Source organism: Amblyomma americanum, chromosome 5 (assembly GCF_052857255.1).
Source record: "Amblyomma americanum isolate KBUSLIRL-KWMA chromosome 5, ASM5285725v1, whole genome shotgun sequence".
Classification (NCBI taxonomy): Eukaryota; Metazoa; Arthropoda; class Arachnida; order Ixodida; family Ixodidae; genus Amblyomma; species Amblyomma americanum.
Genome location: NC_135501.1, coordinates 90,193,326 through 90,337,504, shown reverse-complemented (window position 1 = coordinate 90,337,504; position 144,179 = coordinate 90,193,326). Strand labels below are relative to the sequence as shown.

Here is a 144,179-nt window from a genome sequence, read left to right as displayed (position 1 = left end):
GTAATTAACCGCCTGTGTCTTGGCCACTCCCTCGTAGTGGGTATGTGCCAGCAACGTCTGAGGCCTTCCTTCCTTCCTCATGGGCCGAACGCTCGGTCCTTCGTGCGTGCTTATGACCGAACGCTGCCGCTGGTCTGTGCTTGGACTGTACCGCTGGTTGTTCGCGACACTATGCTTTGCAAGGCGTTCCTTATTACACAGTCATTATGAGTTTGAGCCGACCAATGGCACTACACATCTGCTTGGTAGATGAGGCGCCTAGTTACAATGCGAAATCTGTAAAACCTTGCATAATATAGGTAAGGTGAAAATTGTTTAGCAAGCGGTATATTACTTTGTCACGAAATGAGTTTCGATAAGTCAGTGGCAGTCTGCCTCATATGTTTATAAAATAATATTTTTTGTATTTTTCCAGTTTTTGTGTTAGTTGCAGTGCAGTGTACACATGATCTCTTCAACTCTACTTGTTGGTCTTTCCTCAAAGTAACAAATTCAGTTGTCTTTTTACTCACCTCCTGTCTCTGTTTCTTCGTCCCTATCTGAAGTGGTTCATTCATTATATAATGATATTTATGCTATCTGCTGTAATATGCGGAGGTTTGCCAGCCCGAAAATGATGCTTAGGAAACGAACGATATTGTAGTAAGAGGTTCCAGATAAGTTAAGACCAGCTGTGGCCCTATGCCGTGCATCAAAATTGCAGAGCAAATGAATGCTATTGGATTTTGCCTGTATAAAAATGCTGCTACCATATCTGGATTCCATCCCACGATCATAAGCTTTTCTACTACGTGACATACACGGGAAAAATTACACGCTGAGGATAGTAGTTAGGCAAGACAACTGCACATATAAACTAGCCTGCACTCTTTCTAACTTCTTTTGATCCATGTTTTATTTCCTGGAAGTATTTATTCATGAAAGAGATGAATATAATAAATGATTTACAAACTGAGCAAAAAATGTTCATCCCAAATGCACCGTTGAGTTAATTTTTAACTTGTGACCTGGTTTAGCTCCACTGCTCAGCAAATTTAGCGAATTATACACAATTTTAGAGGGACTAAACTTTTTCATGTATTTTTGCCGCGTTAATATGAAATTCGCTGTGTAGACCAAGGCAAAGTGGAAATTCAAAGATCCTAATGGTGTTACTTCATTCTTGCCATATCACTACAGGCAACAATCAAGACAAAACATCATTTTCCCAATACATATGTTTCTTATCCTGTACTTTGAAATTTTAATGAAAATATGTATAAATGCCACGATAATGCCTTCATTTTATTTTTTGTGCTTTCCAATGCGACAGTGCTCCGTCAATGCGCCTTACTATTAATTACATTGTATGAATGACTGCGAAGTAAACATTCTGTTAAGAATCTCTCATATCGAAAACCACTGTCAGCACGTATTGGTCGACCGAGTGCAAATATGTAGTACCAGCTTACAGCACATTAGCATTCATACCTGAAAATACACGTTACGTCTTGAGACGCCATTGTGCACCTTATAACCTTCTCAAAACTTCGGAAAACATCAAATTAAGATAAATAAAGTTACCGTCTGAGCGACGCAGTTGGGCCTTCCAAAATTTTAACAAATTACAACTTCACTGCAAAATACTCTACACAGAAGCGACCTGAACATTTTTTGTGAGCATATTTACTGTTTTTCTTCACAATCAATTATTGCAGACAAATTGCATTAGGAACAGTTTGACTCAGGAGCCTAGTGTACATATTAACAAGCGACATCTCTTTATAAAATTTATTATGCATACAGTAGAAATAGTTCAGTTTCCCTGCGGCATTTATAACTTTCCCTCATTTTTTTCACACCTATGACATTGCTTCCCTATGCCATTGCCTTCCTTTGCCATTGCCAGACTTAATCTAATGTTCTTATTGGTCTTAAGCAGACTGCACATTGCAAATCTAGGAATTCACTGAAACACCCAGGTCCGAAAAGTACATACTTAGGTATAATACATAGTTTGTCTGGCGCCGGCAGCTCTCGAGAAACATGGCTACCTGTCTTGCGATCTGTGAGAGTGTAGCGGCCGTAATGTGCCACCATAAATGGTGCGCCGTCTCGGATTCCAACAAGCACCGGCTCCGGAAGTGCGGAGCCATGCGGTAAGGAAAATAAGAGCAGTTTCACACCTGGTTCTTTGTTTTCATTGTCCGCGTCGTACTCGTCTAATATGTAAGAGACTCTACAATCTCCACCGCTCTAAATTAGATAGGGACGGACTCTCCAGCACACCAATCACATTGGTGCTCTTGGATAAAATTTAACACGTATTATGATTCACATTTTGGTTTTCCATAGTGTGAACATCACTGAGTACATTCTAAATATAAGGTGTGAACTAGCCTTGAAGAACATTAGTTGTCATGCAATTGAGTGCTTCAAACTGAGCTGTTCATTCTGCACTTTTTCAATGCCTAATGTGCTTTTATTTTTTTTTGTGTAAAAATTATACCCAAGCTGATTAGCGTCTGCCGCGCAGTGTTTTCAAGCACCTTATGCTGTAGTGAATGTAGTATTAAAAATCTGCGCCACCCCAAGTGGCATCCTATCTGTTTCTGTTCATGTGATTTACGTTTTTGTCCAGTTGCTGTGCTATCATAGCGGCATCTTTAACTCACAGATTTTTGTCAACTCTGATTGCTCATTAAAATTCTGAGTAGTGGAGTACACTCTTGTTGACAACTACAAGACTAAAAAATCACAGCTGAATTGAGATCATGCTACAGATATCTGAATTATTACTCTGTGCATTGACTTATTGGTTTACCGTGAAAACTGCTGACGAAGAAAATATGGCCGTTATCTGAAATCTTTGCGGAGAGTTTGTGTATGATTCTGCAAACTACCGGAATTCTGCAAATAGCATGCAAAATGAATTCGTGGCCCCATACAAAGCAGTGCACAGTTAGCAAGATTTGCACGTTGGCATTTCGTTTCATGGGCGTGGTGCTAGCTGAAAATATGCTATTGCAGTCAATCTAACTTGCTAAAAGATCGTGGGCGAGTCCCACTTGGGCGGCCTATGTAATAGCCCAGAGGGTGCCACATTGGCTCTGCATGAGCTATACAAGCTGGGCTCTAGCCCTGTAATTCCCGCATGGGGTCTCGGTGAAGTAGGTGGGCTGCCTGCACAAAGAACGCTGGCAGGCCCAACTTGGTTGGCCCACATAATACCCTAGCAGGTCGCACATGGGTTCTGGAGGGGCAAACCGGTGCATGTGCCCATGTAATAGTACGTATAAAAGGCACTTTGATAGGTATTTGCGGAGGCTAACTTGGTGTAGACCAGCGCTATGGGAAGAAATTTCACGAGCAAGCCGAGCTTGGGCAGTTGATTTTGTTTCTACATGAGACACAGAGAGGCTAATTAAACCACCACATGTTCAAGTAGGGGGGATAGGCGGGCTGCCCAAGTTGGGCTAGCCCTTAGTTTTTCTGCACTGAGCCCAACTCATTTTCAAGTTTGCCCTAATGTTGCCGGCAATGAACCTGTGCGGGCTGAACTTGGCAGCTTGGGCTCACCTTGCCCCATGACTACCTATATGGAGCCCTAATTGGCTTGTCATGGGCCAGCCCAAATCGTCTTTGCCCACGTGATGCCCACAAGGGTCCAAGCTGAGTTAAAAAGGGGTTTCCAAAGCCCACAATGCGCACATGGGGCTCAGATGGGCTCTAAACTCTGTGCTACTTGGGTCTATATAAGATAAGGCGGTGGAAGAAAAGCAGCGGGCTGTGGAATGGTACCAGGAGGCTGAGCATAGGTAGGTACTCCAGGTCGCGCAACATCTGCATATGTCAACGGTACCGCGAGAGGTGTGGGCTGAGGGGCTTGCGGGAGAGCCTTAGCGACCACCTGTTCTTGAATGATGACTCTCAGATTCGGAGTTATGTATGGTAATGGCTCTCGATGACGTGAAATAATCGAAAGCAGCCGAGCAACTTTTTCACCGTCTTATAAGCTTTTGAGGTGCGGCAGGAGCGATGGCTGGTCTCTTACATCGTTCAGGCCAGCAAGCGAGTCGACGTTCGTGGTGGGATCGCGTGTCAGAGCCCTCTGCTTGCGTAGTTCCTCGAAGCTACGACATAGGGTGAAGACTTCCGTGACGGTGCGCAGGTCTCGCGCCAACAACGTCTGAAAGGCGTCATCAATGCACTTCAGAATGTCTGATCTTGTCGGTTTCGGACAACTTTAAGTTCACCCTCTTGCACAAATCGACGACATCCTCGATGTAATTAGTGATGTTCTCTCCTGCCTGCTGCGACCGCTAACGCAAGTGCTGTTTGGCATGGAGTTTTCTGACAGCTGGACGGCCGAATACCTCTGAGAAGTTTGCTATGAAAACAGACCATGATTTAAGGTCCACCTCGTGGTTCCCATACCACAGATTCACCACGCCCGTCAGATAGAAAATTACATTGTTCTGTTTGGTTTCCGCGTGCAACTTGTATGCCATCACCCACTCATACGACGTGAACCAATCCTGAACATCATGGCCGTCCGTGCCGCTGACGATAGCCGGGGCTCGATGACGGAGAGAACGAGCACTGTAACATTGTAAGGAAGGCGACGGCAGCCGGGCTGACTTTTACGGCTTGGTGGTTTGCATCGGAAAGTATCGCGGTAGGAGTTACCCTTCGACTGATGAGTTCCAGGGCGAGAGGATATTACCCGGCGCCTGCACCAAATGTAGGGTGGGGTTTCTTAGGAGAAGCTTCTTAACGGGAACAGAGCCAACAGCTGTCCGAGGTCAGCTAGACCGGCCAGGAGCATGCATCAGGCGATGGTCATGCTTCTCGCGCGTATGCCCGTCTGGTTCTTTACAATACGTATATACGTAGGCACTTCTGAAGAAACAGAAACACATTTATTGTCAACGTTTCGACAGCGGTGTGGTCTTCTTCAGGGCTGCAGTAGTATCGCGTCAAATTGACATTTTATATTTCATGAATTGTAGACGAGAACGAAAAGGAATGTAACAACGCAAATAGCAGCAACAATTTGACAAAAAATTAAAAAAAAATGCGGGTGAAGAGAGCAGACAGGGACAAGCTTGGGGGGGAAGAGAATAAAACAGGACAAAAATTAAGGGAACGAAAACTATAAAGGAAGGACGGTGAAAAAAAGATGGCAAACCGAGAGTAAAGGAGAGGAAGGCGGTGCGGGGGACATGGGCCGCGCGGCAAAGACAGGCGTACTAAAACAAAACAAATAAACAAACAAAATACAAAGATAGGCGTCACTGTATATTACCAGATTACCAGAAGCTTATTACAATATTAAATTTTAATTCTGATTTTGTTGACGTATCTAAGAATAAGCGGCGCCGTATCGAGTATTTGTACCATGAATCTGTTTAGTTTATGTATCTTATATAAGCTTCGGGGGTGCAATTTTTTCAGCCTATCCGTTATTCGTATCGAAAATACGTTTGTAACGCATTGCTGCCAGTCCTGTTGAGCAGCTAATTATATAGCAATGTCAGTTTGAAATACTGTTTTCCACTTCTCAGTTGCATGCATTTTCACTCGCTTTGTTGCCGACCTGCGAGTTTCTATTAATTTTCCTAAGCTTTGTATGTGTGCTTTTATGGAGTTGAGTTGAGTTTAGTGGTTGTAAACTACCGGTGGGATTAGCCGTGGAGTTGTTGCCGGCAATTGCTCCACCGTAGCGACTCTTAAATAGAAATCACAGAAACACTGTACACAAAAACCCAAATAGACACTAATGAGATCCCCATGTGGAGGCCAAATCCGTGTCCTGCAGGTAAAGTTGAAGAAGGCGAGAAGCATCCCTTCTACTCGACTGGCTCCCGCGCGGGAAAACAATATCCTGAAGAGAACTGTGAGGAACTCCTGCCTTCTTGGGGGATCCGAATAACACAGCCAGTTCCGCGTTGTACAAAGTACAGCACAAGAGGTAATGCTCTATGTCACCACACACACCACACGTTGAACACAATGGTGTCAACGCTAGGCCAGTCTTATACACCCACGCCGGCGTACGAGCAGAACCCTTGCGAACGCGGTGCAGCAAAGTGGCTTGGCACCTTTTGAGACCCTTGGTCACACATGGCTGATGAGAAGAGCTCCACAAAGAACTGAAGTGGCACAACACCACATCTCTGAACATTTTCTTGACTTCATGAGGGACTTCATATACTGGAATCCCGGGGAGAGCTGTATGGGTGAGGTTGTCTGCTATCTCGTTGCCTAAGACACCTATGTGCGAGGGCACCCATTGAAAACGTATAGAGAAGCCTTTACTATGTAGATTCTGCACCAAACGTAGGGATCTAAGACTCAAGGCATCAGTGGGGAACCCGTACTCTAATCTTTGAAGGGCAGATTTTGAATCCGTAATTATGACAGTAGGTTGAGGCGTACAACACCGTAGCTTCTTTAGAGCTGCCTCAATGGCAATGCTTTCGGCCATTGTGGAGGACAAGACTTTAGTAAAACGAACAGACCAATCATACTTCAAAGACGGAATATGAAAAGCAGCTGCACTAGATCCTCTGACCTTGTCCACAGAGCCGTCTGTAAAAATTTGAAGATGACTGGCATATTCGGTCTCAAGATGTTCCAGTACGAGCGAACGCATTGCCGCTAAAGTAAAATTCCGCTTAGCGCGAACGTGCGGAATTGTTAAGGAACAATCGAGGCTCGGAAAGGACCAAGGTGGCTTCAACGTCTTAGGTCGATCTCGAAGGTCGAGATCCAGAGAACGAAGAGTATTTAAAGCCAAGTACGTCCGGGACTCAGATCTCTTTCGAAGGCGCTGTAGAAGCGCTCTACCGGCAACAGTCTCTATGAGGCGGCCAATTTGCAGCAAAAGTCTTTGTGAAGCGGCTAGCCGAAGAGGTTTCGATTGAGACTCATACAGTACTGCATTGATTGGAGCAGCCTGCGGAACGCCGAGAGCCCTCCTTAGTCCCATTCTGTGCAAAACCTCAAGGCGTTCCAGTTGCGATACCGAGGGGGAAATTAAAGGGTGCTTGTACATTATGCGACTTGTCACCAGGGCATCGTGAAGCCTGATCATTGAAGCAGGATGGTTTCCCCATTGCTCACTAGCAACTCTACGAAGCACATTGAGACGCGAAGATAGTGAAGCCACAATCGAGACAACAGCTCGTCGCCACTGTAGACTTGAGTCAATAGTGACGCCCAAAAAACGTATGTGGTTAACCTGACGAAGGCAAGACTGATCAAGGTCTATGCACAGCCGCGCATACCGTCGTCCCCTACCTGGAAACAGGACGAAGCCAGATTTTTCCACCGAAAGAGTCAATCCAACACCTTGGAGGTAACATTTAACTGAAAGCATGGCCTGTCGTGCTAATAGAGCTAAGCGTTTGTGTTGATATCCGGTTAACCAAAGACAAATGTCGTCTGCAAATATCTACATGTGGACATGCCTACAATGTTTTGCACTTTTGCGGGAAGACCAGCCATGACAACATTAAAGAGCGTTGGGGACAGGACACTACCCCGAGGTACCCCACGCGATACCGCCCTTTCGGAGCTCATTGTACTGCCTAACCGCACTCGAAATTTACGATCACTGAGAAATGAATGAATGAATCGCAGAAGATGGCCCTGTACGCCTATGACCTGCAGACTATTCAGTATTGAGCTCTGGAGGACGCTGTCATAAGCCTTTGATACGTCTAGGAAAATAGCTAGTGTTGAAAGTCCAAAAGCACTCTGATGTTCAATGTGGCTTATCAAGTCCAGGACGCTATCTTGCGCGCTTAAACCTGTGCGTAATCCAGTCATGCATGTCGGTAGTGCCCTTCTATCCTCAAGCCACCAAGACAAATGCTTACTTGCCATTTTCTTCATGAGCTTAGCCACACACGACGTCAGCGATACAGGACGATACGAGGCCGCGCCTGTCATCTTTTTGCTGGCCTTCAGCAGTGGGATTACACAAGCCACCTTCCATGAATGGGGAACGTCACCAGACTCCCACACTCGATTGAGATAGGCTAGGAGCATCTTCCGGTGTGCCAGAGGCAGGTTCTGTAACATCTGATTGGTAATGCCGTCAGGACCTGGTGCACAGCGATGCCGCAGGCTGCGGAGCGCTGTCTGTAGTTCTCGAAGTGTGAACGGGGCGTCCATAACAGACGGAGACGTAGCAGGCAGAGCGCAGGGTTGAATGCCTGGTCTGCAATTTACAAATGCATCCGCAAATTCCTCTGCCAAGCACATGAGATGTTTCTGCGTGCGCAATGGAAGCGCCTCGAAAGGTTTACTCGGACGAGAGCCACCAGCAAGACTGCCAACGACACGCCAAATTCTCGCTATTGGTGTGAAAACACTCAAACTAGCGCAAAAGGATGCCCACTGGGACCTACAGAGCTTGTTCGCATGACGTCTAATGGCAGAGTTGAGCCTGTTGAAAGTTGTCTTCAAGGCTGCGTCGTCCTTCTTCCGCAACAGTTGTCGCTCCGCCCTTCTGCGCGCTGCACAGAGGTTCCTCAGTTTTAAATCCGGAGTCGGAAATTGATCAGGTAGCTTGAGCGCTTTTATGGAGGCATCTTCTAGTGTATTAATGCTCCATTTCAATTATGTATGCCCTTTCTTTCTGTGTTTATGAACTTGTGACAAATGTGAATCATGCCTGCGTTTCTCTTCTTTTTGTTCAACTGCCTTCTACGCTACTTATCCGATTAGTCGATTGAAGCAACGGGGCTTACAATCTTTTGCTTGAAAATATACTCTTTCTGAAATTTTTGGCCACATCATGAACAAACTTTCATTTTTATCAGTTTTGCGCATAACTCCATTTTCAGAGAAATTTTCGAACTTTCCGTTTTCTTATGGTCCTTTTACCCGAGCGGTGATGTATCGTATGGTGTTTAGGATCAGCAAAAAAATTCTCAATTCTGATGTCGTATTATAATATCACGTCGACCCAATCGATCGATTGTTGAGAACAAGTAGAATTCGGGATATCTGCGTCACGGCAGACCTTTTCTATGAAGAGGGGTAGTGAAAGACTAGGGGACATTGTTCCGTGAGTTCTTTGTAGATTGCGAAATATTTTATACACGTATGGCTTCGACAAATATCCGAAATGTGGACATGAATCTGATACGTCAAACGAATATATTATTTCCTCCACACGAAACACTCATTGTGAGATATGTTAGCACTCGAACGGTGTACATAGATTATATATGACCCATTGTCTTTAACTTTTGCCTAGTATTTTCTTGGAATTTGGTTCAAATTTCATCTGAGTATGAAAACGGGAACCAGCAAGACTTCCATCCATCTCAGTCTAGACTGCCACACGTAAATTCCTAACGCTCTTTTAGTAACGAACAGATTTTATTGTTAACTTATTAGTTTTTTTTATACATGCTCAAGAGTTGCTGAAACAACTTCCTTCCGTCTTTTTCCTTCTTTTGTAGCAATCCCAGCAATGCAATGCAGCTAAACTATCAAAATCACCTGGAGTTGATTTCGCTGGTGATCTTCTCATACAATAATTTTTCATGCATTCTGCCTCTAATCGTAAAAACCAAACATAAAGGACCGCCACAGAGCAGAAAAAAATCAAATTCTATTGCCTTCCATCGAACTACGCCTTCCTGGATCCCACAGTTTATCGTTCTGTATACCCGAACATCATTTCTGGCTTTCAAGAAAGGCGTCGGTGACTTTATCGGTAAAGATAGTGTCTGCCGAGGCTTAACAGACTCGAGTTTAAGAGCTGAAGTTTTCAAACCTCTTTCGCGCGTCTGTCGGGACCAACAGTGAAATTCACGCCTGGTGCGGACAATGCCGTTTTGAGTGAGGAAATTCTTATAGCGCACCCACCGGTGCTACATTTATTGTTCTGCACCTGGATTATTAATGTTAAATTTGGAGCTGGGATCTTTCTTTGGTTGAGCTATACAGCATGTTACGTTTACTTTACTCCTTGTTAAGCTTAGTGGTCGGCGTTCACGACTCATGCAACAGACGCGAGCCAATAAGTCAAAATTTTCGTCATATAATGAAGAAAATTGATTTTTGGAACGTTATGTATCAATTTTTTTATAGAAATACAGATAATTTGCAATATTCTGTTCATAGTGCGAGTGACGGGATGCATGGCGTTTGCGGTGAGCACAAATAGTCAATTCTTTGTGATTTCGTAACCATTGTATGCTACATAAAGTACCATATTTGTTTACTGTTGTTGAGTGACAGGCTTCAGGATGTTTGCGTTCTAGCATCACGTCAAAGGTTTGTTTTCTTGACTTTCAAAGTAGTTGAAGTGTAGGAGGCATTGTTCTTCAAGTGCCTTGTGGGCCGAGAAATATGCCGTAGACGCCTACGATCAACAAGCACTATTTTTTTCTTACATATATACCGAATAAATGTTTTATATCATGAACAAAAGAGTGTCAATAATGAATTATGGCAGCGCCGGGAAGATGCACCGTGCCTGTTTCTTTATTATGCATTGTCTTCGACTATAGCCGAGTACTTTGGACTCCTTTCAAACGTATCTTGCGGCGAAGTAGCAAACATGCAGAACCTCCGGCCATAGAAATTCCAATAGAGCATCCACAGGCGCGCCACTTGTGTGCACTGCACAGGTCATTCTAATATAATTTTTTGAGCTGGGATGTTCCTTTGGTGAACGTACGAGGCACTTTATCTTTTCTTCGCTCCATGTTAAGCTATGTGGTCGACGTCCAGTAAACATCGCACACACGGAAGTCAATAAGGAAAATTGAACCATTACAGAAGGATGTTCCCAGATTAAGTCTTCTTATTAGTAACATTACAATGCTCTTTTTTTTATTTTCTGGTTCACACCTCTTCGAAGTTTGATTTAGAGGACTAGATTGTTGCACAGTAGCTTGAATTATCCTAAAAATATGCTTAAAAGGCAATGCCATTTGTTAAAATTGATATATACTTTGAAATAATTAATTTCGTATTTACGAAAGCACACTTTAAATATATTGCCAACCCGCTATTGCGATTTCCGGAAACTTGATTTCGAGAACTAGATTACTGAATGGCAGCACGAAGTATGCCGAAAATATGTTTACGCGAACTTCCCATTTGTTATAATTGCAGCACTGATTAGTTCCGTATTTACAGAAGTAACGTCTAAATACACGGCCAACATGCGCAAGTTCCATTTCCAGAAATGCGATTCAGAGCACTAGATTGTTGTACGGCACCTAGCAGTGTGCTGCAAATATGTTTATTCTAATGCACGTTTGTTACAATTTACGTATAATTCGGACGACTTAATTTTATATTTACGAAAGTACACCTTTAATACATTGGCAAGATAAGAAAACTGCATGCATATTTCTGACGTATTTCAAAGATTCTAGAAGAATGCTTTAAGCAAGGCGTTTTTGGAACATTTGAAGAGCATATTTCTAATACCAAGCATTCACTATCAGTAAACTATTTCCTATATATCTTTAAGGCATTCATAAATACAAAGTATGTTTAAAATCAATATAAATATCTCGCCATATATTCCAAATGTAGAATTTTTCGCTAAGGGCTCCAATGGTCTTTTGAAAGGAGTCCGTACTACCAGTTAGAAAACATTTACAACTGTTTGAGTGGATGCATGTTCCAAGAGTAGAATGTCCTTGACATTTTCACTGAAGCAAACAAAAGAGCCTTACTGACTATGTTTGCGCTCTAACTGCTAACAGAACATTTTGCGTTCCGTTTTTGATAACGTTCTTTTTGGTCTGGATTATTTGGTGATTTCCTAACTCTAGTTAGCACGAAACAAAAGGCAAAGCCGTCAAGTGTCCAAGCACAAGACATTTTTTTTCGTTTAGGACATATTTCATCTTCGCAATCCAGAAATACATTTCACTGTTTTCTAGTACGCTAGTTCATTTTCACGAATTTATATGCGTGTGCTAGATTAACTTCAGTTGCTGCGAGTTATGGCAGCGCCGTGACAATATGCACTGCTTGCTTCTTCATTGTGAATTATCTTCAGTTTGCGCCTATTATTTTATACCATTTGCTGCAGAAAGTAACCTGCTTGCAGTAAACAACCATGCAAGAAGTACAGCCTTCTTATTCTTGGATACTGCACGTTTAATTGAAAGGCGCTCTATGATTGGCAAAACCTTACTATTTTATGACCGTAATTTGCTTTTGTATTCGGGAGCTATTTAAAACCCAAGGCCCATGAGCTTCCTTTAACGTTGCAATGCTGATTTCAAATGATCGTACTGGCTTCTACCATATAGAGTATTTTAATTGATTTTGCTTTATAAAGTTTTCTGGTGCTAAGAACAGACGTGCAAAAACATCCTGAAACCTCTGCCCTGTCTAAGACATAATTAGCTGCTGCGGGCTTTGTCGGATGGAACATTTTGTTAATAATTTCATTATCTATTTTTATTCATGGCCAAGCATTCCTGCACTCTCTGCTTCTTATATTGCTAACTTTGTAGGAGAATACTGAATTTAATGAATTTCACTTTATTGTATTTTACTTTCTGCTTCGGAGCTGAGTGTTCCTAGTTGCTTTTCTTCACTTCTATACGTCTGCATTGCAGGACTCACTTCTCAGTACGACTCGAACTGCACTTAGAAAACACCTTTTTTCTCTCAGTTGAGGAGGTTGTGACACAATCTGAATAATTGCATTGTTTCTACTTTTTGTCTTCAGCTGCCTTCAGTGGCGTTTTCCACATTGGTACAAAAAAATGAGGCTATAAAAATTACATGTTTGAAATTCTTTTATTTTGTTTCTAATTCTCTGCCACAAGATCGCCAAAACTGAGCTTTATAATATTTATTTATTGTAAACACAGTTTTTAGAGAAATATTTACTTTCAACGTTCCCATGACCGTTTTTGCTAGACAGGAGATGCTTGGTGCTCAGGATAAGCAGTGGAGTATTTGATTCTCATGTCATATGCTAACTTTCAAACGCGACACCAGTGACCGCATTGATCAACCTTTGCGCAATAATCTAGTAATAATAATAATCTAATAATAAGTTCGGATTTGGCGCCACTACTTTTCTTTTCTGCCGCGCGAGATGGTGTAAAAATCGGAGACAATGTTCACTGAGTTCTTTATAGTTAGTAAAATATTTCAGAGGCGCTTGGCTTCGGCAATGGTGCAGAATTTTTATTTCGTTCTGAGATGTGAAACGAACATATCTTTTATTTAGTCCACAAGAAGCAGTCATTGTGAGGTATGGTAGCACCGGGAAGGTGTATATAGATTGTTTCTTTATTCTTCATTTTCTTCTTGCATATCCTAGCATATTTATGAATTTTTCTTCAAATATATTGTGCGATGAAGCAGGCCTCTAAGGCCTACAGACATATTGGCGAAACCTACCCAGATTGATTGCTAACGCGCTTTGCGTCATGGCAGAATTTCTCTAGTAATTAGATTTTGATGAGGTTTGATTCGATATTTATATTACTGCTCAGGAGTAAATTAACACAAAAATCTTCTGCTCCTTTCTTATGGCAATGCTATTTTGGATATGGCCCATGGTATTCCATTTCCATCCAGTAACTTTAAAGATTTTTCTTTAAAAAGTATTCGGATGCAAAGAACCGAACGTGCAAAAACGTCATGTAACCTCGACAAAGGCTAAAACATCGTTACCTGATGCGCCCTCATAAGCCCAGGGGTTTTATTAACTAATTAATTATCTGTTCTCAACATAGTTAAGAATTTTCTCTATCTCAACTATCTTAGGCTCCAGGCATGGATAGTAGAAAAGATTTATGTATCCTGGATACTTTCCTTCGACATATTTTATGAATCGGGAATCGCTTGCTAAACATTTAAATACCGAAGTACCGGCATCGGAAATACAGTTTAAGTCTATCGGGTATTTTAACGATGCGCGGTAGTAAAAACTTTTGGGGTTCCTGCAGTAACCCGCTTTGGTGGAATGCGAAAGCACTGATGCCTCCTCGCTTCTCTTTGCTCCTGTTTGCCCCTCTTTGCTTCACTCGTTGCCTCTCTTTGCTTCACTTTTCCTTTGTCTCACATAATCGCTGATGTAAATTGATTTAAATCCCAAGTTACTCAAATTCGGTGATTACTTATTCAAGTTCTATAAATTGCCCATTTTGACTTTTCAAACTTGGCGCCCCGCTTGGTTTTCAAATTTGGCGCCGCGCTTTGGCGCCGCCCACACTTCCCATTTTTCAAATAATGCGCCACACGTCGCCCTGGTTCAACTTTTTGGACATTTTTGGCTATAAATATGTAACTAATGAACTTGACGACATAATTAATTTTAGACATCAACCTCTTTCGATCAAACAATTTGTTGGCACTACCTCTTCTGATTGCCTCACAAGTTCTGCGGACATGTTTTTCGGACACAACCTAGTCGATATAGCGTAGTAATGCTTTCGCAGTAAAAAAAATTTGAATTTGTGGCAGATTTTGAGGCCGCTGCGAGTCATACTTTGGGCCGGCGAAGCTAACTCAGGTGGTAACATACAAAGAAAAGGAATACAGTGCAATTAGGAAGACGCGACGGCAAAGCTGTGTGCCGGGCGAGTTTTTTTTCTTCCTACCTTTGTTGAATGGCAGGTAGATCACTTAGACCTTGTGCACCTGAAAACTTGATGTAAGAAGGAACCAGGACGTAAGCTTTCGTGGTCGCAAAATAAAAACCCTTGATCTTTATTTCACTTTGGGGTTGTTGACAATAAAAAAGAACTTTCGCCGCCATCGTCAAGAGCTTAAAGAACGTTAATATTTTGATCTGTCTTCTCGATAAACGTAAGGCATTGGTCAATGGGGTAATCCACGCCGGAAGTTTGAAATGCATCAGGTGGAGCATTTTTTTTCTTTTAAAGAAGCAAGTGCTCTAGCATACTTTAGTTCAGGAAGAGGTGCTGCTGAATTTTGAGCTTCTTAACTCTACTGCCAAGATCCTACAGTCGACGTTCCTATAACCTTCATTCTTAACCCGGAGATAACACGCAGCTTCACAAAACACAACACGGCACCGCACTCGTCTGTGCCTGTAGAGATGTTTTGGTTGCTTTGATTAAAGCAATGGGGAACCTTAGGCTTCTTTCGGGCAGTCGGTTAAAGCATATGGTGTTTCTTGTTACCGTTAAGTAAAAATACCTGTGAAATAACATGAATGCACAAAATATGTTCTGCGTATTAAAAAAATGCAAGCCTTATATTTTTCCTCTTCAAGGTTTCGACCTACAGTGTTCAAGTTCAAATAACAAGACGCCTGCGCCTTTTAGCATAGAGCAAAGGGAAAGAAGGAACGCAGTAATTACTGCACTAAGAAACGGAAAAAGTGATGGCTGATTTGTGTATTTGAGCAAAATGTTTATTAGGTGCGCCACCATTGTGCGCCAATGTTTTGCTGTTCTATCGTGGTTGGCCTTCTCCTGCATTATGCAGCTATGTGATGAAAGTGGCATCTAAAATGCGTTGTGTGTAGTGTGGGCGCAGAATGAACGGTGCTGATAACATATATAAGAAAATGAATATTACAGGCGTTTCAAGCATGCATGTCGGCCACGGTTTTATGTAAATGTTGTCTTATACTCGGTAGAGTATTTAGAAAGACATCAAAGGTCATTATAAAATTTGTCTGAGACACCCAGTGTATATGACTTTTGGACTGAGGTGTATAATGTACACGTGTTGTGAACCAGGTGCCAATTGCACATGGTCTCCAATATATATATATATATATATATATATATATATATATATATATATATATATATATTCGTGTGTGTGTGCGCGTGTGCGCATGCGTGCGTGTGTGTGTGTGCGTGCGTGTGTGTGTGTGTGTGTGTGTGCGTGTGTGTGTGCGCGCGCGCGTGTGTGTGTGTGTGCGTGTGCGTGTGTGCGTCAATCCTTCTGCTGATCTTTGTGCATATGTATATATATATATATATATATATATATATATATATATATATATATATATATATATATATACCAGGGTCCCTAGCCTGTCTTGATGAAACACAACAAAGGAAAAAGGCTGCACATATCCCCGAAGTTGCCCACAACCCGGTGGACAGGCTCCTACTTGCACGACGTAGACCTTTTTTTTACCTGCCAGAAGGATCGGAATGACAGCGGCGAACCCCGTGAATGGGGTGCTGAACCTAGTGCAATAAAATGTGCGAAAACGTTGCTCTGTATGTACACAGCTGAGAGTAGTTCATGTAAAGAATATCAGCTTCGAAAAGGATCTGCTGGAATGCTTATGCATGTAATCGTTTCAAAGGCAGCATTGCTTCTGTCTATTGCTGAAGATTAGAAAACGAGGTGGTATAACCGCGGATACTGCTTTTGGAAAAACGGTAGCTGCTCTAGAAAACATAGACAACCGAAGCAGCAGCTTCCTGTCCTTCTCTGCTTCTGTCGACAAGGCTTTATTAGGCGGTTGCTTCATTTCCAAGAAGAACATCCAACAGATAGCCCAGCTTGCCGTTCTGAAAGAGCAGCTTAAACAAACTGATAGTTATGGATACCCGCGCTGTCGGATTAGCTACTGATAGTTATGGATACCCGCGCTGTCGGATTAGCTATATTCGCTTCAAAAACAGTGCTCTAAATAAAAAACTAGTTTCCAAAAATCACTTACAAGTGTCCTAAGTTAGCCGAGCACCAGATTGTTTAATTCTGACTATTTTATATGGGTATACAGTTATCAACGGCACAATGACTACTCTATGCATCGGAAAACAATTTCGGTTAGATAATTCCTATCGATTTTAGTAATAACATTTTCTGGGTACCGCTTACCGTTATCGCAAATACCTTTGTAAACTATTGTGCATGCGTGTTGAGCTCCTACTTTTATAGCCGCTCTAGTTTTCTATGCTGAGTTTTCAAGTTTTCAAGTTTTCAATTTCCCTGCATTTTCACGCCCTTCTTTCCTAACCTGTGCGTTCCTAGTCATTTTGCTAGTCTTTTATACGCTTGCTTTCAAGGGTCTAAGTTCTGGAGTGATTAAAAGTGAATTTCAAAAATAATACTCATTTCATCTCTCAGTTAACGAAGTTGGACACACTGTGGATAATTCCTTCGCATCTTTCATTTTTCTACAGCTCTCTTCAGCGCTACTTATCCGATTATTCCTTTTAAAAAATGCAGCTAACAAAATCTTCTGCTTGATGTTGTTTTCTTTTTCTCCAATTTTTTCCCAGAAGTTCATCAAATTCCTTTTTCTTTAAGTTATAAGATTTTTATGCATAATACTATTTTGAAAAAGATTTTGAAACTCTTCACATTATTATGGACGGAGATGCCTGAGAGGAGCTCTATGGTAAGGTATTAATAATCAGACGGGAAGTTGAGAATTCTGATTTCATGTGAAATTCACATGCGGGGCCATAAATGCTTCGATCGACTCTTAAGCAGTGATAAAATTGGGGGTGTTTTCGTCGAACAGACCTTTTCTGCGAGGTACAGTTGCGAAAGAATCGGAGGCATTGTTCAGCTTGTTGTTTAGAGATTTCAAAATATTTTATACGCGTATGCCTTCGACAAACATTCGCCATGTTGATATTGTTATGAGATGTCAAACGAGGCTATCTGTTATTTCCTCCACAAGAAACACTCATTTTTAGATACTTTAGCACCGGAACGATGTACATGAATTGTTTATCTCCCACTGTGATCAAATTTTTTCTTGTATTTTCATCGAACCTGGCTCAAAGTTCATATGGGTGCGAAGACTCGAACCTACAATACCTCCATCTATCTCAGTCTTGCCTTCCACATGCCCATCTGTAGAGCTTTTTAAGGAATGGACAGATTTTATTATTATTTAAAGACATTTGTTTTTCACGTTCAAGAGTTTTATCTCAACATTGTTGAGCTCCAGGCATGGGTAGTATCGAATATGCATTTCCTGGATACTGTTTTTCAACATATTTTTGTGTCGGTATTGGGTAGCGCTTGCTAGAATTGTGAGCATGAGAGTATCGGTATTGAAAACACAGTTTGAGTTTGTAACTTATTTCAACGATATGCGATTTTTTTTTAAATCAACGCGCCGCAGATTTTGAGGCCGCTGTGAGTCGGACTTCCGGCAGGCGAAGCTCGCTCAGGCGGTAAAGTATAGAGAAAATAATAGAGCGCAATTAGTAAAAGACGACGAAAATTCTGTTTGCCGGATCCGTATTCTTTCGTTATGCGTTCGTTTTTGGCAAATAGATGACGTATATCTTACCCTTATGCACACTCGGTGCAACACGGGAAGAGGAGATAAGCTCTCCGTGGTCGCAGAATAAAAAACCCTTCATCCGTATTTCAGATTGCTCTAGTTAAAACAAAAACGAACTACTTTCGCTGCCATCATTCTGAGCCTAATGAGCGCTAATTATTTACTTTTTCGGCACGATAAATATCACGCGTGGGTCAATGGGGTCATCGGTGCCGGAAGCTTGAAATGCGTCAGGTGGAACATTTTTTTTTCCTTTGAAAGAAGTAGGTGCTACAGCGTACAATAGTTCTGGAAGAGGTGCTACTGAACCTTGAGCTTTTTAACTGTACTGCCAAGATCCTGCAGTGGACGTTACTATATCCTTCACTCTGAAGCGATGAGAAACAGGCATTTTCATAAAACCGAACATAGCACCGCACTCGTCGGCTCCTGTAAAGATGTTTTATTTGCTTCGCCTGAATCATAGGTGAATTGTAGGGTTCTATCGGACCGTCTGTTTCATGAAATGGTGCGGCTTAACACTGTCGCGCATTTTGCAGTCTTTGTTCTTCAAAACTGCCGGCGCGCGGCTTTATTGTTTTGTGGTGCGAGACGCGACCAGGTTTACCCACATTGATCGCATTCAGGCAGAGCCGATTCTACATTGCTCGAGACTGTTGTGGTAACTTTGCGAGCCGTATTTGGAAAGTTCGGTAGCTGTGCACGCGTGAGAGCGACGGGCATTGTGATAGACGTCCGCCGAGCACGCTTGTTGCTGCTCCGTCGCCTAGTAATTCTGTTATTTGCTGGTGGATTTTTTGGGCCCAGCAGCACCAGAGCTGTACGACAAGTCGCAGTTTCTTCGCATGTTGGACAACTCGCTTTCCACGCACGACCGCCGTGCTCTGTTGACGATCCTCCGGCGATACTCCGCGGTGTTTGACTTTTCACAGCCCACGGCCTATCTTCCATCCCATCGTCTCACACCCTGCACAAGGTTCACACTGGCGCCTCACATCCGATGTGACAAAAGCCCTACCGAGTTGCACCTTATGAACGCAAGGTTATCATTGAACAATTGGCGAAGATGTTCGCCAAAGATGTTGTACAAGAGTCGTAGAGTCCCTGGTCTGCTCCAGTAATCCTTGTTCGAAAAAACATTGGATCATGTCGTTTGTGCGTGGAATACAAACGCCTCAATCCCGTCACAAAAAAGACGTATACCCTCTGTCGGGCGCGCGGCCTTGTCTCATCCGAACGTAGCCAGGAGAAACGGCCGGCACGTTGTGTTTGTATTTGTGTGCTTGCCGCTCAGCGGCGACGGACGAGAGACACCCCCTCCTCCCGAACAGGAGTTACAGGGGCATCATGGGTGTGTGTGTGTGTGCGCGCGGGCCGGTCTTACGCGCCACGGAACCAGTCGTATGACTGACCGAGGTGGCGAGAAGTTGGCGCCGGAGAGACGGCTGACTGCCGAGGCAAGATGCTGGCCCGGGCTAAGTGCGCCGGAGAATGGTGTCGCCCGACAAGACCAAGGTCTGCGCCTGGGAGAGTCAGCGCCTCCGTAACGACCGTCGGATTCCGGGAACCACTCAAGATGACTTCATAAGGAGCCTACCGAAAGGAACGACGGGGAAGCAAGGCCAGGAGAGAGCAAGCTGGAAAGTAGGACCTGGAAGAGAGGAGAGAGGCACGAGAAGAATGGGAAACGGGTGGTGGATGCCGAGACGAGAGGCCGCATCCCGACGGCAGACTGGCGTCACTGCAATTGTGAATTGATGCGAATAAATTAGGCGCTGTGTAATCGGTATGTTTGGTGTGGTCTGGCTGAATCGGGAGCAGAAGAAAGCAAAAAAGAGGAAGGAGGAAGGAACCTGCCGGAATCCCTCTCCCTCAAATCGACGATGCCATCGACTGTCTTTTTTCAGCCTCCTACTTCACTTCTATTGACCTCCGGACGGGGTATGGCATATCCCTATGCATTCCGTGGACAATGAGAAAAGAACCTTTGTTACAATTGACGGCCTTTATGAATTTAATGTTGTGCTATTCGGCCTTTGTAATGCGCGCGCCACTTTCGAGAGATTTGAAGACACTATTCTCCGCGGTTTGAGATGGGAAATATGTATGTGCTACCTTGGCAATGCTGTTTCTTTCGGAAAGTCGTTCAGTGAGCACAACGACCGTTTAGCTATGGTCCTGGACTGTATGCGCGAAGCTGGGCTTGTGCTTAATTCTAAATATTTCACTTTGGCGCGCGTCAAGCGTTAGTGCTTGGGGACCTGGTTGACAAAGACGGCGTCAGACCTGATCCAGCCTAGACTGCAGCTGTGGAGTCACTTAAGCCGTCACAGTCTGTCAAAGAGCTGCGAAGTTTCTTGGAATTATGCTCATGCATTGCCCGCTTCATCCATTGCTTTGCGGACATCGCATACCCCCTGACGGGCTTGCTTCAGGAAGATGCGGCTTTAAAGTGAACCCCTAAGTGCGATTCCGCTTTCCGCCAACTAAAATTCCTTCTCACGTCCCACCCTGTACCTCGCCACATCGATCCCTCCGTCCACACAGAGATTCATACCGACGCTAGCGGTGTTGATCCAAACGCTGTGCTCGTCAAGCGAAGCGACAACAAAGAGCACGTTGTTGCGTATGCAAGTCGCTCGCTCAATAACCGGGAGCGCAAGTTACGGTCACCGAGCAGGAATGCCTCGCCGTCGTCTTCACCACGCAACGTTTCCATTCGTATCTGTACGGACGCCAGTTCACCTTCGTCATCGACCATCTTACCCTCTGCTGGCTCGTTAACCTTCGTGACCCGTGTGGGCGCCTTGCAAGGTGGCCACTCCGGCTACAAGAGCTTGACTACACAGTCGCCTACAAGAGGGGTCACCGGCCCGCTGAAGCGGACTGTCTTTCGCGGTGGCCGCTTCCTGAGGCGGAGCCTAACATCGATAACTTCGACCACTGCCTCGCGTCGATGTCACAGTTTTTTTTTTCAATTTCACCACATTCAAAACAGAACAGCAGAAAGATACAACACAGCGGTCTCTCCTTGCGGAGGCTGAAGAGCTCTCCAGTGCAACCCATTTCTGTGTGCGATGTGGTCTCCAATTGAAGAAAAGCTATTTTTCTAAAGGCCAGCGCTTCCTCTTTGTAGTTCCTGAAGAGCTTGTACACCTCTGTCATGCAGGAAATGCATGACGATACTACATCTGGAACATCTTGAGTCGACACGCATGCTCCACCATATCCAGGCACGCTTCTATTGGCCGGAAATGCGGGTTACGCCTGAGCGGTACGTCACCAGCTGCACTCAGTGTCAACAGATAAAGCGCCCCAGAAGCATTGCATCTGGTCAGCTTCACCCTGTGACACCACCTGTCACACCGTTCGAGCAAGTGAGCACAGATCTCCTGGGCCCATTTCACAAATGCTGTCTTGGGAACCCCTGGATAGCAGTTTGCGTTGATTACCTTACTCGGTATTGCGAAGCGGCAGAACTATCCTCGTCTACAGCGTATCATGTGTCCTCTTTTATGCTGCGCTCCATAGTGTTCAACATGGACCCCCAAATGTTATTATCAGTCTCCGTGGTTCACAGTTCACCGCTGACGTCGTGGAGCAGCTTCCTTCCTGCGCAACGCATTTTCGCCATTCCTCGCTTTACCATCCAAAGACGAATGGGCTTACTGAGAGCACGAAACGAACGATCACTAGCATGCTGTCAATGTACGTTGATTCTAAGCGCGAAACCTGGGACAGCGTTCTGCCATTCATCACCTAGGCTTTTAATACAGCGCGATATGAGACTGCTGGTTACAGCCCCTTCGTTTTACTATATGCTCGCCCCCCACTCTACACCCTGGACACAACACTACCATTTTCTGCCGAGCCTCATGAAGATCCCTCCAGCGCCGGGACACTTTGTCTCGCTGAAGACGCCCGGCACCTTGCTCGCCTTCGTATTCTCGCCTCCCATGATCGGTCCCAAAGCGCGCTACGATGCCCACCACTGTCACCTCACTTACAGCCCCGGTGACTTGTTCTGGTTGTGGCGGCCTGTCAGAAAGCGGGTGTTGTTACAGAAGCTGCTGTGCGACTACGATGGACCCTATGTTCTCATTGAGCAAATTAGCGAGCTCAATTATCCCATCGCGCTTCTCACAGCAAGTGGCCGTCGTTCTGCACGAACTGAACAGACTCACGTTGTCCTGCTGAAGCCCTACCATTCGTGCGGAGCTTTTTAACTCGCTCTGCGGGCTTCGGCTTCGTAGGGGGAAGAGTGATGCCCATGAAGAGGAGATGCCTATTCTGTATGTTCGGCATCGCTGACTACGCAGAAGATAAGGTGAACGACGTGGATGTGTCTCGAGCTAGGCAAATGAACCCAGATGGTTTTTCAGTCGTCGTCCGTCCTGGTATGAATACACCCCTGGTCGTAACTCTCTCTCTCTCTCTCTCTCTCTCTCTCTCTCTCTCTCTCTCTCTCTCTCTCTCTCTCTCTCTCTCTCTCTCTATATATATATATATATATATATATATATATATATATATATATATATATATATATATATATATATATATATATGCTTCGATGAAAAACTTATTCGACTTCTGATAACATAAGCGACGCGGCGCAGAAACATTTGCGCTTTGCGGCGCGGGGCTGCGGGATCGGGTTTGTGCGGGGCGTTTTGCCGGCCGCACCGCCGCCGTAACTTACATTTTAACTGTTAACAGCTGCACCCGTGGGGAGCGGGTCGCGCTCTGATGCATATCCGCGCAGTGGTGTTTTCCGTTTCTTTGTTCTTTTCTTGCTGTTTTTCTTCTTTTTTATGCTGTTTTCTTTCCTCTTGTTTGAACCTCTCGCCTCCGCCGAAGGCAGCTTCCCCCAGTACTAATCCTTGTCGGCGCCATTCCTTTGTTTCGCTTATTTTTCTACTTTTTTTGTCTGTTTATTTCACCACCCTACTCTTTTCCCTCAGTCGAAGGGAGGAGTCTGGTCGCTCCTTCTTTGTGTCTTTCGTGATCTGTTTGTTTGCTCAAAGAAAAGCATTTTTCTCCTCTCGATGTGCATTCGGTGCTCCAAAAGCGCGGACCTTTGTGTTCACAATTATCTTACCCTGATGAAGGACAGCCCACCGTCTGAAATCCTTGGCAAATAAAGTTTCTTCAAGTGTACTTCAACTCTTTACTATATATATATATATATATATATATATATATATATAGTGAAAAGCTCATAATAGGTTCGATTATCTAGGTTTATTGACCAACGGTTTCAGATGGTGGACTGTCCTTCATCAGTGTTAAGTCGAATGAATGCACAGATGTGCGCATTTACGCTCCTAAATGCCGAAGGAGAGGAGGCACTTTCTCTCTCTCTGCATCGCCGCCAACTAAGGGGAAAGGAGAATGGTTGTGAAACAAGTTAAAAAAGCTAGTTAAAATACAGAGGTGACAGACATGCAGCAGAGCTGAGAGAGTTGGATTTTCGCCGAGGAGACTTTAGCAAGAAAGGTTTCCTTCTGCGGAAGCGAGAAGTTCGAGCACCAGGGGAAAATAAAAAAACACGGAAAACAAGAAAAGAACAAAACGGAAAACACCAATATATATTGAAACAAAACACAAAGGCGCAATAGCATGACCCGCTCTCCAGAGGTGCAGATGTTAAGAACTCTTGTAATGTATTTTCTGTCAGATATATATATATATATATATATATATATATATATATATATATATATATATATTAGCAGACAAGGCAAATGAAATTAGGGGTTCGTTTTGACAAACATATTAAGGAAGCCAACAGTCACCGCAACCAAGGTGCATAGGGGAATGTTTCTGTTTTTTAAATTTGTTGTGTCAATGAATAGGTTTAAAGAAAATTGCTTATAAAGCAGCAGAAAAACAGCCACGCCGCCGGTGGGATCCGAACCCACGAACTCCGAAGGTCGCGTCCGGTGCTCTACCAACTGAGCTACGGCTACGGCTTTCCCACAGTCTTCGCCCACGCCTTAAGATGACGTTCTACGTCCCTCTAGCAATATACAGAACGTGCTACGTCCACCGCTATGGATGATGGTGGCGCTGGTGAACACTCTTCAGGTTCGATTTCGCGCAAAATATGAATACCCACGAAAGCAGCAGATTGGACAGCCGTAGCCGTAGCGTATATATATATATATATATATATATATATATATTGTGAGCACTTTATGCGCTTTCGTCGTCGTCGCCTCTCTGGCTGCAACTTCATCCTCTTTTCATGCACTGTACATTCCCATCGTCATCGCTTGGTACTGTTCGCTGGGAGCACATCTTTGCCGGGCTGGAATAAATGTCTCCCTTGAAGTCTTCCCTTACACGTGGTGGAGGTGCTCCTTGGATCCCCCGTATCCTCTTTTCCCGCTTCACGCTGGAGCTGCGTTCCAGTCGTCGCTTGTGTACTCTCGCCGTCATGCCTCAAGAGGAGAACGCCGTCGGCCCGGGTTCCTCCCACTCGCCCTCTGCTGCCCCCGAAACTTGGACCATGAGCAGCCGTCAACGCGACCTCCGGATGTTTGCCGGCCTCCGCGGCGACGACGTGGATGACTGGCTTGAACACTACGACCGCGTGAGTTCGTTCAACCGCTGGAACGATTCCCTTAAACTCCTGAATGTGTCCTTTTATTTAACTGACGTTGAGCGGACATGGTCCTTAAATCATGAGACGGATATTCCCGACTGGACAAGTTTCAAGCAGCAGTTGCGACAGATTTTTGGCTCTCCGGCTGTTCGATCTGAAGTCGCTAAGAAGAAGCTTGCTGACCGCATCCAGCGCCCTGCCGAGTCGTACACTTCCTATATTGAGGATGTACTTGCTCTCTGCCGCCGCGTCAATGACACCATGACCGAGGCTGACCGTGTTGTTCGCCACGTCCTGAAGGGTATCGGCTCTCTGGTGTTCAATGGTCTTGCCGTCCAAAACCCTACTACCGTCGATGCTATCATCGCGACCTGTCAACGCCTCGATTAGCTGCAATCTATCCGTTTACAACCTGACCCGGCTGTTTCCTTTTTGTCGGCCGACTCCGACCTTCGTGCCCTCATTCGTGCGCTCATTCGCGACGAGCTTCTCGCTCACGGTTCTCCGTGCCTCACCGAACCTGCACCTTCTGCTCCGTCCTCTACTGGCGCTGGCCTTCGCAGCATCATCAAAGAAGAGTTGGCCTCAGTAACCTGCTCTCTGGCACCGGACACCCCTGCTATTCGCCCTCCACCCACTCACGCTCAGGTCGCTGCCATGCCACCTATCTTTGGTCCGCCTCCAACGCCAGCGCCGTCCCGCGACCATGTCACCGCTTTAGCAAATCAAGCCTAAACGCCAGCGTTCTCCTCGCCCTGGCGCCCCAGCCGCCCGATTTGTTATTATTGCGGCTTCCGGGGCCATATTGCCCGCTTCTGCCGCCGGCGCCTTCAAGACGAACGTCGCGGGTATGCGGCCTTCGAAAGCGGCTACTCTACTCGTGCGCCCTCTCCTCAACGCCATGCCTTCCCTGACTCTTTGGGACGTTCTTCACCTCCCCCACCTCTGCTTGCCCTCGTGGTTATCGGCCCACCAGAGCTCGATCCCCTTCGCCGTTCCGCCGCTCTTCTCCGCTTCGGCCGGCTTCTGCGGCGCCTCACCTACGCTCGGAAAACCCGGTGCTGCAGTTTTTGGAGGGAAGGCTGCATGCTTCGGACACCGACAAATACCTCCGGAGCGCCCGTCTAATATGGTTTCAGTGTGGGTTGAAGGTTTACAGATAGAGGCAATGATTGACACGGGTGCTTCAATTTCTGTTATTCACGCAGACTTGTGTTCTCGCTTAAGGAAGGTGAAAACGCCGTACGATGGGCCTTCCCTGCGTGGCGCTAACGACGTCTTAATTCGCCCTTCCGCTAAGTGCACTGTTCGGGTTTATATTGACGGTGTCCGTCACCGCGTACAATTTGCTGTGCTTTCTCCGTGCGCTTACCTTATGATTTTTGGTTAGGATTTGTTGTCTTCTGTCAGTGCTTTTATTTTATGCCGTGACCGCATCGTGCATATGACCGAGAGCGACCCATCATCTGAAGTCCTCGAGCCCTGTCATCGCCTCATTGCCGCTGCTGATACGGTTTTGCCCGCTGGGGTCAAGATCTTGTACGACTTACTTCTGATACCATCGTCCATGGGGATGTTTTCATCGCGCCTTCTGCTCGACATCTGATCAGGGGCCTTGCCTTGCCGCCTAGCCTGATTCCGTTTGAAAATGGGTCAGCCGTCGTCGCTGCCTTGAACACTTCTCGTGAACCTCTAGTATTGCCCAAAGGCACTTCTTTTTCCTGCACATTGGACATGCACCCGGTTTCCCTCGTCGTGCTTACCGCAACCTCCTCCTCGTCGCCTCCCTCCGCGGATGCTTCTCTTTCCGTCCTTTCTGGCACCATCAATCCAGATCTCCCAGCGTCGCAACGGCAAATGTTACTAGACTTGCTTCTCAAGCACCAGGGATCTCTTGATGTGGCTTCCTCTACCCTGGGCAAGACTTCTGTGGCTGAGCACCGAATCGTGACCGAGAGTACCTCGGTTGTTCGCCGCCTACCGTACCGCGTTTCCTTATCTGAACGCAAAGTCATCGAGGACAATGTGAGTGATATGCTCCGCCGAGACAATATTCGCGCTTCCGCCAGTCCCTGGTCTTCCACGATGGTTTTGGTGAAGAAGAAGGATGGGTCAGTGCGCTTTTGTGTTGATTACCGTGCCCTCAACAAAATCACTCGTAAAGACCTTTACCCTATGCCCCGGATTGATGACTCCCTCGACTCTCTTCAAGGAGCTAAATAATTTTCGACCCTAAATCTCCGTTCTGGTTATTGGCAGATCCCCTTGCATGAAGCCGACAAGGAAAAAACCGCGTTCGCTACTCCTGACGGCCTTTACGAATTTAATGTTATGCCTTTTGGACTGTGTAACGCTCCTGCTACTTTTGAACGCATGATTGATATAGTCCTTCGCGGCCTGAAATGGAAAACCTGCTTTTTCTACCTACTTAGGCCGCCTCGATGAAGTGCTCACTTGCCTCGCTTCTGCTGGCCTTCAAATAAATACGAAAAAGTGCCATTTCGCCAGGAAGGAAATCACAATTTTAGGCCACCTCGTCAGTCGGGACGACATTCGCCCCGACCCTGACAAGCTTCCCGCTGTCCTGAACTTTGCCCGTCCCCAGCACACTAAAAAAGTTTCCTCGGTCTGTCCTCTTATTTTTGCGCTTTATACGAAATTGTGCGACCATTGCCGCGCCATTACATCAGCTCCTCACTGCTCACGGTGCTTTCGTTTGGACTGAGCAATGCGAAAGTGCTTTTCAAGCCTTAAAGCAAGCTCTCAACTCCAACCCTGTCCTTGGCCATTTCGACGATGCTGCTACAACCATTCTACACATGGACGCTCACGGGCACGGCCTTGGTGCTGTTCTTCTCAGCGTGATACTACTTCTCGCGAAAGAGTTATTACGTTCGTCAGCCGCACTCTGACACCTGCCGAACGTAACTACACTATCACTGAGCAGGAATGTCTTGCCGTCGTTTGGGCAGTGCATAAATTTCGCCCCTACCTTTACGGTCGCCACTTCACCGTCGTCACAGACCATCACGCTTTATGCTGGTTGTCTAGCCTGAAAAACTTGACTGGCCGCCTTGGCCGCTGGGTTCTTCGTCTCCAGGAATACCGTTTTGACGTCACCTACAAGTCCGGTCGAAAACATCGAGACGCCGATGCTCTTTCTTGTTGCCCTCTTCTGAACTCTTCGTGTCTGTCTTCCACCCCACCTTCCACATCTCACAGCGCCTCCTCATCGTGGCAAGCTCTTCAGCACCTCGCCGCACTCTCCTGCGTCTCATTTGACGATTTAAACGACCTTGCATTGAACCAACGCAACCATGCGTATTGCCGCTCCCTAATTGACCGTCTCACAAGACCTTCCTACCCTCCTGCCGCTCGGTTGCGTCGGCAGCTTGGCCAGTTCAAACTCGAAAATGATGTGGTCTGCCGCTACGTTTACTGCCCTGATGGCACCCGCTGGGTCCCGTGGTGCCACGTGCACTTCGCTCCCGTATATTGGAGGTCCTCCACGATGACGCGACAGCCGGTCACTTCGGTTTTCACAAAACGTATGACCGCGTCAAGAGCCGTTTCTTCTGGCCTGGCCTTTCCTCCAGCGTCGCTAAATACGTCGCAACTTGCCCGCTCTGCCAGCGCCGAAAACGGGCGACTTCACCTGCCGCTGGACATCTGCAGCCTCTCCCATGCCCCGCCACGCCGTTCGCCGTCGTCGGCATCGACTTGTATGGCCCGCTTCCTCGCACTACACGAGGTAATAGATGGATAGTCACTGCCATCGACCATCTCACACGCTACGCCGAGACCGCAGCCTTGCCTGATGGCTCGGCGCCCGAAGTTGCCTCCTTCTTTCTCCAATCCATCGTGCTCCGCCATGGCGCCCCTCAGGTGCTTCTCAGTGACCGCGGCCGGAAATTCCTTTCGACCGTTGTTGCCGAAGTTCTGTAAAGCTTCTTCTACACTTCACAAGATGACGTCCAGCTACCATCCCCAGACCAATTGTCTTACTGAGCGGTTCCATCGCACCCTCTCAAATATGATTGCTATGTACGTCGACCCTGACCACCGGAATTGGGACGCAGTCCTTCCTTTTGTCACTTTTGCCTACAACTCCGCCTTGCAACGAACCACTAATTACTCCCCGTTTTTCCTCGTGTACGGCCGTTCTCCCACTACACTTCTCGACGCCTCTTTCTTCTCGACGCCTGCGATCTCCTCACCGTCTCTCCCCGAGCAATTTCTCTCCCGCGTGGCCCGATGCCGCCACCTTGCTCGCCTGAACACTCACACCTGCCAGGGGGATCGCAAGAGTGACTACGACATAACGCACCGCGTTGTGTCGTTCTACCGTGGAGACGAAGTCTTGCTTTCTACCCCTTTGCGAACGCCTGGTCTTTGTGACAAGTTTAAGCCTCGTTTCATTGGTCCCTACTTGGTGCTCAACCAAACTTCACCAGTGAACTACCGCGTCACTCCTGTTGATCCTCCCCCGGACCGCCGTTACCGCGGGACTGAAATTTTCCACGTTTCCCGCCTGAAGCCTTTCATTCGGCGCTTTGCATCAGACTAATCGCGGCCAGGCTGGCCGCTTCTGACCGCGCGGGTAGTTAGTGTGAGCACTTTATGCGCTTTTATCGTCGTCGCCTCTCTGGCTGCGACTTCATCTTCTTTCCACGCACTGTACATTCCCATCCTCATCGCTTGGTGCTGTTCGCTGGGAGCTCGTCTTTGCCAGCGGGCTCGAATAAACGTCTCTTGAAGTCCTCCCTTACAATATATATATATATATATATATATATATATATATATATATATATATATATATATATATATATATATATATATATATATATATATATATATATATATATATATTGTAAGACATACAAATGGGGTTTGCTGCCCCCCAGCGGCGCCAGTGACGCCGACGGAGAGAAAGCTGAAGAAGACGAAGCTGACGAAGTTCAGTTGGCGAAGAAGACGAAGCTGACGCTCTCGAACTCTTGGCTAGGCGCTACGCTGTGTCGACAAAGATTTTCGCTGTCCACATTTCTTGTGCGTCTGACTTGCGTCTTTACATTTGGTGGAGGTGCTGCATGCTCCCACCCTGGAGCTACAGACCTTGCGGATCTACGGACCTGGAGATCTACACCCTTTAGCAGCCTCTACCACGATGACTGAGACCCAGCCCCAGCCTGGCTCCACTGTTTCCGCCGCCGTCGTCTGTTCCGGTCCCGTGCGTCAGCGCGACCCTGCGATCTTCAGCGGCATGGACGACACCAACGTCGAAGACTGGCTCGCCTCCTATGAACGCGTCAGCGCCTATAATAAGTGGGACGACAGCCTCAAGCTGACAAACGTCAACTATTATTTGACCGACGTGGCCAACTTGTGGTTTCGCAACCACGAAGTCGATTTTTCTACCTGGGCGGTCATCAAAACAAGCCTTACCGGTGTTCTCGGCCGCCCCGCTGCCCGAAAACTTCGTGCCGAACAACGGTTGCGTAGTCGGGCCCAGCAGAGCGGCGAGAATTTCACAAGCTGTATCGAGGATGTCGTTGATTTACGCAAGCGTCTCAATCCATCCATGAGCGACGCGGACAAAATCAAACACTCTCAAAGAGATTGAGGACGATGCATTTCAAATGATAGTGTCCAAAAATCCTTAAACCATCTCCGACGTCTTTTCTTTTTGTCAGAGCTATGACGAGCACCGGAAACAGCGTCTTGTCACCCGCCGCACCATTTGCCCATACGACACCCTTTCGAGCTTGGCTGTCAAGCCGGTCCTGCTCACGATCAGTCGACCCTTCTTCAGCAGATCCAGCAGTTTGTGCGGGAGGAGGTAGCCCGCCAGCTATCGCTGGTTACCTGCCCACCCGCTCCAACGCCAAGGCTGTCGCCTTCTGTTCAGCGTGTCATCCAGGAGCAGGTTGCAGAGATACTGCCGTCCGCTAATCCACCTCCTGTTGTCACTGCACCGCTGACTTATGCTGAAGCTGTCGTCCGGCCACGACCTCAGCCGGTTGTTCCTGCCTATGCGCCACCTTGCACCGTCTTTCCTGAGCCGCCGCTCGCTCCTTCAGTGCCTCACCCTCACCGGCCTTAGCCTCGCACCGCTCCAGGCCCTCTGAATCCGTGGCGCACGCAAGATGTATAACGTAAGATATATATATATATATATATATATATATATATATATATATATATATATATATATATATATATATATATATATAGGCAAATGAAGTGAGGGGCTTGTTTGACAAACATATTAAGGAAGCCAACAGTCACCGAAATTAAGGTGCATAGGGGAATGATTCTTTTTTTTAATATCTAGTGCGAATCAATTAGTTTTTTTTCTACAGAACATTACTTATAATGCAGCACAAAAAACAACCATGCCGCCGGTGGGATCCGAACCCACGACCTCCGAATATCGCGTCCAGTGCTCTTCGGAGGTGCCGCAGCATATATGTGTGTGTGTTTGTGCATGCGCGTGTGTGTGCGTGTGTGTGTGCGCGTGTGTGTGTTAAGAGAAGTAGGCACTTCTGCAGAAGCACATTTGTTGTCAACGTTCCGGCCGCGGTGCGGTCTGGTTCAGGAATCGCGTCAGATAGGCGTTTCGTTTTCTTAACTGCAGATTAGGGCAAAAAGGAATGTAGTACGCAAATAGCAGCAACAGTTGGAAAAAATTAAAGAAAAATGGGGGTGATGGCAGCAGACACGGACAAGATAGGGGCAGGAAGAGAAGACTCGCTCGCAGCAACAGTGGACGACACAAGACAACTCGATTAAACGGCGTCTACTGTCCTTCGCAGGCTCCACCTGGAAGCTCCGAAGTATTTCCAAGCCGAATGACAAGTGCGCCGGCCTGCTCATTTCCCAGGGATTCCGCGTATCAAGTGGTCTGCGCTGGCCAAGTCCCCAAGCCCAGCATTTGAAAGGAGCTCGTGAGCGATCCGCTCGCACTCGCACGCCGCGGCAGGGGACGACGCTGGACAACACGCTTAAACTGCGTCTGCTATCCTTCGCAGGTTGCTGGCGTTTCACTTCTTTTGTTTGCTAGTAACGTCTCTACTCCCAATGCTGCTGCTGCTGCGGTTCTATTTTGCTCTGTGATGGATTGTATGGCATGTCACAACTGTCACAACCTGGTACCTGATGACAGTGTTTTTCTAACTTGCGTCTCATGTGATTATCTGTACCACCTTGGCAAATGTTCTGGTATAACGCCGAGGAATCTCAACAGCAAAGGAGAAACATTTATGTCTACCTGGAATTGCCCAAACTGTGAGTCAGCTCGAAAGCGGCAAGGAAATGTGTCCGAAAAAACGCAAGGTTCTAATGTCGTGCTCAGGCTTACTAAGTTAAATGAAAAATTCGCTTTATTGCTACCTCTTGTGGCTAAGGTCAACGACCTTGCACAGCCAGTTCATTAAGTCAGTGGCATTGACGGAGCAATACAAATGATGTCCGACAAGTGTGATACTATACTAGATATGCTTCACAAGCAGGCCTCCGACGTTGCGTTTCGCAGAAGAAAGTTGAGGCTATTGAGCAGGGAAATGCACCAGACACAACAGATCTTTAACAACAGCTCAATGAAATAAAGCAGTATAGTCGAAGGCAGAATATGGCGGCTCATGGCTTCAAGGTAGAGGCAAATTAAAGCCTGCTTGACAAGATGAACGGCCTGGCCGGCAAGCTCGTGCTTCCGCAGGTGGCGAACAGTGATCTTAACGCTCTGCATCGTCTTCCACAACAAAAAGGTAAAGAATATAGCATACTTGTCCGATTTGTTTCAACACATCTGAATGAGATGTGGATGGAGTATCGCTCACGCCTGCAAACTGACTCCCCAGAGGTAAACTTTCTTGATAATCTCACACCCATGAATAAGAGGCTACTGCGGCTGGCACGTGAAAAGGGTAAAAAAATGGCTACGATTTCGTGTGACAGAAGAACGGGAATATCCTTGCTCGAAAGGCTGCACGCCAGAACGTCATTCGCATCAAAGATGAAAATGACCTGAGTGAAACGGAGTGACAGAATTGCTGTATGACTCTTGGTGCGAGCTCTTTACGGAATGCCATTCGTGACACGAGGCTGTGTTTATCACGCTTCTACTCCTTTCGATGTTCTAAAATCGGCCGCAAAACTCTGGTCTACATTTTCCTTTTATCACGCAAATGTGCGTATGTTAAAAAATAAAGATGAGGTGGTCAACATTCTTTTATCTTCTCTAAACCATGGTGTTGACGTATTGGCATTCAGGGACGCATAGTATGCAGATACTGCAGACATCATTCACTTTGAAGGATACAGGTGCGAAACAATGTCAAAGAAAAATAAGAAAGGCGGTGGAGTTGCACTGTACAATTAAAATACTCTTTGATATCAGGCTATGCCTGAGTACAGTTTCTCAAGTCTGCACTATGAAACATTTTTTATCAAAACAAGTCGTTTTGTGTTCGGTGTTGTTTATCTGCTCCCTTCATCTCTCCAAAAATTTTGTTCTTTTGTTGATAATATACTTGGTATGCTGTCCTCTGATAAAAAACCATTTGTACTTATGGGCGATTTTATCATAAATGTGTTGGCACAATAAACGGCAACAAGTTATTTTCGCGACATATCTTTATATGGTTTCTCTAACATTATTAATGCACCTACACGTGTTACTAGCTCGAGTGGGACCCTAACTTATTTATGCTTGACTAATTGCGACGTACAGGGCCTGTCGTCAGGTGTCTTGTTAAGCAATTTTAGTCACCGCCTCTCAACTTTTTGCTTTATTCCAAGATCGCGTGCACAAATCACTACAACTAAATCCTCGGATGTTACGGTTCAACATATACCGTAGGAAAGAATTGAACACGTACGAAACTTGGTTTCCAACGTAAATTGCAACGACTGTCTTTGCGAAATTGACCTTAATCTAGTATACAATATGCTTATAGAAAAAATATTCGAGTTGTGCGATTGCGGTTTTCCTATAAAAGTCTTAACCAAGTGCAAAAAAGCGGGAAAACCTTGGTTTACTTCTGATTCATTAAATCGCATTAGAGACCGAAACCATCTGTTTGGAAGCTGTATAAAAACGAAATATCTGAGAATTCTAGAACAGTATAAAAAGGTAGGAATAAATTAGACACGAACATACACAAATCTCGAATCCATTACTACAGTGGGAGGTTTACGCAAATTTACTCTGATCCGCAGAAAACCTGGTCTATAAAGAAACTTCTGCAAAAACCGCGAACACAAATCCCGTTTGAAATGGAAAAAAGGAGAGGTCCTAAGAGGTGAAGCTCTTGCCATTGTAATGAACAAGCCCTTTTTAACTTCTGGAAATTTCGATGGGGCTGACTCCGGACATTTTGAGAAATACTTACAGCATAGGCTCACACATACCATGTTTTTGTCTCCAACTAGCCCTGCAGAAATCGGCAGCCTAAAATATAGTTTAAAAAACATCTCCTCTGGGTATGATGGTATCAGAGCAGCACCAATAAAAGAAATTTGTGACTTATAATGTCATGTGCTGTGTCATAGAGCAAATCTTACTTTAAGGCATTTTTCCAGAGAAGATGAAAATAGCGAGGACGGTTGCTCTTTACAAATGCGGCACGGTGAACGGTCTTGGAAATTACCGGCCAATTTCAGTACTTCCGCTGTTCTCAAACATTTTTGAAAACGTTATTAATTCTCGCATTACTAGTCATCTACAGAAGCATAACTTGATATGTAGCAGTCAATATGGGTTCCAGAAGCATAAGTCAACTGAATCTGCTTTACTAAGTATAAAAAACACCTATTCAGAACAAAGAAACTCATATTTATACACTGGACATATTCTTAGACTTCAGCAAAGTGTTCGACACCATTAACCATGACGTACCTATTAAAAAACTCCCGTTCTGTGGAGTAAGAGGTACTTCCCTTACTCTCCTAGAAACTTATCTCTCAAATCGTTCCCAACATGTGCTTGCCAACAACGTTAAATCTGAATTAAGAAGTATAAAATATGGTGTACCGCAAGGCTCTATATAGGGCCCTATGTTATTCCTTCTCATAAATATTAATGACACTGTATGCATACCAGGCAAGCGATAAATCATTCTGCATTCGGACGACACCAGTTTTTCTTTTCTACACCTAATTTATTAACGGCAGTTACTACTATAAACTTATGGCGGAGAAATTTGTCACACTCGCTTGCAGCCAACGAAATAGCACTCAATGTTAATATAACCAAATATATTGTATTCTCTTCTAGCAACAGAACAATGCACCTCGATAATCCGATAATTTTTTAGTCCCGACCTTTCGAGTGTATTACGGAAGAAAAATTCTTAAGCCTACAAGTCCACGAAAATCTCCGCTGGACACCAGATATTCTGCGAATTAAGCGTGCCATAGCACAATGCACTGGAATGCTGAACAGGCTTCGCCCATTTCCACCACTCCAACAAAGGCGCCAGCTTTATTTCACAGCATTTCAGTCCAGGTTGCTCTATTGTGTGCTTATCTGGGGAGTCACTGGAAAAACTAATCGTGAAAGCCTTTTTTATTGCAAAAGAAATATATTCCCTTTATTTCACATTTATCCAGATATGACTTCCTAATTAGACAAGAACCAAATACCACCTATTCAAACATTACCTCATTTATTTATTTATTTATTTGGTAATACTGTTAACCCTTCATGAGGGTCGTTACAGGGAGGGGACAAAAACAAATACATTTCATAAGCACTTCAATAAGCAATCACGAATCAGAATTCAAACCTTGTACTACATTTCTCAAAAACATATCGACACCTAGCTCAAATTGTTGCACGTTCGCACTCTCCACAACATCACTTGGCAGTTTGTTCCATAATTCGATAACATTAGGAAAAAAGGAATACCGGTATACATCCGTACGTGCGTTAATAGGTTGTAGTACCCTGCTGTGGTTTTTTCGGGAACCACGTTTTAGAGGCGCTTTCACATAATGTTCTTTATTTATTTTTAATGCTCCTTGCATTATCTGGAAAAAAAGTTTGAGTCGATGTCGATGTTTGAGCGACTGTCTCACTTGGCATTCTTGGAACTCAACCAATCGGCAAGAATTTTTTTCTAAATACACGACAGATCAAACACGATATGAGTTTAGAAGCACAAATATACAGAATCCAAGAACTAGAACTATAGTATGCAGTCTTTGAAATCTTCCTTTCTTTTGCTTTTCGTAAACGAGCGGAAAGTTACTTTGTGGAAAATGCACGATTATTTTTTCCTGTTTAAATAATTCTACTGTTCGCACATTTGTTTTATTTCCTAGGTACACAGTTAGTTTCTATACATATGTTGGATCTGTGTCTGCTCTTGCACTGCTCTGTTTAGTGATTTTTTCTTTTGTTTTTTTAGGTAAAAAATTAGTTTCTATAGATATGTTTGATCTGTCTTCTCTTTCACGGTCTTTTTCTGTGATTAATTAGACGTGTTTTTTATTAATAAGAATAGAATGAATATTTATATTAGAAAGTAGTGTTGTACAAACATTTACATTCTGATCATAATAGTGTTTACGTATGTGTATATAAGTGCTCCTTGCTGTTTTGTTCAAGCGTTTCTTAGGGCCCAGTCAGGCTGATTTATTTTCGCCTTTTGCCCTCTGCACCAAGGCACTGGTTGTCTGAATTTCTTGAAAAAAAAAGTGAATACAAAAAAGAAAGAAAAAAAACTAGCAAGGAAGGACGGTAAAAAAAGAAGCCGGAACGCGAGAACGGGAGATGAAGACGGTCGGGGGACATGGGCAGCGCGGCAACGACAGGCATGCGAAAGTAAAACAAACAAACAAAATGCAAAGATAGGCGTCGCTGTAGATGCGCGGCCAAAGAGGCGCGGCTGCGCAAATGACACTGGCGGTGAGGAACAGGCCAAACCAGGCGCCTTTCTTCATTCTTGAGGGGGGGGGGGGGGGGGGGGCACTAATTTGCCGTGTGCGCCGAGCTGAAATGTTAGAGAAGGAATGGACTGCGTTGCCACAAGCACTTGGGTAAGAATGCATATAAGGGGTCTCGGTTTCAAGCACACGCAGACTACGTGTTCCGCAGCGAGTACGATGTCGCGTTTCCGGCATTTAATTAACGGCAACTTTGACTGCGATTCATCACACAATATTTATCTCCTTGAATGCACCGTGTGTAACCAGCAATACATAGGACAGATAGACACTGCATTCCGCATTCGGTTTAACATTCACTGCGCACACTCCAAGTCGCTCCCAAATCGTTTCTTATCCTAGCATGCAAGCTCAGAAGGACACTCATTTGACCGACTAAAGGTAACAATTATTCAAGGGGGCTTCAAAAACAAGCGAGAACGCGAACAACGTGAATCCAATTTTATCCACAAGGTTAATCCTATTCAAGAAGGTCTTTACGAAAAGTCTGGTACTTTTTCTATTATCCACGCCCTTCAAACAAAATAATACAACACTTCTCGGTAAGTGGCTAACCATGACATTCCCTTTATAACTCCTAGTGTGTATTCCAGGCAATCATACCCCTCCTTACTCAATCTATACTGCCTCGTGCAGTATTGATAAACTTTGACCTTCCTTCTTTGCTTTCTTTGTCCTTTTATTTTGTTAAAGCTGGAAAGCTTTGTCACAGCCTGGCCCTCTGCCACTACAAACAGGTATTCGCGACAAATTTAGTTCGACGAGCCGCTAAGGGAGATTCACCGTGAGCCGCGCGTAGGAAGCATGGCACACTGAAACCCAGACCAATTGTGTGCGTTCTTGCCGAAGTGCTCGAGACAAAGTTGCCGATTCCTTCCCTGACATTCCATCTCTCAGCTCACGGCAAATTAGTGTCATTTGGCCACGCATCCACAGCAGCACCCATCTTTGTATTTTGTTTGTTTGTGTTGTTTTCGTACGCCTCTCGTTGCCGCGCAGCCCATGTTCCCCGCACTGTCTTCTTCTCCCTCTCTCTCCTTTCGCCATCTCTTTTTTGGCTCTCCTGCCTTGCTAGGTTTTATTCTTTCTTTTTTCTGAATACTTCTTCCTCCCCCAATCATCTCTCTGTCTGCTCCCCTCACCCCCAGTTTTTATTTGCTTTTCAAATTTTGCTGATATTTGCTTGTTCGTTTCCTTTTCGCTCTAATCTGCAGCTCACAAACTTAAAACCTCAATTAGACGCGATATCACTGCAGTGCTGAAGAAGACCGCACCGCGGTCGAAACGTTAGAAATAAATCTGTGTCTCGAACAATGCCTACTTCTCTTACCATTTTCCCGTATATATATATATATATATATATATATATATATATATATATATATATATATATATATATATATATATATATATATATATATATATATATATATATATATCATCAGCTGCCCCGGTGACCTAGTGGTTATAGCGCTCGGCTGCTGACCCGAGAGACGCGGGTGCGATCCCGACCGCGTTGGTCGAATTTTGCTGGTGGCGAAATTCTGGAGGCTCGTGTACGGTGCGATATCAGTGCACATGAAAGAATCTAAAGTGGTCGAATCTTCCGGAGCCCTTCACTACGGCGTCCCTCATAGCTGGAGTGTCTTTGGGACGTTAGACACCCGTAAAATACTGACTATCCAATACACACACACCGCTTGTTTCAGCGAAAGAGAAGGAGAAATTTTAAATGTAGGTTTTTTGAGGTATGGAGCTACCTTCTGCACCAAAATAATACCTGTTCCGACGGTCATCAGACAACAGGTTATTAAAGTTAATTATTTAGCCAGTTAATTAATTTCTGACAGTGAACTTTTTAACTTCTACCGTTAAGCACATGGTTGTCCCCACTCAATTGTAATCCGCATAAAAGATTTTCGAACTTTGAAAACGCGATTACTTTCGGCACTCAAGGCCCAAGAAATTTTGCGTACAGACAACCAAGAAAATGCGACATCTGCTAACTGCAGGTTCCAGCCTATTATCGAGGTAGCTCCTGAAGGGGTCACATGGAACAGCAAGGCAATAATGATATTTTTCTGGTGGCTGTCACTCTGGCGTTGTGGGTTCTTGGATTGGCTGCAGGGGCGGACGACCAGCCGCATCAGTGCTCCGTACTGTACCCGCGTGTGTGATTCGACAGTTTTCGTATTTCGCAGTGAATAAATGCTTCACTTCCGGTGGTGTGCGCGAATAGAGACAGAGATAAACTTTCCGCCATCCCATGTACTATGTTACGTGTATATACGTCGTTTTATTTGTGCATGACAATGCACACACCCGGGTTTGCCACGCCTCCGCTTCTACCCAAGAATCGCGATGACTGGACTAAGCAGACGTAAACACATGCTGAGTGCTGGCGACGCTCCCGTGCAACCAGGCGAGAGTGCGGCCGCTTAAAGCAATGTCACGCACCTGCTGAGAAAAACAAAGCATGGACGGGTTGCACACTTGAAGAATGCAGGTTCGGCAGCGAGTGTATTTGAGTTCGTAAAGAGCAGCGACTGCGCGCGGTCGCATGTTCAGAGCTGCCGCTGTGACCCGAGGGCTCCGCGTATTTCCGGTCAGTCGTGCGCCGCTGGCCAATTCATAACGGCTTGCAGGCCATTAGTGTCCCGCGTGTGGCCACAACGGCATGCTGCGGCGAACCGCGTCTCTTGTATTTTATGCTTAATTCCAAATGTAACAAAAATATCTCTCTCTATTGAACAACACCGGCATCGTCCTGTGAAACTCCAATTGGAAGCTGTTCTCACCCGCGTTCGCACCAATAACGGAGAAAATTGAACGTCAACAGAACATTACACCACCGTAGCAGTTGGCTCACGTAACAGAAGGGCCGGAATGACAGAGGCTTGTGCCGTGAGTGAGGCTCTGAGTGCTAGAAGACTAAAATATCAGTAAATGTTAAAAGTTTATTGACATATGCTCAATGCTCACACAGCGGTTCACATAAAGGATATTAGCTAAGAGAAATATTTTGCTGCGCTGCTAATAGAATTGATCGTTTTTGCGTCACCGTCGCTTCAGCACAACGCTAAACATCGAACAAAATTAGCTAGTCTCACAGTGGAGCTTAAGTAAACATAAGTTTACTGATATCCATGCAGTTGGATTCTATAAAACTATTTTAAAAGAGCACTCTATATAGTAAAAACTACATTGCAGAACTCAGAGACAAATTTTGTAAGTTAGCTAAGCTCATTACTAGATGAATTATTATTTGCGCTCTCAGTGACGTATTTAAGTATCGGCGTTGCAGTATGGAATACTTGTACCGTAAATCTGTTAGTTTATGTTTCATATCTCAGCTTCGGAGATGCAATTTTTTCAGTAGATCTGTTATTCGTAATTCGAATATTTTAGTAAAGCATTGCGGCCAGTCCTGTGGAGCTCCTAATTTTATAGCAATGTCAGTTTAAAATACTGTTTTCCACTTTTCAGTTCCATGCATTTTCACTCACTCCGTTGCCGACCTGTAAGTTTCAGTTAATTATTCTAAGCTTTATATGTGTGGTTTATTGGCGGTATCTTCCAGTGTATGAACATTCCATTTAAAGTATGTATGCACTTTTTCAGAGTTTATGAACTTGTGACAAACGCGAATCATTCCGGCGATTTTCCTCTTTTTGTTCACCTGCCGTCAACTCTACTTATACGATTAGTCTAATGAAGCAACGGGCCTAAAAATCTTTTGCTCAAAATTCATTTTTTCTTAAATTTTCTACCACATCATGAACAAACGTTCGTTTTTTAAGAAATTTTTGTGCATAAATCAATTTTCAGGGAAGTTTAAGAACTTATTAGCACTTTTTATACATGCTCAAGAGTTGCTGCAACAACTTCCTTCCTTCTTTGTCCGGCTTTTGTAGCAATCCCAGCAATGCGATCCAGCTAAACTATCGAAATCACCTGCAGTTCATTCTGCAGGTGATTTTCTCATACAAAAATTTCTCATGCATTTTGTCTAGAATCGTAAAGGCCAAAGATAAAGGACCACCACAGATCAGAAAAAAATCGAAGTTATTTTTGCCTTCCATCGATCTAGGTCTTCCTGGATCCCTCATTTTATCGCTCTGCATACCCGAATATCATTTATGGCTTTCAAGAAAGGAATCGGTGACTCTTTCGGTTAAGATGGTGCCTGCCGAACCTTAACAGAACAGAGTGTAAGCGCTGAAGTTTTTCGTCGTCTTTCGTGCATCTGTCGGGACCAAGTCTGAAATTCATGCCTGGTGAGGATAATGCCGTATTCAGTGAGGAAATTCTTATAGGGCCGCCACCGGTGCTACATTTATTGCTCCGCACCTGCACTCCTAATGTGGACTTTGGAGCTAGGATGTTTGGTTGTGGTATACAGCATGTTATGCTTCCTTTCCTTCTTGTTAAGCTTTGTGGCCGTCTTCCACGACGAATGGAACACACGCTACTCAATAAGTCACAATTTTGGTCGCATAATTACCAAAATTGTGGTTTTAGAAGGCTATGTAAATAAATCAATTTTCGTGAAAGTATTCACTATTTGCACAATTCCGTTCATCTTGCGAGTGAAGGGATGTATAGTATTTACGAAGAGCACGGCCGGGATACTCTATTTTTTTGTGATTTCATAATCGTTGTAAGCTACATCAAGAAACATATTAGTTTACTGTTCGGTGACGTGACTCGGGGTGTTTGCGTTTCAGCGTCACGCTATCGCTTTCTTTTTCTGACTGTCACAACAGTTGAAGTGTAGGAGGCATTGTTCCTCAAGTGTGTTGTGGTTTGAAAAAATACATCCTAGACGCCTAGCTTCGACAAACATGCTCTATTTTATTTATTTCTTACATATTTACCGAATAGATGTATTCTATCATGAACAAGAGAGTGTCATTAAAGAATTATGGCAGCGCCGGGAAGATGCCCATTGCTTGTTTCATTATTATCCATTGTCTTCGACTATCGCCGAGTACTTTGCCCAGTACCACCTTGATTATTACTGATAATTTCAAAGATGTATCGAATTATCAACAGTACCATCCCCCGTTTCTGCATCGAAAATTAATTTCGATTGTATATCTTGTATCGTTATCAGTATCAAAATTTTCTGGTGAATTCTTGTGAACTCTGATTTTATGTGAATTCTGATTGTGAATTCTGATTTCATGTGAAAGTCACATGCGAGGCCAAGAAAGCTTGGATCGACTGTTAAGCAGTGATGGAATTCAGGATGTTTTCGTCGGAGTAGACCTTTTCTGTGAGGAACAGTTGTGAAAGAATCGGAGGCATTGTTCAGCTTGTTGTTTATATATTGCAAAATATTTTATGCGCGCGTGCCTTCGACAAAAATTCGCTATGTTGATATCCTTCTGAGATGTCAAACGAAGCCATCTGTTATTTACCCTCCAAGAAACACTCATTGTGAGATATTATAGCACCGGAACAATGTACATGAATTGTTTATCCCCCACTGTGATAAAAATTTTCCTCGTATTTTCATCGAACCTGGTTCAAATTTCATATGGGTGCGAAGGCCCGAACCTACAATACGTCCATCTATCTCAGTCTAGCCTTCCAAACGCCCATTTGTAGCTCTCTTTAAGGAATGGACAGATTTTTTTTTATTTTACGCTAAAGAGTTCTATCCCAACATTGTTCAGCACCAGGCATTGGTCGTAGCGAAGATACATTTATCCTGGATACTGTTTTTCAACATATTTTTGTGTCGGTATTGGGTATCACTTGCTGGAAATGTGAGCATTAAAGTATCGACATCGAAAACGCAGTTTTAGTGTATAACTTATTTTAAGCACACTGCGAGAGTTATAAAAAATTGCCGCTCTAAGTCGGATCTTCGTCAGGCGAAGCTCGCTGAGGCGGTAACGTATAGGGAAAACGAATAGAGTGCAATTAGTAAGAGACGACGAATATTTCGCTTGCCGTGTCAGTTTTCTTTCATCACACCTTCGTTTTTTGCATGCAGATGACGTATACCTTGCGCTTACGCTCACTCGGTGCAACAAGGGCCCAGAAGATAAGCGCTCTTTTGCTGCAGAATCAGCGGCCCTTCATCCCTATTTCTGATTGCTGTGGTTTACAACGCAAAAGAATGCCTTTCGCCGTCAATCTCAGGAGATTAACGAACGTTAGTTATTTACTTTGTCTCCAATATAAATTTCACACATGGGTGATTGGGGTCACCGGCGCCGGAAGCTTGAAATGCATCTGGTGGAGCATTTTTTTTCCAAAAAAGCAGGTGTTACAATATGCAACGTTTCTGGGAGAGGCGCTACTGAATCTTGAGATTCTTAACTATACTGCCGCAATCCTACAGCCGACGCTGCAATATCCTTCACTCTTACCCTGTGATAACAGTGTTTTTCATAAAACACAACACCACACCACGCATGTCTGCTTCTTTAGAGAGATTTCATTTGCTTTGCTGAAATCATAGGTGAATTGTGGCGTTCTATCGGACCGTCTGTTTCAGCAGTTGGTGCGACTTCACACGGCCGCGCATCGTGTACTGTTCGTTTCTAAAATATATAAAGCTGCCAGGGCGCGACTTCATCGCTTTGTTTGTGATGCAAGACGCGACCATGCTTATCTCGATTGACCGCACCCAGGCGGTGCCGATCATACGCTGTTCCTAACCTCTGTGGTACTTTTGCACACTGAATCTTGAAAGGTCGCTATCAGCGTTAATTGGGCATGGCCGAGAGCTGCGGGAATTCTGCACGACGACCGCCGAGCACGCTTGTTTCTGCTCCGTTGGCGAGTATTTCAGTTATTTGCAGACGCGAGACTGGTAAAATAAATAGTTTCGTTTGAAAGCCCTTTTCTCTGTCGTCCTGCTCGCTGGACGCCCGTCGCCACTACCTGACATCTGGTGGAGGTGCTGGGTTGCCGTCCAACAACCGGACACCCCCTGCAAGTGGTGATGCCAGCCCTGTGCGCTTCGCACTGGTGGACGATTAATCGGTTCATCGAGCCAGGTGACGCCTCTAAGGAGCGGGACCTGAGTTCGGGATCCTGCTTGATCAAAACTTACAACGAAAAGACGCCGAAACGTATACCATCACCTTGCCACAGACGTCGACCTTGAACGTGTTGCAGTAGCAGAGGATGCCGCCAATATTCAATAGAACTTCCCCAGGCAAACGCCAAGAAAATGATTGGAGATATGTGAGCACGTGGCATCGTTAAAATTTGGGATGATGCGAAAAATCGGCCCCGTCTTTTTCTTGCTGGAGGGCTCAGCACGTACCACGTGGTATGAAAACCGCGAAGCTTCACTGACATGAGTCCTTTTCATGAAGGAACAATTGAAGGCATTCACGTGTGCTCTGAGGAAAGGGAGCCGAAGAACACCTCGAGACCAGGTCCCAGCGCCCGCATGATTCCGTCCTTGGTTACTTCGAAGAAACGAGGCGCCTCTTCAGTCGTGCCGACCACGAGATGACAAAGAAGGAGGTTGAGCTTCTAATGCACGCCCTCATTTACCAACTCTTTGCGGCCTCATCAGCCAGCCGCCAAAAACCGCCGAGGACCCATCACAAGCACGATGACAAGCACCAGCGCCCGGGCACGACGAGAAGCGCCAGCGACAACATGCCGACGAGTTGTCGAGGCGCACGATTCGCCAGCTCGTTCCAAATGTCGGGCCAATGGCATGTGCTGTCTGGGTAGTCGAGAAAAGTCACGTGACCTCTTGATGTTATTGGAACCTGCCCACCGTGGCAGCTGTGAACATGCCCTTTGAAATTAAGCCAGCGGTCCAGTGCAGCAAATTCAATGCAGTAATTTCCTTACGCACCTTACTCTTTCGCATATCGCACTAGAACTACTGGAATATCGTGAAGAGCAACTTCGATCTCACTAGCCCCAGTGGTGGTTGCGTTTGAAAAAACCGTCTGGCGGGGCTTTGACGCATCGCTTAAGCACTGCATAATGCGTCACTAGTGTTATGGGAACTCCTCGCGATCTATAAATGCGATTGAGAGTGTCATCACGTCCTTAACACATCGTGGCCACCAGTGGCCCAATCATTACAATCAGCCTGACTACCTCATTCGTCAGCCTTCTACCCAACGTTCTGCAGGCCTCAGCTACTACTGCCTTCTCATAAAAAGCACTCTCTTACCCTTAAGGACCATCGGTTCTCCCGCCTTCGCAATCATAGAGCACCGCCAAATTTCAAAATGAGAACGGCCCAAAAATTTTGAAGTAGGCCGGCTCTCCCCGCCGCGGTGGCTCAGTGGTTAGGGCGCTCGATTACTGATCCGGAGTTCCCGGGTTCGAACCCGACCGCGGCGGCTGCGTTTTTATGGAGGAAAAACGCTAAGGCGATCGTGTGCTGTGCGATGTCAGTGCACGTTAAAGATCCCCAGGTGGTCGAAATTATTCCGGAGCCCTCCACTACGGCACCTCTTCTTCCCTTCTTCTTTCACTCCCTCCTTTATCCCTTCCCTTACGGCGCGGTTCAGGTGTCCAACGATATATGAGACAGATACTGCGTCATTTCCTTTCCACCAAAAACCAAATATTATTATTATTAGGCCGGCTCTCATATATTCTAAAGGAGCTAAAATATTTGGTATTAGCCCAGCCCCAGAAAATTCATTACGGTGGAGTAGTGGGAATTAAGCGGTGGATTAGTGGACCGGCTTTGTATAACCCATATGATAGTCTAATGGAAGGTGCTCGAGCACTCCTGAAGCTGATGATAACTCATGCTTACCAAATAGGCACAGTAGAAAAGATTCCAGAGTTTTAGCTCAAAAAACAAGAACTTTCACCCTCAATTTACCACGTTTTTGGCTTGAGCACTCTGGGATGTTTTAGGCGACCCTCTTATGGTGGTTCCAATCTCGCACCTTTCCGTACCGCTCCATGACGTGAGGTGACTATTTTCTCTGCTTTGCACATTGCGTTTTGAACTGGATTAAAGTTGATGAAGGCGGCAATATTGCCACGAGAGCGCTATGGGCACGCAGCGATATCTATCAGCCGATTTACCTTTTTTTCAAATTGTGTTTGTGAGCCAATGAAACTTGATTTATTCATTTATACAAAATACCTACGTCGCCCCACTTGGGCATTGTTGCAGGGGGGAAACATCATAAACGCAAAACACTGAGAAACCCATAGGCTATGGGGGGGAAAGATAAAAATGAAACCGTTGCAGAAAGGCAAACACGCCTGCGACACACGCGGAGAAAATAACATTGAAAATACAGCAGTGTTTTGGCAACAAAAGACTAGGACACAATGCACTAGGATAAGAAATATTGATGCGCTGATATTACCGGTGATACTAATGGACATCTCCACTTAATACGATTATATTAACAGGTGGTTTTCCAAAGAGTCGTAAGAAGATGTTGTAGGAGAAGCAGCAATTTTTGCAGGCAGACTTTTCCAATCATGTATTGGTCGTAGGAAAAAAAACATATTTGAATGTGTAAATTCGGGAATTGTACTCGCGCACTTTTAATGCTTGGTCGGTGCGGGCAGAAACGTAACCTGGGCCAAGTATGTATTTCTCTTAGAATATCAGCTTTGCTATTAAGCACATTATATAAGGAATAGAGTCACAAAAATTTTCTACTTTTCACAAGCAACGGCCACCACAACTTGTCGCACAAACCGGCAGAGCTTTTCTGGAAATTAAAATCGCCAGAGACAAACCAAGCAGCCCGTTTTTGGACATGCTCAAGTTCCTCGATATTCTGTTCTGTATGAGGGCACCAAGCGGTGTAAGGGTATTCAATTGCACGGCGTACGCTGTACATGAATAATGTCTCCTTAAAGTGGAATTGTCGCATCCCTAATGCTCCGTCGGAGGAAGCTTATGCGGGGCTGGTTTTAGTTGATATATAAATGACGTGTGCATTCCATGAGAGGTCAGCCGAGAAAAAGACTTCCTAGTACTTTAGGTTCAAACAGCAGATATGTTACAGCGTCAAAGAAAATAGTCTATAAGAAATTTTTTTTCTTCTTCGTGGTTCGGATGAGATTACGTTTCGAGAGATTTAGCGCAATATGCCATTTTTCGCACCAAGAGAACACGTAGTTTCGGTCATGATGTAAAATAGCTGCATCTGCTTCCGAAGAAATGTTGCGGTAGATAGAGCAGTCGTCTGCATATAGCCTGTTTTACTTGAAATGTTGTTAGTATGGACCATTCATAAATATTAAACAAAGAAGAGGACTTAAAACCGATTCCTAAGGAACACCTTGAATGCAGAGGCCAGCGAAGCTAATCAATTCGCACCACCGCGGGTTCAAATCGCGCCCCCGACGAAATAAATACCTGTATGTCGCATTCCGATCCGGTGGTACATAACCGGCGCACGGATGGTTCTCACTAAAATGAGGCTTCTAAGTTACAGCACGAAAATTAAACCGATATGAGATAGAAGAGAACAAGTGAGAAATTTTTTAGGGTAACAACCCACACAGGCATTTGTGCTGTAGTGAAGGCAGTTAAGGATTTGAACAGACAACGTGGAGGACGTTTAAGCCTCGCCTTTAATCGTAGAACGTAGTAGCGTATACGTCCGCCTCCTATGGTCAGCCGCTATCGGCAGCCCTGCGCGGAGAGAGAGGGGGGAGGGGGGAGCGCATTCACGCGTTGACTGAGTAGCGGCGCAAGGCGTGCGCCGCGGCAGCTCCTGAGGTTTTCCGTCGTGAACGCCGCGACGGAGAACTCAACAGCAAACACAGCCAGCCATACAATGGAAAGCAATTGATCTAAAGTGGTAGAGCCATCTACTAGAAGGAATGCTGCTTGACGCATCTCACACAAAGATGTTTTTCGAACCTCTTATGGGCGGGACATTAGATAAAAAATCTCAGCCATAAATCAAGAGCGTTCAAAAATTTTTTGTTCTTCTCTACGTTTAGAAATGCAAATACACAGAAGCGTCAGATTCTGAGAAACACTTGGCCGTGCTTGCAATTTTGAAAAATGCAAAACATTGACGAGCCGCCGAGGTGGCTGAGTGGTTATGGCGCTCGGCTGCTGGCCCGAAAGACGCGGGTTCGATCCCGGCCGCGGCGGTCGAATTTCGATGGAGGCAGAATTCTAGAGGCCCGTGTACTGTGCAATGTCAGTGCACGTTAAAGATCTCCACGTGGTGTAAATTCACGGAGCCCTTCACTACGGCGTCTCTCATAGCCTTAGTCGCTTTGGGACGTTAATCCCCTATACACCACCACACCACCAAAACACTTTACGTGGAAAAAACTTTTGCAACCGTGTGGTTGATTGTTCAAGCCCCACATATGTAGCGGTGTTCACTTTGGTTTGAATTCTGAAAATGCATTTGAGCGGTTCCGCAACACTGACTTAAGAAAACAAGACGATGACAAGCACGTGAAAAACTCCTTCAAAAAATATACCTAGGCAATATCAAACTATTTCCAGTATAGTTGGGCTTCCTAAACAAATTTTCTCTTCTCTTCAATGAAAGCAATCAAACATTAGCGATGAAAAACCACAAATAAATGACACGTCTATTTCCTAACACAGTCGATAGAGTTTAATACGACCGAAAATTAACGATATTTAACTGACTAACTTTGACTGAAACCCAACTGATAACCGTATGAACCTACAAGTCTTCTCAAAATATGTTCCCGGCTACAACATTGTTCCACGGCTTACACGGTTTGTTTTCACTAAAACGAGGCTTCTAAGCTATAGCAAGAAAATTAAACCGATATGTAATAGAAGACAAGTGAGATATTATTAAGGGCAACCACCCACATAGGCAAATGTGATGTATTGCGGACAGTTCGCATTTAAAGAGAAAACTTGGAGGACGCTTAAGCCTCGCCTTTAGTAGTAGAACGTGGTAGCGTATACGTCCACCGCCTATGGTCAACCGCTATGGGCACCCCTGATCGACGAAGAGAATGGGGAAAAAAGACGAACTGCGCAACAAGAACACGGACGAAAGGGAGGCAGACACACACTAACGCAGACTTACAACTTTACTAAAGGAAGGAATACAGGGCAAATATATATAGCAATCCCCAACGCACTTCAAATCTGATCAATATGGCACGTGACAATCTGCCCAGGCGATAAACAGACCACACAAGAACCAACCGCTTACAAGATAATCTTATACTGGGCCGGCCCTTTCTATGAAAACAAAAAGCAAAGGAACGCTTAGCGACAGTGCACGCTTGAGAATTACGCGTTCTGCAAAGTAAGGAAATTCATAACAAAAACCACACATGAATTTCCTTACTTTGCAGAACGCGTAATTCTCAAGCGTGCACTGTCGCTAAGCGTTCCTTTGCTTTTTGTTTTCATAGAAAGGGCCGGCCCAGTATAAGATTATCTTGTAAGCGGTTGGTTCTTGTGTGGTCTGTTTATCGCCTGGGCAGATTGTCACGTGCCATATTGATCAGATTTGAAGTGCGTTGGGGATTGCTATATATATTTGCCCTGTATTCCTTCCTTTAGTAAAGTTGTAAGTCTGCGTTAGTGTGTGTCTGCCTCCCTTTCGTCCGTGTTCTTGTTGCGCAGTTCGTCTTTTTTGCATTATGATCAACCAACTAGCCCGACAAGTCCTGTTGAGAATGGGGAGGGGCGCATTCACGCCTTGGTGGAGTATTGGCGCAAAGCGTGCGCCGCGAGTGCTCCTGGGATTTTTCGTCGTGAATGGCGCGACTGAGCCGCGGCTACCTTATACTGAGGCGACGCCGGGTTTTCCTCTTGTGAGCTCCTAAACGCCCTCGCGTTGAAAGTAAGTCGTGTGCCTCACCAAAATATCTTTTGGTGCCAGTGCTGTTTTTCTCAATAAGGTATTGTTGCGACGCACACATCTAAGCTCGTATTATTCGCTTTTCTTTCTTCTTTTATCTTTTCGTGCGGAGCTGTGCGATACAAAGTTCAAAGCAGTTTTTCGTACAGAACCACTTGAAAAACATTTTTACGAAATCTTCAAAATATAACCAATTGCTGGTGGAGTTCAGTTCATTCATGGTACTACTGAGTCGCAGCGACCAAAAATTAAGATGGAATGACGTTTCGGCTCCCACACGGGAGCCTTGTTCACAATGAGGCAAAACGTTGCAGTGATGCCTTTTTTATGCGGCGTATATGCGATCCCAGGCATCTCGCGTAGATAGGTGGAAAATTCCCGTCATTTCGATTGATAGTATGCGCTGTTGTTTCGATGATCAGCGACTCAAGATAGAGCCGTGATTTCCTGTCTTTTTCTTTGGCGACCACACGTGCCTCTGCCAAGTTGATGTTGTGGCTGGCAAATACTGAATGCTCGGCAAGCGCATTTTGTTCTGCGCGGCGGTTCTTCACGTCATTCTTATGTTCACGTAATCTGCGTGCAAAATCTCCTGTTTCGCCTATGTATACTGATGGGCAGTCGGCACATAGAACCTGATAAACAACGCCAGGGAATCTTTCTTTCTTAAGCCCGTCCTTGACATTGACATGTTGGCTTCTCAGGTTTTGAGATGGCACTTGAGCAGTGTGCACACCATATGAACGTAAGATACGCGCAAGTGTATCACTGATGCCTGGGACGTATGGGAGAGCCGTCCGCTTTTCTGTGCTTTCGGCTGGCTGCATCCTAGGGCGGTCAAGTTTTCGCTGCATGGAGTCGATGATGTGCACCGGGTAACCACAGGTCGTCAAATCACGTCGTATGTGTTTGGATTCAGCCGCTTGGTCTTCCCGCCTGGAACATACTTTCATGCGTCGGAGGAGCGATGAAACAACCGAACGTTTTTAGCAATCTGGGGGAATTGACCTGTAACTGAGGTAACGGCCGGTATGTGTAGGTTTCCGGTAAACGCTGAAATGTAATCTAGAGGAATCTCTTGTGGCAAGGAGATCCAAAAATGGGAGACGGCCATCGATTTCTTCTTTCACGGAGAACTGTTTTCTCGAAAGTGCCGGAACTCTCTCAAAAATATAAGTCCGCGCGCGCCCCACCTCGGCAAGGTCGCCATTGGAGGATTTCCTGCGCCCGGTGCTGGGATGCGCTTGCAGCCGCACGTGCCTTCGGGAATGCTCAGAAGATATCTTTTTCTTTTCTTTTTGTGGTGCGCGCCCTTGCATCGACTCCTGCTCGCTGTAGCGGCATTACACGAAATCTGGTATTTACCGGTCCCTGCTCCCTTTGAGCCTCTCCTCAGTAAAAGGCACAAAAATCTTTCCAGGTCTCGCTGAGTGTACCTCTGGACGCGTGCGCCGCATACTGTTAGCGGTAGGTATATTGTCAATGTTTCATACCGTCTCATAATTTATAGAACTTATCATTTGAAGCAAAAATCCCTGATTTTGATTAGTTGTTTGTGCGGATAATTTCGAGAGAATTTGAAAATTCACACTCTCTGGTGTAGGGGAAAAGATTCCTTAAGCAATGTAGGGTTGATATGATTTCCGCGCGTAACGTGCCTAACGTGCCTAACGTGTTCGTCCCAACACGCTCTTCTATCATCTTTGTAGTGCACAAAGCACAGCGCTATTTATTATTATCAATAAAACTCAGAGGATGATTTTAGGCATCCTGAATATAGCTTTGATGAGGTTGAACCATAATTTCTATTATTCACGTTCGATGTGCTGAAGACAAAAAAAAAATAGACGTAGTCATTCCTAATGCACAATCGAACAAATTTCGATTTGCACGAATAAGTTTACTAAAATAAAACTATATATCAAGCATATTTTGATGCAGACGGGATCCTGTGACAATGGGCTATTGCACTGTACGGATACCCTGTGCGGATCAAGAAAGGGCATATTACGCATTCTTCCAGCTTCTCCGACGGTGCTAGAAACGACGCCCGAACTTCTCCGACGCACTTCCTTCATCTTTTTTACCATGCCGCAGGTTTGTCCTGTCAACGCTATGTTTATCACACGCAGATATTCTGCCTTCTGCTAAGCCACCATTGTTTTCGCTATAAGCGATATTCTGCGACGTCTCTCTACGTCTTTGCATTCGTAGAGAAACACTGTTTTGCAATCGTTGCCGCTTGCTATTTCTGCTTTTCGTTTTTTGCCACCACACCTTCAGTCATGAACGTCAGCGCACTAAGCTGCCATGCCTGAACAAAAGCTTCAGCAAGTTCACGCCCGCCATCACACCATCTTTACATTCCTCTCCACTGCGTGCTCTCGCCCCTTTGCATGGCATTGTTTTCTCCTCGCAGTGAAGAATGTATTTCTTCCTGCCAATTGTGACTACACTTGCACAGACGAAAACAGTTCTTGTTGAAACGTTTGCTACTGAGCCGAGACATTCCGACTTTTCGCTTCTCGTTCAGCTCGTGTTTTTAGGAAAGTCACAATCCTTGGAAAATCTCCACACATTGCCGCCTTTTTACTACCAAGGAAATCGAACGCAGAAAATAAACATGCGCTCTCATGTGTTGTGTCGAGATTCATGACGCTTAAGGAAATAAAGCGGGAATTTCGAAGTAATAATGCCACGCTGGACACATTGAGTAATTTTCTCTTCTCGCAGGACAAAGCCCGTAAAATAACAAAAACAGCGCAGGTAACGTCAATCGCAGTGGCGTTTTTTTGTGGTGGGGGGTTGATCAACGCCAATCTTGCATTGTGTTAAGCGCAAGAGACCACGAACGTAATTGGCTTTATTAAGAGGAGGATTTAGTATTTATTTATTTAATTGCAGGAATTACCCTTTATTTCTAAGCATGCTGCTAGCTTGGAGTTTGTCAAGCTTAGCAGTCACAACACAATACCAGGCGTTAGGTTCTGTGATGCGGTGATGTGGTCGTCAGCGATCCTCGAAAGTAGTGCACATTCGTTTACTTTGAACAAAAATAAGAGCTGCTAGCGCAACTACCCGCTTCCTAGCATGGCAATGATCTTTCTCGCTTGCTACCGCAGAGTTGAAAAAAATTAATTTATATATAAAAGCGTATAACGTCGGGACATCTACGTCCTTATTCTGTTGTGATGCGCTGCTGGATTGCAGTTCAATACGCATTTACACCTCGGGCGCAACATTGCAGCATCGCATAACGAAGGGCGCAGAGAAAATTTCGAACTGTAATTTGTAGTTTACTTCGTTGTTCCAAGCTAACTTCCATTTTTTCTTCTCTCACCGTTTACCAATTTTGTGCAATCCTTAAAGATCTACTTTGCTTATTTGCTTGCCACAAGCTTGAGCAGCACACAAATCTGCTCTATCGTTGCGTTTAACTTTGGTATGACTGGATAGCAGCGGAGTAATTGCAGGCTTAGAGTGAGGAGCTTTAAGTACGCCTAGGGAGTCTATGTATATACAACTGTTTGTGAGGTTCACATATTCAATTTGTTGTATTGCCACACACAATGCGTGGCATTCGACACTGTAGACGGATGCGCACTTCGGGAGTCTGCCGCTCTAAACATTTGTGTTTGACACACGGCTCTATTAGTCTGTGAAGCCACCTATTTCTCCTCGAGTGCAAGGAATTTGTTTTATGCGGAACTGTGTAAGAGTGAAAGCACACATTGTAGGAAAATAGCACCATGAAGGCAGTGGATCTCGTCTTGGCGCGACACCAGGTAATGAGACCAGTAGGCCGAGATTCTGGCACATCTCTTTAATTCGCAAGAGGGGATTGGCTTGAAGTTTTTTTATTAAAGTGTTCAAATGATCGTTTTTTTATTTATTGGGTAACAGATATATTTTGGTTGTTAACAGAGTATTAGAATGCATGAGCATGTGAGCATGGTTCTTCTGTCAGTACGTGGTGGTTCGTTGGTATCTGCGTGAAGAATGTTGATAAGCGGCGTCCTGTATCACCAACGGAAAGACGCAAGCTTAAACTAATTACTGAATCCGCTCTTTTAATTTACTATAGTATCGCTGACCCATAAAGCTATGATTCCATAGCCTACAGAGCGAATAATGTATAAAGACAAATCCTGTCGCAGTCCGAGTGTTTTGGTCAGAGTATTTTTACGTATGTTCAGAATCGGGAGGATTTATTTTTCAGTGCTATAAAGAGGCTCTGAAAGGGGCTGTGAATAATCTCGCAGTGTGACTAGGATGTTAAAGGACGCCGCTTCAGAACAATCCTCCAGCAAGAATCTTAATATTCTGTTTTATGAAAGCGGAGCTATCTGTATCAAAATTTGAATTTCTGCGTTTTCGCACCGTTCTCTCTTTTCTCGTCACTTTTGTACACTGAAATGTTGGCGCTCACCCACCAGGCCCATCCACTCCACCCCTCCGCCAGCTGCGGACCCGCGCTGGAGTTCCCCGGGGGGGTGGAGCTTCCGGCCGCGGCCATGGTAGCTGCGTGATGTCAGAAAGAGCTGGCACGGCGAACGAATGATCGCCCTCCCCTGCTGACGTAGCGAGTGCAGCATGAAACATTGCGGGTGGATTCAAGCGAAAGCCAAGCACTGCTGGTCACCTCGAGGCGTGGGAGCGCGAACTTTGAAAGATATATTGTAAATGGTAGACTCGGTTTTGAGGTTTCCCAAGTTGCATGAACGCTCGAAGGCCTAGACTCTATATAATGCAAGTGTATTACTAGCAACCTCAAACACCATTTACCGGTATTTATTTCATTTTTATAAGTTAGTCAGTTTTGTTTAGGTGTATTGTGGGGTCGCACTGTAGGACTGGTTTGAGTAAGAACAGAAAACACTATTTCCTGCCTTCAGATTTGGGAATCAATTTTTGTCTTCCCATGTCGCTAGTTGGTTTATAGTTCACTATATTTGCCTCCTGCATACCGCTAAGTTGGAGCACGGGCAGGTTATTTCAAAGTCTTCGACGTAGACTGTACTGGACTTCAGGGTTATTTTTTCAATATAATCATCGACGTTAATATTTTTAAAACTATTTTTTCTAAAGTGGCTTTTGCTCTAAAAATTTTCCAGTCCGTTAAATAAAGCTGTCAATGGCACAGTTTTGTTGTGGTAACTTCTGGTGCAGATCTTTAGTTGATCGCTGCCATACGGGTGGTCGATTACATCCCATTTAAAATAGATAGAACAGACAGTGAAGAAAAAGCCAAATCTGTGCAGCCCATTTTAACCATGCTCAGAGAGCAGTGTGTGTTTCTGCCTGTATTTAGGAGGCAGACATGATTGCTAAGAATAAAATCTTCAAGTATATGACCTGCAGCATACGTATGTTCACTTCTACAAAAAACCGGAGTGGGTTTAAAATCTGGAACTATCACGTATCGCTCCGCTAGCTGTTGTAGAACTGTTTCCAAATCATAAAGTGTGACTGTTATGTTCGGCATAAGATATGTAGCGCATATTGTGATCGTTTTAACATGAAGTCCGGTGCCTGCAACAGCTTCGTATTTACCTGGGTTGCAACACCATTCAGGACCTTGTTATATTGTCGTAGAACACTCGATGACGGCAGAATAGTGAGACAAGCAGCCCTGATGACCCAGGTTGCAAATAATTCGTTTGGTTAGTCGACACTAAGGTCATCGGTTTCCAACGGTGCAGCATGAAAGGGAGGACTAAGGTTCAGGATGATAAGGCGATTGCCGCTGCATGATTATCCTTTGTTGCTCCTTAAAATTAGCAGTGAAAAAAGGTGAACTAAAGGAAAGATCTAAATAGCTTATCTTACCCCAGTTCACGGCGCAGAAATTATGGTTGCCTGTGTTGAGCAGGCAGATATTATCGGAAATGTAGTACCTTCTATAATGAATCCTGCAGTATTTGTCAGTACTTCCCTAAAATGGAAGTGCGCCTTAAAGTCAATTACTGCCATACATATCCCTGGTTACTCAATAAAATTCCTTCTCGATCATAGAGTGCTATAGATAGATGAGGTCGAGAATATATTGAGCATATTGTAATAATTTTCAGACATTGCGGGACGCTTAAGCTCCGCCTTAAGTGCATGCCGCGATAGTGCAATATGTTAATTCCCATTTATGAAGAAGGTAATTCTATAATTTATATTCATATATGAATGGGAGTCCTCATACTCCTCCTTAAGCAGTGGTGCAGACATTAAGCGATACATCACTGCCCTGCGATGGCAGGTACTCCCAGTGGTGGGCCTTATGCGACCCAATTTGCTCTTCCCGAGCAACCATTGATTGCTTTTAAATTCCACCTGTCAAGGTAAGCAGTTTGTGCAGTACCCACAGACAGATTATTATGACGCCGCAAAGTCACGATACCTATGTGGCTCACCTGCCTAATAGGTTGTTCTTTGGAGAGATCCTGCCACTGCTATGCTCGTGATTTTTCGCTCACAACGCCGACACCGGATTTTCTGGAGACATCTCAGGGACGTGGCGTGGATCGGACGCTCGCGCGAACGCTCCTCGCTTCACCCATGCCCACCGCTGAATTCAGCAACGGTCAACACCGCTTTTGCCTGGATTTCGTCTTCGAAGCTCGGATAACGCCGTCGGACGCATCGGCAAGTCCCTTTTTGCCTGTTTCTGCGGACTATTCTGCGTTTCGGCTCTCGCCGGTACGCACGGCCCGCTAGGCCCACGCCAGGCCTAGCGACCCCGCTCTGACGGGGCTGTGCCGCATTATCTGAGTGGGATCTTCCTCCAAGATTGGACATGGAAGTCACTGTGGAGGGGACTGACATTAGCCCCGAAGAAGTTTCGCACCAATATGGTTGGTTCACCTTCGGTGAATCGAAACGCTCCGGTCACGAACGCCAAAGGAATAACCCCGCGGCACACAATGGAACCGATCGCGCCCAGGGACAGGGCAGCATGCGGCACTCTGCCGACTCCTCTGCGAAAAAGCTTGGCCGACGACTTGCTCGACAATCGGTGGCGTCGAACCTTCCTCTCCTACCCAAGGGCCTAACCAAGGTGATATTCCGGCCATCGGGCGGCCTCCGTATACTCGAGAGCTGTGGCCAACTCGGCATCTTTCAACTCATCCGGAACGCCGCGGGCCTCACCTTGGCAGAATCATCTGAAGACTGCATGCTACTCAACTTTAAGCAACACACCATACTGGTGGCAACCCATTCCGCGGTACGAGTGGAACGCTACTTAAACATCAAGGAGCTCATCTACGGCGAGAACAAGATCGCCATCACCTCGTATGTCGCCACGCCGGATGGCAGTGGTAAAGGAGTGATCCAAGGCGTTCCGAAACATCTACCGGACGCTGACATTTTTGCGAACCTTAAGCATCCAAGGAATCCTCCAATATGTGGAGTCCGGCGCATGGGTGCGCAGTCGCAGACGGTCCTCATTCTCTTCAACGGTGAGCGAGTTCCCCGTTGGATCAGCTTCGGTGGTGGCATGATTCGCTGCTGCCTCTACAAAAAAATACGAAGTGTGTTCTTTGTGCGGACAACTCGGACATCGCAGAGACGTTTGCACGGACCCGAAAAACGCTCGCTGCCGCGGATGCGGCGTGGCCAATCCTCCTGAGACACATAGCTGTGAGCCTGAGTGTGCCTTGTGCGGTAAGGGCCATGAACTGGGCAGCAACAAATGCCGCGAAATCTACCGCACTCCATACAATGTCAGCAAACGCCGCTGGGAACAGGAACGCCAACATCTGACCCAGCATAGCCAAGAGTCGCCGCAGTCTAAAGAGCGACGCAGCCGCTCCAAAAGCAGGGGACGAACAAATTATAGACATCGATCCAGCTCCTTTCCACGACTGGAATCGAGAGGCCGGTCCGCCTCCAAATCCAGGACTCCTTCACACCAGCCACGGAACCCCGGTTTGACCCAGGACGCCGTCGGCACGCAAAAGTTAGGCTGGGCAGATAAAGCCTCCCAGAAATCTAACTCCAACCCCTCTGAACTAGCAGACCTGAAAGTGCTGGTAGGGAAATTTCTTCGTGAGGCCGAGGACCTAAAGAAAGAAAATGCCGCTCTAAAACAGCAACAAATGCAGGCTGGGTCACCGCCTACGACAGATGGCGAATAACCCTACCCCCTCTACCTCCACCGGAGCGGACATGCATGCTGAATCAACGCGGGCACCCCCGCCTAAGAGAAAAGCAGGCGATTCCTTGTCCGAAGGCCAAACACTAGCCGACACCATTCACAAAATTGAAGAAGGGCAAACGCAGACTAACAGCACCCTCATTCAAGTGCAGCTTACAATGACTTCCATCATGGAAGAATTATGCAGACACCGGCAGGAATTAATTAACTTAGGCAGCAGGAAGCAGAGAGCAGGCTCCTTCCTCACAAAATTCGCAAACCCGCTTCTTCTGAAGCGGTATCCGACTAGCTACAACATGGCGCCAAAACCCAATTACACCATCTGGCAGTGGAACTGCCGAGGATTTAGCCGCAAATGAGCAGTACTCCAACAATTCGTCAACAATAGGGACGGACCGGACTTAAGCGCACTACAAGAGACACAAACTAATACCAAGCTAGCTGGGTATCAATCCTTTTCTTCGGGGGGTGGAACGCTTGGAGTCACGACTCTTGTCAAATGAAATATTACGGTAGTAAAGCACGATACCCCAGTCACAAATGTCACACACGTGCTAGTCGAATTAATTCCGCCTAGGAAACCCGACCACAGTCTGTTTGTGCTGAATGTCTATAGCAGCCCAAAGTTACGGAAAGCAAGCTTCGGCCCGCTTTTTCAGGCGACCCTGAAGCTCGCCGGCAATCACCCCGTCATTTTCACGGGAGACTTTAATGCCTAACACCCGGCTTGGGGTTACGCACAGGAGGACATTACAGGTAGAAAACTGTGGCTCACCGCACAACAGTGTGGGTTGACTGTTCTTACAGATCCACTAGTCCCCACCCGCTGCGGTAACAGTGTTTCCAGGGATACGTCTCCCGATCTGACGTTTGCTAAAAATTCGGGCACTCCAACATGGATAAACACTCAACAATATTTCGGCAGCGATGACTACATATTGGAAATAGTGACCTCAACTGGCCCCAAACGTCGTAGCGCTCAAGCCCCACCCTTGTCGATTGGAACACGTTCCGCGCTAAAAGAGCCGCCCGAGAAGCTGATACCCCCGAACTACTAGACATAGATATCTGGGCACAGGATCTTTGTCAAGATGCCAAAGCAGTCACCCATACGTTAGACCAGGCTGACCACCTGGAGATTGCGGACAGCCGGCTTCTTCACCTATGGGAGGCAAAGAGAGGACTCGAGAACCGACTCAAACGACAGCGGTGGAACCGCAATCTGCGCAGAAGAATAGCTAGGCTAAACAAGGAGATCGAGGATCATGCAGCTAAACTTACTCAACAAAACTGGGATGACTTATGCAACCAAATGGATCGCAATATGGGAGTCTCTAAGACTTGGCACTTGCTCCGTCATCTACTTGACCCTACAGGTAGCAGAACCACCCAGAGGCAGAACCTGCAGAAGCTTGTGCATGAGTATGCAGGCCCACCAGAGGGATTTTTCCTTGAACTTAAAGATAGATATATTGGCAATGCTCCTATCCAAGCCTTCCCAGATTATGCTGGCCCGGAAAACACGCAGCTCGACTCCCCCATTACTGTGGATGAGGTTAGGGCAGAGATTGCCAGGCTAAACTGCAAATCCGCCACTGGTCCAGATGCAGTTTCCAACAAGATCCTCCGCAACCTGGATGAAGTGTCGCTACAATCACTAACTGAGTATATGCAGAAATGCTGGTCGGAGGGCTCCATCCCACAAATATGGAAAACGGCAGAGATCATTCTCATCCCAAAGCCAGGGAAGGCACTCAGCCTTGAGAACCTCAGGCCGATTTCGCTCACGTCTTGTGTAGGTAAGCTCATGGAGCACGTAGTTCATACCCGCCTCAACCGGTTTATGGAGGAGAACGAGCTGTACCCTCCAACCATGATTGGATTTCGACCAAAACTTTCTACGCAGGATGTAATGCTTCAGCTCAAACATCAGATTATTGAGGCAAATACGCGGGACACCAGAATAATTCTCAGACTTGACCTGGAAAAGGCCTTTGACAATGTCAGACATGATGCGATCTCGGAGAACCTTCATGAACTCGGGGTGGGAGCCCGCACCTTCAACTATATCCGCGACTTTCTCTCAGGTAGAAAGGCGCATTTTCAAGTAGAAGGTCTCCACTCGCATGACTTCCCCCTCGGCAACAAGGGCACCCCGCAGGGATCGGTCCTATCACGATTTCTCTTCAACGTTGCAATGTTGAAACTTTCACACCAATTAGCGCAGGTTCCGCAACTCCACCACAGCCTCTATGCTGACGATATCACCTTGTGGACCGCCGAAGGCTATGATGCCGAAATCGAGGAGAGACTACAGCATGCAATAGATATCGTGGGGAACTATGTAGACCCTATGGGGCTGCGGTGCTCTCCAGCCAAATCTGAATTTCTCATATTCCGCAACATCAGATCCCTTGCGCAAACCCCACCGGCCATCGAACTCAGTATGCGCGGAGTCCCCATTCCTCGAGTGCCCAAAATTAAAATCTTGGGCCTAATTCTACAAGAACACGGCTTCAATGGTGACGTAATTCGGAAGCTTCAGGGAACCTCGCAGCAAATTATGCGACTCATTCGCCGCATTAGTAAACGCCAATCGGGCTTGAAGGAAAGCAATACTCTCCCTTTAGTACAAGCCTTTGTGATAAGCCGCATAGCTTACGTATGCGCTTACCTACATCTCAAGTCAGCTGAAAAAGAAAACGTGGAGGCCATGATCAGAAAATGCGTAAAACAGGCAGTTGGGCTACCCATGCACACAGCGACTGAGAAAGTGTTAGGTCTCGGTCTTCATAACACCCTGAGCGAGATTATTGAAGCAGTAACCGTCTCGCAGTACGAACGACTATCGGCCACACCAACTGGCAGACACATTCTGTCCACACTAGGCATAACATACGAACGACAAGGCGGACCTACAACTGACCTTCCCAAACATACACGCCACCTTCTGGTCATTCCTCCACTACATCGGAACATGCCCCCAGATTTCCACTGCTGAACGTCGTACAGAGAGAGCCAAATCATTAGGCAAACGCTTTCTTAATGATACCTCTGTGGTATATGTAGATGCGGCAGATTCTTCGGCTTACAAGATGCTAGCTGTGGTCACCACGGAACGTGGTACACTCATAACTGGGGGCACTATACGCACTCAGCACACACATGTTGGAGAAGAAACAGCCATTGCTCTAGCCATTGTGGGATCCTCGGCAGAAACCATTGTCAGCGACTCAAAATTGGCTATACGTAACTACGCGTTTGGAAGAATCTCCCCACAAGCAGCACGGATTCTGCTAAATTATCAGCCCACGCGGCGCATTCGCCTAATCTGGACGTCTGCTCATGCTTCCCTTGCTGGTAATGATGCGGCTCATAACCTAGCTCGAGAACTGTCCCGCCGAGCTGGGTCGTGCAGCCCACCCGCCCTATACTCTTGCAAGGAGAGGTTGTTTTCTTACAGAGAAATCCTGCAGCACTACAGGCTTGCAAGACTCAGATTCCCGCAGCAGATAAAACGCTCTCCAAGCAACAGGCCAAAGCCTTGCGTAAACTTCAAACTAACACCTATCCAAATCCCCAATTGTGTAGCTTCTATTCGGAAGGACTCTACTCAAACAAATGCAAACATTGTGATGCGAAAGCCGATCTAAATCATATGATCAGGACCTGCCCGCAGTCCCTACCCGCGAGTCACTTCATTACCGACTCTGCTCATTGGGAGGCTCTATTGCTCAGCCCCGACCCGGGGATACAGATCAAGCTCCTCCAGCTGGCTGAAGACGCCGCCGCTGCCCAAGGGATAGGGGCCGCCGTTTAAGCGGGGGGCGACTTCGTGTCGCTCCTCTATATCCGCTGGAAATAAAGTTTCACAACCAACCAACCGGATTTTCTACTCAACTGGTCTTTTAACGCTGTCGCGTCAGAACCGCGCGTATCTGGAAGTCTCACTCAAATCAAGGAAAACTAAGACTAAGGAGAAACTCAGCTACAAAATTAATGCGGTCGATTTTAAGGATCTGGGATGTTGGCTTAGGCCATGCGTAGCTATTCCAAGTCTCCTTTCTTGTTTTTTTCGAAACACACTTTTTTTTGCAATACCTCCTTAGGTGAGCAATCGTAGCTTTATCCCTGTGTGAAAATTTTCTTTCAAACTTGGTACAGTTACTTTTTGTCCATCTAGATATAAAATAAACCACAAAAATGAAATCGTACTTTTTATTTTGTTAGTGCCGCATTTTTCTGAAAATATGCACGTTCAAAAACTCTGTTTTCGGTAATTCAACTCTAACGCAATGAAAACTGATTGTGTCAAATTTATCATAGCTCAATGCATAGATTTATTTTTTATGCATTGAACAGGAAAAGAAATTCGGCTTGCGTCGAGCTGATTGCGACTGCCGGCATCAGATTTCTACTTCGTATATTTTGAAAGAAAAGAAAGTACGTTTATTTTTCATATCGTATGACATTTTCATTATGAAGAAAAAATTTATTTGTTGAGACAAACAACTTACGAACGTTTTCTAACTGCCATTAAAAATTTCTTTTTCGGAAGAGCGCCCGCTTACCTAAATGGTCCACGTCAGCTACAGTGGATTAGAAACGCCATGATAATTTTGGGGGATGCATTTAAAGCCGTATGTTCCAGCTTGTTTGGGGACGGTGACGAGTTTTCTCTTTCAATGCGAAAGCATTATTAGGGTAAGTCGGCACCAGAAGTGTCCGCAAAACGTGAATGCAAAATGCGTCTGCAGAATGTGTTGCCTGATGGAACATCATCAGCTGGTGGCGTCAGCAGTCATGACCGAATGTGTGTGACACTTGGTGTAGAATGGTGATGAGTACACTGTAATTGTCATGTGAGTCATGATCAAAGAAAAGGTGCTGGTCATGGTCACGAAAAGTACAGAATCATAGGTCACCAAAGTAATGTCATGATTCAAGAGCCATGGGTCACAAAATTGATCACAGACTGGGATAAATTATGGGTCAGAAAGTGAGTCACTGGAATTGCTAAGTCATGGGAACAAACTGGGTCACAGAAAAGTGTTGAGTCATGGGTAAAAAATGTTTAAGACGCGGTTGAGGTGTCCACTTTGTTTCAGAGATCTGAGAGCTGCAACGCCGTTTCCTTTCCCCAAAACACGCTTTCACATTCTTCCACGTAAGCAGACTTAAGTGTCCTCAGAATTTCTGACCACTTAAGAAAGCTTTAGTGCTGCTGCAGCGGAGGCGATGTTCAATTTGCGTCCGTCGCCTATGTGGATTGTCTTGGTTCTGCATAAGACCCACAGGGTGACGCATTGCGGGTCTTCTCCGGAAGGGGGAAGCCTTGCGGACTGATGGCTACGTGGCTGGCATGCCCGTTTAGCGGGGGTTGGCATAGGAGCTTTCGCTGCGTCTACCATAGTTGTGGGTGGCTCTGCTTCCTCCTCACTGTGTGTGAGCTGGGAAGGTGGGATAGGTAGGTGTGGTGTGCGGCGCCCACACACCACATTGGCGAAGTTCATTTTTGCGCTGAATGAGAATGTGTTCTATGCCTCTGTAAGTCGGCTTCGTGCTTGTCCGCAACTTAAGTTTTGTTTTTTCATGTTATAATTTCTTTCTTCTTCTTGCATGTTGAGCACAAGTTTCAGTAGACAGCGTGCTCTCCTTCACAGTTTCCACACTGTAGCGCACCTTCATGGCCGTTCTGCGGAGAGTTATCCATCGCAACGCATTTCGAGGTGTGGCCGCGGCAACGCTTTGAGCCATTGCCAAACCTCTACTGATTGAAACAACTCTGGGAGATAGAAATTTAGTGTCTGATAATTTACTTCCAAGTATCCCACTTTCATGGTTTAAAGTCTGTTTTTGAATGTGAGTACCGTGTATTTTCTTATCTCTTCCTTTGTTATCCTTCGGAATTTTTATTAGGTGAAGATGTGTGACATTTTTTTGGGTGAGCCCTCCAAGCATTTCTCTTTCAGTGGGATGTATGAAATCATTCTCTGCTTCATTTATATGCTGAGACAGCTCGATTATTAATATCCACATTTTTGTAGATAGTTTATAAAATTGGTCTTATTTTTCATTTAATCATGTTTGCATTGTTTATATACACTTTATTTGAGGTTAATAGTTTGTTGAATGTTGTGTTGTTTCTACCCATAGCACAGTGTTTTGATGTTTGCAATGTGCTACCTGTTTTGTTACCTTTGTTTCGCCCCCTGAATAATGGCCATTCTGGGACTGTAGGTATATAAATAAATAAAAATTTAAATAAAGCCATGCAGTGCTGATGGATCGTTGTGCTGTGACGGAGGCAGGAATTTTTCCAACAGACACAATGTTTGCAAGTTTGGAGTTTTGGCATTCTCACGGAGTTCCAGCAATAAACCGTCGCTAGCCATTTTGAATACCTTATAGCCAGGGCCCAAGGCATCTGCTAAGCACTTCGACACAAGGGCCAGGAATGGGATCCTAGCTTGGTGGAACTTGGAATGTGGAACTTGTAGAATATTACCTTCTCTTTAATGAAGATATCTGCCGTTTCTTTCCACTCTCTTTTGAGAGAGCAATAATTCGAGTAAGTTTCGGACGCCATATAGTGCATCGGTTATTCGGGCACAGTGCCGGCCGCCCACCAAGAAGCTCAACAAAAAAAAACGGGATAGGAACTTCAATGCAAGGCTTGCTCAGGCCATTTCTACACCACAACAATATCGTAATATGGTGGAAGCCAGGGTAGTCAGCCACAGATGGTTAACCCCGGTATCGAGGAAAAATAAATCGAATAAATAAGAAGGAGGAGGAGACAGGAAAGCTGTAAGAAGATAGGTGGACAGGAAAAGGCTACTGGTTATTTGCCCCGGTTGGGTCCGCCCGCAGGTACTGTCAGCGGGAAGCTTGGGTCAAAGTTGTGTGTTGCCTCCGCCGAGGGGCCTTATATGTATAAACACTCGGCATCGAGTAAATTACCAAGAACCCCTTTTTCCCGGACCTTTGACTGCCTGACACGGCTAAGCTTCGGTACACGGGTTCGGTTGCCACATGGTTCCCAAACATCTCTCAGCGGGATGTCCCACAGATGCGTGGGAAATTGTGGTGTCACAACTCAATATCGTCTGCTTGTTGCGGATTCCCCAGTGGGGACTCCTATTTATGCATAATAGGCACTCAGAACATGTTTATAAAAATGTATTCATATTTTTCAGTACCGGTGAGGGCATCCTTGAAAATAACGGCAAAAATGTGGCGCACTATCTGCCATGCGTGACTATAAGCCACCATAAATTAACTTTCTAAGACGGGCCTCATACGTAGTTTTGTCGCTGTGCGCCATCATTTTTCTTCCTCTTGGGGTATCAAAGCTTTGAAAGCACGTCATTTTTCGCAGTGTTGTTTTCTCGCTGTTAGCTCGGTGACAGCAACAAATAAATGGATTTCTACCTTAACCCATGATAAGAAATCATCCGTAACAAATTATTGCCCTCATTATCGCCTTACTCAAATGTTCTTTACAGACTCACTTGCTCAACGAGTATCCATCATTATTTTTGTAATGTACTGTGGCAACAGAATGCTAAAGCGAGGGTGCTCGCCTCGTGAGCATAGTGCACACTCAAAGGGAGGTGCTTCTGTGTATCGGATTAATCAAATTTTCTTTTGAAACCCAATTGCAAGAGAGTATCCATCATTCTTTTCCTAATGTAATGTCTCAACAGAATGCTTAAACAAGCGAGAGTACTCGCCTCGTGAGCATAGTGCCCACTCAAAGGAAGGTGCTTGCAGTATCGCATTAATCAAATTTTCTGTCCAAACCGCCCTGCTCTAAGAATATCCCTCATTCGTTTCCTAATGTAATGTCTCCTGAGAATGCTTAAGCGAGAGTGCTCGCCTCGTGAGCATAGTGCCCACTGAAAGGGACAGTGCAATGTCTCAACAGAATGCCCAAGCGAGAGTGCTCGCCTCGTGAGCATAGTGCCGACTCAAAGGAAGGTGATTCTTAGTGTGGAATTAATCAAATTTTCTTTAGAAATCCACTTGCTCTAAGAGTATTCATCATTCTTTTCCTAATGTAATGTCTCCACAAAATGCTGAAGCGAGAGCGCTCGCCTCGTGAGCACAGTGCCTACTCAAAGGAAGGTGTTTCTGTCAATTACGTCGGCGAGACGTCCTTAAGGTATGTAGCTTGAGCGGTGCCCATTTAGGCACGCATATCGCGTTTATTCGGATAGATTAAGCCTTTCACCTGCTGTGGGCCAAGTCAGGCTGAGGGTGATCATGAGAAGCCAATAAAGGTTTATGAAAGGCTCAATTTTATTTTAAAATTTCAAGGATATCTAATTACCAATCGCTGTAACAATGCACCAGCATAAGAACCTTGCTTTGGGCTGCAATGCACAAGTCAACGTATTATGCAAACATATAGGTGGGTGTCCCACTCTCCAGTTCGGAACCTGCCAGGCAGGTCTCAGCTGCTTCTACTGTGTACCTACCTTGGCAGGTGACAGGGTACTTCACATCGTAGCAGCTTGGTGGTCTCTCCCTTATAAGAAGGCCATAGAAAAAGTAGCTACTAAAACACACGCGAGAAAGTCAAATGAGTATCAAGATATTTCTAGGCATAACTTTTAAACACGCCTTCGTAACCCTAAGCACTGTATGAATAGGAAATGACATACAAGTAATCATAACATGATATCTCCAGGAGTCTTCAAAAGAGAAAAACAAAAACAGCACAAATTTCAAAGCAATTAACTGAAGGCGTTGCTCAGACGCCTTTGATCATATGTTTTTATCCATTTTTTTCTTTTGCTGCACCTGTTACGTTCAATTTGAATGCTATTTTTGCACTTATCTTTTCCTCTTGCGTATTTCGTGCTTTATTTTTAATCTGCTTGTGCAGTTTTTCGCAACATACACTGAACTGTGTTGTATCAACGTATGTATGATTCCGCACTCACAGTGACAGAACGTACGTGAATCTTATTTTTTTTCTGCTTTAACCACAGTTGGTATATATTTTTCTTATTTTCCCTTCATTTGGTCTACTACTGCGTTTGTTTTTCATGTGTTCAAATAATTTTACTGTGCATTGAACTTTTTGCATATTGTTCTGCTTATTGTGCTATAATGTACTGCACGAATTTGGCGCTCCCCTTACACATGCCTGTTGGACCTGTAAGGTATTTCATACCAATTTATATCATATACGGTGATAAACATTAGCCTTTCCGCAATTAAAATTACCCGCATCGATGTACGCGAAATCATCTCTGCATGCAAGTTTTGTGGCCAAGGGCACGCAAAGCTGGATATTGTTACCGTCATGCACATACATGAGCAGTATCCATTAATAGATTTTCTACTGCTTACAGTAAGTGGACATGCTGGCAATGAAAAATATATGCAGTACTATTGTAAACAGTTGCGTTAGGTGAAATTCGGCTAGCGCGTCTTTATTTCTGTATATTTGGATGCAAACATTGTGCTCAAGGTCGTTACTTCCGCATGCAAGTGTGTGACGATCGGCGTTTCGTCTGCAAACGCCTGAGAGCAACCGCAGGAGCTGGCAACTGTTCCTAGTTCAGTTCCGCCTATCGAAATGAAAGAAACGTCCGGCGCAAGACCTGCGTCACACTGGTGAAGAGCTATTCGCGTTCGTCCAGTTTCTAGACTTCGTAATTGAGCGAAATCAGTGGACTCTAGGGGCGGATTTCTCGGAACACGCAAGTTCTAGTAGAAATACACCAAACGGAGAAGTCACAAAATGCGACCGCTATTAACTTTCAGAACAACCTTTCACAGTAGCAGCAGAGGCTGAGAAGTTAATCGGTGAGTTTTGGTCAAATTTGTGATTGACAATGACAATTATGTCACTTTGGGTCTCTCTGGCTAGGTAGCATATACACAGCTGCATTCAACGTACCACTTGGCGCTTATTTCTAAAAATATGTAAGCCTAAATTCTCATCGTCATTACTTTTACGCATCCGAAATGTCATCAACAGGCGTATGTCCTTTTTTCATATCGGCTACTGGAAACAACTTTGATTTCCCAAGAATGTGGTGATAGTAACGGTCATACCTTGTCCTGAATGGGGCACATCTGCGCCTTTCGCGTCCAGTACCAGTTGCCTGGACACACCGCAAAAGGCATCCGTAATATAGTCGCTATTGTACTGTTGGACGCTGATAATTTTTGTCCTGAGCCCGCCGGATGCGCTCAACATTTATTCCTTCTGAAACATTGCTGGGACAGTGACGGAGCCGATTGTTTTCTAGCATGCAACACAATCTGGATGCAAGTATTTAGCACCGATAACCCGGATACAACTACTCGCTCGTTGTGCTGACGGGCGTTATTATTGGCTCCTAATGCTACAGTATATACTGAGCTAAAATGTTGAAAATATGTGTGAAATTATACTTTTTGCACTGTCAACGTGGCATTAGGAAGCGCACGGATTATTTTAAAACTGTCAGAAGGCGCGGCATACAAAAATAAGATGATATTGCTCTGTTAATATCTCAGGTCCTTTAGAAGTTACGTACGAAGCTCCGCGGTTGCTCAGTGGTTATGGTGCTCGGCTGCTGGCCCGAAAGACACGCATTCGATCACAGTCGCCGTAGTCGCATTTCGTTGGTGGTTAAATGCTAGCGGCCCGTCTGCTGTGCGATGTAAGTGCACGTCAGTGGTCGAGATTATCCGGAGCCGCCGAATGCGGCGCTCCTTGTAGACGTAGACGTTTTGGGACGCTAAACCACATAAACCATGAACGGTATTGTAGTCGACGGACGCTCAGGATTTGAATAATTGCATTTGTGATGTTCATGACCAGCTAGAACTTCAAGATTCCTTTGTGAAAAGAAAAAAAAAACGTTACATGTGCGCCTAGGCAAGGATCAACGCCTCTTACTAGAGTTAAAATTCGACTTAAAACATCTATATCCATTCGTCGCTCTTCTACGCTTGTAGACGTGCGATAAAAAATTATTATGAAAAGCAATTGAAAGTTAGCGCCATGAGCCCCCACTCTGAGTCTTCGACCATCTGTTGAGCGCTCTGACAGATATTTTTTCGCATTGTTAATTGTTCCGCTGAACCTTCTGCTTTTGAGTTCAGAACATTCCTTACAAGAAAATGAGCAGACAGAAAAAGAAATATTATGAAGCCGCCAATCTAGCACGACGACAGTTCCTTGGTATGACGCCTGCCATCGCGAGAGCTCATCTGTTTGAACAATGGTTTAGTCCTTTAACTTACCAAAACGTCACGTGATGCGGCAAACTTTTCTGCTCACCTCAGGTTACCGGGGTCAACGTTGAGATAAAAGAAACATGAAGCTGCATGGCAAAGGAGTTTGATATTCTGAGAGCAAAATCCCTTCAGAATGATCTTCTGTATTCTTTCATTGGCAGCTCTTTTTAACCTGTTCCTAAGCTTTACTGACAACCCTGTATGCGCAGAGCCTCCAAATGACAACTGCCAGAGAAATGTTTCCGCTGCTCAAGACATCTTTAAGGTAAAAGCATCTGAATTGCTTCTTAAAAAAAGTCTTTCTGCTCAGGTGAACTGAAGTAATAATTTCAGAATGCGATGCATCTGATGACCAGCGTGGAAAGTCATGCTCACCTTAACCTTTCTGCGAAATATCCTCGTGTATCTTTGATAAATTCATTCAGAAAGATTGTGATTTTAACGTTTAAAAGAAATGTGCTCTTGGATACATTTGAACCGGTGTCATCATTTCAGTAATTGCTGTAAAGCTACTTCATTTTGTTCCTGAAGAATTAGAATGTCCTGAAAGTCGAAAAAGAAAGGAACACCAAAGAAAATGTTTATTTTCTCATTTTGAATTTTTCCAAAAAACCATAGTTCCGCTGTCTCTCTGGTGCATTATTTGGGGAGCGTGGGTATATGTGCTGTCGTATAAGCTGTGTCTTTCCACATTTCTCTCATCCTATCTTTTGCTGTGTCATATTTGCCTTGTCTCTCATAACTTTCTGCCTATATCATGTTGTAACTTGTCACGCGATCATGGAATGAATGTAATGGCGTCGGTTGTGTTTTATTTTGCGGCTGCAGAGCAATTTGGCTCAATGCCTTCTCTGAATCTGAATTATTGCACAGAAACTACTCGATATTGTTTTGCAACATTCACTTGAACTTCATGTCGAACCCCTTGCAAGGCTCCTTAAATGAAAACTAAGCAATGCGAATTTCCTAAAGCATGTGAAATTATTCAGATGGGCTCTTTGCTGTATTCACACTGCGATCCGAAGAATTCGGATTAGAAACCCTTGGGTTTAGAATCAGAGTAAAAACTAAGAATGCTTGGCACCGTCGCTGGAGGGCATTTACTGTGCAAAGGATATATCAATGAAATGCGTACTTCAGCTATGATATGATTTTAGCTTATCTCCTCACCAAATTCACTCGAAAACTTAAACCAAGGTGAAACTGACGCTAGATCGTAATCTAAAGCCGGCATAGACACCCATAAAATTTAGGAGTCATGAACCTATTTGTCCGAAAAAAAATCCCCCCAGAGGCGAGAAGCTATTCGTTTAATGAGCAGAAGCCCAACACCAGAGCTCTCAAAATTACACTGCGTAGGCCGCAGCCGGCCCACGGGTGCCTCCCGATCGGCGTACGGGTGGCAGCGATCGTTCTGATAAAAGTCGGCCTCCCAGCAGGCCGTTTTTATCTCAACCACACCCCTTCGGACCACCATGCTCTGTGTGTCCGTGTCCCTACCGATAAGCCTTGATATTTCTTGTCCGTTTCCCGCCTTCGTCGCCATAGGAAAACATCTCTGACATATGCGTCTGGGCGGTGTCTTCATAGGCTATACCCACCTCTGCTACAGCACGTGTGTCGATGAAACCGCCGGCAGTGAAAGCAGGTTATTTTGTTCGTACTCAAGTAGCACACAGTAAGGGGCCCTACATACCTATGTAGCACCGACGCCGGGTCCCTCTGGGAACTAAGTGGGACAGCCCAAACAGGCCTTCACCTTTGATTCTGAATGGTGCCCATAACGCTGTTGCTAGGCCTACCTCAGACCGCATTCGTACATCTACACCCCATGGATCTCTTGTTTAGTACATTTGGACAGATGTAACGTCCATGTGGGCTCTGTGTAGAAAAAAAAAAAACAACAGCTAGCATAATGGGGCCGCACAAACAAAAGCGCCGTAGATTTCACGCAAACCTTGGCAGGGCTGGAAAGCGGGCGTGCCCAAATACTGCCCACGTTGGTCCCGCTTTGGGGCATGAATGCAGTAGCGGCGTCCATATTGACGCATGCTGAGACAATATCTCCTACCCCAAATGAACCTGAGCACATGAAATTCTGTAGGTCCCAAATAGGCCCTGGTAAGGCTGAAAACAAAGACGTGCCCATATGCACATTGCCCTATTCTAGCGTAATTAACGATTAAAATTATATAACGATTAAAAATTATGTACCGTGTCAAGGCGTTTATTTGAAGCACAGGTCTGTTGATCTTGGTTGACCGGCGACACGACGGGCACACTCACAGGCGTCGTTCGAAAAACCCAGCTGCACTTCGTCTCCTTCTTCGTTGACCCGCTTGAACTCGTCCGCTTCATCGCTGCGCTGCGCCTGTCGGTCCCATTACAATTACTCTCCCTCCGAAAAAGGAGCCATCCTGGCGACTTACGGAGAGGAGAGGATGGGCGGGTCATAGTAAGGCTTGAGGCGCTCAACGTGCACAGTTTCGCGGCCCCGGCGACGGTGGTCCGAAGAGGGAACGAGCGGCTCAACGATATAAGTCACCGGAGAAGTTTGGCGGACAACCCGGTAAGGTCCGTGAAAGCGAGACAGTAGTTTCGTGGCGAGGCCGGGAGTGGAGGAAGGCACCCAGAGCCAAACGAGGGCGCCAGATGGGTATGACGCTGGAGGGTCCGGGGAATCCCGATGGTGCTTCTGATCCCATTGTTGCTGTGTGGTGAAAGAGCGGGCAAGTTGCCGGCATTCTTCGGCATACAGGTGAGCTTCGGAGAGTAAGGTGGTCTCGGAAGGGTCAGGGTGATAAGGAAGGATGGTGTCCATGGTGGATGTAGGCTCCCGGCCGTATAAGAGGAAGAAAGGAGAAAACCCCGTTGTTGTCTGAGTAGCTGTGTTATACGCGTACGTGACGAACGGGAGCACTTGATCCCAGTTGGAGTGGGCGGTGTCAACGTACATGGCGAGCATGTCACTCAGAGTGCGGTTGAACCGCTCAGTCATGCCGAAGACGTTTTTTTGAAGCACAGGTCTGTTGATCTTGGTTGACCGGCGACACGACGGGCACACTCTTCTTCTTCTTCTTCTTCTTCTTCTTCTTCTTCTTCTTCTTCTTCTCCTCAAGTAATATGGCACACTCACAGGCGTCGTTCGAAAAACCCAGCTGCACTTCGTCTGCTTCTTCGTTGACCCGCTTGAACTCGTCCGCTTCATCGCTGCGCTGCGCCTGTCGGTCCCATTACAACCGATTCAAATTAATTTTTTGATTTCTCAGGGCATCGAAGCCAATGGAAGAAGACTGGAATAATTGAGTTAGTTTGAACAGCCCAGTACGGTGTTTTATGCCTGCAGGTGACAAATTTTACAATCCTTTCTGATGTACTGGTGTTCAAACGCATGCCGCAATTGGAATGCTTCTTTTCCTTCGCAACTTCGCTCTCACGTGAGGAGGAAATTGTAGTTTTAATAGTGGCTTCTGCGAGACCATCATTTCATGTATGACGGGTTTTGGCGTGTATTGGCGTTATATTGCGTCTTTTCTTTGTTAAGATTGCGTGTTAGGAGCATTTATATGCCGGAGAACGTAAGTCAGAGCACTGATTTTTTTCGGGACTTGGTTGTATAGCACCTATACGGCTGCTATGTCATAACAGTGGACGATTTTGACTCCGTCTTTTCTGGAACGCTCACGAGCAGGGCTTCGGTTCGGGTCGCTCTAGCTGGAACGCACGTGGCGTGCAGCGCCTTGTTGAGCAGTTTGCGCTTCATGACGCGCACGAGCTAGTGCATGGCTCATGGTTCTGCCGGACATTGAGTCGGTGTTTATTGGCGAGCTGCCTTGACCGCGAGTATATGCAGCAGGTGCTCTCTGCACACCTGACGGCTATGAATGTTGTTGCCTCGCCCATTAACGCCTGGTTATATTTGACTCCCGGCCGGCCATTCTCACCCTCTCTACCCCTGACACTGCCCCATTTCGCCTATAGCGCTTCGATGTGCGTCTACTGCACGATTCGCGTACACGCTAGAGCTTGTCGCGTACACTGGATGATTCGATAGATGGCGGCGGCGACAGCTCATGGGATATGCTCAATTTACTTTGGCGTATACATTGTTCAGTAAAGTACAGTGCGCTGTGTCGCCGCGTGTCTCGGGAACTCGAAAACATGGCTGCGAAGCTGTGCATTGCGCTAAGGGCAGACTGGAATTCCGCTCTGATGCCTGCATGGTGTGACGAGCTGTACAGCCGGTACCTCTGTCGCCCCGCTGCGAAACCGGAACTGCTGCACTTTGCGCGGCATTATTACACTCATAGCTAGAAGTTAAGCGGAATGCCCTCCTCTGCTCCTCATCAAACCCATGACTGCATGCGTTTTTTGGTGAATTTCAGAGCTAGAGCGTGTTCGGACATCTCGGTTGATGTATGGGCTGTGGGCTACACGGACGCATGCAATGTTGGCCGGGTTGCCGGTGGTCAGGCGGCTGGTGTGCGAGGCAGTTTTCGCTCTTCTTACTTTAGAGGAGGTACGGGCAACTCTGCAGTCAATGAAGCGTGCGTCAGAGCTTGGGCCAGATGGGTCCCCTGTAGAACTATTTTAGGTTTCTGGGGCATCATCGGTCCGGAACTCCCCAGTGTTCTTCGACAGTGTTTTTAGCAGTCAGACTTCCCTGCCAGTTTTGGGAGAAAGCGGATAGGTTTGTTGTCAAGGAGTTATCCCGGGTCGTCTCATCGGGAGGAAGGGCAGCCGATCACACTTCTGAATGTCGACTACAATGCTATTGCTGCCATTCTGGTCCGACGTGTGAGGGGTGTGATGGCCTCCCTCATTGCTTGCCATCTGGTGTGGTCTACACCGCGAAGGGAAATCCAGAGCTTGTTGTATATCACGCGTCACACTAGAGACTCCTTACAGAGACATTTTGATACTGGCATACCTGTGTATTAAGATCAACATAAGGCTTTCGATCGGCTGGAGCATGGCTACATATTCGGTACTCTGAAGCTTTTAAGTTTTCGCGGAATTTTCTGTCTCAATAAAAGCAGGTATGAGACACACTGGCAGTGGACGGGTGAGAAAGTTCCACTTTTTCTGTAACCCGTCGTTTGCCCTCTCATCTCGTCTGTTTGCTCTTAGCTTGGAGCCTTTTCATAGAGACGTCATTAATTACCAGGCATCATCGGCTTCCCTCTCCCTAGTTGTCAGGCACTACGAGAATCCGCTTAAGCCGACGACACTACGTTGTATTTACGTGATGAAGCGAGCCACCAACCTTGCCTTCATCTTTTTTACAGTAGGGCAGGATGTCTGGGGCCGACCTCAATTGGTAAAAAAAGTAAACATCCTTTAATTGGCCGGCGAGAAGCACGCCTCAGCGATGCTCTGCAACTTGCGAACAGTGAGAGCATCCGTATCCTGGGCGTTGAGCTCTTGAGGCTATTCCCCTCAACGCATTTACCTTGGCGGTCACTGACATAAAGGCTTTTATCACTTTTATTTTCATTAATGACCATCACCATTATTTATTAACGTACTTTACCATTCCAGTATCGCTAAAAGTATCACTTAGATATCGCTATCCCTAACGACTATATTATCGTCAAATGTCTTTGCTTCATTGCTTATGATCAACAATTACCCTCTTATGATCTGTTGATGACTACATGCGAGACCATGGTGATGTCAAGAAGCTTAGTTATAACTTTTGTTAGTCAGCGCCGCCAGGTTGCCTTGCTGATGAGCCATGCAATGATTTCGCATGAAAACAAATTCCAGCTGAACGGGACGACAAACAAGTGCTGAAGGCACCGGCGAACTGCCGACCGGAAAACAGCCTGCGCTCGAGCTCTGTGCAGCCAAAGTTCTCTGCGTCCCCATGGCTAACAGATAATTATTACAAAAAACCAGAGTAATAAAGAGCATGACAGACGCGTTGACGTGCCATCGCCAGTAGGTACATAAAAAGAAGAATGTACAACCGCGACGACATGCACTGACCACCAATACGACTGCCATGGGCTGGAGTATTTTCGTTTTTCTGCCACGTTTCTTTTTCATTTGTTTCTACTGACGCTATTTAGTTCAAGCACAAGCCCCCTCTGTTAACACAAATAGACGGACACCCTTCGTTATTGCGGTGTTACATAACGCTACAGGGCCTCCTCTGCACCTCCGCCTTGAGACAGGGTGTCTGCCAAAGCGTTGAGCAATTGCGCTTCTGCCTGAGAGCCAGCTTTATTTTAGTCTCAATATCACGCCACCATGTCGAACGCAGCGCCAACGAAATGACAGCCTCATGACACAGCCTTGTGGGGAGCGCGCGACGCACCAAATGGCATCTCCGGCCAACATATCAGAGCTAGCGCCGAATCTTTCTCGAGTTCGCTTATATAGGCCCAGGCGCGCTGGGGCCGAGTCTTTTTGCTTTCTTTTCACTCGCGAAACTACACGACCTAATCAATGGTGTAAAATACTCACTCTTAGTTGCCTGTCGCCTAATTTCTTGAAGCTAGCATCGATAATAACACTTATTCAATCCCCATCACGCTAGTCCGAGCACAGCTAGACCTCCTTGTAAGAGCAGAAACGGCGCTGTCGGGACGCACCTTCGAAGCCTCAGCATGCGACATCAGGGAGGTGCATGAGCCAGAGGAAAGCCTCATGATTGGCTTATTTACCTTTAGTTGCGAACAAATGTACCGGTGTTGGAAGCGCCCACAAAATTTGTAGAAATAAACGATGAGGTGACAGATACAGATATTCACAGTGCTCCTTCACTTTTTCTTTTAGAGGCAAACTGGCACAGAAGAAAAATAGACAGAGCTTGCCAAATTTTCAAAAATGAACATGGAGTTAGTTGCTTATTCATTCTATGCGGAAAAAAAGAAATCATGTCTTCTATTTAAGGAAACCGTTGCGGTCCTATAGGAGTACAGCCTTTGTCGATACTACGGGGGAAAGCTTTTAAAATAATTGAAACTGGTTGGACCAAAGCGTGTCCACAAGTACGCAGCACTGATATGAGCTGTGCAATCACAACGAGATCCGGTATCGAGAGGACTGAAATAATAAAGGTATAATGGCTGGCAAAGTATGACATTGCGCATGGGTGCCCAAAAAGGAGATGTGCTTTACTGACGGTAGAATTGCAAAGGAATTTGTGGTCAGAGTGGCTTCGTGGCTGCTTCGCAGAAAAGTATTACTAAGAAACGTTAGCGTACATTTACTGCTGTTCCACTCAAAAACTACGTCACAGGGCGAGCTAATGTCTAACAAATTGCAAAGAGATCTAAGACGTTCACGAACTATCTTCTGGATTTAGATGTGTCCGCGAATTTGACACAGCACAAATTGTTGTGTTCATTCCCGGTTTGTATTCAGAGTTCAACGTCTCGCAGAAACTCGCTGCCCTCGAAAACATGCACGGCAAGGTAACGGCAGAGGACATGGATTCGTATACACCCTATGCGCGTGCAGCTTAGAGTGATAGCAGGAGCTTTAAGTCTTCATTTGACTATAATTTACAGGCCGAGCATGTGGACCACTTGAGCGACTAGACGTCGCTGTTCTTCTTTCTCATCAGTGCCAAGCTAGCCCAGCAAGGTGGCGATGGATTGAGAAGGAACGAGACTGCCGAGCGGCTGGGCAATACAAGAGGCAATGGGCCAGGTCTGCATGGATAGAGGGGTAGTGGCGATATGAAGGGCCCGTTCAACAGCGGTATAAGAATTGGTGGGAAGGGGTGATTACTGCATTCATTTGAACGTGCTGAGGAAGTCGAGCCTCCGGCACATTGATGAGGGGGGGGGGGGGGTAAAGACGTTTGTCAAGGCGGAGCTCGTGATTGACCTTCATGGCGGGGCGCATGGTGAGTCTTCCACCGTCTTCCGAGGGCTTGGGCCAAGGGATCAACGGCGAGCTGATGGGCGAGCTGATAGGCTAGCTCATTTCCGTCAATCCCTGAGTGCCAGACACCCAAGGGAGCAAAACTGTGGAAGGCTGTAGTGCGTAGACCGCTCTTTCGGCCTCCTGTTGGAGTGAAGTGGACAGGGAGTGGTTCTGTATGTGGCAGATAGCGGCATAAGTGTCTGAATAGACTGTGTACTTTGGAGAGACGGAAGCAGGGCAAATGACTGGAGGGCATGCGCAATGGCGAGGACCTCGAGGGACAATGCGTCCGGAAGGCGCTGGTGCCGCCCGCTGGTGTGGGTTTCGGGCGCAGGGAGGTGGGGATGGTACTGGGCGTAGCCACGGGAAACTCGAGGACGCAGGAAAGAGGCGTCTGTTTAGGCCACACCCATGTATCAGAGAGGGAAATTGTGATGCGCGGCCGCATGACGGTTGCCAGTGTGCAGAACGGGGGGACATGTTGGTCGGGAAGGTGAGGATACGAAAAATGTGAGCCGGCGTGGGAACAGAATAGGTAAAGGTTGTGACGGGACAAGAAATGGAGAGGTACCCACCTGATAGATTAACCACTGACCCTGACGGGTAAAAGAAAGCGTGGAAGCGGTGAGTCATGGTGCAGAGTTAGAGGAGAACGGAGATTATAAAAGAGGCCTTCGGTAAAGACCTTATTGATAGAGGTAGTTTTAGAAAGCTTGAGAGCTGCCTTGTGAGGCCCACATAGGCATATTTCAAGCGTCCAGCACCGAGACAAAGAATGATAAGAACAACACACGTAAGGCGCATTAGCAACTGACAATTTATTTCTTGTTGCACAGATAAACTACAGCAGCCAAGCAAGAAACATGAAAAATGCCAACATGCACAAAACATGAGCACACCCGCAATACCACCACCGTTCATGAGCTCATCCCTAGATATGCCAACTCCTTTCACGATAGCGATGTCGAAGGATTACTGATGCATGATTCACCGCGCTTTCTGATTTCCATAGCTTCTAATATTTCCCTTGGTAATTTCGTTTTCCGCTCTAGTCAGTACGGAAGTCTTGCTCAAGTCAGGCTAGCATCCATGCTTTTTGGAGTGAATACTTATATGCACAGAATGCTCATAGTCCATCTTATATTGGTGCTCATACAGCCTATCATTTACAAATCTTCCCAATTGTACAACGTATGTGGACCCACAGTTGCGTGGAATGAAATATACTACTCTCTTATCTCAAATGACGTGCTTCTGGTCATGATTTTTACCACAGATCGGCTCTCTACGGGCCGAGATTAAATTGGCCCACATCAATCTGAAAAACGCCCTTTTACACCAGCCCTTGCTCCCACCTTCTTTAGATTCTTTAGGTTAGATTTAGAATCACAGCATATTTAGTTCTAGGAAGTCTTGTTTGAAGTTTGTGTGCATCTTCTTGTTTCTTAAGCTTCTTGAGCATTTTTTGTGACTGATGAAATGACATCGTGAGGATAACCCAACTCTCTGAGGCGGCGGACCTGATATTGGAAACTGCTTTCATTTCATTTCATTTATTTTAGCCTCAGGGCTTTCGCATTATAGAGAGGGTGGGGCAGTGAAAAAACAATACATAGATAAAAAAGAGCGCTATATATACGAACAATATCGAAAGATGCTAAAGACAAAGGACCTAAATATTGAAAAGAAAAGCAGATGTTCGCATGACTTGTAAAGGGCATAAATTTTCAAGTTTCCACAATGGATTATTTTCACACTTTGGCATGGGATGATTAAATAGTAAGATATGTGGGCTCGCCATTTGTTTGTAAGCCCAGAAAACCAAACACAGAGAAAGGTGAATTTCCAAATCTAAAAATTTTAAAACATTCTAAACCAGAAGCTCCTGAGTCAAGAATAAAGGGGACAAAGCTTTATTAAATGCAGAAAGAACAGAAGACACTTTGTTACACTATTCCTCTTCGTCACAATTTAAAAGCAAAACAAAAATCAACAAATCTGAAGACTTGTAACACATTCGTTTCTTGCAAGCTCTGTTTTAACAGCTTGTCTTTCAAGGAAATGATCACTTAAAACGGAGGCCACAGCTGAGCCCATACATATAGTTTTTTCTGTAGAATAAGTTCCCCATTCCGTTCCATATAAGTTGACTTTAAGTAGGCAGACAACATCTCAAGGAACGATTCAGCTTCTAGAGCGCTAGCATTCTGGAAGGCAACAGCTCTATATTTATCAATACTGTTGCTGGCATAATTTTTCAGGTATTTTTGCGGTATTGAACAGTAAAGGTCTTTGCTCTCGGCTGAATGGGCGTACATCCTTTTGGTTCAATTCTGCGTCAAAAATTTCACCACTACTTCTGAATTTTTTTACGCGAAAAGCGTATTCAACCGGCAATATACTTGAATGTTGCTGGAGGAATACGCAAACTTGTTTTTGCATTGAACCATTTTCTGATATCAGGGCCCGTAATGAGCTTTCCGGTTTGAGAGTTTTAGCCGTGAAAAGCACCCCTAAGGTAAGCTTTTTGTCAGAGTCGCTTGCATTAATTAGTTTCTTCAAGTTCGCCCTTTTGCACAACTTCTTGGCTGTGCTTCTGACTTTAGTTAGAGACACCTTTCTGCAATTTCGATAAACTGCGGTGAGGGCGTTTGATGCCACTGACTGTAACATCCCCTTCGGTACGACAACAAATCCGCCGTACTTATCGAATCATAAGAGGGATAGGCAATCTTCTTTAAGGTATACATTGTTTTCATAGCTATAAACTTGTGAAGTGATGTCTTACACCTTGTTAGTAGGTGCTCACCTTCAGAAATGCGCCATTGTTGCTCCTCCATCAGGGCTCGCATTGAAACTTGCCTGAGCATTCCGAGAGTCACTATGTCAAAGCAACTTCCCCAACACCACATTCTTCGCTACAAGGGCAATCTCGAGAACGTAGAGACTGAGTGAAGGAAACATTAGGTACAAAGTAGGAGCCCTTGTTGAAGGCGAGCGCGTGGGCAACTCGGCACAGATGACTCTTGAGCAGACCCCAGCGCCGAGGGACCACGCGCCGCAGGTGAGTTAGAGTGACAGGTGGTGACAGCACGGTGAAGGGCTTGCACGTTCTTGGCCACATGCACGTTCTTGGCCATTGCGAGCCGGAGATCGCAGGAGCGGCTCTCGTCAGTCAGAGGCGGAGAGAGGTTGTAGTGCAAGAAACAGGCACGGGAATCGAAGACCCTTAAACTGTGGTGGCGTAGGAGCCCATTTGTGACGGGAATGAAGTAGAGTGAGTTTCACGATTAGAGAAGGAGGAGGGGGTAGGCTGCGTGGCCCGGCGATAACCTGTGCGAAGGAGGTACACAGCTTTGCCACACTCGCGTTGTTTAGCGAGGAGGAAGGGGGGTTATGTGGGGTCGAGGTAGGGTCGGGTATTTCCCTCGAAATGAACGCCTCAGAGTTGGGCACGTACTTGAGTGGTAGGGTTGGCGGGGAGGAGCCGCACAGCGGCGGCACATGCCCGAAACGCTGCGCTGGGTGCATTGGTGAGCACGATGTCCCGGAGCGAGACGGGAGAATGCATGTGGGTAGCTTGAGTTTACGAGGGCGACATCGGAAGGCAACGTGTTTAAAATATACAAAATATGGGATGACGGTGTCAGCGGAAGCTATGAGCACGGATTGAGTGGCGTTCACCATGCGAGCAACAACAATATCTGTAGAGAAAGATTCATTACCATGCATAATGTGCGCAGAGCTAAGTGGCTACCAACGTTCTGGATTGCGCCGAGACATGAAATGGGAAGTTGGGGGCATATCTTTTGATACTGATGGGCTTACGGTGAAGCTGGAGATGCGTGAGAGAAAGCAGGAGGTGTGCGGTGGGAGGAGAAAGAGTTTTTAACAATGCAATGCTTTGAGCTGGCTTGGTATGAACGGTGATCTCTGCACTGGTCTTGGAGTAGAGATGTGGGGCGGAGAGGATTGCGGCGAGCATGTCGTAGTGAGGCAGCTCGGATGTGAGGGTAACAGGGGGAAGTTGGATGCCAACAGTGATGAGCTCGGCACGGCGTCGGGGGTCGGGCGGAGTAGGCAGGCTTTCGGCTGGCACCATTGGTGCTCCAGCCAATTTCTGTTCTGGGGTTGGAGTGATATATCGTTTACCGGAGGCGGCGGCCGATCCATGTCTGCAGACGGGTCGTCAGCTTTAAACGCAGTGGGCAAACAGGTAGAGACGGGCGGAGCATAGCTCGGCTCGGAAGACTGGGAAAATCCTCGGCGGACTTTGAATTTGCACTGGCGCACATGGGCGAGGCCCTAAACCCGGTAAGAGCGGCAGCATCAAAGGCGGCCATTGCGATGCGGGTGCTTGGCTGCAGGTCTTCTCGTCAATAATAACTGTGGTTGGAGTTGGCGCGGGCACCCGCGGCGGCAACGAACGCAGCCAGCTGTGACGTGTCTATGACCCCTAAGGTCTCGCACTCGCTTACAACGTGGAGTTTTCTAGGAGTGGACGCTGCGGCGGCGATGAACGCAGCCGTCTGTGGCGCACCGGTCGACCCGGAGCTCTCAGCGTTGAATGCGACAGTATTGAGCATGGTGGCATGGGTGGAGCTGAACGCAAGCGGCTGAGACATGGCTGTCGGCCTGGGATTTTTGGCGTCACTCATAACATTGAGCGCGATCGTTGCAGGCACAACGGCATTGGCGTCGGAAGAGGGGGCGAGCGGCGAGGCATCTGTGGTACTCGGGTGCAGGGACTTGGTCAGACGCTGCATTCCAGAGGTGCAGGCGCGCCATTTTAGGATCATAGAGGCGCTTGGCGGGCCAGCTCGGCGGCGGACCGTAATACGAAGGTGTCCACATGCCTCGGAAGTGTTTGTGAAACGATGAAGAGTAAATACAGGGGCGGGCGAGACCCTGAACCAGACCAGGGGCAGGTGAAAACGGAGTACGATATGAAGCCAGCTATCCAGGGCGGCACCACCTTGCGGAACTGCGAGTGATAAAACTAATATGTGTGGCTACTCATTCTGAGGAAATTACGTTTGCTTTAAGAAACTATCTCGGAGGAAAATTGAAAAAGCTGCCAAAGGTTTCCTTCTTAAAGGCAATGTTTTTTGACGGCGATGCTTCTCGGCCATCTCGTAGAAAATACCAGGACTTGTTCTGTACAATGAAAGATGCTTCAGGTGTTACGTTGTTAGCGCGTGAAAACTCAATCACCACATTTTTCATGAATTCCTGAAGGAAATGAATTCCGAGTTCGTAGACCACACATAATACTCGTCTGTACGATGGGTAAGGTGTACAAAAACTTTCTCAGGCTTCGTTAGCGTAGCGAAGAAATAAATACGTACTTTGCACGAAGGATCACGCCGATACACAACTGTTCGGTAAGGAGCCGCTTTAGATATTGACCCTTTGCATAGGTAAAACGGATAAAATCAACAAGGGGCAACTCAAGGGAAAGGCACAGCTATCACAACCTGTACATGGACATGATGTTATTTAGTGAAAATACTAGTTACTTTAGAGGAAGCTAATAGAAACTGTGGAGCACTGGCCTGCACCGAATAATACGGTGGAGTCTGATATAGCACTTGCTTCCCAGTTTGTGAGAAGAATATTAGGGTATCTGCACATAATATTTTGCGAACGATTCTGTTACTTTGATGTCACGGCGAATGAACTACAAATGCCAAAAATAATTTTATCTATAATATGGGTGCACGGTTCGGTCTGTTTCAATTAAAAGTTCTTTTTACCAGAGTCTAATAAATTTAAGTACAAGAACAATGCAGAAAATATGATTAAATACTGTAAACTTCTACTCTTTGAACAGTTCAAATACCATCCAATTTCATGTTTGAACAGCGCAATAAAACAATAAAACAAAGAACACAAGAAAGAATAGACACCACAGCGGTTCTGGTGCCCATTCTTCGTTGTGTTACGTTGTTTCATTGCACTGTTCAAATATGAATCAGTACCAACTCGCCCAGTTCGCAGCCATCCAAGTTGACAGCGGTAGACCTTAATTTTTGCACTAAATTCATTCGGAGAAAATTTCCTCTACAGCTAAGTGTGTCATGAAAAGGTACTGCACTAATTCACCCTGGAAAAATCCAGCATTCAGAAACGCCCCCCCCTCCCCCACATCTTCGCAATGGTGTGCAGTTTCCATGCACTTGAAACTAATGTATTCTGCATAGTGCTCTGTGCTGTGTTATTTAACTATAAGACGAGTACCCTTTTCTAATACCGTTACTAGAAGATAGGACCTCCGACCAACCCCCTCCGTTCCCCAAGCCCTCCCCAGACCAAGCCACATCCATGCATGATACACATAAATATGTGTATCAATATTCAATATGTGGAATTGTTATCAAGGATGGCAAACTGCAAAAAATTTCGTAGACGACATAAAAAGGCAAGACGAGACTCAGGCGGTGTGTCTTGTCTCTTAAGAGGCCCTTTCTTGCGTCTAGGTTGTTTTGCTTAGCATTGTCCTTTATAATAATTTAAAGATTTGGCTACTTCCTTTTATACTTTTATTGATCAGCTGCTTCTGCTTTGTTTTGGTGCAAGTTATGCCTCTTACGACTGCCGCCATACTCACAATGCTGTGACATATAGTTTGTAATAGTCAGTGGCCAACATTGTTCTTAGTTTTAGATTTGTTTGTAATTCTTCTTAAGTGTCATTCTGCCATAATGAAAATGACGTGCTTTTCGCTTTCCTTTAGCGTATTTCTCAAGTTGTCATTGCCATATATGGTGTTACGTTTGCTCTGTTCGATAAATATTCCGAGCTTCTTACCCGCTTACGAAGGCCTTTTAAATGTTTTCTGCGTCACAGCTGTTTATTGTGGTAGTTACGGAAATAGGGCGTTTGGAAATAAATCACTAGAGACTACCTGCCTCAGATTGCTTTTCGCACTCCCATTTTTTCAGCGCTTAAATATTGGCTCGAATAAATAACGTTTTAAATAGTAGTGACGCTTTGGGGTTCTTGGATAATAGCCAGGTCTCAATATCGTGACAGTTCACCAATCCAGTCATCTAGCCAAATCTTTTGGACCTGCCTGCTTTAGGACAGTGAGCTATCTTCAGAGTATGCGAAGTGCGCGTGGAACGGGTATTATTTCTGTGAGTGAATGAATTAATAAATTTTTTTAATATAGGGCGCGACAACCAAGAGCGTGGGTAAGGGTAGTGCAGGGCGGAGGAGGTAGGTAAGGAGAACTTTAAGTTGCTAGTGCAGTGCAGAACATGGCCGAGTGCTGCACATCCCTGCACAACATATTATGAGCTGCAGCCTGCATGCACGGGAGAAGTGCATAGGCTTTCGACAACGGCGGCAGAATTTTGATTCAGTTAAATGCACTCATCGTTGCATTGAATGTATGGGGACTGGAGTAGTTGCGTGCTGCGGTGAGCGCCGGGCAATGCAAAATGAGGTGCTTTATGTCAGGCTTTGGTTGAGAGCTACTGGGCGCAGTGGGGGAAGGGTCTGGTTTCGGCAGTTCTTTTTTATTTTCTATGAACACAGTTCTCCTATTCCTCTTTGCTGAACACTTCCTTCGTCACTGCGGTGCCCGATCGTGCCTTATGTAGCAAGACGTGGGCCGCGCGGCCGAGAGAAGAGAAGGTTGAGGTCTGATCTTTTGGTGGGCACCTTTTGTGACCTTCTTTCATTGAGGTATTATCCTGAGGTATTATCGTGGCCATTGTAGCCCCCATGGATTGAAAGTGGCCGCCGCCTGGCCTGCAGTACGGCCGCGTCTGTTGTCGCAGGGTTTTTGATAATGCGGCTCCTACGTGAGAGTGACGCACCAATGTTGAAAGTAATGTTTTCAGGGGTGGCGCGGACTTCCACGCGATCTTTTTTATGAATTTTTGATACAACGTTTTTGGTTTCTCACTAATACTTCAAAGTCCCAGTGCACATAACTTTGTGCATTAAACCTGCAGATTGTTTTTTAACAAATAATTTCACCTGTACACGTCATGGAGCACCTACAGACATGACAAAGCATGGTATAAGAGTTGTGCAGACTTCTCTGGATTTTTTATTATATGCTTAGCGTCACGAAAATCTTATTTTGAGCCCCACAAAAAATCCTTGGTTGTTATTTTGTGCACTTTTGTTGCCATGCACTGTGTACTCCGAAGAACTGAGAACTCTACAGTTCACACTACCAGATATTTCTAATTGTACCAGAGTTTATATAGAAAGTCGAACAAAATGGACGGCTTGAAAATAGAATAAACAGCCGTAACGAATTCAGGTCCGAAATCTTCTGCAGCCGCCTATTGTAAGAGCTTTAAGAAAGAGGCAATAAAAATTGAACACCCTGTTTATTTCTTTACCAGGCTCTTGGCCCATGTTGGCGTTTTAAATGCAGCAGTGCTCGCTAACCGGCGTTTTGGCTGGTGATGTTTTGATAAATTTTTCCCCCTTATAGTATGCTTTTCAGCCCCTTGTATTAGATTGTGGCGCGGTATTAACGGCGGGCGAAGAGCTCGAATGTGTTTCCACAAGAGCAGCGTTTAGGTTTCGTCGCCGATCAACTCCCTTTCCATCAGTGCGCAACCAGTGTAGCCTGAATTGTTTGCAGACGCGTATATGATGACCTCCTCAATAAGTGTACTCGCAGTAGCTTGCATAAAAGATTTATCATTTCTGGTAGCTGGAGGCATCCGCTTGCGGCTCCCGTAGCACTGCGCCGTTAATTAGTTCTTTTTGAACGGGTTCGGTCATCGAGGTCTGGAGCGTCGCAGAAGAGCAAATCAAAATTATATAACAGAAGGCGAAAAATTATACCGCCACTATCTGGCAGGCGGTGAAGTAACGAACGTTAGCTGTTTGATAGTAAATCTATCGTCCATGCGAAGTGTTACGATGTGATTAGTCTACTTTTTTATGCCTCACGGCTAGCGGGCGGCTACCGCGTTCAGAGCTGCCGAGTGCTTACGTCACGGCCGCCATGTTAAGCCTAACATTAACTAAATATTAACCTAATTATGCGATATTAGTGTCTAACATTCTACTACTCATCGAGCTCGTTACGAATATGTCATTAGTTGCATCATGACATAATTTGGTTAAATATTTATGAGCAATTAAGTTTATTCCTAACCATAAATTAATATTACATTAGTTATTATTGGTGTCTAACGTGTTGTAATCATCTAGAAAATTGCAAATATCTAATTCTTTTATGATAACCGCAATAATTACTGAGTTATAAGCGATTAAACGTAGTTACGTGACAAGATAATTATGATGTCACAAATTCAGTGACGTCACCAATCAATGGCCAGTTGGGTTGCTATATCGAATTACTATGGGGACCGCCATCTTGAATCCCTCGGACTGAGAAAATTTCACGCCGAAGGGAGGAGGTAGCAGACCTCAAGAAATCGAGAAACGTGATGAATAAGGGCTGACACTCTTCAATGCGCAGCTAGCAGAGTGCGAGACCAAACACCACGCATTATGTTCCTGAGTAAACTCCTCCGCTTGGTAAGGTCAACTGCTCACCTAACCAATGCCTCAGAGACAAGTCATGTGGCGTAAAATGACACAAAGTTGCCAGCATTGCAGATAGAAACAAGCCCTATGCCAAGGCAAAGACAGCGCCGCTCCGTTGTGAACCAAAAGCTTTATGGGTAAAAAAAACCCCTCTTTCTCTACCATTACAAACAGCACCGCTTTTAGTCAAACAATTTTCTTTGGTATATATTCCGTTCGATCTCAGCAATGAAACTTCGGGTGAGCAAAGAAAACAAGTCATATTTGCTTAGTCATTAGGTTCTAGAAAACTGCAATTTTCTGCATTTTGTTTCAATTTGAAAACAATGTGCACGTTATATTTTCCTTGTATGTTTCTGAGCCCCAAGGCAGGCTAGGCGCTTAAGGTGGAAGCAGCTTTCAATTGCCACTAGAAAAACATTGTATATAACAGTCAGTAGAGCATCTGTATAAAAAGAGAACCCCCACACAGTGTGTTTCTGTTCACTGTCTCGTTTGTGCAGCTTTTCCGAGGTGGAATTAGTGCGGAAGCACTACTCCAGACGTAACAAGCCCGAGCAAGAATGTTGTCTTGTGTGATCGAAGTAACTCAGGAAAGCTCGAGTTAATACGGAGGAGCGTCACGCGGGCTGCAGCCAGTGGGAGGAGGGCGCCGCGACAGCTGCCGCAGAGTGGAGAGAGGAAGATGAGCAAAAGCGCTGTAGCGTGTGTATCAGATGCCTAAAAATTTTGGCGGAAAATGAACACATGTTTACGCACGTCTGCTTGGTTTAATTGAGTTAAGACCCAACCACATTTTTATTCCAACAGGGACAAGCACTGGCAGCATAAGCGTACCCCAGGACAGTATTATAAACCGTAACCATTTATACTTTATTTATTTTCAGGCACTTAACATAACGGATACCTATTGGCTCTATGCCGTTAATTTCAACAGATCACATACCAAGAACAGAAGCTGTACTTTCTTTAATGTATCGCACCTTCAAAAGACTGGCATGAACTACTCAAGTCACTACATGGAAAATGGTACTTGGTGAGTGATGCAATATAAGATCAACCGTCAACAATTTCTTTGTCAATAGTACCGTAGTTATTCATGTGAGGAACTCACCAGCATATTTATTGCATCTCCTACATAGGCTCCTAAAAACACTGTCTTTTTGCGTAATAAACTCACACGGTTCATTTGTCGTGCACTTTGGGGCTGATAATAATTAATTCTAGCTGGTGTAGTCTTTTGAAAAGCCGAAGCAACCAAGAATTTATATGAAAGAATTTGCCGTGAGCAATCAGAGAACGAAAAGAAACCGCGTATTGTGTAGAACTGTTTATTTGTTGTATGTCTCGTATTCAGGACTGTAGAAACATTGCAGGGTCGCCTTCACATTTAAATATGTGGTGCTAGAGTCAACTTTATTTCTGTTCTTTTTGTGCAACATTATGGGCCACTTCGCACCTGGCACAATACAGTTTAATACACAAGCCCTTGACTGTGCACTCCAGCAATACAACCTTGAAGCAAAGTGTCGTTTACTTTACTCAAACGGCCAGTCACACGAAGTTTTACATTTATTCAATCAGTGGGAATTTTTTCGTGTTGACAACTCCCACAAATTTTCAGAACGTTTAACACAGTAATGAGCTCACGACAAAAGTTATGAGATAAATGGTTTTTTGATTATATGTTGATCACGCGAACAAATGTGGCGTTCCATTATTGAGTAACATCTAGCGTTTTCGTGACCCCTTACATGGCGGCGGAAAACCCATGTTCTGTTACCTATATTACTGCTTGCAATACGCAAGAACGCATTGAAGGATGTTTTACAGCGGGCTGTAATCTGGAAGGAATTACGGAGAGGTACAAAAGCAGCCGATTCAATTTAGTTTTGTTTACCGATAACGTCAGGCTTTAAAATGTGTTGTTGAGTAGAAGGCAAACGAAAAATACTGGCTTCTGGGAGGATATATTTCATGCAAACAAAAGCATCCCATATTAAATACAAAAGAAGGCGAATGGCAAAACCAAAAAGGGTATGGTTTGCATTACTGAGGTAGCTCTTGTGTAATCACAGGTTCCGAAGAAATACATTGAGAAAATTTTTTTCAAAATTGCCTTTTACCCAAAGGGTGCACCGTTTATTACTTCGAAAATAAAATCTTTTTACGACAACCAACAAAAGAAAATATACAGACTAGTGCTATCAAGCACAGAAGCCTCCAGGACGCACGAAAGTCATCTAGAAATATAGGTCACTTTACTAGCAGTTAATTTCTCACAGCATGTGAATTCAAATTTCTTCTCCAGAAGTCTCTTGAGCCACCTGTTTATAACAGATATATGCGCTTCATTTGGAAGTCACCTGTCCCGGAAACTTCAGTGCCCGATAGCAATTGAGATGTATTTTGGTTCATTTGGATAGTTTCTGAAGTTCTTCCTTATCTTACCTTCAAGTGAGCACGAATTGTAGGACGGGAAACTTCAACCTTGAAGTCTCTGTTCTAAATTGAAGAGCTAAAAAGCTGGTGAAAGTGCACAACTCGGCGCAAAACACTTTAGCAGTACATGCGTGAAAGGCTTTTCGGCAAACATATATAATGCGGCGCAAACGTATCTTCTTTACAGAAGAAATATTTGGCGCCTTGAAGGAATTTTTTAGAGTCGCGTTATCCCACATTTGTTAGGGCTGCAGTCTGTTTCAAGCTTTCCCTCGTTTGTTTTTACTGAGTGCATACGATGCATTTCAGGTTTCTGGAAGTCCACACTACCTGAACTGTGCATACAGAAATCACCTCAGCCTAAGACTAGGAAACGACTGAGTGAAATCTTTACAGCCCAATTATTTTTTGTAATATTACTGCCCAATATGTTGAGATTCTTCTAGCAGCATTGATACAGGCAGGTGGGAAATTTCAATGCAACTATAGGCTTCAAGATTTCTTACGATACTTTTGGCTGGGATAAAAACACATCACTAGATCCGGAGCATTGTTTTAAACCCTAAAAAAGCCCACGCTATGAAAGTTTTGTTCCAGAGAGAACATGAACTGCAGGTAAGAGTATATAACCGTGTCATCAGGACATTGGCTTAAAACTCGGCATAGTCATTCCTCTCCATTGTACGAAGTTTGAAGGAAATTTTAACTTGTACGGAACACGGAAGAAATTTTATAGAGCAGCAAGCGTGCGAGTGATAATAGTTGAAGTCCAGGTTGTGGAACTACTTACAGTTTTGCTGGATGAATTCAGGAAAGATTCCTCACTATTAGGATTTGTGAGAAACACGCCAGTGCGAAAGAACGCAGTGAAGTAATGGCACAGAAAAATATAGTGTGTTTATCCCGAACGCGTTCTGTATCAAAATGCCTTACATTACAAAGATAAAGGTCTAGTGAAAATTTTTTTACCAAAAAAGAACCGATATGGGCAAGAAAAAACTTCTAGTTGCGCTCCCGCGCATTGGGAAACAAAGCATACAGATAAAGCCATTTAAAAACGTTTTGTTCGTTCTGTACGGACACTAGCAAACAACTGCTTTTGAAAGTTCAGAAATTATTTTTCCTCAAACATTTCATGTAATTGTACGTAGAAGGCAGGACCGTGTTGGGCAGACGGTGAAAAAAAAATGTTTCTGACGACTGCTGCAGTACAAAACGAATTTTCTATTTTTTATCTAAACTATACAGCACGCTGGTTTCGAACTTGCGCTACCCAGTGGAGCTCCCTACCACAGCTGTAAGTTTGAAGCTTAATAGGAGAGAGTAAGAGCCTCCATTCCAACTTCAAGAGGCTTGGAATGCTGTGTTTGAAAGACGCGCACGACAGCAATCGGCAGAAATAAACCCGATGGGCTGTGTATTTCTTTTTTATAAAGCTGCACATGCATGTGTAGCCTTCATATACGTGTTTTTTCTTGCGGCGCCACTGGTGTCAAATCAAAAACTTGAGACAAAAGTTTTCACAATGAGCAGAATCGTTTCTGCTTATGGAGTTGGGCTATTCTAACGAAGACTAAGCACAATACGTTGCAGCATTGATATGCAGCAATACCCGGTCATGCTTATATTTGAGAGCTCTTTATCTGCACCATGATCACAAAACAGCACGTTGACACAGCCCTAAATAGCCACGTTTCGCCGCGTCCCTTGTGAATGCGCTGTTGTCGAAAAATATTTTAGGATCTCCGCTGAGTAGCCCAAGCACACGATTATAGAGCAAGTCTGAGAAAGGGAAGCATTATAAATATTTGCCAGGATAAGGGAAGGTGCCCCACAACAGATAACGTGACGCTTTTTGAAATGCGCCCTAATGATAGAGGCGGTGTCTTTTAAAAAACCCTATTTTTGCCAAGGTTATTGATTGAGGGTTTATTGAATGACAGATGGGGGTGTGGTTATATGATTGTAGAAATGAAAATGCGGGGGGGGGGGCGCTGCGATCGCCGAGGTGAGCAGACGTGTTCACATCGGCTCTGTCATTGCTAACCAATTACGAAGTGCTCATTACCTCGAAACAAAGTTTTCCTTGCACAAATGTGTCCGTGAATGCAAGCGGCATCGACCGATAGCAGCTGACCCTAGAGGTGCGTTTTTCTTCGCCAAATTTTGTGACTTTTTCTACCGCCGCCGTGTGAAGGAGTGCTAGGCCTAGGCTTTCCCTGCGGACGCTAGGCCCAACATCGTCGCACCGGTCGCCGCCTGCCGTACTCCTCGGCGGCGGCCGCTCGTCAGCTCCGAGATGGAGGCGTCCGCTACGACAACAATGATCGTGGGCAACCAAATGTGCGTTCAAGTTCAAAGAAAAGAGATATCACCAGAGGAATACCACAACGACGCCGGGTGGAAGCTCGCGAGGGAACGCATGTCGAGGCTGCGCCAGCGAACCCCCGACAGCGGCGAGCCCGACGGACCCGGCGGGAGTCAAACAAGCTCGAAATCGAAATTCAACATGAACGTCAGAGCCTCGGCCATCAATGCAGCACGCATGCCAGCCATGCCACTGGAAGAGAGCAAGATAGTCGTCAGACCCAGAGGGGGACTGGACATCGTCAAGACCGGCACCACCATCGTCGCTGCGACCATACTCGCCGCGGCAAAGATCACGGGCGAGGAAAGCGCCGCGGTCACCATCTGCCCCAACACGCAACAGAACATCATGATCGTCAGTACACTGAACGAAGACAACGCGGCAAGGTACGCTAAAATCCAGGAAATCTATATTCAAGGCAAACCCTACGAGGTCAGCGCATATCGCACGGCTCCTCACGACACCGTAAAGGGCGTCATCAGAGGCATCCCCATTGACGCGAGCACCGCCGAGCTAGATAGGAACATCGTCAACGAGAGAAACCCGCTAGCAGTGGGCACAAAGAGGATCGGCAGCATGACCACCGCGATCGTGGTGTTCCAGGGACCCAAGGAACCGAACTTCGTCCGATACGGAGTCACCCTGATACCGTGCCGCCTCTACAGAAAGCAGATCGACGTTTGCCAGCAGTGCGGCCGAGTGGGACACCGAAAGGACGTGTGCCCGACCCCCACAATCAAGACGTGCCTGGCCTGAGGACTCGCCAACAAGAAGACCATCACTGTACCCCAAAATGTAAGTTGTGCGGGGACGAACTCCCGACCGGAGGCTGAACGTGCAAGGCGAAATACAAGATCCCCTACGTAGTGCGCAAGCGACAATGAGAGCGTCGACAGGCCAAACGCCAGCTGCTCTCGGAGAGCGATTTGCCGCCACTCGACAAGCCGCCAGCTGCGGGAAATTCAAGGACTCCACCAGAAAACCGCGCGCCAAAATCCGTAGACAGCAGCTGCTGCAAGAGAAGCCTCAGTAGGAAAAGGTCACCATCACGTGAGCGAGTCAGCTGGGTCGACGCAGCTAAAGGGAACAATATAAGAAACGCGCAGAAAATCACCGAAGCTACGAAGAAAGACGATATTAACAAGGTGCGAGAAGCCAACGAGACCTAAAGACAAGAGAACGCGGCGCTGCGAACGACCATCAACAGCCTCACGAGAGCGATCGCCGAGATCCGTAAGTTGCTGCTATGCAACAACGAGCCTCTACAGACTCCCACGCCAAGCACAAGCAAGACCGACGAAACTACCATGAACACCCAGGAGACAGCCGTAGAGGAACCGGCACCGAAGAAGCGAGCCGTCGAGGCCACGCGCAAGCAAACAGAAAACGATCGAATCGACAACCCCGAGGCGAAATTCGAAGCGAGATTCACCAAACTCGAACAATTATTCGCGGCGAACATGGCAGCAGTGACAGCAATGAAACAAACAATGGAGACCTACCAAGCCGAGAACACGAACAGATTCGCCTACATCGAAAAGAACCTACAGCCGATAGTGAGCCACCCGACGTTTGCGCCCCTCTTCGCGCAACATCCACCCAACCAGGGAATCACGTACACACCAACGCAATCATGGCCGCCAACGCAAAAACAGTAGCAGGCTTAAGAGCGTCGCAGTGGAACTGTCGTGGCCTCGGAAGAAAGGAGGCAGTCCTCTAACAGCACATCGCACAAGCCGCGCGCAAGCCGGACGTGATCCTATTACAAGAAACACTCACCGACGCACCGTCCCTCCCCGGCTACAGAGTGCACAAGGGCCAGCCCGACGGGAGAGGCCTGTGCACCCTGGTCAGGAAGGGACTCACATTCGTTGAGCACGAGCTGCAAATCAATATCAAGATCGAGCACACACTCACCGAAATCATCCCGGGCAAAAAGAGAATAGGAAGCATATTTCTGCTCAACATCTACAGCAACCCATCGTAGAGAAAACAGAGATTCAATACAATACTGCACAGAGCCAGCACCGCAGCAAGCCGCAACACGCTGATCGTCTGCGGCGACTTCAACGCGATGAACCCAGACTGGGGCTACAACAAGTACACAGCAAAGGGCCGCGACCTGTACCAAGACGCTAAGGAACTCGACTTCACCCTCATCACGGACTCGACGCATCCGACGAGAATCGGTAACTCTCTGTCCCGGGACAACACTCCGGATCTCACGCTCGTCAAGAATGACGTCCGAGGCGCGATCATCCGGAGAAACACGGGAACCGACCTCGGCAGCGACCGCACCATCGTGGAACTCAGCATACCGGAACACAACGACACCAGCATCAAAACACACAGATGAATAGACTGGGATGCCTTCCGAGACGCTAGAAGCTAGAAGACAGACGCTGACGACGAGATCGAAGACAGAGTCGTGGACGGCCGAAATCACCAAGAGCGTAGGCGACGCGACCAAAGAAATTGAAACGGACGCGGCGATTGATAAAGTAGACAGCCGGCTAGCGCATCTCATCGAAGCCAAGCAGTCGATGCTAGGTCGCTGGAAGAAACAACGGCTCAACCGCAGACTCAGAAAGAAGGTGGCGGAGGTCAACCGAGCGATCGAGGAGCACTGCCGCACGCTATGCACGCAACAGTGGAACGAGATCTGCAACGGGGCAGACGGGCAGATGCGTAGCGGGAAGACGTGGAACCTGCTGCGGCACCTGCTCGACGAAACCAAGACCAAGTCGCACCAAAGGGACAGTCTCGCCAAGCTCATACATCGGGCGGTCTCGGTACACGGCGCCGACGAAGTCACCAGGCGCATTAGTGACAAATACCTGCCCGCTACACCCACCGAACAACACGCGCAGTACGGCGGCCTACCAAACGCGAAGCTCGATCGTGACATCGACGTCGAGGAGGTCCGCGCGGCCCGGCAGGACCTCAACAGCCGGTCGGCAGCTGGCCCGGACCTCGTCACAAACAAGGCGCTCAAGAACCTCGACGACGGCTCGATTGAGAACCTCGCAAAATACTTCAACAAGTGCTGGAGAGCGGCCGCGCTACCAAAGCAGTGGAAGACAGCCAAGACTATCCTGATACACAAGCCGGGGAAGCCACCGGACACGGACAACCTCTGGCCCATCTCGTTCACGTCCTGCGTGGACAAGGTGCTGGAGCACGTCCTGCTCAACAGGTGGCAAGACTACATGGAACGAGAAGGGCTGTACCCGGCCACGGTGATCGGTTTCAGACAGTACCTAAACACGCAGGACGCGATGCTGCAGCTCAAATACCAAATCATTGACGATGGCGGCAGCGCCCACGACAAAAGGCAATCTTTGGGCTCGACCTAAAGAGCGCCTTCGATAATGTGAAACCCTCGGCGATTCTGTCCCAAGTCTCTAAGCTCAACGTGGGCGAAAGATCCCACAACTGCATCAAGGACTTCCTCACGGACAGGACCGCAGAGCTACGAGCAGGCGACCTACAAACGCAAGAGAAGGAGCTCGGGAGCACCGGCGCACCCCAGGGATCGGTCATTTCGCCGATGCTCTTCAACCTGGTAATGATCGGAGTGGCCGAGAAGCTCGCGGACATCGAAGACGTCAGGCACACCATCTACGCGGACGATATCACACTGTGGGTGACCGGCGACAGCGACACCCACATCGAGGGAGCGCTGCAAGCCGCCGTTGACGCGATAGAAGACCAGCTGGAAGGCACTGGACTGAGATGTTCGCCGAGAAAATCGGAGCTCCTCATACTCCCACCTACCAACAATGGCAGAGGCAAGATTAGACAACGCGAATGCGAAAAAATCAGAATCGTAACCAAATCCGGCAACGTGATTCCTGAGCTCAGTAAAATCAGGATCCTAGTCATGGTCATCGAAAAGCATGGAAGAAACGGCGAAACCATCGCCCGTCTCACGGCAAAAGCGGCCAACGCTATGCGACTCCTCAAAAGAGTCACTTCCCGGAAGGCTGGCATGAGAGAGGAGAGCCTCATCAGCCACGTCGCGTACGTTGCAGCCTACCACAGATGGCCGCAACACGAACGCAACAAAATCAATCTAATCATCAGAAGAGCGTACAAGACGGCGCAGGCTCTGTGCGAGTCCACGAGCACGACCCGGCTCTTACAACTCGGGATGCACAACCCGCTCGAAGAAATGGCCGAAGCGCAACGGACCTCTGAACTGGAGCGGCTGTCCACGACCAAAGCCGGGAGGAAGACACTGGACGACCTGGGAATAGGACACTCGAACGAGGCGGAGATGAAGCTCCCCGTCCCCGAAGAGGTCTGACGCCAGACCAGAATCGACCCCATACCCAAGAACATGAACCCCGAGTTTAACAAGGGAAGAAGAGCGGCGGGGCCAAGGCTCTCATCGACCTGCACACCAACGACGAGCACGCGCGGTACGTGGACGCGGCCGAATGCCAACGGAACGCCTTCGCAGCGGTCCTCACAGAGGCGTCGACCGGCGCCACGAGGACGGCAGCGAGCGTGAGAAGAGCCGGAGCGGAACAAGCGGAGGAGGTGGCCATCGCCGACGCAGACTGCTACACGGTGCTGAGTGACTCGAGACAGGCGGTGCGCAACTTCGCCAAAGGCCAAGTCTGCAGGGAGGCCGAGCGCGTACTACGAACGACCAAACTGCAAGACAGAAGAGTAAGAATCAAGTGGTTTCCGGCGCACGCGGGCGACGCGTCGGAACGCAGTGAGAACCACAATGAGACGGCACACTCATCGACTCGAGCGCTAACCAACCGCGTCCCGGCAACACACCGTCCGACGTGGTCCGGAGCCAAGGACCGCATGACGGACTTCAACGAAATCACGAAGGCCTGCCACTTGGCTCACAGGACTCTCCCACCCCCGCACCCGAGGCTGAGTCGAGCGGAGGCGGTACTACTGAGACAGCTCCAGACCGGATCGCTACCGAGCCCGGGACTGATGCATCGCACGTACCCCGAGACGTACCCGACCGATACGTGTAGTGCCTGCCGGAGGGAGACGGCAGATCACATGCACATCTTGTGGGACAGCATCAAAAATCCAAAGGAAGCAAGATCAAGAACAATCCCGCCGCGGCTGGAGGCAGCCGCGAAGAGCAACGACCAAGACCAACAGCTATGGGCCGTCCAGCAGGTCCTCGGGGCGCTCGAAAGGCAGGGACCCAGCGAGCCGGCAACGGCGAGCGGAGACCCGCGCCGAGTAACGGCAACCTCGCAGACGACGTAGGCCCTCGTCGGGGCGCGCGAGCGCCCAACTGCAGGCACAAATAAAGTTTGCTCCAACCCAATCCAATCCAAGTGAAAATGCCATGTAACCTTATTTATTTGAAAAAGAAAATTTGTTTTTGAGGAAAAGAAATGACGCAGTAACTTCCTCACATGGGAAGTGATAAAGGAGAGATTGTAAGAAGAAAGGACGAGAGAAGTGCCGTAGTGGAGGTCTAAGGAATGATTTCGACCACCTGGGGATCTTTAACGTACACTGACATGGTAGAGCATACGGGCGCGTTTTGAGTTTCGCCTTCATTGAAACGCTGCCGCCGCAGCCGTGTTCAAACCCGGGTATTCTGGCTGAGTAGACAAGCGTCTGAACCACTGAATTACCGCAGCCGGTATTTTTTTAGTCTAAGTTGCAAAAAAACGGCGTTTGCGCAATATTTTATACACAAAACTAGAACAAAAGTTACCGTTCTGTTTCTTTTGTTTTGCAGGTGGAAAACTGAATACATTGGAAAATTTTACAAATCCCCTGTCGACAACAAGTCAGAATGTGGAGGCGAAATATATAACAGTTTTCAAGCAAGCAAGACAGCAGGTATGAAGTTATGAGCTTTTATTCATATATACAGACAAAACTATTAATGCCGCAACCCTTATTGCTCTTACTAATGCTCTGTAAAACATTAATTCTTTCTCAGACTCTTAAAGAGGCAATGTCCCGACTGTCTCACGTAAGAGGCTAAGACACCTTGAGTGAGAATGCCAACAGGTGACACATAAGAGAAATCTGGCACTCCACTGTACACAATGGAAATACACATCTCAACTGGTAAACGCGAATGACACAAGAACAGAGGACATTATCGGACAAAAAATAATGAAGGTGTTTGCCAAGAAGGTTGCGCACAAGTAGCAGTGTGTCAGTGCGTATTATGCTACCTTGGCAAAGAAGGAATCTGAATTTTTTAAAAGAGCAATATCTTGCGCTTGTTGATGCGCATTCTGGGTTTTCCAAATTTTCTTTTCCTTCCCCCTTCTAAGTGCAGTCTGCACTAAGCGTTTTTCGTCTCCTCTGCGCGTAGTGTGCAATAGAATTGCACTACCTTCTCCTTGTTCTTTCTAAAAATAAAGTGCTCTAAGTAGCGCTTTGTACGGATAGTATGTCTTCCTCCCACTCGTCCGGTCCCTGTTTTTAAGCTCACGGTTTTCAAATTTTTCACTGCATTTCTCAAAGGCATGATTTGTAGGAAATTATTCCTAGGAAGTTAATTTAGGAATTTATTTCATTATACGCTGCTTAACGTTATGGTCGTAATACGACCTGAGCGCAATATGAAAGAATTAGGTACATCATCCTACAGAGGTGAGGCTGGTCATAGTGCGGTAGCAGCAGAGGGCGCATTTTCTGACTCCGAGCATATTTAAATCCCTGAAGCCTGCTTTGTGGCACGAGGTGCACCTGCCCACAGTCTTGTGGAAAAACTGCCAGGTGTTTACACCGTAAGCCGTGAGCCCAGGTGCGTACACTTGGCAGGCCTTCACTTGGGTGAAGGGGGCATCTAGGTGAAGGCCATCAATGTAAATGCCTTCAGGGTTAATGCTTTTACGTTAAAGGCCTTTGCAGTAAAGTTCCTCAAGGGTATGTATTTAGAGTAAAAAGCGTCAGTTAAAAGGCCTTTGTATTAAAGTCAATTAGGTCAAAATCTAGGCGGTCAAAGGCCATTAGGTCCATACTTTGTACCCTTGTAGACATTAGGTTGCAAGCCTCATGGTAATGGCATTTAGGGTAAAATTCTGTGTGGTAAATGTCACGAACTTTTTTTTTCACTGTTTCCCCGCCACCATTTCAATATAAATTATTCACGAAGTCAAATAAATATCTGGAGAACACGATCTCTACCAGATCCTGGAGCACGCCACATGGGACTCTCGAAAAAAGACAAAGAATTAACGGAATGTGTATGTGTAGAGCCTCAGTGTCCACGTGTTCTTTCACGAATGCCTCAAAGGAGCGCTTCCAAGACGGCCGCAATAGAAAGGAACGAAGCGTTCTTTCTTACTTTATGAAGATGAAGCTCTGCTGCGCAATAGGCGCAGATTAAGGCGAATTTTGCTAATGATGGCTACATCGTCATCCGTCGATGAAATAGCAATATTCTGATCGCCTCAAAATGAGAATAGCTAACCTCCATGGCGCTGGCGCTGGATGAGATGATTGACCACGGTCCCCGATGCAACCGCAGGGAGCAAGAGCGAATTTTGTCATCGCGCCCACGATGAAGGCCTCCAATTCTTGCAAGAAACCAGAGAAGTCTCGGACGTTGTCATTTACTGAAAAGCATTATTGTTTCAGGCTTCAACAGGCCGGGTTGCGTTCCCTCGTCAGTTCCAAAGTTTATGTTTTCGCGCAGGTACTCTTTTAACAAAAGTGACCAAAAAACTTGCAGCTCAATATCCTGCTCTTGCCAAAGCCTTCTAAATTTGGCTGGAGAACAGTTCGGTGCAGATGACGCTGGAAAGGATGGAAGCGCAGTCAGCCGTCAAGCAACCAGAACACAGGTCGGGGACAGCGTATAAAGCTCCTCAGCTTCATTAAAAGCGCACGTCAGGGGGCGAGAACTGATTATCGCCACAATTTCATTGAGAAATGTACTCAGTGCAGTAATATTGAGTGAATGCATTTCAAACAATTTTAGAGGCATTTCCACTGAACACACGAGAAGTTTATAGGCTCTACTCCATCAGGCAGAATTTGGGCAGTTAAGCTGCCTTTGAACATGATCAGCCGCGAAGTTCGCGTGAACATCAGGATGTTGAACTATCTCCAATAGCATTTTGACCTCTTTAGCAAATCTCAGAAGGGTCCGTGCGTTATCGCTGTACATTGTCTCACAAAGCCAGCGTCTATAAACAAATTTTTGTACAGCATACAGGAAGTTCTCTATTGCTAATCTCCAGCAAGTCACATATGGACAGCTTTTGTCACGGCACATGTAAATTGTGCAACGCACACGATCTCATGGTCGGCACGCTTGATGCACACAAGTCAACAAGGTCGACTCCTGTAACAAAGAGAGGAGAAGACTGGTTCATGCGGTAGGTGAACAGTGGACGTGTTAACTGTTGAAACGGCTCTGCTGGCAGTGGTTGCCAGATGTAACATCATCGGATAACCTTCTTAAGCAGCTGGTGCGCATGAGGAATCCAGTACCTTCACGCACTTATGTTAAAATATTTCAAACGCCAGAGTGACAAACCTGCTCGTGTGCCTGTTCATTTATCTATCTGAAAAAATAGTTCTTCGTCAAAAGGATTTGATGCCGTGCTCCAGGCGTAACATTTGTGTTTTTTCACTCGCCCAGGACTCGCAGCAGATTTTCGTTGTGAAAATACAACATAAGTTGCCTCTCAGAACTTTCTGGGGAAAATGGGGCTTTCTTTCTCACCCAGTCTTCCTCGGCTTCAAAATGGGTCTGCTGCTCTTTCTGAACTTTGTGGCGCTCCGCTTTCTCAATCTCTGCTGCCGAATGTGGTACAATCGCTTTTTGCTTGTTCATCAGGTTGTTAACAAGGCGGTAATATCTACGCCAGAGTTATAGGTTTCAGTAGTGCAACTCCTTCCTTCGAAAGCAGGACGTTTGTGAGTCTTATAACTTCTTGTATGCACACGTACGCTGCAGCACTGTATATCTCGGACTTGTGCCCGCAAAAGTACGAAGCTCTATGCTACCTTCTATGCCGGCAACCAGAAACCTAGTAACGCTAAATTTGTGAAGAGGTGGTGGTAGCATATCCTTCCAATCAAGGTGCGCCTTGCATAGGTGTTTTTAAAGAAATCTTCGCTCGTAGAAAACGGTGAAAAGAACCCTAACGGGTCGTTCATTTTGCTGAAAGCCAGAAGAGCGAACCGCTTCGGTGAGCCGGTTCGGTGAGAACGTGTCTGTCACAGTGTTCCAGACGAGTACCAATAGCTTGGAATTTTCTGATGGGAAACAGATGCCTTTTCCTCTAGCGTCATTTTCTTTTTTAAGAGAGCTGTTACGCCAGGCTCGTTAGATATCAATTTTCGAATGTTCATACACCCATCCCAAAAATTGTCGATAATTTCTTCCTGCATTCAAAGGGCGTCTCTAGCAGTTGCACCTCTGATGAGGTCGTCCGTGTACGGTCTGCATCACCCTTGTGTAGAGCCCTCCAGCGGCGCACACTCCCGCAGAAAAAAACTGACATCTTGCCGCAGCTTCTACAATTTAGGACTAGCGCGTGCTTAAAAGTAGACCTCCATAGACTTGCAAGCAAGGCGTCAAAGTGTGCTGCGCTTGGAAACCATGAGCTGCTTTCTAATTTTAGTTTTTAGTGCACGGACCACACTGCTCCAGCGCTCTACACAAGGATGACGCAGACTGTACATAGAGTCTTGGAGGAGGAAAGCCGTCTTGGCCAAGTGTATTGCTCTGGCAGATGTTCATCACTTTTTGGTGATGTTTTCACCCAAAGAAAACGTAGTGCATCCTTGTCTTCGTGTCGGAACGCTATCTTAAGAATGGTCTTCTCGACGTCGGCTGTCAGGGCTTGTACTGTCGGAATCGAAGCATCAGCGCTACAACATTGGAATTTTAATTAGGACCTGCCACCAGATTCTCGTTCAACGATATCGCACTCCTCTCGTGTGAACAGGCTTCGAACACACTGGGGACTTTGGGTTGAATATCGATGCTCGCCAATGACCGCACAATGAGGAAGACAATGCTGCCTGTCAGAAGAGTCCTGTTTCCCGCCAGCGACACTTTGTCGGCATGGCCATCTTCAAAGAACCTCAAATGGCGTGGTTCAATGTTTCCATCAACTCGTTGTCGCCGTTCAGTTTCCGGAGGAAATCGTTACAGAATTGTTTGCTAAAAAAAGGATTATTGGCTTACTCTACGCGCGCTTTCCATTACAAAGCTACAACATAACGACCTTCGGTCTTCATAATGTTCCGTTCAAATTCCGCGAACTAAATTTTACACTTGGGTTGTCGCTTGTGAACCGTTTTCCTTGAGCCCAATGCTCCCCAGCTCCGAAAAACCAGTGAGTGCACGACGGATTTCCTCATATTCGCAGGAAGTGCGTGGACATATCACACTGCTACAATGAGTGACATGTATTGAGCAAGAGAGTAGGCCTTCAACTGTCTAGCCTTGTCTTGTTTCTATGGCCATCGTTTTTCCCATGAGAGATTTCACTCTGCCGGTCACAATATCCCAAATATAATCAGATCCAGAAAGAATAAAGACCGACTCTACTTGAAAGCCTGAAGGTGAAATAAACTTGGCGGCTAAACCCATTAGTTCCACCTCCCGTACGATCTCTTCGGGAGGAGAAGAAATTTGCTTACTGGGTACTGTATACATTTTGAGTGCCTATCCTACAATAAGAAGCTCTTGGACGAACTATTTTCATGCTTCGTTTCCCTCGATTCCCGACAAACACAGCCACTGTCACGTAGTTTTCTTCAATAAGACCGCAACCCACTTTGCGCGATATGCCTGCAGGCATAAAACTCCTTTGGGTCCCGCAATGTAGAAATTGGTAGCGACCATATGCAGTAAATCCTGAGCTGTTAAACTTCAAAGTCTGTTGGAGCACTGTAAATGCGGATTGTCTAGGTACAAGGTTGACATGCGCTGATATAACGTTCTTAGAGTCGGTAGGAGGTTTCTGAGCACTACATATGGATAGTGCGTGCCGTCGTGCACATTTAGTACAAGTTATATAACTTTTTCAGTTCCGGGTAAGGTGACCTTACTTTAAACAGCGGAACCACCGGCCGTTATTTTTCAGCAAATCTTTTCTTTTTTGCTACAGTCATGTGAGGTGAGTCTCAGTTCTCCGATAATTGCTCGGGCGGTTAACAGAAAAAAACGTCCTTTCAGATGGCTCACACTGGTTGTTTGTAGGGCTCAAGCTGTCGGCGGATTGCGCCAGAATGCTGGTTTCCAAGCCTCTGGCGAGTTTACAAACTACCGACGACTCAGCGCTGTGTGTTCCGCCACCACATCAATGCATTCCAGTTCACGTCCGAAAAAAAGCCAACAGAACTCGAAGATCCAGCTCCGCCTCTGTCAAACCCTGTGTAGAAGAGTGTTGCGTTGAAGAAGACAGCCGGTGTGTTTATGCCTTGTGATTGGTCAGGCCACAAAAACGCGGTACCATGTCAGAAAGAACTGTTCTCAGTAAAATGTGCCGCAGCATGGAACAATACGTGGCTGAAATTATTCCTAGTGCTTTTAGACTGCGCACGTCATTTATTTGCGCAGCGGAAGAACGTCGGATGGTGAAAGTTTTTGTGTTTTAGGTCCAGCAGACTTTGCAGGCTCGGTAATCGATGAAACACCTCTGAAGCAACTCGATGACGTCCTTGTAACAGTCGGTAGTCGGCTGAACGCCCGCGAACGCTGACGCTGTTGTAGTCAGGGGCGTATTCAAGTAGTTAAACTTGTCTCCATGGCTAAGCTTGCATCTTAATCTGAACTGAGTTAAAAATCTTGACCAGCCTTACGGTCACCTCGATCTTCGCTTGGGGCGTCCGCGGCTCGTCGACTCGACGCGATGTTTACGTAGACATTTGGGTCCGGAGTTTCGCTTTTGTTTTCACAACCGTAGCAGCGTCTAACGAATCGCCTGCGATCAAATCAAATTCATCCGGAGTCCCCTCGAAGATCTTCTCATCTAGGTTGTTTATCTGCTCGTGCAACGCTTCAGTCTTGTGGAGAAAGTATATCTCGCGACTAATAAATTCTGGTTCTCGTCTCAGCTCCTCCTCTGCTTCGGCAATATTACTACCAATATTTGCAGGATTTATCATCGCCGTAGATAGAGTTCCATGTTTACAGCAGGAGACCTCTTGGCCTCTGACGCAGGCTCGGACTGTCTACTTTATTAATCATCTGGCTTGCTTCGCTTAGGGTGGGGAAGTGTGAGGGCGCTGGGTTTAGGCACCATGTGATGAACCCTAGGGTCTACCTGCTGTTGCATGGACGACTGAAGGAACTGAGCCAAGACGACCGCGAGAGAAAAAAACGAAACGTTGTTTAAAATGAAAACAAAGCGCTGCGTTGCGAGAGGCGCAGCTCCACTCGAACTTTAAAATGATGATGAGATCGACATCCGTCAATGTAGAAGTTCTAACAGTGGCTATTACTTGTCAGCCAGGTAATGCCATGCCAAATAAAAATTGAATAAAAATGCGCATGCAAAACAAAGCTTTCAAAACGTGAAGTGACACATGTTGAAGGAATAAAAGCCACCGCGCAGTTTGTTCCACAGTAAAGTTGAAGCCAAGCGTGGGCCCTAGCCTGGCGGCATAGCATGGCGCATTTTAAAAAACGTCGGTTTCGGGAGTGCAGTTTAAATCTTCGGAAGAAATTTCAAATATTCTCAAAGGAGGTGTTAGCCTGCCCAAGGAAATAGGCAGCTGATTCTGGCCTCTTTGTACATGAAAAGCAATGCCAAAATAATTATATATATATAAGGCTGATCATTCCATTTGCAATTAGCCACTAGCTAAAAGTGTACCATGCTTTTGTTCTAACCCGGGTTGTCGTATGGCGGAGAGCGTCACGAGCTCCAAATAAAATCTAACAGCGCTGATTACAGGACACCTTGTGAGAAATCAGTGACCACCAAGATGCTTTGTGCACACTTGTCTGTTTACCTGTATAAAATGAATAGTGAAGGTTTGTGTTTAATTACCAAGTTCAAGTTCAATGGCTTTGTCTTGACCTTCGAAATATGGTATTAAGAAAGAAACTTTTTTCACAGAAATCACTAGCGGCGCCTAAAACCTTTATTAGCGCTCAAATATTGCTCCTGCAACCATTAAGTGATGTCTGCGACAAATATCTACACCAACAACATGGCTTCACCTTCACTTAGATTCGTACTATATGCAGCTATGCAATTAATCGATAAAAATGTTCAGGAATATTAGCATGAAAACAACAATTGCTGTGCAATGTTACGAGCAAAGAATTAACGTACCTAAATATTAGGAAACAGAAGGGATGCCTGCAACGTTAAATGGAAGGCAAGATTTATGAATGGCTATTATTTTGCCGATCGCGATCTTTTCAGACAACAAACTGTGATCGCCTGCTTGTTAGTGAGAAAGGTGCTGCTATCCGTTTAAAGTTACTGCCAAAGTTATGCTTCAGCAATACGCACAAGCTACTAGCTTTTTATTACGGTGAACCATAGCGGCTAATGAGCTGAGATTTTTTCTACCTTGAGGATCAGGCGCAGCGTTTGTTTCTTCGTTTGGATACAATTTAAGACGTGTACTGAGGCTGCTTCATTTATACTCCAGAAGTTATTAAAGACATAAATACGTAACTTTAAAAACAATGCTCCTATTGCTGCATACTGAGAATCTGTCTTTGTTTTGCCTATGAAATGTTATTCAAGATTGTGCTCTCGTTATTCTTTCCCAAACTAACAGAAGAATGGCACCCGAGGAACTACACACTCGTTTTCTCTGATTATGAAAACTGCTCAGTTCTGCGTCTGCCCGGCATAGGCGGAGGTACGTGCAACATACGGTGAAACAAAATTGATGGCACTAGAAGGCTCTCTATTTCTGGTTGTTGTAATGTTTTTTTTTTTCAAAATTGCCTCAACGATTGAAGACTTTTATCAACGCTTTATGCAAAGTTTTACAAAGACAGCTCTGTGCCTGCTTGCGGAGCAAAACAACGGCGCGTGAGATGATACACGTATGCGCACAGGTCATCACTAGTATAAAGCGTTTTGAAGCTTTTCTGAGCAACATCGGCTCGAATCTTTGAAAAGGTATATGCTAACTACATTTCGAAGCAGATATCGCAAATTTAGCCTGAACAGTTGAAAAGCGCCAAGAATCGTTGCAGAGCAAGCAATAGCACTAGCTAGATTTATGCTTTATTCAGTACATTTATAATGTTAGCACGTTGAGAGAAATCGTTAAGGAATGCGCTTTCCACTGTTCAGACCTGAGATTAAATCCTGAGTTTCCACGGAAGTACCTTGGACGTTAGGTGGCTTAAAAGTACAGGAATTTGGAAAACTTCATGTTGCGAATTCCAGCCAAGAGTGGGAGAAGGCGGGGGGCAAAATGATGATATAGAGGCAAGTAAACAACTTAGCACAAGTGGCAGACGACCAGAGCAGCGGAATGACAACGTACAGCACTGCGGTTCGTGAATGTGGCGTTAGAAATAAACCCGCGATTTTTCCATGTTTGCAGCTAGCGAGATGTTGGCCTGAATCAGCATTTTTCAAGCGCATAACTTAAAAATCGTACGAGTGCTGCTGGGATGAGCCTTGCGCTAGCCGGAGCGTATCTTTCCGCAACACAATTTTATAGGCCGATCGTCGTGTGCAGTGATGTCTTATTTTGTAGGAAAGTTCGTGGAAGTTAAATATGATTGATGGCTCCATTGTAACCTGACACATACACCACGCCCAAAATGCCTCGTATATCTGCTGGTTTTATTGCTTTCTGCAGCACCCAATCACAACTTTTCCAGGCTAGCCTATTTATTTTATCACAGCTATATTTCATTGGCGCGGATGCAACCAATGTTTTACACCAAATATTACACCAAAATTTTACACTATTCTACAAACCATACCGCTTAGGTAAAAAACCTAGGTTTTCATAAAAAAACATCCTCGCACGTCATGTGGCCGTCTCCTTGACTACCCTAAACTCTGCTGTCCAAACAAACTGGATATCTCCTTATCGCAGCGCCACACGTTACAAATCCACCTCTCCAGTGATCCCGCACTTGTGCAAATCTTTTGTTACTCGCCAATTGCAGCCAACTGCAGCCTTAAAATACCTTATGTGTATGGCGCAATTGTACAGTTACCAAGCAAGCATATAACAGAATGAGGAAAGCGAAATACGTTTTCAGTTTTTGCCGCCATTCGAAGTATTTACGTTTTACTGTAATCTTATGAAGCAGTATTTATTGACATTACGTGTTTATTTGTGTTTTGAGGTTTTCATACAAATATTTGTGTATATTGACTTTGGTAAACGCTTGTCAGTCACATTTTTGTACTAAAAAGATAACACTCTCTAAATGTTTGAAATGTCCATACTGCTTCTAACGAGCAAAGGATAAGGCGCCTGCAGTGGAATGGCGGCTAAGCTTGAATGAGCACGTACTTTTATACAAAACCCGAGAGATTCCTAATTTTCAAAGGCATATCTTCAATGCTTTCAATATAAAATAGTCTTTCTTAGTCTCAGGGAAAAAAGTTGGCTGTTTATGTTCAGTGTAATTGCATTTTCATCACATTATCGCTTATTCATACAGAGGCTCTTCGCCCCTGAAGGCAATAGAATAGAATAAGCAACCTACATCTAGATGTGCCAAAATACCAAAAACTATAGAGACGCTTCGTGGTTCTGCAAAACACTTCAAGAAAGATTGAAAATAATGTGGCCTGCTCTTATATGCAGACCCCCTGCATCCCCTCAAAATGCTACAGTGGGCTATGATATGATTTTAAGCAAACAGGCTGGCAAAAGTTTTTTAGAGGACGCATGCACGCTTTTTATATTACAGAAATATGGTGTATGGCGCTCCTCACCCCTCCTGCTGCCTGCACCGGTATGTCAAACAACTGTTCGAAGGGTTTCTATGACGCCTGCAACGATACAGGCATATACGAGGAAGTTTTCGACACCGGCTGCACGAAACTTGAAAAATAAAGATCCTTTTCTCTTACTATCCAGAAAAGGATCTTTATTCATGGCTGATAGGACAGGCTTGGAGAGGTGCCTTCGACAGTGGTTTCCCGGACTTGAGCAAACCATCCATCTAAATTTTCAAAGGCTAAATAAAGTTTACTCTCCGTCTTTCTCTATGTGAAACTCTCCAAACTCTATTTTTAAGCTGATAAAGTAAAAGAGCACAGTCTACAATTTGTGAGGCAGGAGAGGCTAGGTGATTGACCATTCCTGAATGGCGCGACGTAGACGAGATTGTTTTTTTTTTGCACAAATGGGTAAGAGCAGATGGGGGATTTTCATTGATTTTACATTTGATAAAGATATCGTTCATTAAGAATCAAGATTTAAGGAAGAAAAAAAAATCGACGAACCTTCAGGCATATAACTATAACACGAAGTTGTAGCGCAGATCGTATTTGTGTCGACTTCACGATATTTTTTCTTATCTCGAATTCCTTGCTTTTCGGGAATAAAAGAATGTGAGAGAGACAAGTTCAGAAAGAGGTTTTGCTCCTTTATTCGAAAATGCGACGACTCCTTCTTGTCGAACCTTCATGGCGGCAAAGCGCCATTGTGGTGAGCGAGGTGGCCCTAATTAGGAGTCGTTTACAATTGGTAGGTTTTCAAAGAGGAGATTGCCGCAAGTATGGCGAGGTTTGACACCGGCCGCAGCAGGTACATTAGACAGCAATGAAGCGTGTTGTCCGATCGGCAGGAAGAAGAGAAAGCAGCATTTCGTCGTGCAAGGGTCTAATATGGGCACTACACGCTCTTTTATACTTTTCTTCATCACCCTCCTCCTCCCTGAAGCTCTTCACCAATGGCAGCTAATTCTCTCTTTTTTCTTTCGCTCCATTCTTCACCCCTTCCTTGTGGCGTGATTGAGGCACCGATTGAGAAGTGAGACAGTTACTGCGCCATCTCCTATCTGAAAAGGCCATTTTTCCGCGCCTGGATCCCAGTCGTAACACTTTTCCTCCCTGATACGCTGCTCTCCGTCATCTGGTCATAGCAGTTTTCATGACAGCACGCGCAGAAGAGAGCTCCAGCCAGAACTGGGCTCTTAACAGGTTGGCTGTAAAAATTTTTAGATCCATTACAATTCTCGGCAACATGAATAGAAAATGTTAAGTTAAAATGTTAAGTTCGCTTGATTATGAAGCGCGATGCCCAAAGATAGAACTAAGTCAAGTCAGTGCCCAAGAACGTTCCTTGGAGGGAGCAATATGTCCAATCAGACCCATCCACCTCTCCCCCACAGCTCTTGTCACACACCTGCCTTGCCCACTCCTTGTCTAACTGGAAACATAGCAGCGATGGCGTAGAGGTAGAACATCCGCCTCGCGTGCAAGAGGACCGGGGTTCAAATCCTGGTGCCGCGCAATTCTCCACCGGGTTTAAAAAAAAAAATCCGCGTGTCGATGGAATTGCATAACCAGGCCTGGAGTGCGGCCTGATCTCGGTGACCAAAACCGACAACGCACTCCCTCACCAGAGCAGGATTTGGCCACCCTGGTGTAGTACTTGGCCACAACCTTCTATGATCAAACCAATTAACCCTCGGCCCTCAGTCCCCAGCGGCTGCAGAGCAACTGACCACGGCGGCGGTCAGACCTGTGACGCAGCGGAGGGTGCTAAGAATCTCTGGCTCCGGACAGGCCGCCATTGGAATCTGAACCTGGCAACGTTTAACGCTAGAACTTTAGCTAGTGAGGCTAGCCTAGCAGTGCTGTTTCAGGAACTAGCGGGAATTAAATGGGATGTGATAGGGCTTAGCGAAGTTAGGAGGACAGGTGAGGCGTATACAGTACTAAAGGACGGACACATACTGTGCTATCGCGGGTTAGAGGGTAGACGAGAACTAGGTGTGGGTTTCCTCATTAATAAGGATATAGCTGGCAACGTAGAGGAGTTCTACAGTATTAACGAGAGGGTAGCAGCTATAGCAATTAGGCTGAATCGGAGGTACAAGCTGAAAGTGGTGCAGGCCTACGCACCCACATCCAGCCATGATGACCAGACCGTTGAAAGCTTCTATGAGGACGTAGAATCAGCAATGAATAGAGTAAAATCTCAGTACACTGTACTGATGGGTGACTTCAATGCGAAGGTGGGCAAGAAGCAGGCTGACGACCACGCGGTAGGTGACTATGGGATAGGCTCTAGAAATAGCAGGGGAGAGTTATTAGTCGAATTCGCGGATAGAAATAATTTACGGATCATGAATACCTTCTTCTGCAAACGAGAAAACAGGAAGTGGACCTGGAAGAGCCCCAATGGTGAGATTAAAAATGAAATCGACTTCATACTATGCGCTAAACCTGGCATCATTCAGGATGTGGCCGTCCTCGGAAGGGTGCGTTGCAGCGACCATAGAATGGTAAGGTCTAGAATTAGCTTAGACTTGAAGAGGGAACGGAAGAAGCTAGCGAAGAAGAAGACCAATAACGAGTTAGCCGTAAGAGGGAAAGCACAGGAGTTTAGGATAGCGCTGCATAACAGATATTCGGCTTTAACTGAGGAAGATGATCTTGATGTTAATTCAATGCACGATAATCTGACATCAATAATTACGGAGTGCGCAGTAGAAGTAGGCGGCAGGACAGTTCGAAAAGATACCGGGAAGCTATCTCAGGTGACGAAAGATCTGATTAAGAAGCGCCAAAACATGAAGGCATCTAACACTACCGATAGAATAGAACTAACGGAGCTATCAAAGTTAATAAATAAGCGCAAGGTAGCCGACATAAGGAAGTTTAATATGGAGAGAATCGAGCATGCTATAAAGAACGGAGGTAGCCTAAAAACAGTGAAGAGGAAACTAGGCATAGGTAAAAACCAGATGTATGCATTAAGAGACAAGCAGGGCAATGTCATTAGCAATATGGATAACATAGTTAACGTAGCCGAAGAGTTCTATACAGACCTGTACAGTAGCCAATGTAATCAGAGCGCTAATGAGAAAGACAGCAGTGCACAGCAATGCGTCATCCCGCCAGTAACGAAAGATGAAGTAAAGAAAGCCTTAGAAGCAATGAAAAGGGGAAAAGCAGCTGGGGAGGATCAGGTAACAGCAGATCTGTTGAAGGATGGAGGGGACATCGTGCTAGAAAAACTAGCCACCCTGTATACGCAATGCCTTATGACCTCGACTGTACCAGAAGCTTGGAAGAATGCAAACATTATCTTAATTCATAAGAAGGGAGACGCCAAGGACTTGAAAAATTACAGGCCGATCAGCTTACTATCCGTTGCCTACAAAGTATTTACTAAGGTAATCGCTAATAGAGTCAGGGCAACATTAGACTTTAATCAACCAAATGATCAGGCAGGCTTTCGTAAAGGATATTCCACAATAGATCATATTCACGCTATCAATCAGGTGATAGAGAAATGCGCAGAATATAACCAACCTCTATACATAGCTTTCATTGATTACGAGAAAGCATTCGACTCAGTGGAAACCTCAGCAGTCATACAGGCATTGCGTAATCAGGGGGTAGAAGAGCCTTATGTCAAAATACTGGAAGATATATATAGCAACTGCACAGCTACTATAGTCCTCCATAAAGTCAGCAATAAAATTCCAATAAGAAAGGGCGTCAGGCAAGGAGACACGATCTCGCCAATGCTGTTCACCGCATGTTTGCACGAGGTATTTCGAGGCCTGAATTGGGAACAGTTGGGAATAAGAATAAATGGAGAATACCTAAATAATCTGCGATTTGCTGATGACATTGCCTTGCTGAGTCACTCAGGAGGTGAACTGCAAATCATGGTCAACGAGTTAGACAGGCAGAGCAGATCGATGGGTCTAAAAATTAACATGCAGAAAACCAAGATAATGTTCAACAGCCTAGCAAGGGAACAACAGTTCACAATTGGCAGCGAGAGCCTAGAAATTGTGCCGGAATACGTCTACTTAGGGCAGGTAGTGACAGCTGATCCTGATCATGAGAGGGAGATAACTAGAAGGATAAGAATGGGGTGGAGCGCATATGGCAAATTCTCGCAGATCATGAGTGGCAGTTTACCAATTTCCCTCAAGAGGAAAGTGTACAACAGCATGATCTTACCGGTACTCACCTACAGGGCAGAAACGTGGAGGCTAACGAAAAGAGTTCAGCTTAAGTTAAGGACAACACAGCGAGCCATGGAAAGAAAAATGATAGGTGTAACGTTAAGAGATCGGAAGCGGGCAGAGTGGGTGAGGGAACAAACACGGGTTAATGACATCCTAGTCGAAATCAAGAGAAAGAAATGGGCTTGGGCAGGGCTTGTAATGCGAAGGCAGGATAACCGCTGGTCCTTAAGGGTAACGGAGTGGGTTCCAAGAGAAAGTAAGCGTAGCAGGGGGCGGCAGAAGGTTAGGTGGGCGGATGAGATTAAGAAGTTTGCAGGCAAAGGGTGGATGCAGCTGGCAAAGGATAGGGTTAATTGGAGAGACATGGGAGAGGCCTTTGCCCTGCAGTGGGTGTAGTAAGGCTGATGATGATGATGATGATGATGACGACGATGATGTCTAACTGGCCTCTTGCGCTCACCTCCTCGCACAATAATGGTTACAAAATCATCATCGCAGCTGCTCCACGCAGGAAGAGAGCATTGACCAGTGACCTGCAAAAAAATATAACATTGCCGGAGCAAGCGTGGCAACCAACATAAATTTTGACTTCTATTTTGTTTCAGGTTTTCTCCGCGACCGCTAAAACTGCTAAGGAGATTTAACGGGGCCTCGATTTTCTTTTCGTAGATCTTGCATCCTGATCTAATGCAAATTGCCCTCCGCCTAGCACAACCCGGATGTTATATGTGCTTTACGCGCTCAACTAAGTGCCTATTGTCATTTGGCGATATTTGCGGGATGTAGCCTTGAAGCAATGTCTGCATTACATGCGGGAGTAAAGATAACCGCTATATTTTCGCTCCCTTCATGCAAATTTTTTGTCCGTCCAACCGGACGTCCACACCACACGAAAACCCGACAAAAAACACGAGTGGTTACGTATACCTCTGAATAGAACTCGAACTCGCACTTTTTAGGTTCGATTGTGGGTTGCGGTGAAGCCGCGCGTTGAGACCGTTTGCGCCGACGCAACCATAGTGCCCTTCTGTTGCTTCCAATTGACAAGCAGGTCGTACAACTGTATGAACGGAACCCATGCTGATCTAAAAGGGCGGCATAACAATAGCGGTGCTAAAAGCTACGGCTAATTTATTACCCAATAAAGCACAAGAAGTAAGGCAAGGGTTTGTATAAAAGACACTGTACTAGAGATAAAATTTGTCCCGTCATCAAAACACAATATCTTCAAGAAACCACAATATCCACAGAAAAAAGGACATTTCTGTTTTATCTTTGAGCTGCCATCTCTGTGATGTTCCTGATAAAATTCTACGCGTCTCATCTGTTGTAAGGAAGAAATTCTGTTCTCGGATGTCTATTTCCTTTCCCCAAAAAAACCTATTATTATTGTCTTGCAACAAACATTGATAAAACGAATTTAATTCACTTCTCATACCACACGATACATCGAAAGAGTGCAGTATGTTGATGATCCTGTTCATATGATTTTCTTATTTATCCACAAAGCTTATGGAAAACTACAATAATGAACCGGCACTGTTAACCAGTTCTTTAGAAAAAATGTCATTTGTGCCAATTGATTGATCGTCTGAGGGAAGCGTTTGAATAGACTTGAACGTGGATTGGCACTCCCTCTTCTTGATGTGCTTAGACATACCTACTCTTTAGTGCCCTGCTGCTTTGACTTTCTGAGATATCTTTCTTGGCTTTATCCAAAACCTTTCTGAATAGCTAATGTAAATAGAGCTTCCTTTTAGTGCAATGAATGCCATGTTTCAAAAAATACAACAGGGCTCTTGTGCAGTGGCACCCAAACTGATCATTTTGCACCACCGTAGGTTCGAGTCCCAGAGCGGCAATACTTGTTTTATTTATTTCTTTATAGTTTGGCCAAGATCACCTTCAAACCCAAAGTTCACACAAACTCAGCGAGCTGACTAGACATGGAAAAGTAGCGCTTTCGCACTTAAAGCACGATTGGCAGAACGCAATTTCTGCCGGGTCAGCAACAGGCCCAGCGCCTGAGTGAGCGCAGAGCTCACAACCGAATAAACTTCTGTCCTTGACCGTAAAACATATAAATAGTTTAACTGGTGATTATAAACCCTTCAGGACAAAAATGCGTTTGCACATAACAGGGAATATTCTTCTGGCTTTCAGATAAAGCCAGCGGCTAATAAATAAAAGATAGCCTAAGTAGAAGGTTGCGGAGTATTTGGCATTCTTTTTTTTCATTCGTAAGTATCAAACATTCAAAACAGTGCAGTCTGAGCACGTCTGGCTGCAGAACATTGACTGATTATTTTTCTTCATCTCAGCATTCAGTGTGTTCACCGTAAGGAAGATAAAATGAGTGGTATGCAGAAGAGATTTGATTTTCTTGTCGAGGAAATGATTACACGGATATGATACCGTGAAAGCTACGCAGTCCTTGATGTACCTGGCTATTCCACGCACTTTCTGAAGAAAAAAAATAAAATTGGTGGCAGAGACGTGGTATTTCTAAGGGTTATTCTAGGTAATAAATTGATCAATTCCTGAAGTATTACGAAATTTATGCAGTAATAATTGTACCTACATGTGATTACGTAAACAGGGCACGAATTACAGAACTTGCTCTAAAGTTCTAAAGTGTGACGTCAAAATGACGGCAGCATGACGACTTGGCGTGGCGTCAATGGGTGACGAAACGCGGAATCACCCAATGGTTAGTAGGGTGCTGCCTCAGAAGCATTTATTTGCACGGCAAGAGGCTTATTTGCACGAGAAGAGACCGTATGTTAACTTTTCTACAAAAACGCGCAGCTAATAAAATAATGTTTCGTTTATTCTTTAGAAAAAATGTCTTTCATTTTCACCTACGCGAAGCAAAACAAGAATAATATTCACATTTCCAAAGGGCTGCTTTTGTGGGTAGCTTTTTTTGCCATTAGGGCGCGCTGGCAGATTTAAACAGTCAACATAGCGGGCTTCCCGGTTTTTTACGCGTTGTCTGAAATGAAGGTTCTATGTGGTTGTCCGAAGTGCGCGGAGAACAGTTATCAAAGCCAGTGAAGGCCACGGGCCTTCAGAAAGAAACCTGCAAGGAGCGTCAGGCCCGAAAATTTGACAAAGACAACTTGAGGTAAGCCTGTGTGATTGGGTGAAAGGTGCCATAAGCCAAGTATGTTTTGGGATTATGATCCTTTTACTTAATGAAATACAAGACCACCACGAAGTACGGCTCTTTCGGTAACATAAACGTTTTTGGCCGCATAAACGTCTCACAAACAAATTATTCAGTTGTAAAGGAGCAAGCACGAAGCAAGGCGGATGGGCGTACACTAACAACCTTGCTTGCTTTCGCTCGCTCTTCACTGCGCTACAAGCTACTCAAGCGCAGCTCACGCATATGTTCCTGTGAAAACATAGTAGCCCGAACCCAGAGCACAGGGTTTTCAATGTTATTACCTGCTTTTGAGAAACTAAACAAATTTGGCATGATTTCCCCGCTGTGTTCGCTGCTGCAGTTCCCGGCGCGGGATTCTAGTCTTGAAATGGCGCCAAAACAAAGAATGCGGAGCGACCAAGAGATGATCTTAATAGGGCTTCTGGAGACTTAACAAACGCACACACAGCTGGTGAAAAGCGTGCGTGAGATGTGAAACCAGCTCGGTTGGTTTTCTTTTCGCCACGGTGGCTCAGTGGTTAGGGCGCTCGACTACTGATCCGGAGTTCCCGGGTTCGAACCCGACCGCGGCGGCCGCGTTTTTATGGAAGAAAAACGCTAAGGCGCCCGTGTGCTGTGCGATGTCAGTGCACGTTAAAGATCCCCAGGTGGTCGAAATTACTCCGGAGCCCTCCACTGCGTCACCTTCTTCTTCCTTTCCTCTTTCACTCCCTCCTTTATCTCTTCCCTTACGGCGCGGTTCAGGTGTCCAACGATATATGAGACAGATACTGCGCCATTTCCTTTCCCCAAGAAACCAACTATTATTATTATTAACCCGCTCGCGTTTATTCACAACAACGAGAATCCGGCCATGAACACCACCGACGTTTGGCGGCACCTTTCGCATGTGTTTTGTTGCCGAAAACGGGCAGAATTAGTGCGCTTATACCAACAGGGCAGGTGAGGCTTTCAACGTCTTTCTGTGAAATGCCACTTGAGCATGCCTTGCCGCATCCTATTACAGGCACACCGGAGGAGGCGTGCTTGACGGCCGGGGAGGCCGTATTATCGCTCTTCCAGGCACTGGCAGGCCATAGGCGTCAGGCCGTCGTTCTTCGATGCTGAGGCTACTGAAGTGGCTCTACACTGTCGTTTGTAAACCGCGACGACTTCACGGGCAATTGAAACGTTTTCTGCTGGGAAGAATGTTAAGGCGCTCGTGTACGAATTTGTGGCGCTACGGCTTCTTGCGATAGGAGGACCAGCAGCCCGTCGCCAATGGCCCCCAGCGACCCGTCGCCACCTTTACTTAGCACCACGCCGCCAGTACCCCCGTAGGCTCGCGGCCAGTCTCCATTCGACCAGCACGTCGCCAATATTCCCAGCAGGGTGCCGGTTGGAACCATGGCGGCGACGGGCGGCTGCGTGCGTAACCCCGTGTAGGTGGACCTTTTAACAACATGATGTGCGTCTTGCGCCTGACAAACACTGAATACTTCATCTGAGATTTAGTTTAGTGTTGGAGGAGGTACAGCAATGCATAAATTGGTTGATGCACTGCATTTCTGATTGCTTCTCTTTTGCTGGTGCCCTTTTCGTTTAATGGTTTTTCAGTACCAACTAGCCGGACCTTTTACCCTGTTACAGCAGAGGAGATGAACGGGGAGCCTGAGAAAGTTGTCCACAAGACACACTGAGCCCCACAGACAGTGACTTGGCTTGCAATTATTCATGCTCCATACTACCCTTTCTGGCAGCTGCTTGAAAGTAATAGCACTAGCCTTTCTGGCAGCGTCTGCAGCAGTAGCCAAATAACTGCAGTGATTTTGCACTATTCCCCAAACTGTCTCTCTCTCGCTTTCTCACGCTGTGCAGAATGTTTTTTTCTCTTGCAGTGAAGCTGCGATATCTCCCAGTACTCTAGCGAATGTGCATATGAAATATGCTGCAACAATGCTGCCCCAGATTACTGTCCTATGTATTCATGTCATGTCATCTAATACACTGTACTAAATGCTTTGCTTATTCCCCCACATACCGCATTGCGTGATAAGCACATTTGTTTTCCTGACAGCTACACCAAAGCAGTCACCGCAGCCCTCACCTCAGCCCTCAAATCAGAGCCCTCAATGCAGCCCTCACCAGAGCCCCCTCGGCAGCCCACGCAAGAGCTCCCACAACAGCACGCACCGCATGCAACGCCTAGCCTTCTTGGGGAGCGACGGTGACATGATGAGGTCGATGAGGTGCTGCTCCAGACGCTGTAAGAATCGCGGCATTTGGCGGACCTTACTGAGGCCCGAAATCGTCAGGATGCTTACTTTCAGCAGAGTTAGCTGGAGTTGTGTATTCACCCCGCACACTGCACTTTGCAGACTAGAAACTGTCATCTTAAGCATAAATATCATTGCTTTCTTTTCAACACCTCAACTTTTGTTTTAACGCCTCTTGCGGGGCGTGGTTTAGAGAGCTGAGTTTATGAAACTGACAGGAGTTTCTTACAACCTTACTTTTTCCAAAATATCTCAGTACCCGACCCTTCGCATAAAACTTAAGTGACATCTCAGTTTTGATTGACACTATAATTTGTAATTGCAGCTGTTTTACATGCAGGCCGTGCGGGAGGTGGCGGCGCCTGTGCTTGCGTCAAATGGGCAGCAAGAGCTGCTCAGCTCGACCGTGAATATACTGACACTGATTTTGCAAAACCAGCTTGAGCCACCTGCACCGAATCGAATTTTTTTCATTTTTACTATCATTATTTACGTGTTTTTGTTTATCAAACAACTGCTATATATGTTTATAATCATTCAAAAACATTTTTTGCTTCTGTGCCAGTTGCAGAGACGTAACATTTTTACTTTGTGTTTTTGAAGCGCTGGTTTATGTTTGTTTTTAGTTACATTATTTGCTTCTATGCAAGATTTCAGTTTTTGTATTTATTCAAGATCAGCCCTGCATTGTGCTATGCATAATTCTTTTTTTATTTCCTGCAAGCTGTGCAGGCCCAGAATCTTCACACACTGTTATTTTCTTCGAATAATGTATTATAAGTTCTGCCAGGTGTGGAAGCCTCATATACTGTTTTTATTTTTAATTTCTTTCCTTTAAACTATAAATACGGCTTCGTTTGGATTTGTTTGATCTCTTTGCTCTTTTCTTCGAACCTGCACACGATAGCGTTCCCCCTTCGTAAAGTCGGGGACGCGCTACCAATTAGCGACAATTGGCGTCCACGAAAGGACGAAGGCGTGGGATTTTTTGTCCTATTTCGTAGGTCCATAAAAACAAACGATGACAACTCTAAAGGATTTGGTTGAATTAGGAAAAGAGTTGGGGTTGAGAGATGCCGAGCTGCGTGCGTGGGTTGCCGATGAGCAAGAAAAAGAACGCGTTGCGCGTGCTGCCGAACAAGAGCACGCCCAGGCACTACGCGAGCATGAAAAGACCAAGGCAGAGGCTAAAGAGCGTAGATTGCAGATCCAAGTAAGGCTCGCAGAAGCTGGTGGAGGTAATCGAGAACACGCACCGGGGCCCTCAGTACCAATTAGCCCACACAAATTCATTCCGCCTTTCGGCGATCGCAGGGATGACTTAGATGCATACCTTAAAAACTTTTCGGCGTATCGCAGAAGGGCATAGCTCGCCCAAGGAAAAATGGGCGACAGCACTAAGTATGTCTTTTACTGAGGAAGCTCTCCATGTGTTCGGTCGACTGTCCCCAGGAGATTCATTGGATTATGATAAGGTGAAACTAGCCTTGCTCCAACTTTTTCGGTTTATGGCAGAAGGTTATCGCGAAAGCTTTCGTGAAAGTAAGCCGCTTTATAAAGAAACAGGCAAGAAATACGCCGCATGTTTGCTCAGTCCTTTTGATCGATAAGTCGAGATGTCGGGGACGGCCACAACGTACGATGATTTACGTGACTGGGTGGTGGCGGAACAGTTCGTGAGGATCTGTCATAGTCTTGTGGCGGTTTTCCTTGAAAAGAGAGTGCAAGACGCTGTAAAAAATGGCTTCCCGAGAGAAAAGGAAGCTCCATCAAATAGACAGTCAGGAATGTGTCGTATTTGTAACCGTCCGGGACACAAGGCTGCCGAATGTCGATCTAAGCCAAAGCAGCTTTATGGCGTTTATTGACAAAAAACAGGGCATAATGTAAGTTCCTGCTCGAAGCATGAAAACCAGAAGCAATTGTCCTGTTGTGTTCAGCCAGAGTGTGTTGCGCCCGAAACGGTGTCCACAGCGGCAGATAGCCTTGAACCAGCCGATGATAACGTGGTGGTAGGATATGTCCGGAAAAAGCCTACAGACGCCCAACACATGCCTGCACTAGAGGGCGAGCTCCTAAGCCCAACCGTACGTGTTTTACGGGACACGGGGAGCAATACAGTGGTGGTGCGGAGAACCCTAGTTCCTGACTCGACTCTCACGGGCTCGACATCTACGGTGTTTCTCATTGATGGCAGTAGTCTGGAAGTTCCCTAGGCAGAGGCCTGTATCGCTTCCCCTTATTTCACTGGCACGGCTCTGGTGAAATGCATGATACGCCGTTGTACGGCGTCATGATTCGAAATATACCGGAGCCCCGTCAGCCATCAAATCCGGACAGTAAATGGAAGAAGTCGGAGGGCGCTGCTAAATTATGTCCTGGCATAGATAATGACGAGCTTGAGAGTGAAAATAGTGAAGGCGAGGAACCAAAAGTTGTATTGGCTGGGAAGTTTTTGCGGACGAAAGAGAGAAAATACTGCTTTAAGGGTTGGCCCCACGAGGTTCACCAAGGAAACGCTAGAAAAAGAGCAATGAGACAATGAGTCTTTAAAGGAGTGTTGGGTGAAAGTATCCAAGGTGTTCCAAGGCATCACGGCACTTCGCACTTTTATGCTGTTAAAAACGGTTTGCTGTACCGCATCTAACATCTCGCCTCTGGCAGACAGGTTCGACAGGTAGTACTTCCAAAGTCTTGTAGACCACAGGTGTTAAGTCTTGCCCACGATAGCCCGTTGACGGGGCATCAGGGCATTAAGACGACTACAGATCCAGTTCTAGAAGAATTGCACTAGCCGGGAGTGCAGGAGGAGATTATGAGGTGTGTCAATTCATGCGACTCATGTCAAAGGACGTGAAAGCCAAAGTAGGGAAAGCTGCGTTCGGACGCATGACTCTTATCGACACTCCATTTGATCAGGTCGCTTTCGATATTGTCGGTCCGCTGTCGCCCATATCGGTAAAAAGGAATAGATATTCTCTTACTCTCGTCAATTTTGCCCTCGCGGTAGCCCGACGCCGTGGCCGTGCCAAAGATAGATTCAGCAACCGTGGCTGAAGTTTTGGTGGAGATGTTCTCTGGTATAGATTTTCCGAGAGAGATCCTTTGTGACGAAGGCTCCTGTTTCACTTCCGAAATGATGAGAGAGCTCAATGATCGCTTGGCGCTGAACTATGTCAGCACGACCCTTTACCATCCAGTGTGTAATGGGTTGGTGGAGAACTCATACGGCACACTCAAGCAGATCCTGCGGAAGCTCAGTAGGGAGCAGCCCAAAACAAGAGACCATTATATCACTCCGCTTCTTTTCGCATACATAGAGGTGCCTCAGGCGAGTCTGGGGTTTTCTCCGTTTGAGTTGATATTTGGACGACATCTGCGAGGACCACTCGCAGTGCTTAAAGACCTCTGGTCAAGGGAAGAGCTGGGAGAAGACAAGAAGGCGACATATGGCTACGTTCTCGATCTAAGAAAACGTCTCGCGCAAACTGTGAGAGCGGCACATCAAAATCTGTTGCGTGCGCAACAGTCTCAGAAGAGATACTATGACAGGAACAGCAAGAAGTTGCAGTTGAGGGTTGGAGATCGTGCCCTCATGCTTTTGCCGAGTAACCGCAATAAACTACTAATGCAGTGGAAAGATCCATTTGTGGTTTGCAGAAAAAAGAATGACGTAGATTATTTTATCGAGTGTGGCTACACGAAGAAGCTGGTCCATATCAATGTGCTCAAACCGTACGAAGAGCGTGCGTCCCATGAAACCATGCAGGCTTCTTTTTTTGTTGTAATCGAAGCAGTTGGCAGGATCAGGAAACATAGGCGCTGATTGCATGAGTGGTTTGTATATCACCGGAGGGTAATGCCCAATGTACATACAGTGCTGCTATCCGGTGTGTTTGCAATGGTTACCTGCGCAAATGTAGTCTAGGAGTGTCTAAAAATTGTATTTTTCTTTTTGTTTTCCGGTTATATGTTGTTCAGTGTGAAATTTTTCACCTTTATGATGAAGACGGGTTTAAAGTTTGCGCCCAATGTTTTGTATGGTTTATATTTTTTCTTTTTCTAGATGTATTATATTTGACCACCTGTTTCCTCTGTGCGCGTTTCCATATGCCTCCAAGTGTCACTGTGTAAAGTGCCTGCGGTGACTTCGCCAGTGTTTAACTTTCTGGTTACCACGTTAACATAAGTGTTGTGTGCACGAAAGGCATTTTTTTCTCCGTCAAAAAACTTTTTCGATTGGGGGGCATATTGAGGTGCACAAAAGATCCGCGGAGGATAGGCGAACGCGGTGCGTCGACAGTAGTGCGTTGGACAGCGGAGCACTGCACGTGCCAGCCCAGCGGTGCGCGTGTGCGCGTGTGAAGGGTGTCTGCGAGGCGACAGCGACAAAGAGCGTGGCGAGCACGAGGAGCGGAGAGCTGACGTGTCAGGAAACCGAGGTGTAAAGGAAAGCAGCGCAGCGGAGAGAGGGTCATTCAAGCGTGGAGGTGGCAGCCGTCGGACGTTGGGTCCGTGCTGCCGTGACCTCCCTTGGATAACTGACGTAAGCCTCTTGCGTTCTTTGCAAGTGTGCAGGTGGCAGCCGATAGACTGAGGGTCCGTGTTGCCGGCAGGCACTCTTGGATAGCCTGCTTTGAGCCTCTGGCGTTACGTGACGCTGTCGACGGGACCCGGCTACGTTTTTCGAACTGCTGCCAAGTTTGTCGGGCTCGTGACAGGAGACCACCGGCGTCTACCTGTGTTCCTTTTCGTTCCTAATACCACCTGGCTCCTTTCCGTCGCTTGCTTCGACACAGCGCCAGCGACACGTCGCACTACAACCTCTCGTGTCCGCCCTGTCTGCAAGGCATCGCCGCTTGACCTGGGACACTCAGCACCTGGTGAACTCTTTCCTTTTATTCTGTACAGCTGTACACTTCCTGAGTGTTTGTTTTTCTTGTTGGCGTCTGTGTTTCTTAATGGCCCCTTTTCTTTTAAATTATTAATAGGCCTTTGTTATGTTTTGTGTATTCTCTTTGTTTTTTTTATCTCTTGTTCGAAAATGCACGAGATAGCGTTCTATTTGGGAAAGTCGAGAACGCGCTACCAATTCGCGGCAGCATTGTAACATGTTCTATTCTGAAGAGACCCGAAGAAAATTGAGGTTTGCAGCATTCGCCCGAGCTCACTTCTGAACTGATTTTGCAATGAATGCAGGCTAAAACCATTTCGGGGACGCTTGAGCTCCGCCTTTAAAGGTATGATGCAACAACGTTAATGGCTCTCGTTTGTGGGTCCCTTTACAACTTCAAACGCAGCCATATTGACATCATCGTCTGTGATACTCGTGTGCCCTGTACACGTGACATGGTTTTTAGTCCAGTAAAATGCACAAAGGGTAGCCTTGTGTAACACTTGCTGCGCATTCTGTCAGTTATGTAATGTGTTGCAGGAAAGTTAAGTGCGAACCTGGGCCTGCTAAGTATGCACAACGTGCCAAGCCTGTGCTTACTAGCATTCAAGCTTGCAATCAATATCCAGCTTTTTTAAGAGCTAACAGCGCGTAAGATTTAGTATAAAGCAAAGCGAAGACAGGGCGAGCGCTCGTCCTGTGTTTCCTTTGCTTTCTGTCTATGTCTTTCGCACTATTCCTCCTTAAACAAGTACAACAACTCGCCTGTTTGGCCACGTTGTAAGATACAACTGTTCTCGTGCAATCTCTGCGCAGCATAATTTGTGCAGCACTTGTCACGGCATATGCGATTTACTGTTAATCTTGCATACTTTCTTTTCCCTGCTTTGTTCTACAGTAGCAAAACTTGTATGAACAGCCGTGGCGAAAAAAGTTTCATGTGACGTATGAATGTGATGCAAAAGCAAACACTTTACTGGTGCCTTGCAGTCTCCACCCTACAGTTTTCCTTCATGCCCATTCATCAAACACGTAGTGACCGCACGCAACTATAGCTAAATGGGCAGGTCGACGTAAGCAACTGCGAAACACGCTGTGCACGGAGGTATTTCACTTGTTCGACGAGCTGTTTCGGCGTGTATTTCGACTTGAGCAAAAGAAAGTGCAGTAGCTGTGTAACAGACATGCTGATGCACTTAAAGGCATACTGGTGAATACTGTCGGTGAAAGAGCAGTTGGTGTTTGCGTTTCATATTTTGGCACTCAATTCTTTCAAGTATACATAAGAAACAAAGCATTTTACAAATGCTTGAATGTGGCTACCTGTGACAGGGGCTCACGCGCTATCTCAAGGCAACGGCACTGCCAGTAGCAAGAGTGGCTGCGAGAACTCGCTACGCCATCACGGTGAGTCACTGCAGCCACAGCTTCCATGTGGTGTAGAGCTTACTGCCCATGGCACCGCTGGAGCTGTTGCCGCTGTCACTCGCCGCACCATCTGCAGGTGTGCTTGCCTCTGCGGACAAGTTGTGTCAAAGAGGTCAGTGATCCTTTCTCACATCGCTCTACCACGCAGGTAGCTCGGGTTTCTGTGCCCGCCAAGTGCCCGTCAAGCAGAGGTAGCCCGTTGTTGTCAGGGTCATCGGCAGTGTCGTCTTTGTCTCCTGCCATGGCTTCTACTTGGCAGATGTTTTGCTACACAGAACAAACTGCAATGATGACCACAGCTGTAGGGGAGAGTCGGGAGGAATGGGAAACTTTTCATAAATATATTTTATTTGTTTTTTATTTTGAGCACAAACAGATATTTGATGGCTTACAATATAAATCAATACACACTGCACAAATTCTTAGAAGCAATCTTTGCTACCATTTGTGGGACAGGCGTAAAAAAATAGTTTACAACAGCCAAAATCAGTCCCATTTTACCCCTCCCTCAGGGTGGAGTGGGACATCAGTTGGGAGGAATGGGACGTGTGTAATGTTATGGTGACAACTTGCTTAGCGAACATTATAAGCTGATAGTTCCACGTCAAACTTCAAGCAGGGTTGCAGGCGCTTTGTTCCCCCGATAGTATTCGGTGCTGGCAGCTTCATAACAATGTCGGTCATTGGCACAGTTGCTCTGTCTTCCTTAAGAGGAAAGTAAAACTACGAGCTCTCGTCTTTCTTTCGAAGGAACCAGACACTGACGCCCAAGTTCTCGCTGCTCTCCACGCTACCCGCTAATAGACGACAGATTTTTTTTTACAAAACCTGACAAGGACAAAAGCACCTTTTATCGCTTTAAAAGCTTCATTCGGCCATTGGAGCTCAGAAATGTCGCGACTATCATCATCGACACATTAAATGTCACTGTCGGAATCGTCAAAGGCAAAAGCGGCAGTTTCTTCTTCACTAAGGAGCTGTGGTCCTTTTGAAGACGCTGTTTCCTTTTCAGGCAGGTAGTGGCGGCAGTCTTAGCTGTCTTAGGCGCTCTTTTTTCAGATTTTGCCGTGCAAACCTTTCTGCAGTTGCTTGCTCGAGCGCACGTTTCTCTGGGGTATCTGTAAGCACTTTAGTGCTACCTTTCTTCCTTCCTTTCTGCCTTGTGTTACGTGGCGCAGCCTTAGGATATAGCCTAAGGTCACTTAGAACAAACGACTGCTGGAGAAACAGTTGACGTCGATGCAGCTTCACTGACCGTGGGCATGACGACATCTCTGAGGATGTTTCGAGCTGCGTTAGTGTCTGAGTTCAAAACGTTTCCCAGAAGACTTGAACCATCCATTTCACGCACTGCGGTGGCTGCCTGTGGTGAGACGTCTTTGCTAGGGGAAGCTTCGGGTCTGTCAGGGAGTGACATCATGTAGTCGTCCGCAATGAAGGGCTCGCTATTGAAAGGCGAAATACCCGATCGTGGAACCCCGAGATTATGTTCCTTTGTGTTACCGTTAATTCGTAGGTGGATCCCACTAGTTCTCCAACGTTGTAGACGGAGATGGGCTTCCCTGGGTTATAATGACTGGCTTATAAAATTTATAAGCCAGTCATTGCAAGCAGTGTTGTAACCAGATTTTAATGGTCCATAAACGGATACATGAACTGGCTGCAAACGGTGGCTACAGTGTGAAGGAAAGGTAAGCAGAATGACGCCACTTTCTTTCGCCTTGTTGAGGGTGCTGATGTTGACATGGCTTTCATGATTGTCTAAAATTAAAAGAAATCGTTTTTCCTTCGAGCACTTTGTATGTGTCACAATATGCTGTAATGCCAAGTCAAATTGTTCGCCGGACGTCCATATCGACCAGCTTGCCAATCCGAGACTTCCGGCTGGGGCGCCCTTCAGAAATAATCTTCAAATCTCACCCGTGGAAAAATGAATACTGGTGGCACAACGTTTCCTATGGCATTGACAGTGCTCAACACGGTCACCAATTTGCCGCGTTCTGCCGATGGGACCTGACCAATTTGCTTCTCTCCACGTGCTGCGGCAATCTTTGGCGGATTGTGGGCAGTTGTGTAGCCTGTTTTGTCACAGTTGTAGATGCAGTCTGGAGTTAACTTGTGTCGGTCGTAGACGCTTTTCAGATTTGAAAGGAAAGCATCGACGTTGTGCTTGTTGAAGCTCGTTGCCCGGCCGAGACTGGTCGCTTCCGGCAATCGAAGCGATAGCTCAGTATGGCGGTCCTTAAAGCCAAGAAACCAGTCTCTTCCACCCAACTTTTCACTTCCCTTGATGATGGACACTTGCGACTTAATGCTACTGCAAAATGGTGTGCCAACGAACGAACCTGCATTCTTGTAAGCCAATAATGCATCTTGCTTGCCTTCAGCAAATATTCTTTCAAGTGTACTTCATCTTCTGCTGTGAAGACCATACCGAAGAAAAAGTTAGAGCTTTAGAAGATACGGTCTCTCTCACTGCAACCCTTGTACTTCATTACGGCTCAACCAAGGGATGATTTTGATACTTTAAGAGCTTCTGCCACGGCCCTTATACTTTTATTCGCACACTAATCTAAAAGCATCCAGCATCAAACTGTTCTATGTCCGAGCCCTCTCGGGATGCTTTTTTTTGTATACCCTTGGCAACATCCTAGAAATTCAAATGAAGCAATGTCATGCAAATGCAAACAAGCACCTTAACAAAGCTCTAATAAGTTGGCTTCGGTTGATGCGTTGCATGCATTAAACAGCACCATAGCTGTAGCCTACCATTCATGCCTTTCTCCCGAAATGTTCGCAGGAGTACTTCAGTAACCAGTGCTCGTGAATGAGGCAATAGGATCGTTTTATCATACATCTTTAGTTCTCCATTTAGAATGTACTAACGTGAATTTTTATCTAGTCAGCCTGTCTTTTATCTCATGCCTTTTTCATGGCGCTGAATATTTATAAGCTCAAAATGTGAAATTAACGAAAATAACTGCTTTCGGGGCTAATGGAGATCAGCCTTGCAGCAGAGTCCCTAGTCCCAGCACTAGTCTTATTGCCGGGAGGAATGGCACAGTGTCCCGTTCCACCCTCATCTTAACTGTCCCATTCCTCCGAAGCTACATCGCCCAAATAAAGAAACCTTCAATAGCGAAAGTTTTCTCCTAAGACCCAAACTTTTTACTGCATGATATAAGACACCGATGCGCGTTCCCGGAGAAAAAATTGTATTAGTGACCACTGAGTACATCATACATGAGAAATCGGTAATTGAAATAGCAGATACTTACTTTTTCCACGTGAATCAGACAATTTATTCCACAGCAACTTGCACCCGCCAAAGACGTCCGTCATTACAGCCAGGCTATTGATATACTAGCGCCATCTCGCGAGTAATTAGAGAACGTTTTTGAACAAGTTGCTAGAGAGATACACCAGATGTCGCAATCTTCCAACCGTCCCAAACCTCCTGACTCTCCCCTACTGCCCTTCTGCAGTATTTGCACCAGGATACCCTGACACTGGCGTTAGCAGCCAGGGCTCTAGTGAATATCCGCTGCCTCCTCCCGAACCAAAATGCGCAGTGAAGCGTGTTGTTGTCTATGTAATAAATGATTCATACCAAGCTAGCCTACAGCCAGAATGCTGAACATAACATTCGCAGGCATGCAGAAGATGCATGACTAAATGGTACCTCTGTAAGCGCAGCCTTCTAGCATAACGATGTGCCGTGATATTCTGCACAACACTTATGATGCGCACACCCCTTTTACCTTAGTGTCTTACGCAGGAAATACGAATCACATTTTAACAATGTGTCTTCTGCCTCTGCTTTGGTAATAAAAGTAAATACACAAAAATACAATACGATACATCATACTGTTACGTGTTCTCCATGTAACCTCGATCATTTACGTATGAGCCACTGCGAGTACTGTAGCTTAAAATATGCGGTCGAAGTGGCCTGATAATGCAGGCTGCTTACCCAGGAGGAACTCCGCATCTTCCACCAGCCCGGGCTCCATGTTCTGACGCAGCCATGAATACCGCCAAGAAAACGCATCATGACAAGACCCTGGAAAGCGAGGCTCAACCACAAGCACCCTCATGTTAGCGTCGCAGATCTGCGAGAAACGCAGGCTGACAAACTTTATTGTGAATTTCCATTGTTGAGGTCGCGGCTTTCGAACACATGCGGTCAAAAAGCCAGACTACTCAAGATCTGAATGTTCATCGCGTAATATCCTTTGCGGCTCCAGAATGCTGCCCTGTTTGCAGTGTCCCCCAGCGGCGCTGGCAGTCAGCGTGCCGTCGACGCAGCCGACGACACCGGGGATGGTGCCATGGCGAAGGAAGGTGGCCTTCGTCGCCGCCTTTTCCTTGTAATGCACAGGGAAACTCATCCAACCCTTCTGTGCGCCGACATTTCCAATGGCCTGAGCTACACCACGCACGCACTTGCTGACCATCGGTTGTGCGAGCCGGTGGTGTACTCGTTGGCGACGCACACTTGAAAACCCCGCAGGCAAAAAAAAAAAACGAAGAGCGCACAGCAACTGCCGACGCACCAACCAAGCGGTCGTCCGTACGCCTCCCAGCTCGTAGGCAAGTTCACGGCACAACCACTCAACTTTCTCCTTATTCAGTCGAAATAAGCGCCGGAACAGCTCGTTCGGCAAGTCATTCGTCGTTGCTGGCGCCGAAATTGCCGCCTCCGCCACTAATAGACAGCAGATGCCGCCGCAGCCATTTTTCCTCTAAAACTTAGTAGACGGGCACTCCGCGCTCGCAAAAACAGTTTAAAACTGTGGGCGTAATTAGGTGCTCAACGCCATTTGTTTTTCTCATCCGTGGCGCCATTACAGCTTCCCGTTAGGCAAATTTTCAACACGTCGCCGGCAACCAATAGGGGCGGGCATTTTAAAGCGTTCTCCATTGTAGACCGGTTCGTAATTCGTAAACAGTGCTTTATCTCGTTAATATATCTAATACCCGCCGGAACGTTCATTTCCTTTCGCACTTTTTACATTCTTTCTAATAATGACAAGTGTCGGCTAAATGTTGGAGGAGATTCCTTTATAAATCTTTAGCTGACCAGCCGCAATTATCTGGGCTTAAGTAGGCGTTATAAAGTACGTCTTTCACTAAGAGACGTAAACAAGTGACACGCACTCGATTAAAGCGTCGATCATACCTGATCACTTCACCACAAACGTTAGCAATATGCCCTTTGGATCGTGCATTTTATATATTCGCATGTGCAACAGTTTTGCAATAATACCGTTAATATTTCTAAAAGGTATAAGTCCCCAGCTGCAAGACGTGATCGTGTCAGCTGTCGAAACAAGTTTATAGTACTCTCCAGCAGTTGTCAAATATATTATCATCAGCGGAACTGCAATCAGTGCTGCGTAATGAATTTGCTGAAATAGCGTATGAATGTCATTCAAAGCTTCTTAAGCATTTATACCTGTTTTTAACACATAGGCAAGAAGCAGCAAAGAAAGGTTCGCAAGCAAAGAAACAATACACGATGCTTAAACTTTTCAATAAATTGTGTGCCAAAGTTTAATCAAAGAAAAATACATTGATCACAAGAAATTTCGAAATGAACGGGAGTAAAAATTTTCTATCGTTGCTCAAAATCAAGAACACGCACTCTTAAAATCGCGGAAGAGGAGGAAGGAAAGGGAGGTTTATTATTATTATTTATTATGAAGAAGAGAAAGAGTAGCAGGAAAATGAAGCCATCATGCAAAATGAGCAAGCGTTTGGTAAAGTCAGCCTATCGTGCTGCCTAGAAAATCTCAAGACGCGGAGCAGAACCTTCGACGCCAGCGGCTAAGAGAGAAATGCATACGCGCAATAGAATCGCTAACTTTCTTTTGTAAAGCCTATTAGAATTGATTAAAAGCTTGTTAAGGATGAAGAATTGGTTATACATTTAAAGAGTATTTTATTTCTATCGCTAACACAATTTATGACCCCTATGCTATGCAAGCGCAATGAAATACAGTAAAAGCGAAAGGAATTTTTATCGCTAGCAGACATGGCAAATTTTTCTCCTATATATCTGCCTTTTCCACCCATGAAACCTGTTGTGCTAAGGGATCATTTGCGGTTCAAACAGATAATTTTCTGCAGATTAGTGATATTAATTGTTTCATACAATGATGTAATTTGTTTCATACAGTCAGAAACCGCTTACGGTTTCTAAGGAAACTTGTCTGGAAACTATGGTGACCGGTGTTCATATCTAAACAATGTAAAAACGATCGAAACGGTTTGGAATATTGAAACATTGGTGAAGTTTATTCAGTGCCTTGCATACACTCAGCTTCATCAGTTCTTCGCGCCATAAAGTCTGCTTGCCTGCAATAACCGCAGCAAGAGCTTATTGAGAAACATCTCTACGGTTGACCGGACAATGTCAACGAGCAATTTATTTATGTTAGGCTTTAGCTCGCAAACAATAATAACTTCCTTTGCACATCTCCTAATTTTCATTTCGGCGCAGCACTCAGAAAGGTGTGTCTTACCCCGATTTACCGCCCGGCTGCATTCCCACTCAACACGAAGACATATCAGGTATTTCGACAGTGATGTATCACAAAAATGATTCTAACAATTGTGAGAAGGAAGCGTTAGGCTTGGACGTGCTTTATGCGCTGGGTTTTGCAGGTTTTTATGCGGTGACGTTTTAGCGTTGATGTTTCCTCTAGCTCTTGCGCCTAGTCTTGAATCGATGCCTGCCACGCCTGCCGGGTGTACGCTCGCCACCTCGCGGGCTTAGCAGCGGCTTTCAGTCTGGTACTGCAACTACTGCTCTTCCTGGAGACTCACAGGTCACTCCTTTTGTGGTCATGGTTGGTCCGTGTGTACTCGGCACAATTACTAGCACTGACAGCGCCGATGTCGCCGACTGGCTCAGCTTGAACGAAAGAGTCAACACCTACAGCGAGTGCGACCTCTCCCCAATGCTGAAAAATGTCATCTTTTACCTTCAGGGCACGTCCATGGTGTGGCACGAAACATGTGACGTTAAAATAACACGTTGTGGCACCAATAAAGGAAAACTTCAGATTTTAGATGGTCCGATCACAGGAACCTCTTCACGAAATAGCAACATGTTTCCCGCGCCCTCTCTTCGACGGAAAGCTGCATCGCCGATATCCAAGGCGTCTTCACCCTTGGAGAAAATGTGCACGACGCCATAACCGAGCCTGATAAGTTGGGTAGCACTTCGAAAGGAGTTGCTGACTGTGTTTTGCATTCGCATCTCTGCAAAGACAAGACAGCTGTCAGCACTGCTATCAAGGAATGCAGTAGCTTCCAGAAAGTTAAAAATCGCCGCATTCTACAGAAGTTTTTCTGCTCCCTAACACGGCCGTGACCTGTATACTTGAGAAACAGCGACTACAAGCAGGCGAGCACTCCGATACCACGGTGTCAGGAGCAAATAATAAGGATTGTTCGACATGAACAGGAGTTAGTTTAGTTTATGGGTTAGTTTAGTTTAAGGCTATAATAAACGCCGTAGTGAAGGGCTCCGGGAATTTCGACCACCTGGGGTTCTGTAACGTGCACTGACATCGCAAAGTACACAGGCCTCTAGAATTTCGCCTCCATCGAAATTCAACCGCCGCGGCTGGGATCGAACCCGCGTCTTTCGGGCCAACAGCCGAGCGCCATAACCACTCAGCCACCGCGGCGGCTATGAAGAGGAGGCATCTCCGCGTGTGAAGCCCCGGCCGAACACCTCTGATCACTCTCTTTCCGTCAGCTGGATCACAGCTGCCGTCGAGCGGCGAGAAACGGAAAAATTGAACCTCCCTACGCCGTTGTGCGCCATCGGAAGCCCGGCCGGTTCTCTGGCACCTACCTTCCTTTTCCGTCTCATCTATTGTTTCTCCGCGTTAACGCAATCTGGATCGGTTGCACATAGCGTTCGACCGATCAATCTGCTTTCGCTACTATCGCATCTGCCACTTCGTTCGGCACTGCCAGAGCACTTCCTCTTCAACTCCGCAAACCGACTCCTTCCTTTGGAATCGTCCCGACTCTCCCTGCCATTTCTTGCGCCAAGCACTTCCCCACAAGAAGTGGCCGTCCACCCTCCAAGCCAATTTCCCCTTTAGCCGTTGCCGCAAGCCATTCACTCACACTTTCCGCAGGTGTCTTGCCTTCAGACTGCTGCACCCTGCGGTCCGTTCCAGTTGGAAAACCTAGCTGATGCAGCTGCTGGAGGTCAACCTGCATAAATCATCCGGGCCGGAAATCAGCTGCTCACCACTGGACCGAGCTTACGGCACACAACAGTGGATGATATTTCAATCCGAGCACTTACTGACGCGTATCCATGTTGAGTGCTGATATTTGCCCTTGTCTCCTCAAGGTCCTCATGCCTGCAACGTGCAGAGTGCGTGTCGCGAATTGTGGTGCGCCCTGCCCCTCTGCGCTATGCCGGACAATTAATAATAATAATAATAATAATAATAATAATAATAATAATAATAATAATAATAATAATAATAATAATAATAATAATAATAATATAATATTAATATAATAATAATAATTGGCTTTTTAGGGAAAGGAAATGGCGCAGTATCTGTCTCATATCGTTGGACACCTGAACCGCGCCGTAAGGGAAGGGATAAAGGAGGGACTGAAAGAGGAAAGGAAGAAAGAGGTGCTATAGTGGAGGGCTCTGGAATAATTTAGGCCACCTGGGGATCTTTAACCTGCGCTGACATCGCGCAGCACACGGGCGCCTTAGTGTTTTGCATCCATAAAAACGCAGCCGCCGCGGTCGGGTTTGAACCCGGGAACTCCGGATAAGTAGCCGAGCGCCGTAACCACTGAGTCACCGCGACGGGTACCCTGACAATTAACCGGTTCAGTTCTCAGTATTAATTGTCTGTTCGACCGTTCCTCCCTCCCCAGCCACAAGCATGGTGTCGTTCAACTTGGGCTCCCAATACTTTATTACCAACATAATCTGCACTGGGAGATTATGCTCGCCTGCGTCCCAAACCTTCGAGCACTGACGCAACCCTCTCAATCATGTCTTCCTCTCGATGGAGATTACCTTATCGTACACATTATTAATGTCGTCCACATCTCCAACGCTGCCCTACCCCATACCGCCACCGCCGTCTAAGCGAACACAGAAGGCCTGGTTTTCCAATCCGACATTTGCATGTATGCACTTGTGCCTTGCATAGCCGCTGCATTTGACACCAGCCTTGTTCTCGGCACCAGCTATACATTACCTGCATCCCGCTCTTCCAACGGCCGTATTTACGACAATTATGGCCACCGATTTCATTACAGCCCTTAGTGTGTCGCGTCAATACAATGTAGAATTTTTGTTTACATATTTTACCACAGTACCATTCTCCTGCACCAAACTATCGTTGTGCTCGAAGGGTCCTAATTCAGCTAAATCTGGCGCCATGAAAGATTTCCCTTCGCAGCATTCCTGTAACGAAGTCCAGAAATTCGTAAGGCTGTCCTCATATTACTGTCCATTCGTGTATGACAAATGTATGGATGGATCGATGGAAGGTAGGAGCGTCCCCTTTGAAATAGGGTGATGGTGGTTGCCACCACGCTGAGATTTTTCTTTATTTTTGTTTAACTTTGTTATAAATAATAAAATTCGCCATTTTATATAAGTACGCCTTCCTACACGTTTAACCTTATATCACCTCTCTGCTTTAAAGCCACAAATCTCGCAATCGCTTTTTGCTAATTTTCACCGCACATTTTTTTACTTGCCCATTGTTATCTCTAACCCTAGGGCCTCAGGAAGTCAGGAAGAAGGACTGTGCCTGCATCGACATCGGGATGGATACCAGCACATTTTAGAATGAGGTGTTCTATTGTTTCTACAGATTTACCACACACAGCACATGTGTCATCTTCGTTAAATTTATTTTTGTAGCTGCGCGTTCTAAGACACCCTGACCTAGCTTCAAAGAGTAGCGCACTGACTCTAGTTATCATAAAACACTGCTTTCCTGATATGCCTTTGCCAACATCGCACACCCTCTCACGGATCTTCTAAAGGAGAACGTCGATTTCTGCAGGGGGACGCTACCAAGCAAGTGCCTGCGCCGGGCTGATATTTGAGATTACCACCTGGCCATGCTAAACACATTTCCCTGTAGCCGCCTCCACTCAAATCCGCACTGACGCAAGGGATCGGTACCGTCAGACGCAGTACTTTCTCAGCGGAAATCTGGGCCTGACCGTACATCGCCTAGACCAGCTGCCTCCTCTCTACGTAAGAGCGCAGGTACTCCTTTACCGAACGAAACTTCTTTGAACTACTGCGGACACTTCAGAAATTTAGGTTCTCTTTACACAGCCGCCATTTTAGGGTTCTCAGACATAACCATCTACTTTGTTAGCTCTCCTCTCTGAAACACCCTACGTAACGGCCACGTCGCTCTCCTTTACGGCTGCAACAGTATTTTGACGCGGTGGTCTGTAAGTCTTGTCGGGGTCAAAAAATGCCCGCTTCCTGCTTTTACCCCACCTGAAACTATTTCCAGTAACAGGTGTGCCGGATTGTTCTAGCTCTCCGCATTTGCTAACATTTGCGAAAAAAGGCGTCAGGATGCAGAGCTCCGCCACAGTATCAACAGGTTCACTTCCGACCCTTCCGACTCTTGGATGGCCTAGCTCGTCCTCTGTGATGACACTTAGTACCGCTGTAATATTATCTCTACCAGTCCCGACCTTCTACACTTCGTTCCTAAGCATGTTCGCAGTGCTGTCCTTTAAGATATTCATAATCGTCGATAGCCCACCGCTAAAAAGACGAGACACGTGAGGAACGCCTATTCAACAGGCACTCCACAAAGAGCAGTGATCGTCCTAACAATGTAATTGGATGGTTTCACTCTGGCCCTTTTTAGGAGCGGTCTTTGCCAATATATTTCCAACATTGTGTCATTGCCTGCGCTGCTGGTGTCGCTAGTAAGTGAACCGTTTATTCGAACGTCGAAATAGTGTTCAAAGTGTTCAAGTTCGTCGACGACTACGTAGATTCTGCTGTGAAGACACGTTCAGCAGCATTATAGTAGAGGAAGCAAAGGTGTTTAAAGAAAGAGCATTCAGCCTAAATATACTTTTTGAGGTCTCTGAAGGAAACGTGCTATAATTTCTCTACCTTCTTCTTAAATTTGCGCCGTACCAAGGCTATTGATAATACGAACAGAGGTCAGGTATAGCACTGCTGCACTTCACTCGAGGCCACTCGAAACTTGTTAATAGCATCACTCATAAAAGCATAACAGCGGCATTATTTAAATCGTGTAGCTATGCGCTGAACGGAGGCTAAAAATCAGGTCTTCCGGCTATAAACTGCTAGCTGTCCTGATAGAGTGAATTTCTGGCCTTTGGAGAGGATGACTACAATGGACTAACATTTTCAGCTGACAATCTAAGCGGGCTCCTGAGGACAGAAATCAGAGGAAACTTGTTGTTTTTCTTTATGTTCATAGCGCGGCTCATGGGTTTAAGAAGATGGCTGTGGGTTACAAATTTGACGTCTTGTTGTTTACGCCGAACAAGCTAAGAAGAATTTGTCACGCGGTAGAAAAGACAGCCAAAAAAGAAAACGAAAGCACGGACAAAAATATTGTCATATATATACACGATATGGGACGTCGTAGAACGTGTTTGCTTGCGGACGAACTGCATAAATAACAAACAATGCGACAGATCGAGATTTAAAAGCTAACAGCCGCATAATTAACACATGACTGAATGCATGGCAGGGGGCTTGTAAACAGGCGTTGGAGCGCATGTTGCTTTCTTCAAAAGCTGAAGACAGAATGTGTTTTGTCGTTGACGAATATGAGATGTGTTCGCTAAATTTATCCATTTTTAAAGACGGATCTTCGATTGCGTCTGCAACAAACTCTGTTTTGTAGAGTTATGTAGGTTAGTCTGCCATATGTTTTCATTATCAGATGTTAGATTTTTCTTAGTGCTAACTTCCCAGTATGGACATCTCTACATGCAGATGTTGGTAAGTTGGTGTGTTGCGACACCACGGGTTCCTGAGCATACGCAGGGACATCCCCCCAGGTGATGGTTTTGAGCAGTATGTCACCACGAACCCGAGCACCCACGTTTTTTCCTACGTGGCTTAGCCGTCTCCGGGGAAAGGGGGATCTTGGTGGCTGAGCCGATGCTGAGAGTTTGGAGATTTAAAGCCCCTCAGCGGAGTCACCACACCACTTTGGCCCCCTCTTTTTGTATACGGCACCTCCGGCCTGACCCGACCGAAGGAAATCGGCAGTTCGCCCTTTCCTGTCCTGCCCTTTTAATCTTTTAATTTCCTATCCGTTTCTGAAAACTTTCCTGCCTCCTACTGACTCCTCGTTTTTTTTTTCCTGTCTGCAAGGGATAGTCTTGGGTCGCTGGACGTAAAAACGCAAGAGACAAGGACGTAGAATAAGACAGGCAACATGAGCGCTCGTGTTGTCTTATTGTCTTATTCTACGTCCTTGTTTCTTGCGCTTTTACGCTAAGCATGGAAAATCAACTCGCCCAAACGCGGCCTTTATTGAGCCTTGCGTCACCAAATGCCTTGAGTTTTATATGTTGTATTATAACGTTGATGTACAGCTGGCATGGGCAGGGCTTTTTTGCAAGTTCTTGTCCCGTGCCTTCTTTCGGCCCAGTGCTAGCTGATTGGCACCACAAACCAACATTAGATAGAATTTTTGGCTATATCTGTTCCACAGAATGAGAGCCCTCATAAAAGAGGGTGAAATGAGGCTGAAGATTCTCCCAGAAAAATACTATACCATTTCCAAAATACCATGTTGTACACAATGAAGGAGTAGAAAAACTACAGAATATTTTCTCCCTGATCATATTATCAATGTCCTCGGCAGACGCCTTGGGCCCAGGTTAGAAACGAACAGAATGGCAAGTGGCAATTTGCTATTTGAAGTACAAAACAACGTACAACTCTCAAATTTTTCCGCACATTGTGACCATAGTTAGATAACGTTGTTTTCATCACAGCCCACAGGTCGCTACAAGGAATTTGTGTCCTCTATACACATTTCCACGGCATAAAAAAATGTGACATCGTCATCATCACCATCAAATCATCAGCCTGATTACGCCCAGTGCCTCTCCCATATCTCTATAATTAATCCTGTCCTTTGCCGGCTGCGTCCAACGTATCCCCACAAACTTCTTAATCTCATCCACCAACCTAACTTTTGCCCCCCATCCCCTCTTGCTGCTATGCTTGCCTTTTGTTGGAATCCACTTCGTTACCTAATTAACTTGCGGTCTTTAGCCCGTGTTTGTTCCCTCACCCATTCCGGCCGCTTCTGGTCTCTTAACGATACACCTATTATTTTTGTTTCCATAGCTGGCTGCGTTGTCCTCAAATTAAGCTGAACCCTATTTGTTAGCCTCAAGAATGCTGCCCCGTAGCTGAGCACCAGGAAGATACAGCTGCTGTATACTTTTCTCTTGAGTGATATTGGTACGATATCTATCAAGATGTGGGAAAAAGTTCTTTCATTGTGAGAAGTTCGCAAAATCACTGGCGACAACACCTATTCCAATTTTTTGTTGTTGCCAACACCCGGCAGAAAAAACTTTATAAAAAGGCGAGCATTTTGCTTTATGGTTTTTAGGGAATTAACATCCCAAAGCGGCTCAGGCTATGAAGGAGGCTGTATTGAAGGGCTCGAAAAATTTCAGCCACCTGGGGTTTTTTCACGTGCACTGACATCGCACATTACTCGAGCATCTAGAATTTCACCTTAATAGAAATTCGACTGCCGCTGCCGAGATCGAAGTAGCGTCTTGCCGACGCCATAACCACTGAGTCAACGGGGCGGCGGGCGAGCATTTTGCTGAAGCCTTAATTTCGTCCAGCTATTCAAGCGCATTCCAAAAGCACAAAGCAATAGAACAAAAACAAAAACTTTTCTCAGGAGCACAACCCGCCGCGGTGGCTCAGTGGTTAGGGCACTTGGCTACTGATCCGGAGTACCCGGTATCAAACCCGACCGTGGAGGCGTCGTTTCGACGGAGGCGAATCGCTAAAGCGGGCGTGTGCTGTGCGATATCAGTGGACGTAAAAGATCTCCTAGACGGTCGGATTAGTTCAGACACATCCACTAGAGCACCTTTATCTTCCTTTCTTCTTTCACTACCTCCTTTATCTCTTCCCTTGCGGCGCGGTTCAGGTGTCCGCAAGATGTGAGACAGATACTGCGCCATTACCTTCCCCAAAAGAACAAATTTCAATTTAAATTTTCCGGAGCAGACACATCAAGTCTGCAATCAGCCAATCACATTGCAAGAATTAGGTCATTCTTCTCCGAGAAAAAGACAGCACTAGGACCAGACATTGTGCATTATGCTACGCTCACCCATCTCTCTGAAGCTCCCGTTAAGGCAGTGTTGAAATACTTCAATAAAATTTGGGTAAGTGGAAAAATACCTTAGGCGTGGAAAAAACAGCTGTTGTGCTTTTCTGAAACTCGGAAACCCACCAATAAGTCCTAGTAGTTACAGAACGATAGTCATCACCAGCTGTGTTGCAAAACTATTCAGAGCGTTCCAAACTTAAGGCTTACTTTCGTTCTCTAATCCCGCCGACTTTTACATATACATCAATGTGGGTTTAGAAAAGCATGTACCGCTACCCATCACCTTGTCCCGCTAGAAAACACACCCGGTAGGCGTTCATCCACAAAACAAAACTGCATCTGGGTCTTCTGCGACCTATAGAAGGCCCATGATGCCACGTGGCGTTTCGGCCCCCTACCTGACCAAACAGAGCTAGGTATCCGCGGCAGGATGCTTAACGGTGCACGAGGAATATGAATTCGTCTGTTAGCCACCGGAACTCAGTCTACACGTTCCGGGCATTCTTACAAAACTTCTGATTCTTGCCCTTTGGGGCCAATTTTCCTAATTAAGTTGAATTAAACGTCCCGCTCCCGCCTTTTGCTGAACTTAACGCGGTAGTTAGGCAGAGTCACCCAACGCGTGGAGTGCATATGTGCCAGTCTAGTGGCCGCTTCGCTTTCGCTGTTATTTTGTTTTTTAGGTTTTAGTGAATAAACAGTTCTTGTCACAGACAATGTAGCCACAAATTAGGTCCACGGAAATAAAAATACACGTGTACGCTTTGATTTACGCCACAGGAGTGGCTGACGCAGTGGTGGACTCTTCCTACCTACCGCGGTGACTAAAAAAGAAGGTGGGAGCCGGGACGTTTAATTCAATTTAATTAGGGCAGTCGGTCGCGCAGCACAATATTTCGAAGTTTCTAAGAATTCCGCGAACGTGTAGATAGATTTCCGGCAGTAAAAAGACGAGCTCAGACTCCTCTTGAGTGCACATTTAACAGCTTGAACGATTTACCAGATAACCGCACATTCTGATTAGAGCTAAGAAGAAGTCTATTACTTTCACTCAACAGATGCCTACGGAGTGTATTCTATGCACGATAACTTCATCGTAAAAATCAATTGCTCAGGTAAAATAATACGCATGTTCATAATGCTTTTGACTTGTGTAGACGACGTACAAATACCATGCACTTTCTCCAGCATGTCTACTTGTGAGAGACAAATATGTACCCTAATAGAAAATAGTCTGCTGGGGCACACAGAAATTGATTTAAGTTTTCTCGTCAAAAAGGGTAGCTGTTATATTATCATTGCGACGGGGTCTACAGGTCGATCCTAATCTGTGCCTGTACCATACGACATAACCAAATAAACACGGACACAAGTTTTTATGCGTCCCTTATGACAAAAAAATTCCGATTTGCAGCACCCAAAAACAACCTTAAAATGAGCGCTTATTTTTTTATTCACTTCTTTTTTTTTATCCTAGTGACATTATATAGGGTGAGTGGTAAATATACAAAAACTGAGAGAAAGAAACACAGTTGGTTAAAAGAATGTTAACTAGCACCTGAATATACAATGTTAGCTAGAGCGGCACGGAACTGCTCATGATTTTCAATACCAGCAACTTCTGCGGGGAGGTGGTTCCAGTCACGTCAGATTCGCAGCAGGAATTACTGATAGAAGCATAACTTAGGGTTTCGACATCACTCCGACCAAATTAAGCTTAATTGACCTCCGCATTAGCCCAAATGCCGCCAAAAAGGAAGTTTTTAATTACCCCAAAAGTAGCCAGAAAGCTTTCTTTTTCTTCTCGATAGGTATGATATTTAATTGTATGCTCGGATATTTACTTATTACTTTTTTCCACACAGGACCTATGAGGCGGAGTAGTTGTTGTAGTATGTGGTTTTTTAAATATTAATAAAATCAAAGGAAAAGCTTTTTGCTAGCTCCAGCACCTGCCATCGATACTGAAGCACCTGAGCTGGGGCAGCGGAAATAAAGGGTAGCAGGCACAATGGAGAAAGGAAATGAAAGAGGTGAAGAGACAGGAAGAGAGGGCAGGGGGAGACGGAGGCCATGGCATGTTTTTTTGCGCCACGTGCACAGCATCCCTAACGTTATGTGCCACGGAAAGCAAAAGCTGGAGCACTTTGAGCAGTGAACCAACACAGGCATGCAAGGTAATTCATGATAAGGTATATGCGGTGTTCATCAAAACGCCGTATTTAGTTTTCTCAACGCAAAAAAATCACAAAAAGAAGAAATCACAAAGAGCACCCCACAGAAAACTCAGAACTGGTATGCATTCAGGCATAGAGTATAGCTCAAGCTTACGACAATTGCCCCCAACACAACAAAAAAGTGAAGCACTACAATTAGTTGCAACACAAACTTTAGCAAAATATGAGAGTTCGTAAAAAATCCTGCACAATAGATAACAACTAGTGGGCTTAAGAGGGATCTCGGGCATCATGAATTGATTGGGAAGCGGCAATGCTTGATCCATATAGAATGTTGGAGCTGAAACGGGACAAACGTCCTTTGACCGGTTTAAAATCCTTGCAGAAGCCCCCATTTCTGGCGAGGTCAAACGTCACGTGGGGGAGCGTTTCCAACGGTTAGTTATGCATTGTACTTCGACAGTTGGTTTTAATCATCGAGACCTGGCTGAACACTCTTGACAGTGGAGTTTAATACGGGTATTGATAACAAAGAGAGCGCGAGTCCAGACATAAGGGGGAACGTTGGTTTGCCGCCGTCATTGTTTGCATTGCTAACCATCATCATCATCAGCTTGACTACGCCCACTGCAGTGGAAAAGCCTCTCTTATGTCTCTTCAATTACCCTGTGCTTTGTCAGCTGTACCCAGCCTATGTCTGCAAACTTCCATCTCATCCGCCCACCTTACTTTCTGCCGCTTCTTTCTACGATTGCCTTCTCTTGGAATCCACTACGTTACCATTACAGACCAGCGGTTATCATGCCTTTGCATTACATGCCCTGCCCAAGCCCATTTGTTCCTCTTGATTTCAAACACGCTGTCATTAACCCACGTTTGCTCCCTCGCCCAGACTGCCCTCTTCAGGTCTCTTAACGTTACGCCTAATATTTTTCTTTCCATGGCTCGCTGCGTTGTCCTTGACTTAAGCTGAACCCTTTTTGTTAGCCTCCATGTTTCTGCCCCGTAGGTGAGTACCGGTAAGATATGCTCCTGCGCATTTTTCCCTTGAGCGATATTGGTAAACTTCCATTCATGATCTGAGAGAACTTGCCATATGCGCTCCACCGAATTCTTGTTCATCTGGTTATTTTCTTTTCATGATCGGGATCAGCTGTCACTACCTGCCATAAGTAGACATATTCCTTTACCACTTCCAGCATCTTGCTATCAATTGTGAGCTGCAGTTACGTTGCTAGAGTGTTAAACATTACTTTGATTTTCCGCATGTTAATTTTTAGACCTGCCGTTCTGTTCTGCATGTTTAACTCACTGACCATGATGATTTGAAATTCATCTCCCGAGTTTCTCAGCAAGGCAATGTTATCAGTGAACAGCAGATTATTAGGTATTCTCCAATAACTCTTATCCCTAACTTTTCCCAATTGAGGCCTCGGAACACATCCTTTAAATAGGCGGTGAATAACATTGGAGTGATCCTGTCTCTTTGGCTGACGCCCTTCCTTATTGGAATTTTATTGCTGACTTTATAGAGCACTATGGTAGCTCTGCAGTTGCAATATACCTATATCCGCTTGTATTTTGGCGTAAGGCTCTTCTACACCCTGATTCCTCAACGCTTGTAAGACTGCTGAGGTTTCAACCTAGACGAATGGCTTTCGCAATCAATAAAGGCTGAATATAGGGGATGGATATATTCAGCAAATTTCTCTATCACCAGATTCATATTGTAAACATGATCTATTGTGGAATATCTTTTACGAAAGCCTGCCTGATCATATGGTTGATTAAAGTCTAAGTTTACCCTGACTCTATTTGCGATTACCTTAGTAAATACCTTGTAGGCGACGGACACTAAGCTGATCGGTCGATAATTTTTGAACTCGTTAGCGTCATTTACTTTTGAATTAAGATAATGTTTACGCTCTTCCGAGCTTCTGCTAAGGTCGAGGTCATAAAGCATTGCTTATGCAGGGTTACTGGTTTTCCGAGCACAACCTCTCCTCCGTACTTCAAAATATTTGCTTTATCTTATCCTCACCACCTGATTTGTCCCTTTGCAATGCTCATAAAGCTTTCTTTACTTCCTCTTTTGTTAATGGCTGAATGAAGAACTGATCTGCGCTGCTGTCTCTCTCATTAACATTAGGAGTACAATGGCTACTGCATAGTTTTGTGTAGAACTCATCGGCTATTTCAACTATTTTAACGCGACTTCGTTAAGGAGCTCATGTCACAGAAAAGCCAGTGTCGTCGGCGTCGTGTGCCGCGAGCGAAATATGGCGCATCTCGGTGGACACCTGAACCGCGCAATAAAGGAAGGGATTTTCTTTCCCTTACGGCGCGGTACGGGCGTCCAGCGAGAATTGTGATAGAGGCGTGATTTCCTTTCCTTAAAACCAATTTTAATTTCATTTTTCTTCTCTTACGGCCCGGTTCTTGTGTCCACCACGATATGTGAGACAGGCATCTTTTCCTTAGAGTGTCCAACGGGCCACGCGTTGCGCCGAATGGGTGATGGTGTTCCGTGCATTCCTTGGCAACGCTGCAACACGCTGTTGCCTCTCGCTCTTAAAGACGAAGCTTAAGCGTCCCCCAAATTTTTATCCATATTGCTAGACATTACCCTCCTTGTCTCTTAAAGCATACGTCTGGTGGTGTTTAACGATGCCTAGTTTTCTGTTCACAGCCTTTTGAATACCTCTGTTGTTAGTGCATGCTGGATTCTATCCATACTAAACTTTCTTATATTGGCTACCTTGCGCTTATAAATTAACTTCGATTGCTCTGATAGTTCTATTCTGTCTGTAAGGTTAGACGCCGTCATGCATTGGCGTGGCTCAATCAGATCTTTCGTCTCCTGACATAGTTTGTCGGTATCCTGTCGCACCATCCTACCGGCTACTGCTTCTGCGCACTCCGTAATGGTAGCTGTCAGATTATCGTTCCTTATATTAATTTTAAGATCGTCTTGCTCAGTTAAAGCAGAATATCTTTTCTGCAGCGATATCCTGAATTCCTCTATTTTACGTCTTACCGCTAACTCGTTAATCGACTTCCTGTTCACTAGCTTCTTCTGTTCCCTCGTCAAGGCTAAGCTAATTCGATACGTCACCTTTATGTGGTCGCTACAACTCAGCTTTCCGAGGATGTCCACATCCTGTACAATTCCAGTTTGAGCGCATAATACTTTTATTATTTGGAACATACTGCTAGCCTCTTTCGAGGCTGTTCCAGGAATGGGGACAGGTTGGTTTTTTTTTTTAGTTACGTCACAAAGGAAAAAAAATCACAAAGGTTCACACATCTGAAATAACATTGTAAAAGGGATAATCATGGGAGAGAGTTTCAAAATACTTGATGCAATATTAAGCAACACAATATAAAGCGCAGTGTGGAAAAAGATTGCTTCAGAAAAAAAAGCTCCCGCAATGCCTGAGTTAAAATATACAATTAGGACTGTTCAAAAAGAAAACTGCTCAGAGATTCAGAGTTAACATTTCCAGGTAAAATATTACATTCCCTAATCGCTCGCGGAAAAAATGAATAACGAAAGGTGTCAGTATTAAATTTATACTCTGTTAAGTGCTGTGAATGTTTCATTCTGTTGTTGCGTTTTGGTGAAGAAATTAGGCAGAAATCAGAATCTATTTTAGAGCACCATTTACGAGCAGAAAGACGAATTTTAGGCGCCAGGTTTGGGCACGGTTACAAATAGTGGAGCGATTTGCCTTGTTTAAGCGTTCAGTTGGGAAGTCGTTAAGCAGATATTCGTTAAAAATAAACCTTACTTAAAGTCCATGAAATGAAATGAAGTCCATTTTATTTTTACTCTCACAATTCAGGCTCTTCCAGGTCCCTTTCCTCTTCTCTCCTTTGCGGAAGAAGGTATTCATGATCCGTAAGTTATTTCTATCTGCAAACTCTACTAATAACTCTTCCCTGCTATTCCCAGAATCTATTCCATAGCCGCCTACCGCCTGGTCGCCAGCCTGCTTCTTGCCTACCTTCGCATTAAAGTCGCCCATCAGTACAGAGTCCTGTTATTTTCTTTGTTTATTGCGGATTCCACGTCTTCATACAAGCTTTTAACTGTCTGGTCACCATGGATCGATTTCGGCGCGTAGGCCTGCACCACCTTGAGCCGGTACCTCCTATTGAGCCTAATTACGATAGCTGCTACCCTCCCGTTATTACTATAGAACTCCTCTACATTGCCAGCTATATCCTGATTAATGAGGAATACTACCCCTAGTTCTCGTCTATCTGCTAATCCGTGATGGCGCATGACGTGCCCGTCCTTTAGTACTGTATATGCCTCAACTGTCCTCCAAATTTTACTAAGCAATATGATAATGCATTTAATGCCCGTTAGTACCTCTAACAGCTCATATCAGCCTCACTAGATCAGGTTCTAGTGTTAAACGTTACCAGGTTCAGATTCTATTGGCGGCCTGTTCGGAGCCAGAGATTATTTGCACCCTACGCTGCTTCACAGGTCTGGCCGCCGCCTAGGTCAGTTGCTTCGC

General features: G+C 45.8%; 1 protein-coding gene and 3 pseudogenes across 1 annotated transcript; 2 read left to right on the top strand and 2 right to left on the bottom strand.

Annotated features, from left to right (window-relative positions):
• The first annotated feature begins 69,049 nt into the window (after nt 1-69,049).
• Nucleotides 69,050-107,360, top strand: LOC144134873 (uncharacterized). Its single transcript, XM_077667686.1, has 5 exons — nt 69,050-69,267; nt 87,299-87,447; nt 96,956-97,059; nt 104,944-105,027; nt 107,060-107,360. Exons 1-5 carry the CDS (start codon nt 69,136-69,138, stop codon nt 107,203-107,205), a joined length of 615 nt encoding a protein of 204 aa, XP_077523812.1. The 5' UTR covers nt 69,050-69,135; the 3' UTR covers nt 107,206-107,360.
• Nucleotides 91,195-92,694, top strand: LOC144133639 (uncharacterized; annotated as a pseudogene).
• Nucleotides 107,361-123,632: 16,272 nt separating the features above from the next.
• On the bottom strand, nt 123,633-124,893 carry LOC144134039 (uncharacterized; annotated as a pseudogene).
• A 62-nt stretch (nt 124,894-124,955) lies between these two features.
• LOC144134038 (uncharacterized) lies at nt 124,956-132,328 on the bottom strand (annotated as a pseudogene).
• Nucleotides 132,329-144,179: the final 11,851 nt, after the last annotated feature.

What these genes read in the sequence shown, in the direction of transcription:
- LOC144134873 (XM_077667686.1), top strand. Translation starts at nt 69,136, where the DNA reads ATGATCTTCTGTATTCTTTCATTGGCAGCTCTTTTTAACCTGTTCCTA. An exon ending in CTGCTCAAGACATCTTTAAG is followed by an intron (nt 69,268 to 87,298) that starts GTAAAAGCATCT and finishes ATTTATTTTCAG; the next exon opens with GCACTTAACATAACGGATAC. An exon ending in TCAAGCAAGCAAGACAGCAG is followed by an intron (nt 97,060 to 104,943) that starts GTATGAAGTTAT and finishes CCAAACTAACAG; the next exon opens with AAGAATGGCACCCGAGGAAC.